Genomic DNA, 130,658 nt, shown 5'->3' on the forward strand with positions numbered 1-130,658 from the left:
AACAAGGGCCACAGAAGAGACCTCAAAGGCACTGCATCTAGCTAAGGTTGCAAATCCAGGGCAGGGAAACTGGGAAAGCTCCCTTCCAGGACTCTGATTTCATCTCTGGGTGGAAAGCCAAGACCCCCAAGAAAAAGATGGTAAGGAAGTTAGAAGTTCAAGGAGAGTTCAGGGCTCAAAGTAGCATTGTGGAGGATATTAAACAAGTTCAGATGGGGTGCAAATCAGGATTGTGGGGCACAGCTGAGGATACTTTTAAAGTTAATGAAAATAATTCCAACAAACTTGGAGTTGGCAATAACACCATCATCCTGCTAAACAGCATGATCTTTTTCAGAAGCCATCAGCAACCCAAAGACCAACAGAGATGAAGGAAACCATTGTATTGGACATTTTACTAGTAGCAAAAGAGAAAGTAGTCAGCAGGTGGAAATCTAGGATGCTGATTATTTATGAAGAAAAATAGAACACACAGTGGAAAACGGAAGTAGACAAAAAATTGCATGGCTTGACAAGGAGATTGTGGAAATAACTATAAACTAAAAAATCCTGTGGGAATATAAACATTCTTATAGAATAATTTATCAACAAACTAAAAGGTAAGGAACATAAAAATCACAGGGTAAAATGCCTGAGTAACAGAGGATCCCTGAGGAGATATGAAGATGAAACTGCATCTCACCTTTGGGATAAAGTAGTCTCTAAATTTGACATTCTTAGTCACTTCGTGGGGCAGATTGACTGGGACAAGGTCAATGAATCTCTGGATCTCGTGTACGACAGCATCCGTGTAGGGCATGAGGCTCCTGTCCTGCATGCAGGGGCTCCGATTTCTGCCAACCACACGCTCAATCTCTTCACGGACTTTAGCTGCAAAGGCAAGAATCAAAGCTTGTGTTTGGCACGGACAAAGATATGAAGTACCTTCAATGGTTCCCCTCATCATTGTCATGCTGTGACATGAGATGTGGAGGCATGAACGAATACAGTGCTACCGTAGAAACGGAAAAAAAAGAGGTGTTGCAACTTCCTGGGAAAACTGCAAGTTCATGACACACTTAAACATGTATGCATATATGAAACACAGCTGTATCATGAAATTCATTTCCCAATCCAGAGCTTGTGTGTATGGACTATTTGGGGTTCTGCAAAGAAGAAGGCAAACTTCAATAATTTTGTGGATGGTAGCCTTAATCTTAAATGTCAATTCCAAAAGAGTATGAAATACTTCATATATAACATGCTTAAAAGTAGAACAAGTTGATAAGGTGCTTAGTTGGTACCGCACAGAGGCATAGGAATTAAGATACCATTTATGAAGTTGTGATTCATGATTGATAAGCTGAACTATTCATTTTATCATTTATTTTGTAACAGTTAAGAATAGTTCTATACGCTGAGTGTTATTTTGTGTATTTTAGTGAGTCCCAACCTAGGGAAGTACACCACTTTGCTAAGATTACACAGAGTAGAGGTGGCTTTGCCATGAGGTCTCCCTTCAACAAACAAGGAGTCAGAGATGTTGTACAGCAGCCATGACTCTCGGCAGACACAGCTTCAACTAGGAGAGGAACAACACGAAGTCACCAGTACTAGTGTTAGTAACCCAAGCCCAAAGTAACAGTCCCATGATGTCACGTTGGTCTAGCAGTTACTACCAGATGAAGATCTGTCTTTCCTATGGAGCATGTGGAAATTCTAGGCTTGAGAACAAGAAGAAAAATGTGTGAATCACACACAAGTTTAATTTTACCTTCCCAGATTGAGAAAATGGATTTTCATCCAGAAGAGAGTGATGACACAGAGTTTTAAAGAACACTAATAAAATCAGAATGCTCAGAAGAATACCAGAGTAACGACAAACAAGGGAAGAAAGAAGAGAAAAATCTATAGGGAGACTATACAAAACATTAAAAGGAATGTTGAAGTCTAAGTCCCAGAGAAAAGCATGTAAGAGGAGCTATTGCAATGCTCTTCGTCTGCTTGAGATTTAAAGGTCTGGGCGGCGGGGGGGAGGGTCAATGTCTTACACTATTTCCAGCTGCCATCATGGCAGGACATCTGCAGCTTTGAGGAAGTCTGAGTCATGGGAAAAGCCCAGAGGCAGCATGACTTACAAGGCCAGCAGAAGGGGTGTGCAGCTTGTGCTTCTGCAGGGCATTACAAGGAAAGCTTCTCCTATTCATTGAAGGAGGGAAGGGAGACCCAAAAGTGAGAACACAGATGCCAGTCTTGTGAAGACAAGCATTGTTAAATGTAATCATACTAACCATGTCTCAATGCGCCAAAATCTAAAACATGATACAGTAATAAAGAACACCTCCTCTTAGATAGGGCACCATAACGAGGTAAAAAAAATGGAAAAGCTACATCTCCAAGAGAAGTTGGTGACAGATTTAAAAAATTTCTTTTTAAGAAGAGGTTCTTTTCCTACCATGGATATAACTCCTCTTAACAGATGAATGGATCTTTTTGTGGTCACAGATTGTGTTCTTGTTAGGCAAATCTCTGCATCCTAACAGTTGAGTAGAAGTGCTTTTTGATAAAATAAATTTATCTGGGCATGGAAAGCATCTACTTTTCTCCAGATCCTGAGACAACAGTTTCTACACCTGTCCACAGCTGAGTAAAGGACTCGGGGTACTCTTCTGTAGCTATTGCCGTAGTATACCTGGCACACTGTCAGGAGAAACAGCTGCCTCTCCCCTCCCAGTCTCTGTTGTTTAAATATGCCATTATATCTTTAAGTTATTTTACATGAACTAAATCCATCTAGTGGTAGTTACATGCACTTTTCCTGGAAATGCTTTCCATACACTTTCTAGACAGTTCTCAGCGTTGTCCTGCTATCATCTAGAATCGTACCTGCGACCTCAGGGTGTTTCAGCAGGAGCAAGAGTCCATATCGAATTGTAGTACTTGTGGTTTCTGTTCCTGCAGTAAACAGATCCCATACACTAATAATCAAGTTGTCCAGGGTAAATTCGGACTTTTCATTGTATTTCTCCTAGGATTGAATACCAGAATTAATTGTTCAGCACATGCATTATAAATAGCATATATAAAAGAGGGTGTGCAAGCAATGAATACATCTTAGAAGAGGAAAATTTTATTTAATATCCCAGAAACCAAGAGAAACAAAGGTAAACCATAAGTCACATCACACAGAGAGATTAAGTAGAAAAGTATGGCCACATCGTACCTTTTCCATTTTTATCAGGAAATAGTCAATATAATCTCGAGGGTTATTCAAGTCCAAAGATGCTTGATGCTCTCTTACTTTCTCCAGAATAAACTGTTTTTGGGTGGCAATGTTGTTAAACAACTCGTTATGACACCCAGGGAGATAACGTAAAACAGGGAAAGCATTACACAACTAAAAAAGAAAAAGAATCCTTCATTAGTTCATTCAGCAGCAGTTCAGGACCTTACTAGGTGTCACATACCATCTGTTACATGTGGAGTAAATAAAGATAAATAAGACTTGCTTCCTGATACTTAGAGAAGAGGGCACAAAACTAGTTACGGTTAGAGGATGAACAGGTTGCAAATCAACTTCAAACCCTCCCACACTCCTTTCCCTCTCTGGAGGAATACAAGAACTTGCCCTGTTGTCAGCTCAATCCACCTGAGAACACTGACTTCAAAAGGTAAGTTTGTGATTCTATGGCACCACTTGAGTGTGACCAGAGTTGGAATCCACTTTGGCCTATGTGTATTTCTCTGGGGTGTCACCTCAAAGAGGATGGGACTCACGCACATTTGCTGTTACAAGAAATGGTACATCATAAACATTAATTCCCAAATGATCACGGATTCTGTTCTTAGGCGTTCACTGTCCCTTTGAGTGTGCACATTGACCTGACTCATTGGGCTCTTGCTGCTCCAAGTGCCCACTGACCCTGCTTCACACAATCCCTTAGAGACTTCATGCCCTTGAGACACTGAAACAATGTATTCTAGTGGAAGAAATAATAGAATCAGACAACAAGAACTAGATTTCAAAACCAGCTCACCGGTGGTCTTCAATAAGCCTGTTTGGAAAAAAGCTGATTAGCTCTGAGTTCTAATTTCCTGTTTCAAGGATTGAGCAGGTCAGACTACTTGTATTTCTTGATACTTGCCAGGAAGAAGGTATCCTGACCGTGAATCTTCACAGAAACTTGGAGGGGGGTGGTTTCTTCCATTGCAAATATTATTGTATTGTACTTATAATTCTAAATTTGCCACTGTAATCAAACTTATTCACATTTATAACATCATGATGTTAAAGACTGAAGTGTTTTTCAGCCACAATTAGAAGTTGAGGAAGAACACTGACACAGTTCATAGGAATTGTTAGCTGAGTTATAATTAAATTCCAAAGTATCAGTTACTGTCTACTAAGCACCTCCTCCTTCAGGAAGTATTGGATTCGGGACTAACAATATGTGCAGCTTGAGTCTATACATTTTTTTTAAATTATGTATTTCTGAAATAATGTTGTTCACAGAACTCTTGGTATAGTTGAAGTTTCTACTGCTAAGAACATTGGAGTTTATGTAATTTCTATTTCAGACCTATAAACTCTGGTTGAGTTCCCCACACTTTGGTTGAACTTCAAGTATTGTCAGGTCTGGCTGGTAGTACCTGGGAATCACTTTGGCCCCCAGGCACATGGCCTAAAGGCTGGCACTGAACATTTCCAAGTAGGCCAGCACATGCCCATGGCATACACATGCCCATGGCATACTGGACAACACCAAGTACATGTGCTGGGTAACCCTGGAGATCATGAATTGTAGCTTTTTTTCAAAAAAAATTATTTATTTGTATTGGAAAGGCAGATATACAGAGAGGAGGAAAGAGAGAAAGATCCTCTGTCCTCTGATTCACTCCCCAGTGGCTGCAATAGCCAGAGCTGAGCCGATCTGAAGCCAGGAGCATGGAGCCTCCTCCGGGTCTCTCTTGTGGGTGCAGGGTCCCAAGGCTTTGGGCCGTTCTCCACTGCTTTCCCAGGCCATAAGCATGGAGCTGGATGGGAAGCAAGGCCGCCAGGACATGAACCAGCACCTATGTGGAATCCCAGCACATGTAAAGCGAGGACTTTAGCAGCTAGGCTACCACACTGGGCCTGCATTGTAGCTTTTAATGATTGCACAATATAACTTACACATATTTTATGATACTGTATCATAGTAATAAATCAATTTTATATCATCAATCTCTATAGTTGTAAACATTGCACAAAATGGAATATAGGATCTCTCAAAGCAAATCTTTCTAGGAATAAAGAACTCTGATAGTATGCTTTTCTTCATATTCTGCTTTATTGCATGCTTCAGGTTTCATCTCAACACATTAAGTTGATATGTTAACACATGTGGTTACAAATGGTAGTGTGGTAAATATATTGATATTTCAAATAGGCAAGTGGGCCCGGCACAATAGTATAGTGGTTAAAGTCCTCGCATTGAAAGCACCAGTATCCCATATGGGCTCTGGTTCTAATTCCAGCAGCCTTGCTTCCCATCCAGCTCCCTGCTTGTGGCCTGGGAAAGCAGTCGAGGATGGCCCAAAGCTTTGGGACCCTGCACCCGCGTGGGAGACCCAGAAGAGTTCCTGGCTCCTGGCTTTAGATTGGCTCAACTCCAGCCCTTGCGGCCACTTGGGGAGTGAACCGTCAGATGGAAAACCTTTCTCTCTGTCTCTCCTCCTCTCTGTATATCTGCATTTCCAATAAAAATAAATTAATCTTTTAAAAAATAATAAAATAAAATAGGTAGGTGGAAGGTGATAGACTTGAGCAATAGATCAACCAGAAATTTTCTTCTGATTTAAATACAATGAGACCTTACCTGTATCCAGGGAGTGCTTACAATTCTGAGGTTTTCATGAAAATACTTGACCAAGGCTTGAAACTTTAGATCACTGTATTCAAAACGATTCTGGAAAATGATGGAGCAGATCACGTTGCAGGGAACATAGGACAGAAGGGAGGAAGGATCACAGGGGTTTGCTGAGAGAAAGGGAAGACAGAAGTAAGTACACAGTCCTCACAGAAATCTCTAAGTGACTGCGGATTATGTTTCTCAAACACAATGTTTCAATCCAGTCCAGTTTTTAGTATTCCCCAAAAATTTCTCCTATTTAAGTCATTTCTAAATGTCCTTGACCAAAATAAGAGAACAAGTGAAAAGAATTTTTTCTAAAATATCTATCAATGTCAGCAATTTATATCTCAGTGTGGATGCTTCCTCAGCAGGTCCACAAAAACTGAGCAAGCTAATATCAAAGCCAAGAGACTGGAACAACTTGGAATTTGTATTTCCAAAACTCATTTGAAACAACTTACTATCTTGCAGAAGAGCAGTATAAAAAGAAACTTTAGAATTACCTTCAAATTGTTCCTAAAATGTTTTTGGAAACCATAGATAATAAAAACACGATTTCAGTTTTTGAAATTTGATTGTTGACAACTCATAAACCTCACTATCCTCCATTTTCCCTCCTATTCACACATGGACAAGTTGATCAAAGTGCCTAACAGCTCTCTCCTTTACCACAAGTACCAGGTCTAGTCCACACTGGTCCTAGCCTATACCTGGCAATCATTTTACTTCTCTCCTCCCTAAACACCATGAAAACCTCAAACCAACATCCTGTCCCTGCTTTCTCACACAATATTCAGATTTGAAAACACCCTGCTCTTCAAAGAAAGCAACAAGTGAAGACTTTTCCTGGGATGTTGATATGCGCATGGCATCATTAGCCTCAACATCCCAACCAGAATTCAGGAGAATTTTCACAAATTTTCACAAATTGCTAAGTTACATGCACAAGATGCTGTACAAATCTGTGAAAGGAATTCTCAACCCTTAGATACATCCAGAGATGAAAGGGCTTCCCCAAAACAATAAGGTTCCACAAATAGGGAATGAGGCAGAGGTGGGTTAGCAAGATCAGGCAGTTGACATAAGATCATAGTCAACATGGGAAAAGTCAAATCAATTGATGGTGAGTTCTCCTTAAAATACAAATTCATTGCAAAAACATCAATTCCTGCAAAATGTATATCAAAGTTCAATACTCATTAGTTATTTCTATGTATAAATTTCATCCAAAGAAGGTTGTCCAAAAACACAATGAGTTAAAAAGATTGTAATTGTGTGCTAACAGAAAATGTGTAAACAATCCTAGCAAAAACTAAAAGCCAGGTAAGAAAATTGTGGTGAGTCTAACTAATGGAATGTTTTACCATTGAATTAATTAAGCATATTAACATATCTAGGTGGGCAGAATCAGGCTGGATGCCAACACCCATTGGTTCTTGTAGAAGACATGGCTGAAAACAGAACTGACCCAGCAATTGCAACCACCAACATATGCATAAGCTGACGGGGGCAACAGGCTGTTCTGGACCCTGTACTGGCATGCACACACAGGAGTCAGGCCAGGGATCACCTCAGACAGTTTCTTTGAGGATCCCTTGAACTGAACTGCTAATCTCAGCACCCCAACCATGAAGAGAAGTGCAGGTTTCAATGGTCTGACCATGGAGTACAAGTGTCAAAGCTGAGCCTCTCAGAGGCTCAGATGGAACAGTAGACAGCAAATCCAAGTGCACGTGGAGGATATGGCAGTCTATTGGAACCTGCAGAGGATACCTGGTACCACAACAGGACGGACAATAGAACAAAGCTCTATCTACCCCAGCAATGTGTTGGCAGTGAAAATCTGGGCAAAGGGAGACTCTAAGGTAGACTGTGTCAGCCAGTGGATTCTGGAAAAATTTAATCATGTTTGGAATGGTGAGATTGGCAGCAATTCAGAAATACTGGGCTATCAAAACCACTTGAACAGGACCATCAGAGAATGCCCCATGTTGGGGACCTGGGATGGGTGGGAGGCTTGGTGGGCTTCTCCCTTTATTCTCCCCTACTCCAAATCTAGAAAAAAATAATGTGGAAACAGTGGTCTTACCCACTTTCCTGTACCCCTTGACCCTTTGTGCCTTAATCAACTATATAAAGATGATCAAAAAACAGCAAATATATATGTGTGTGTGTGTGTATATACACACATGTATATATATGTATGTATATATACACATGTGGATATATATATATATATATATATATATATATATATATATCCATTCCCCATGTTACATTTAAAGAAAAGTTTGCAGGAAAATCAAGATGACAGAATAGAGTAAGGACATATTTAAAAAGACAGAGAATCATTAGCTGTAGTGAAGCAGTGAGGACACATTCCAAGAAATAGAAGAGGACAGGCTGATGGCAGAGGATCACCTGGAGACTGACAGACATGGGAAAGCAGCAGAGACAACAATGTGATGTTGCAGTGACCAGATAACCAAGTGGCAGTCAGCATTCAGTGAACTGAGCTCCACCATTGACCAGAGCTCCACCAGCAACCAATTGGGAAGAGGAATTCATCCGGAGCTCAGGAGGTGAACTCAGGCAAAGAACTTCCCATCTTGCTGATTTGTTTGTTTCGACCAGGAGCATAGACAGAGCAGTATACCCAAAAGGTGGTGCAGAAACAGGGTGAATTTCACAGACAGATCTCCACCAGAGCCAAATATGGTGCCACTTTATGTAGGGAGACAAAGGCTGTGAGACAGGACTACACATGTACTAAACTGGCAGTGAACTCATTTTTGGTGCAGTACATTGCAACAACATGGCATTCTATAGGTTCCAACCAAAATAGGTCTGGGTAGTCCCCAGACCTAATAGCCATCAGGTCCAGAACTCCACCTGTAGTACATTAGGTGTCAGTTTGTACAGTCTGGCAAAGACATTGAGATGGGTGGGACAACAGTGAGTCGCACATGTGCTGAGCTGAGAGTGAACTGACTTGCAGCTCAATGCAGTATACTGGTCTCACAAAGAAAATAATACCAACTTTGGCATCATATGGGTCAAAATAGGTCCAGGTAGACGTCAGACCAAACAGCCAGCAGTTTTCAACAAGATCAGCACCACCAATAACCTAGTTATCTGGTGTCTCCCGAGTACTGGGATTTGCTCAAACTGGAACTGGGAGAAAGGTTGTATGGACAGCAGTGCAGTCACAGCACAGGATCACAGGAGGTAGAGGGTGGTGAACCAGGAGTTGGGGCTACAGAAACCATGGTGGAAGCCTAACACAAGAAGCTCCCAAGAGAGAATGGTACAAGTGACTGCAAACACAAATACCAAATACAACCAGTAAAATCAACCTGCAGACCTAAGTGTGACACAGCTTAGAAACCTGCCCTAAGGAGAAGAATCTGCTAACCAGAAGTACAATGACCAACAGCACAAAAAGGACAGTAGCACAATGAATATTACTGAAGACTCCCTCGCAAAGGAGCAAAAGACCTTGCCAACCTCAGAGTTAACTGAGGAAGACGTAGAGAAAATGGGGGATACAGAATTCAAAGCGCTTGTTATAAAGCTTATCAACAAGAAGCAGTACCTACAGGAGTTCAAGGAATTTAAGGAATATGTCACACAGGAAATAGCAACACTGAAACAAAATCAAGCTGAATTATTAGAAATGAAAGACACAATGGAACAAATTAAAAACTCAGTGGGAAATCTCCATAATAGAATTAATAAGCAGAAAAATCTCAAAATTGGAAGATGTTTCTTGCCACAATGATGAAATAATCAAAAAGCAGGAAGAGGAACTGAGTCAAAACAAGAAAAGTATTCAATAATTTAGAAACACTGTTAAAGGCCAAATGTATGAATTATGGGAGTCGCAGAAGGCACAGAAAGAGAAACTGCGTTTTAAAATGTATTTAATGATATAATAAAGGAAAATTTCCCTAATCTGGAGAAAGAATTGGGAAACAAAATACAGGAGGGGCACCGAACTTTCAACAGGGTTGACCAAAAGCAATCCTCACTTGATAATCAAGCTCTCTTCAGTTAAACATAAGGAGAAGACTTTTAAATGTGCATGTGAAAAAAATCAATTGACATATGGAGGAATGGCAATCGGTCACAGCTGATCTCTCACAGGAAACTCCACAGGCCAGAAGAGAATGGAGTGTCATATATCAGATTCTAGGAGGAAAAGATGTCAGCCCAGAATAATATACCCAACAAAGCATTCCTTTGTCTTTGAAAATAAAACAAAATTCTTCCACAGTGAAGAAAACTCAAGAATACACTTCTTCCAGACTTGCCCTACAAATGATACTTAAGATGGTCTCTTGACAGAAAAAAGAATAGCACTCACCAAAACCAAAAGGCAGATGTAAAGAACATCCTGGTGAAATAACAGAAGACTAAATCGAACAATAAACAACCCATTGGTAACATGACAGGGTCAAATTACCACCCATTCATAGTAATCCTGAATGCAAATGGCTTAAATTCATTTATCAAATACCATAGTCTAGTCAACCGGATCAAAAAAACAAAATCCAACTATCTGTTGTCTACAGGAGACACGTCATACCAACAAAGATCAGTGGAAACTATATCTCATGGATTTTGATGTCTTGGTTTTTATTTTCTTCAAAATAGTTTTTTTCCTAATATTAAATTCATAGGTCATACAGTAGCATCATTTTCTTCAAGAAGGTTCTTGATTTTCTTTTTCATTTCTTCAGCAACACTTTAGTCATTCAGTAGAACATTATTTAACTCATGGCATTGTAAATAGCTATTTGTCTTCCTATTGTTGATTTTGTTTTGTGGCTTTTAATGGTATATATAGGAACGGTATGTGAAATAGAGGCTATCATATTCAGATGTGAGGATACAATCCAGTATGCATCTCTACATCCAGATCAAAGATGGACTCCCAACGAAACTGTTAACTATTTCTTGTCAATAGGATGCCAGACTCTCTGTCACTATCCATGCCCAAAACGATGGACTTAAGAGTGTTTATGAACAATTATACTATTCTAATAATATAGGGGAAATCAGTATGTGGGGAGAAGGAATTTGGGGAGGGGATAAAGGAAATCCCAGAGCCTGTGAACTATATCATATTTATAATTATAATTAATAATAGAGGAAAAAGAAAAATTTGCAGAGAAAAAGACAAGACTAGGCCTCATGTTCATATTCTCTTTCTATCAGATCTCCCACCAGTTTCTAGTTAGTAAGTCTCAAAAGCTCAAATATGAAATGGGCCTTTTTCTACCAGTTGTTCAGTCAATTGGGATGGCCTTGTCCCGTATCAGAGTTCCTGACTTGGTGTCCCAGATCTGCTCCTGAGCTCACAATTAGTTTACCACTCGTGTGCCCCTGGACAGAAGAAGATGATGACTAAAGTAGTTGGATCCCTGCCACCAATGTAATGTAGCAGCCCAGGAGAGTATTCTTGGCTCCCAACTTCAACTTGGTTCAACTCCAGCAATTATAGATATTTGAAGTGCGCCTGGAAATAGTAGCTTCATTTCTGTCTCATTTTTTTCTTTTGTGTTTTGTTTTTTGTTGTTGTTTAATGTATTCATTTTATGACATAATTCTATAGGCTCTGGACTTTCCCCTATATTGTGCAATATTATTACAAAAGTATAGTTCTTTAAAAACAGTCATAAGTCCATCATTTGCTATTTGCGTGTATCTTGACATTAGATTTTTTTTTTAAAGCTCCACTTCCCATCCAGCTCCCTGCTTGTGGCCTGGGAAAGCAGTTGAGGACGGCCCAAGGCTTTGGGACACTTCACCCGCGGGGAGTGAAACAACGGATGAAAGATCTTCCTCTCTGTCTCTCCTCCTCTCTGTATATCCGGCTTTCCAATAACAATAAAATCTTAAAAAAAAAAGATTTATTCATTTTATTACAAAGTCAGATATACAGAGAGGAGCAGAGATAGAGAGGAAGATCCTCCGTCCGATGTTTCACTCCCCAAGTGAGCCGCAACGGGCCGATGCTGCGCCGATCCGAAGCCGGGAACCTGGAACCTCTTCCGGGTCTCCCACATGGGTGCAGGGTCCCAATGCATTGGGCCGTCCTCTCCTGCTTTCCCAGGCCACAAGCAGGGAGCTGGATGGAAAGTGGAGCTGCCGGGATTAGAACCGGCGCCCATATGGGATCCCGGGGCACGTTTAAGGCTAGGACTTTAGCTGCTAGGCCACGCCGCCGGGCCTGACATTAGATTTTTCATGATTAACATTTTGTATTTGAAAGATAGGTTTACAGAGAGAAGACAGAGAGAATAGTGCATGGTAAAGAGAGGCAGATCTTCCATCATTGGGTTCACATCCCAAATAACTCAATATCCAGTGCTAGGAGCTTCTTCAAGTTCTCCCACATAAGTACTCAGTGAGACTCTTATGTTACCATACCAGCCTGGCTGTTTCTCTTTCTCTCTCTCTCTCTCTCTCTCTCTCTCTCTACCTGTTAGAACAAAATAGCTAAATATTCAATATTAAAGATGGCTTCATTTTCATATTCAAAGTAACTAAAAAAGGTAAAAAAATGATATGGCAATGGTTAAAAAGCACAACAGAAATAAATCATAGGAAATATAGTACTAAAGAATTATAATGTCTCTTTAAAATATTTAACTCCTTCATTATTATTATTATTATTATTATTATTATCACTATATAATACAGTTCCATAGGCCCTGGGATTTCCCTTATCCCCTCTCCAGCTCCCCTCTCTAAATCCTCTCCCACTGAGTTCCCCTATATTATTACTGTAGTACAGTTCTTCATAAACAGTCATATGTCCATCAATGTGGGCATGGATAATGGCAGACAATCCAGCATCCTATTGTCAAGATATAATAAACAGCTTCATCGGGAGTTCATCTTTGATTGGGATATAGAGGTGCATACTGCATTGTATGTACATTGTATTGTACATCTGGATATGATAGTCTCCATTACACAGTTACTATGCATCCCCTTAAATGAAAAGCCACAAAACAAAATCAGCAATAGGAAAATAGAAGGAAATTAACAATGCCATGAGTTAAATAACATGCTACTGATTGACTAATGTGTTGTTGAAGAAATGAAAAAGAAAATCAAGAACCTTCTTGGGCCCGACGGCGTGGCCTAGCAGCTAAAGTCCTCGCCTTGAATGCCCCGGGATCCCATATGGGTGCCGGTTCTGGTCCCGGCAGCTCCACTTCCCATCCAGCTCCCTGCTTGTGGCCTGGGAAGGCAGTTGAGGACGGCCCGGAGCTTTGGGACCCTGCGCCCATGTGGGAGACCTAGAGGAGGTTCCGGGTTCCAGCGCACATCGGCCCGTTGCGGCTCACTTGGAGAGTGAATCATTGGACAGAAGATCTTCCTCTCTGTCTCTCCTCCTCTGTGTATATCTGGCTGTAATAAAATGAATAAATCTTTTTAAAAAAAAAAAAAGAACCTTCTTGAAGAAAACAATGCTACTATACGATCTATGAGTCAGTGAAGAATTTAATGGGAAAGAAAGTGTTTTGAAGAGATGAAACTAGGGCCCGGCGGCGTGGCCTAGCGGCTAAAGTCCTCGCCTTGAAAGCCCCGGGATCCCATATGGGCGCCGGTTCTAATCCCGGCAGCTCTACTTCCCATCCAGCTTCCTGCTTGTGGCCTGGGAAAGCAGTCGAGGACGGCCCAATGCATTGGGACCCTGCACCCGCGTGGGAGACCCGGAAGAGGTTCCTGGTTCCCGGCTTCGGATTGGCGCGCACCGGCCCGTTGCGGCTCACTTGGGGAGTGAAACATCGGATGGAAGATCTTCCTCTCTGTCTCTCCTCCTCTGTGTATATCTGGCTGTAATAAAAATGAATAAAACCTTTAAAAAAAAAGAGATGAAACTAAAAAAAAAAATCTAAAAAAATCAAATGTAAGTCTTGAAGTGTTAAAGCTATGTTTACCTGTAAATCTAACCTTACAACATCTTGGCCTGATGTCCTGCCTACCATTTTCTCCTCCTGCCCTTGGTTAGGCCTGCAGGAATATTCAAACACACACAAAACCAGAAGATAGATGCTATAGCAATTCTCTCCTTGCCACCCACACTCCTGCTGCAAGTGGAATTGAGCCCAATACATTGAAAGAATTTGGTCACCACTACAATGTGGCAATAAGAACCTAATGAAGAATTTGGTCAGTTTTCAAGGTCAATATACCTAAGGCTGCTAGCTCATTACATCAATGTTCTCCACATTTCCTGTGCACACAGCTGAGCACATTGTCCAGTTCCTCTGACAACTCTATGTGATCCATTTACAAAGCTGTATTTCATGTTAAGCCAGCACTTGCACTGTTGGCACCCCTTTTGTAAGCACAAGTTCGAGTCCCCGCTATTATATTTCTGATCTAGCTCCTTGCTAATGGGTCTGGAAAAGCACGGGGTGCTGGTCCAGGTTCATGGGCTCATGCCAGCCGTGTGGGAGATTTTAATTCATGTCTGGGCTCCTGGCTTGAGCCTGACCCAGCACAGGTCATTGTGGCAATTCTGGAGTGAACCCCTGAATGAAAGGTTTCTCTCTCTCTCTCTCATTCTGATTTTCAGATAATTTTTATTGCATATACAATATTATAGCCAACAGATGTGTTAGAAGTTTTTTGTCCTGCTTCCATTCCTGGCCTATAAATTCATTGCACTATTCTTGATCCTTTCCTCTTCCATTGCCACACAAAGAGTTGGACTCTGGGTTACACTGGAGACAAGATGTCAAAGGTTTAAAGCCCAAATCAACCTGTGTCTGAGAAGAATTTTGTGCCCCCACTTAACTTCTACAACTCTCATGTACACAAAAGTGCATTTCAGTTGTTTGAGATCTTCCACCTAATTTTCAGCCCATTCATAATAGCATTTAGTCTACCCAAACTGTTATTGTGAATTAAATAAAGAAAGAAGCACCATTGGTTTTCTTTAATTCTTCTACCAGACACATGGCTTCCTCTTGAATCCGATCTTCAATAGTTTTTTTCCCCATTCCCATATTCCGCAAAACTGTGAGTGAGAAACGCCGGGTTTCTTTCCAACATTCACCATTGCTGAAAATAATTCCTATCATGAAAAAAAAAATCAAGGATATCTATTAATGTCATTCATTCCAGGTGAGATCAGACAATATCAAGAAATGATACTGGGCCTGGTGGCATGGCCTAGCAGCTAAAGTCCTTGCCTTGAACGTGCCGGGATCCCATATGGGCGTTGGTTCTAATCCTGGCAGCTCCACTTCCCATCCAGCTCCCTGCTTGTGGCAGTCAAGGACGGCCCAAAGCTTTGGGACCCTGCACCCCTGTGGGAGACCCAGAAGAGGTTTCTGGTTCCCGGCATCAGATTGGCGCAGCACCAGCCGTTGCGGTCACTTAGGGAGTGAATCATCAGATGGAAGATCTTCCTCTCTGTCTCTCCTCCTCGCTGTATATCTGTCTTTCCAATAAAAATAAATAAATCTTAAAAAAAAGAGATGATACTGATACGCAGAGATGCCATTATAGTGACATCAGCTACTGTCATTCTTCTGCCTCCTGCATTAGCCTGCTCTCTCAGTGCAACTTGGTATCTACTGTCATCACTTTTTGGTCTTATATATCACTAAACCTTTCTTTTATCAAACCCTCAAAACTTTAGATTCACTCTGTAATGGAAGTATTTTGTGTCTATTTTTCCCTTAAAGCAGGTTGAAGTGGAGTCAACAGGCCTGCCCTCTAACAACAGAGGTAATAAATCAGTTAAACTTTCAGAGATGAATTTTTTTATTGCAAATGAATGTTGAAAGAAAAAGAGACTTTGATGTTCTCAAGAGAAGTTGAGGTAACTTTTGTGTGTTACAAGAAATTTCATGACAATCTTGTTGCTCACAGATACATCTACTCATTTCAACATCCTCTTTCTGTTCAAGCGCCCACCAAAGGTGACTTGCTGTGGTTTCCACATGCTTGGAGTATGCTTCCCAGAGTCCACGTGTTTTGGTGGGGTGCAGCCAATTGATGGCTAGCTCATGCTCATCAGATTGACACCAGACAGTACAAAGATGGAGTTTTCATGCCCTGCCTTTCCTGCCTGCTTAACTTAGTAATTGAATGAATGGAAATTTGTTCCCTACAGTTCTCAATCTGATTGGAGGATGAGAGCTTAAAAACCCCAGACTTCTGCTGCATGGCTCAGTGGCTCCTGGAGTATAATGGGAGCTGCTGTCACCAAGTATGGACAATAAAGACTCCTCCTCATATACTACACTTAGCTTCGGTGTGATCTCTCTCACACCCCCACAATAGTGTGTCAATGGAAAGAGGTGATAGAACCCTTAAGAGGTAGACTTTGGTGGGAGGTGAATGGAGTTATTGGCGGTGATGCCCTCAAAAGGAATTTAGGCATTTTGTTAATTCTTGAAAAGCTAAAAAAAAATTTTAGAAAAATAAGACTCCTGACTTGTCAAGTGATCTTTCCCTTTCACTCATGATTCTGCCATATGCCGTCCATCCTCTAGTCCATCAGCAGGGGTCAGACGAATGGAGCTACCTGTTCTGGGGCTTGTAGCTTCCTCAAGTTTGAGCCAATAACCCTCTTCACTATAAGTACCCTCGCTCTGTGAGTTTTTATACCAATGGAAAACAGACAAAAACAGTGCAAGCTCAACACCAGACATCCAGGCTCAAGTCAAGGTCAGGAAGAAACTACAACCTCAAGAACCTTTTTCTGGAACAAAACTAGAGGACAGAGTGGTGGAGGCAAGAATAATTCAGACCTTACATCTTTTTTTGCAGAACTCAGTAGTCTACCAGAAGACCAACAATGTAAGATCAGCTTCCAAAACAAATGCTGAGTGGACACCAGTTCTGCTGGTCAACTTCTTATTCACTTTCACTTTATACTGAAGCAAATCAATATGCATTCAGTAAAAACTATATTCTAAATTGTGAATGTTAATCTATTCCCAGAGCCAAAGGTAAGTGGTGCTGGGCACTGACAGTGAGCCAGAGCTCCCAGCCAGCCAAAGGCATGCAACTCATGCTCAAGGAGTGCAATGTTGCTACACTAGGAAGCCGAGTGAACAAGGTGTATTAGATGCATTTTCCACTAACACTAGTTTCAGCTTCTGCAAGGACTACCTGGAGATAACCCCATCCTAAGTCAAGAAGCATCTTCATGTGATGAATAAGCTTTTGATTAGACCACTGCTCACTGTGTGCTTCTTCATGATCCTCTCCCCACAGCACATCTGCCATTAGGCGGCATAGGCCACTGGATGTCAATTCTTATGCTTAGGAATAAAACACTGACGACAAGTCTAGATGTTCCAACCTATGTTGATCCCATGTGTATTATACAAGCTTCTAAAAATACTCTTGAAATTTATGACCCAAGCTAAGAAGCAAAATAGTTGGTGAGTAAGACCATCCAACCACTTAGCCATTTTCCTCTAAGATCTCTTTCCTTATCTCCCTAGTCTCAGAGGCACAATTTAATATGAATGAGAACAGATTCAAAGACCACTAGTAGGCTTGTAAAACTAATCTCATGAAAATATTATATCACAATCATAGCATTTAAAAATGGTTTAATAATTATTTGTCAAATTATTCACAAACTTGTTTTTCAATTATGGCAAGTCTTTCAAACATTTCCCTAAATGATTCTGATTTCTCAATTCTTTAGCTTGTTTGTAATCTTTGCAACCTGTAAGCAATGAACTTTTTATCAACAGAAACATACCTAAGCCTTGGAACACTCTGTCTAAAACTGGGAAAACCCCTCTTCCAGCAAATTCCTCTGCCCGATCAATCAGCGCCTCCTTCACAGCCTCATAGCCGTGCAGCACCACAGTGGGCTTCATGCCCAAGTACACAGTGAACACAGGACCATACTCTTTGGCTAACTGGAAAAAGAACAGGAGGTGAAAATAAAAGGAATAGCAAAGACTTTGTGTTGATAGGTAAGACAAATATTTTAATATTACTCAAGACACATTTAATATTTTTCCATTCATTATTAAAAATGTCATGGAGGACATCATGTTGCAAAAAAAATAAGATACAGAAAGACAAATACCACATGTTTCTTCTTTATGGCAGATAAAATTAAACTAGAAGACAACTTAAAAAATAAAAGCCAGAGAAGAAAGACATGCACTTGTATGTCAATATTGCCAATATGCAGTTTCGGAGCTCTTAATGAAAAGATTTCAAATTCAAAGTAATTAATAAAAAATGCATTATTTAAATGATAAGTATCACTAAATTATTAGTAATTATCATCTGTAGTTTGTTTAGTCCAAACAGCTTAGCAGGATCTGAGTTATACCATGTTCATGCTATTTTATTAATTTTTACTGCAAAAATTGTAAATATAGCAAATCTCTGCCCTCTTTTTTTTTTTTAGAAAAAAATGAAATGTTTCTTCTGTTTAATAGATGGTTATCTCACTGGCCCAAGTTTAAATTAGCAATTATACTTCATTATATAATCTCCCAGATTTCTTTTACCATCAGAATGTTAAGGTTTCTAAGTTCTGATAATACGTAAGGCAATGGAGCCTGGCCATACAAGGTTCTTGTGGTGCCAGTTGAACACATCTGAATAATGGGTATCTGAGAGGGCTGGGAGCAACAGGGGCCCAGATCAGTCCATATCAGTAAGCACAGTCTGTATTCCATTTCAGAGAGGGCACAAACTATAACTGACCCAGAAGCAACAATCTGCACTTCTGTAGGAAGAAATCAGGATTCCTGGGCCTGGCGCAATAGTGTAGTGGTAAAAGTCCTCGCCTTGCACACCCCGGGATCCCATATGGGCACCGGTTCTAATCCCGGCGGCCCCGTTTCCCATCCAGCTCCCTGCTTGTGCCCTGGGAAAGCAGTCGAGGATGGCCCAAAGCCTTGGGATCCTGCACTTGCGTGGGAGACCCAGAAGATCTCCTTGCTCCTGGTTTCGGATTGGCTCAGCTCCAGCTGTTGCGGTCACTTGGGGAGTGAATCATTGGATGGAAGATCTTCCTCTCTGTCTCTCCTCCTCTCTGTATATCTGCCTTTCCAATAAAAATAAATAAATCTTTTTAAAAAAAGGAATCAGGTTTCCTTTAGAACTATTACATAAAGAACAATGAATGCAACTAAAATTGGGTTAATTCCATTAGACTTTGCCCATGAATATTTACAAAGTAAGGCATCACATCACAATAGGGAGAGAGCACTCTTACCTTTGCATTTTCAACTCCTGTCTCACGTATATCACTCTCTTCTAGCCATCCACATTCTAAAACCACATCAGGATATACTTTTAAAAGCTTGGTGTCTTTAAGAATGGTGTCTGGGATCATTTATTCTTCAACTGTTGGACAGTCTTAATAACTCAGTACAGAACACTGAAAGAAAAACATACTTACCATGCTCATAGATCTGCTGATGTTCGCAGTATTAATCTGTAGAAGATTTCCAATAATTGGGATAGGGGTGGGGCCAGGTGGGAGCTTCCCTTTGCCATGGCTTCCTTTCCAAAGAAAAAGAAGAACCAAGCAAGAGAGACAAATCAACACAACAAGGAGATCCATTGATGTGATCTGTGCAGATGCGATTGAAATCTGAGATTCCAGAGTTATTTATAAGTGCATGGCCAGCTTATTGCCACACAGGTACAAAGCCTTTGAACTTTGGATAAATACTGTTTGGCATCTGGCATGACAAGGGAAGGAAAAACAGTCACAGTGTTGATGATTAAATAAATTGCAACTGGAAATTCACACTAAAATTTAATTTCCACTTCTTCAAAATAATAGTCCTAAACTCTTATTTTAATAGTAGAGTTGGAAACTTTGATATTTTAGGATTAGCGCAAGTTTTTGGCATGGTAAATTTTCATAATGAATATATTTTGTGTCCAACTCAGCATTATGTAATCACAAGAAAGGAGAACACTGTGGTTTTTTTATATTTATCATGTTTTTAAGAACCTTGCCCTAGAATGAGAAAAAAATGACAAAGAGGAATAAATTATCAAAATCTGTTGCACACTAACAGCTTTTTGATAATGAGATCGTGTTCAGCATTGCCACTTCTAGAACAGATAATCCTACACTGTTTAGATGACAGATAGAATGAGCCCCTGTCCACTGGTTCTAATCCCAGCTGCTCTACTTTTCATCCAGCTCCCTGCCTGTGGTCTGGGAAAGCAGTCGAGGACGGCCCAAAGCATTGGGACCCACCATCCATGTGGGAGACCCAGAAGAAGCTCTTGGCTCCTGGCTTCAGATAGGCTCAGCTCCAGCCATTTAGATCACTTGGGACTGAACCAGCAGACAGAAGATCTTTCTGTAACTTCTTTGTATATCTGCCTTTCCAATAAAACTATAAATAAATACTAAAGAAAAAATGAGGCCCTGTCTAACACAGCGTCCCATTTCCTCTTTGGGAACACGTAACATCATCAGGCAGAATCTGACAAAAGTTTGTCCCTAAAAGATATTGCTGTCCTGAAAATAACTGATATTAAGAACCCCAATCTAGTTGAGACTCTACTTCCTGGGCCAGCTGCTTTAAATGCTTTTTTTTATATGAAGCTTTCATCCTCAAAATAATCTTATGTGATGAGCCCTATGATTATTTTTATTTCGGAGAGGAGTAAGGAAAGAAAAAGACTCAGTTTGCCTTCAGTTGCATGCCCACTGCATAGAGCTGGAGTCAAACTGTGGGTTATCTGCCTCAGCGCAGCCACTCGTAGCCAAGCAGAACTGCTCCGAGGAACATCAGCCTCCTGAGCAACCGTTTGGCCTGCCCCTGGAACACACACTTCCTCAGGCACCCTTCCCAAAAGTGCCAGGGAAAAAGCCACAAGTAGAGACATTAGAGCAGAGGGAACCCACTGAGTCTTAGAGAATCACAGAGATCCCCCAACTCTAGCCAGAGTACTGTTCTAGAAGTCATGAATAATAGACTCCCACAGCAGACACACAGGAATAGCAGACAAGGCCCTGATCTATGAATTCCAGAAAACAAACTGTTCAAACACAATCACGACAAGGCCCTTGCTACTGCACTGAGCCCAAAACAAATCCATCTCCCTGGAGGGTCCTTGACCTTCACAGACTGCACCACCTATTCTCATGGAGGGGAAGACAGCATTCAACACTATGAGTATTGAAAGTATCTAAAAACCCCTAGACTTGAACACAGCTGCAACACTCCACAGATGCTTGAGGAAGCCTAACAGAAAGACTCACAAACCTTAAATACCAAGACCAACCCCTGAAGAAGTTAAATGAGAAAAACTGAAAAAGATCAAAAATTATACCAGATAAATTTAGCTATATAAAATAAAAGTTATTAGAAAAAAAATAGACAAGGTTCTTGGTAATTGTTAGGAAGGTTGTAAAGATGTTGCAAAATTAATGGATGTCTTTTTAACTTTCATGAAAGCCACAGCTTTCATTTCAAGAGAATTCATGCTGGCTCATCTGCTCATGTTTTCCGGGAGTTTACAGTCTGCACTGGCAGGGTCAGTTCCCCAGTCAGATCAGTGGCCATTCTGACAGCATGACCCAGCAGAGCTCAAGGACTTCAGCCTCACTGTACCCCTGGTTTTCCTCAGCCGTCTCCACAGCGCCCTCAACCGTCCTTGCCCAGTCATGTCAGTCCCATTCCCCTGCTGCCATGATTGCTAGTCGCTCCTGAGACTTTTGGGTCACCTTATCCAGGCAGTGGTCAACCAATGCAATCAGGCAACAGGGAGTGAAACTGATTAATAACGTGTAGTTCTGAGCTCAGAAAGTAACTGGACTAAAACATAATCTCATCCCTTAACTTTTGGAGGCCTAAAGATTATGAGGCAATGTCAAAATGTTTGTAGAATTAATGGAGATGATGTTGGTGCAAAAATTTTTAAATGCATATGAATACTAAGCATTTTCTAAATACATTTGAAAACCCCTGCAATATATGGATTTCAAAATTTTGGACCAGAATACTTTTCTTTTTTTTTTTTAAAGATTTATTCATTTTATTACAGCCAGATATACACAGAGGAAGAGAGACAGAGAGGAAGATCTTCCGTCCAATGATTCACTCCCCAAGTGAGCCACAACGGCCGGTGCTGTGCCGATCCGAAGCCGGGAACCTGGAACCTCTTCCGGGTCTCCCACATGGGTGCAGGGTCCCAAAGCTTTGGGCCGTCCTCGACTGCTTTCCCAGGCCACAAGCAGGGAGCTGGATGGGAAGTGGAGCTGCCGGGATTAGAACCAGCGCCCATATGGGATCCCGGGGCTTTCAAGGCGAGGACTTTAGCCGCTAGGCCACGCCGCTGGGCCCAGAATACTTTTCTTAAATTCCATTTTTCCTACACCTTTTAAACATACTTTAAAATTTATTTATTTTTATTTGATGAAGATTTTCAGGGGGAAGGAAAGACAGATAAAGATTTTCCACCTGCTAGTTCACTCACCAGAAAGGCACAATGGCTGAAGCTGAGCTGATCCTAAGCCAGAGGCCGGGAGTTTCTTCTGAGTTTCCCACTCAAGTACAGGGTTCCAAGACTTTGGGCTATCCTCCGTCGCTTTCCCAGGCCATAAGCAGGGAGCTGGATGGAAAGAGTAGCCAGGACATGAACCAGCACCCGTACGGCGTCCAAGTGCTTGACAGCAGAGGATTCGCCAATTGAGCCATCACACCAGGCCCATTTCAATCACCTTTTGGAAGTATGTTTGCCTGTGGAAACACTAAGTTGCAGAATCTGTTTTCCAGGCTAACATCCCAGTAGTCTAACTCCTGAGTAAGGGTATTAGAGCTCTCAGAAACAGAACGCCTAGGATACATAGAGACACAAAGGGAGAGATTTCATGGAGAATTGGCATGAGTGGCACAAGGCCACTTAATATGCCACATGCAATTGGGAAAGGCAGTGTAGCAACTCAGCATGATGGCCTAGAGTAGGCTTCCAAGAGTGTACCTCCCAGTCTGAGATCGATGACCTAGGAAAGGGCAAGAAAAATGACTTACATGATCCCTAAGGGCAATGTCTAAGAGCAGGAGAATGAATGTCCAGCTTTGATGTTGAATGATCAGATGATGTCCACACGTTAATTAAGGGATCTCCTGTATTCATTCAGTCTCCAACTCAGATGTTCCTCTCTTCCAGGAATACCCTCACAACCATACTGAGAAATAATCTTTTCCAAGTTTACATGGCATGCGTTCATCTGCCTAAGAAGACAGAGAAAAACACATCACAGGAGGCCTAAGTGCACGTTAAAAGTCAATTGCAAGTATTTGATACTCAAAGCAGCAGGGAAACACTTCTGAGCCACAGGCCCTGTGCATCAGATCTTCTCACTTGATCATCTCCCTGGGAACACACCTGCTGGGATCTACACAAACTGTAGCCAGAATGAAGCTATCCTCCCTTTTCTTTTCCTATTTCAGCTGACAAATGCTGACTGCTGGTGGTGTAAATTACCTGCAACTGCCAAACAAAAAAGTTTCTCAAGAATTTCAGGGGATACTTACAGAAGATGACTTAGAAAGGCAGCCCTCACTGATAGCTGAGGAGAGGCGGCTATCATCCACAGGCAGCTGAGAATCATTAACTAGACCCCTCCATCCAGACCATTTTTGGAGCTTAAGAGCTACCTGGTGGTCAGCTGATCGCACTCATTGCTATTCTCACCTCCACCTGCAGCTGTCTCCGCCCCCAAGATTGGTCAGCTAGCTTTCAGGAAGAAAGGTCACCGTTCACATCCAGAGATTTCTGCTTCCCCCAAGACTCTCGGCTTTCTTAACAACTCTCATCTCTGGTAAGTTGGCTGTCCAAAAGCAATCAGCAAAGGTCTGAGGATTTTGTGTAAGAATTTTGTCCAGTAGGTGTGCCAGCCTAAGAGATCATAGGTTAGTCTTCTAATTTGCTCGTATTAGTGGAGAGTAGTAACAGCCACTTGCACCCGTAAGACCCAGCAGGGTTGGGTGAAGGGCAGCCTAGGAGGAGGCTGGGAAGAGTGGCTTCTAAGGCTACAGCCAGCAGTGACATACGGACCCACCAAGGTCCAAGGGAGCCTATGACACTTCAGCACCATGTAAGGAGCATTCCTTTGTCCTCAAACCCACCCCCCTCCTGGAGCCCCCTGATAAAAACATGTCCCCTGGGAGCGACTTCCCTGGCTTGTTGTCTGTACTGGACCAATGAACCTAGCCTGGGAGTGCTTCCAATAAGCTGAACTTTATTCTGTGTGGATTTCTGGTTCTGAACATGAACCCCAATCTCACAGCACCCCACCTCAGATACGCATGTGGTGAGCTGATCCCATGTGTGGGAATCCAGGCATATCCTAGCAGCTGCCAACTGCACATTTTCTCACAATTTCTTCTCTCCCCACTGCAGCATCCACTGTCTACCTGTAAACACTCTGTTGGTGGAGGGAGTCAGCAGGCTCCAAGACTGGGTAAGTTACATCAGTGCATACTTGGAACTCTGTCTCTACGGTTTGGGCTTCCTGAGGTTTCCAGTAGCTTCTGTTTGTTTCGTTACTGACTGGTGGAATCAGCATTGTAAGATTGTTACCTCACTCCCTCCAAGAGGACGATTTGCTCTGCAAGACTTCCAGTTGTTTACTGGGTGGAGACTTGTTTCTTTTCAGTGAAATATGGGCAGTTCAATTTCGTTGCCATCTAGAGCCTACTGGGGTCAATTTGCAGATCGAGCAGTTTATAGTTAACGATCCGATGATTGCGAAAGGCCGCCACTTGAATTATGATGCTCCCCCATAACTAGAGGGCTGTCAGAGATCTGGTAAATAAGATAGAATACATTCTGTGCCAACTTTCATGATGTTGTATAACAATTTAGAGAAGGAAGGATCTAGATTGATGGTTCCAATGAACAGAAGCAAAATTTGTCCTATTTGAGGAGTCAAGCCAAGGGAGATACGGATGATGAGAAAAGTAGCATTTTTAAAACCTTAACCCTCTGACAGCTGTGTCTGCTGCAACGGCTGCTCAAGATGTGTTAGGAACGCCTCCTGATTGACAAGCACTGGAGCTTAGCTTCTCATCACCTGAGGGTAAAGCAAAGGCCCCGGGTTCCCTGAGCCTTAAAATCAGCTGTGACTTTTCACAGAAGCCACCACTTCAACTGAGTGGGAATAACCAATCCCAGGAATAATGTGACCAAAAGCGTTTCTCTGAGTATTAGAGTATCAGCTAAACATGAAATAGAAATAGAATTTTCTTTAGAAGTGAAAGTGCTCTACTCCTTTTACTGTGACTAAAGTAACCTTGCAGAGTAAAGATGCAAGTAGTTCATCCATGTGTTCCGCTGAAAGAAGTTATGGATAATTCAGGTTCCCCAAAGCAAAAGTAATTAGAATTACTTGATTAGAACCAACTGATGGTTATTTAAAGAAAGCTAAAGTTACAGAAGCTGCTTTATTCTATCTCAGTGTTTTAGATATATATTGTTACTTGTATATATGTGTTTTGTCTATATGGTAAAAAAAACCCTTAAGAACTCTTTTAATTGACTTAGATAAGAAAAGCACTCATAAATGAAAACTTTTGACAAATACCTTTGGGTTAAACTGACTTAAATCTGATTGGTCACTTGCTTTCAATTTGTTGGGAGAAATAATTGAATTGTTTGTTACATGCTAGTCATTTTAATTAAGGCTTATCTGGGTAAATAGGCCCAGGAACATAGGCTTGTATGTGTATTGGTGATTTTTTTCATGTTTTCTGTGGGGTTTTTTTTAGTCCTGATTTACTTGGGAGAACGGAGTCTTGGGGTATGTTTAAATGTTAGCTAATCCTAACTGATTAGCTGTCACAGCTTTGGTTGAGAATTCAATTAAATTGATTATTTTTAAATTGTCTAAAATCTTATTTGACTGAATGGTTTGAACCCCTGGAAATTTTTTAGATTTAATGTTTGCTAAGTCTCTTGACGCCCTGCTGGACCCAGAATTCTTTTTTTTTTGTCTCTATTGTTACCATTTTATGATACGGTTCCACATGCCTTGGGATATCCCCTATCCCCTCCCCAATTCCCTTCCCCCCAGCCACTGAGTTCCCCTATATTTTTACTAAAGTATAGTTCCTCCTACACAGTCATATGTCCATCATCGCAGGCATGGAAAATGGCAGAGTCCAGCATCCTATTGTCAGGATATAGTAAACAGTTTCATTGGGAGTCCAGCTTAATCTGAATATAGAGATGCATACTGCATTGTAGCCTCACATCTGGATATGATAGTCTCCATTACACAGTTACTATACAACCCCTTTGGTTTTGGTGGGTGCTATTCCTTTTCTCAGTCAAGAGAAAATCTTTAAGTATCCTTTGTAGGGCAGGTTTGGAAGAAGCATATTCTTTTAACATTTCCTTACTGTGGAAGAATTTCATTTTCTAAGACAAAGGTAAGTTTTGCTGGGTACATTATCCTGGGCCAACAATTTTTCTGCTTTCAGAATTTGGAATATGTTACTGAATTCTCTTCTGGCCTGTAGAATTTCCTGTGAGAGGTCTCCTGTGAGTTTAATTGGCATTCCTTTCTATGTCAGTTGATTTTTTTTTTTCATTTGTATATTTAAGGATCTTGTCCTTATCTATGGAAGAGAGCTTGATGATCGTGTGTCATGATGAAGATTGCTTTTGGTCAACCTTGTTGGGAGTTGTGTGCCCCTCCTGGATGTTGTTTCCCAATTCTTTCTCTAGATTAGGAAAATTTTCCCTTATTTCATTGAATACACCTTTAATCGCAGCTTCTCTTTTTATGCCTTCTGCAACTCCCATAACTCTTTTTTTTTTAAAGATTTATTTATTTTATTACAAAGTCAGATATACAGAGAGGAGGAGAGATAGAGAAGATCTCCCGTCCGATTCCCCAAGTGAACACAACAGCCGGTGCTGTGCCAATCCAAAGTTAGGAGCCAGGAACCTCCTCCAGGTCTCCCACATGGGTGCAGGGTCCCAAAGCTTTGGGCCGTCCTCGACTGCTTTCCCAGGCCACAAGCAGGGAGCTGGATGGGACGTGGAGCTGCCAGGATTAGAACTGGCACCCATATGGGATCCTGGGGCATTCAAGGCAAGGACTTTAGCCGCTAGGCCACGCCACCGGGCCTAACTCCCATAACTCTTCTATTTGGCCTTTTAATAGTGTCTTTCAATTCTTGAATACTTTTTTTAGCTTGACCCCGTTCTGCTTCCAGCTTTTTGTTTGCTTCCCCATGGTGACAGGAAATATCTTCCAATTCAGAGGTTCTTTCTTCTGCCTCCTTCATTCTATTTTGGAGACTCTCCACTGTACTTTTAATTTGTTCCACTGTGTTCTTAATTTCTAATGTATTAGCTTTGATTTGATTCATTTCCATTGTAACATATTCCTTAAATTCCTTGAATGCCTGCTTTATGTGCTTCTCGTGGTTGATAAGAAGCTTTATAACAAATGTTTTGAATTCAGTATCCCTATTTTCTCGATGTCTTCCTCAGTGAACTCTGAGGTTGCTAAAAGCTTTTGCTCCTTTGCAGGGAGTCTTCAGTAATCTTCATTGTGCTTTTGCCTCTTCTTTTACTGTTGATCATTGTACTTTTGGTTATCAGATTCTCTTTGGAGCAGGTTTCTAAGCATTGTCACCCACAGGTCTACAGTTTGATTTTACTTATTGCAGTTGGTACACAGCTCTTTGTGTGCAATCACTTGTGCCACTCCCTCCAGTGAGTTCCAGGTCTGGGTTCATGGTCTCCGTAGCCCCAGCTCCTGGCTCACCACTCTCCACCTATTATGACACCATGCTGAGACTGCACTGTTGTCTGTACAACCTTTGTCCCATTCTGGTTGGAGCATGTCCCAGGATTAGAGAGTCCTATATATAGCTAGGTTGTTGGTGGTGTTGATCTTGCCAGAACCTGTTGTCTGTTAGGTTGAGGACCACATGAACCTATTTTGATCCATACAATACCAATGCTATTTTGAACCATACGATGCCATAGTTGGTATTATTTTCCTGTTGGACCAGTGCTTGTACACTTAGCTCAGCGAGTTCTCGCCGAGCTCAACATATGCACAGGTCACTGTTGTCCCTGTAGTCTTAACATTTTTTCCACACTGTACAAAATGATGCCTGATGTGCCACCGCTGGAGTTCTTGATCTGCTAGCCATCAGGTCTGAGGGTTAGCCAGATCTATCTTTTGCGGAACCTATAGGATGCCATGTTGTTGCAGTTCACTGAGCCAGAAATGAGTTTGCTCCCAGCTCAGCGAATGCTCAGTCCTTTCCCTAGCCTTTGCCTCCTTAAACAAAACAGGGCCTGATTCAGCTTTAGGTGGTGTGCTGGGCTGTGAAATCCACCCTGTGTTCTTACACCACACATCAGAGACCTGCTGCTCTGTCCCTGCTCCTGGCCAAATTAAACAGACCAGTGGGACAGACAGTTCTTCATCTGGGTTCACCTCTGGAGCTCCCAGTGAACGTCCCTTCCAACTTTGCTGCTGGTGTAGTTCCAGATGCCAGTGGAGTGCAGATCGCCACTTGCTGAATGCCGCTGGGGTATCAGTCACTGCAGCACCGCACCATTGTGTTTGCTGCTTTCCTTTGTCAGTCTCCAGGCACCCCTCTGCCATTGTTCTGTCCTCTCCTGTTTCCTAGGATGTGCCCTCTCTGCTTTACATTGGCTAATGTTTCTCCGTCCATTTAAACGTGTCCTTAACCTATTCTGCCATCTTGATTCTCTTGGATCCATAATTCTTAATATGGAGAGATGAGAGTTGATTGAATTTTCTTAGATTTCATAAGTCGAACCTCAGCCTGCCTGAGTTAGGCTTGGTAACTTTGATAGAATTCCAACCCTGAGATACCAAACAGAAATTCAACTTTTCCTACTCTGCCTAAGGCAGTCAATAAGCCACAATGTCTGCTGCTAGATTCTGTTTAAGGCCTTTTCTTTTCTGAGCTTTGAACCCACTATCTGTCAGAATTCCAGAGCGCCACGATTCTTAGGGAATGTTAGCCTGATACTTCAGGATGATGGCTCTCACCTCAGAAGTGATAACATTATTTCAACAATGGACTTCAGGTAAACATAGTCCATCGACCCCTCTTTCCAGCTCTTTGTTTAAATATGGTTGAGAAGGGACCAGATAAGATTGAACAACCAAGACAGATCTCATCCTGGCAATGTCAAATAAACAAAGCCTTGTGATTTACAGTGTTTTCAAAAAGAAAGAGATGATGGAGGTGAGTATGTGGATATTAAGATGGAGTCACTGGTGTCAACATGAAACTAAAAGCTGAAAGGTTTTGAAAAAAAATGGGCTCTTAGGCATGATTACCTAATGGGCACTATCACAATAGACTGCCAGAAGTACTGAATTTATACAGGCCCACCATTTAAAGATATGCTAACTAGACTTAAATTTGGAACTCTCACACCATATGCTAGAATCTACACATAACACCCCTACTGGGGTTATTAGACCTGAGTTAGCTCTTTGATATCTTGGGAATTAGGAAGCAAGAATGAGCACTCAGGGACCCTTATTGTGGCATAATTGGTAAAGCTAAGGTTTTGATACTGTATGGGCAACTGGTTTGACTTCCAGATCATCATGAGATTCAACTCCCTGCTAACGTGACTATGAAAGCAATGGGAGATGGACGAAGTCCTTTGGTTCCTGCACTCAAGTGGGAAACCAGGAAGAAGCTTTTATTATCAAACACACCAAACTGATTGGAGGCATTGTTATAGAAACCTCAAACTGGGCCCACTTGTCCAATCCACTGAAGTTAGGGGTGAGGTTCTTATAGATTGAAATTTTGACTGAGAGGTGTGTGATCAGCTTGTATCCAAGTTCCTGGTTGGCCAGTGGTTCTTATGCCTTCCTTTGATTAATCAGTGATGCCATGTTCTTTAGGGAACATATGTTGGCCTGGTGAGCCCCAGTTGATCTGCAGATTACATAAAGGTAACAACTACATTCTGCCCAGACCTGGAGTTCTCTTCACAAATCACTCCAGAAGAACACTGGCTATTGGAGTCCTTAACTATTGGAGAAGCAAATGTCTCCTTGAATTCTGTAATTACAATAAGGCCAGCTGAATCACTCCTTAAATCGGTGAATTCCTTTTAATAAAGGTTAAGCAAGGAGAACTTGTGATAAAAGAGACAGACAAGAGGCTGGCTCATGCTTCTATATAATGGGAGTTTGGTTTCACACCCCTCTCCCCGTTTTTTATTAATCCTCAATCCTGAGGGAAAAGGGCCAGTGACCACTCTGTTTCATGCTGTTTATGGAGAGAAGTGGGGTGTTTTCAGAATCAAGGGAGAGCAAGTTGTCAAGAAGATTCCTGGTCCCAAGTCTAGCCCTGGAAGTCTTCCACCAAGCCGTCAGTTGGCCAGTTTTTGCCCAGCTTTATCTTGCCAATATATCACCATTCCACAGAAACAGTACAGGCAACAAGATACTAGTGTTCCCATACCTGCAATGGAAAGCCAGAAAAATCAGTAACATCTCAAACTGGAAACTTTAAATCCAACGCAGGACTAGAGTGGTTATTTAAGACTGATTTTAGGACAAGGTCAGTATCATTTGTCAGTGCGTTAAGGAACAAAATCACACTCTGTAGTCCTATCTGTAGAACAAAGAAAACATACCAATGGAGGACAGATCTGATCTAGCTAGAAAGCATATTTAGGAAGTTGTTAAGCTTTTGTATAATTTTTCTATCTTCCCTGAATTTGAGACCCAAAGCACATCTTTTTCTCTATCCCAGGGGAAGCCGAGGTCACCAACCTTTCTTCCTTATTTAGAGTTGGTGTGGGTGTTTTTTTATTTAAGAAGTTTTTTTACTTGAAAGATTCACATAAATGAGAGAAAGATCTTCCACCTATTGGTTCACTCCCCAGATCACCACAACCGCTAGACCTGAACTGATTCAAAGTCAAGAGCTTCCTCCAGGTCTCCCATATGGGTGTGGGCCCAAGAACTTGGGTCATTCTCCACTAGTTTCCCAGGTCTGAAACAGGGAGCTTGATTGGAAATGAAGGATTAGCCTGCTGTGCCACTGCACTGGCTAGTGTGGGTATTTTTAGCTTCTTTCCTCTCCAAAGGCATGAGTAAGGAATTTGAGCTCAGCTTTCTATGCGAAGATACCTGGTAACAATGGCATTGTTCTCAAAGTTTCCTAAGGAGTAACCACTATATACCCTTGACTCCTCTGGTTCCTGAAGGTCTTCCCATCCATGAATGTTTTAGACCTATAGTCTCGATTAATCAGATAGAGCCCGCTAAGACATAACTTTTTAAAAATCTGTACTCACAGATTTCCCAGAGTGATCAAGGGCAAGGTGGCATGAATAAAAATATTGTTTCCTCTTTTTTATTGGAAACACAGATTCACAGAGAGAAAAGGAGAGACACAGACTTTCCATCAACTGGTTCACTCCCCAAACACATGTGATGGCTGGAGCTGGGCTGGTCCAAATCCATGAGCCAGGAGTTTCTTCTGGGTCTCCCTTCTCAGTGCAGGACCCAAGGACCAGGGCCATCCTCCTTTATGTAATCTGCAGATCAACTGGAGCTCACCAGGCCAACATATGTTCCCTAAAGAACATGGCATCACTGATTAATCAAAGGAAGGCATGAGAACCACTGGCCAACCAGGAACTTGGATACAAGCTGATCACACACCTCTCAGCCCAAATTTCATGGCTTTCCCATTAGCAGAGAGCTGGATTGGAAACCAAGACTCAAACTGGCACCCATATAGGAGGCTGGCACTGCCGGCAGAAATTTAGCCTTCTGTGCCATGGTGCCAACCTCGATAAATTCTCTTGAATGATATGGCTTGGTATCTCCAAAATAAACAGAAAGGAGCCAGTTATGTGCCTTTTACTTCAGAAGTAACAGTGCCCAGTGATTTGTATGCATTGTGGTAGACTGACTAAAAATGAACTACTCTGTCTTCTGCAAGTGTTTTTCTCAGATGGATCAGCCAACCTTAGAGGCAATGTCCAGATTTTTTTTTTTGCTAAATTTTTGGTTAATATGCCTAGTCCTAATCTTTGCTTTTTAGGCAAAAGATCAAAGAGCTTCTGCTGAACCCCACTGTAAGTGCTATACATACCATTAGGTGTGAGAATACCAAATATCATACCTAGTTAGCATTTCTCCTTTGCAATGGGAAACCCTTTCTCGTGGGTACAGTTTTAGCAGAGTCTTGTGGCAGGTACTATCAACAATCACAGAAGAACCCATCCTTCATAACTTCTCGGCTTTCAAAAATTTGGCTTAGGCCTGCCACCACTCATTTTTATTTTTATGCCCTCCTTGCCATGAATATCCTTTTTTTGAATTTTGAATTTTATGGTACAATTCGATAGGGTCTGGAATTCTGCCCCCCCCCAAATTCCCACCCCCTGAGTGAGTTTCCCCATGTTGTTACAATAGTATAGTCCTCCATAAGGAGTCACAATTCCATCAGTCTGTTATTTAAGTGTGCCCTGACATTGCTGCTACAGATAGTCAGACAATCCAGCATCCTAATGTCAGGATATGTCCAACAGTTTCATTGGGAGTCCATCTTTGGGTGTAGGGATGCATATTGCACTGTATCTTCACATCTGGATATGGTAGTCTCTACTACACCATCACTATACATTCCTTTAAATGAGAAACCACAAAACAAAGTCAACAACAGGTATGAAGTCAAAACAACAAAAAAATTACAGCACCATGGAGTCAAAACATGTAACTGAATAACCAATGCATGGGTGACAAAAAGAAAACACAAAAGCCTCTTGGGTAAAATGATGTCACCAGGTGATGAAAAGAAAACACAAAAGCCTCTTGGGTAAAATAATGCTACTGTGTGATCGATGAGCAAGTGATGAATTCAACAGGAGAAAAAACATTTGGAAGAAAGGAAATCAATATCATCAAAACACATGGGATGCAGCAAAAACAGTAATGGAAAGGTTATTGAACTTATAATTTGTATGATGGATTCCTTACAGTAGAGAGGACATATGTGAACAATCATGTTCACATTCCATTTGACCCTCATCACCAGGTTGTATTTGACTCAGTTGTTCATCCTGTCCCATGTTAGGAGGGAAATATCTGATGACAAGGAACCCAGTCAAATAGACTTTGAAGTCACACTTAGCAACAAAGAGGTTTTAGAAGGCATGGTCCTTTGCTAACTCCCCCTGATGCTTATTGTCAAGCATCGTCTTATCTGAGTTATAGGCATCATCTGAAACTGCTAGGCCATCATTGCCTTCCTGGCTGGGAACTGTACTTCTGTAAAATTCTGACAGACAATAGGCACAAAGCTCAAATAGAAAACGATACACATCAAAGCCAACAAGAACATAACAAATCAAGTTTGTGTCTTAAAACAATTAACAACACCCGGTGTGATAGCCTAGCAGCTAAAGTCCTCACCTTGCACGTGCCAGGATCCCATATGGGTACCTGTTCTAATCCCAGCAGCCATGCTTCCCATCCAGCTCCCTGATTGTGGCCTGGGAAGGCAGCTGAGGATGGCCCAAAGCCTTGGGACCCTGAACCCATGTGGGAGACCTGGAAGAGGCTCCTGGCTCTTAGCTTCAGATCAGTACAGCTCTGGCCACTGCGGCCACTTGGGGAGTGAATCACTGGACAGAAGACCTTCCTCTCTCCTCCTCCTCTCTGTATATCTGACTTTCCAATAAAAATAAAATAAATCTTACAATGAACAGACTTGCAGTCTAGTAGAAGACATTGTGAGTGGCTGTTCACGTAGTACAGCATAGAAGATTGACTAGCCAAGTAATAATCAGATCCAGAAAACTCAAGGTTAACAATGCACAAAGTTAAAATAAAAAAACAAAAAGAAAAAAAAATGCACAAAGTTATAATCTAAAAACAGGTGTACTATAGCTTGTTGCTGGACTGTTAGCATTAAGTACACATTAAGAATCTCAGATTTTAAAACTGTCAAAGTATCAGTCCAATGCAGACTTAATTTTTTAAATTATAGTTCCTATAATTTACATTTATTGATAGTATATATAATATATAATATATACTATTATATTTATTATAACATAATATACATATATTATAATTGTGTGATTATAATGCTATTAATGATTAATTATATAATAGTATATTATAATATACTTCCTATAATATAGTCTTTAAAAAAAAGATTTATTTTATTTGAAAGGCAGATCATATTTACAGAGAGAAGGGGTGACAAAGAGAAAGATCTTCCATCCACTGGTTCACTCCCAAAACAGCGACAATGGCTGGAGCTGAGCCAACCTGAAGCCAGGAGCCTCTTCTGGGTCTCCCACATGAATGGAGGGTCCTAAGGCTTTGGACCATCTGCTACTGCTTTTCCCAGGCCACAGGCAGAGAGCTGGAAGGGAAGTAGAAAAGCTGAGACACAAACCAGCACCCAGATGGGATCCCAGAACATTCAAGGTAAGGATTTAGCCATTGCGCCATCATGCCAGGCCCAGTTCTTAAGACGTCGGAAATTTTAGGACCTACAAAGACATGACATTCCCATCCTCTTACTTAAAGGCTAGGAATCCTTGAAGCTAAAAAATTCCGTGCATGATTTCAAATGTGCCATTGGTTTCCAAATTATCCTGTTATGACAAAAACAGGTACCAGATGACCTCATACAAACATCACATTGTCAAAGAGAAACTCAAAATCCTGAGGGCCCAGCATGATACCATAGTGGGCACTGGTTCTAACCATGGTGGCTCCGCTTTCCACTCAGCTCCCTGCTTGTGGCCTGGGAAAGCAGTTGAGGTTGGCCCAAAGCCTTGGGACCCTGCACATTTGTGGGAGACTTGGAAAATGCTCCTGGCTCCTGACTTCGGATTGGCTCAGCTCTAGCCATTGCGGCCACTTGAGGAGTGAATCATCGCGCAGAAGATCTTCGTTGTCTCTCCTCCTCTCTGTATATCTACCTTTCCAATAAAAATAAATAAATCTTTTTTAAAAATCCTAAGAAAAGTTGAATTTTAGAGGAACTGGGGAGAGTGGCAGGGAGGTGAACACTTTCATCCATACATTAAAACTACAGAATGCTGGCAATGATAGAAACCATGGGAAAGTCTTCCCAAAACTAGAAAAATGTTTGATTAATTCCAAACATTCATTCAACCTCATCTAAATTTTGTTAACTCTCCATCAGGAATTTTATGGATTTCATAGTTCTTTATATTTCAGAGTTTGGAAACTTCTTACCTAGTCCACTAATCTTTAAGCTGTCATAACTCATATTCAAGAACATTTGTTAGAACCTTCTTCATAAATTTGACTGCAAATATCTCTAGAGAAGAACACAAAATCGTGGATAGCAGACTTCCTATAGCTGTGATTAAATTAGAGAACTCCTTAGTTGGCAAGGAGAACCATCTGTGTTCATTCCATAGAGGACTTTAGGAAGCACCTAAAGACTTTAAAAAGTTTTTTTTAAACTTTAGCAGTTTATAGTATTCAAGCAATATTTTGCAAAAACTTTGTGCATTCTAGGGCAATCAAAACTACCTTATAACTACAATAAACCATATATTAACAATCGAAGAGTAGAACAATCTTGGGCAGGTGAGCGGAGAAATCCCCAATAACTTAGCAAGTGAGGAATAACTTAACTCTGCATCCTGCCTAGTGAGTTCCAGGAAAGGCCAAGTTGGGAGCTTGACCAATAAGGTACAAGCTGAGCAATTACAGACCAGCTGACTTCTTCCTGTCTGTTCAAAACTTTCTATATTAGTCGCTCTCTGAGCTAATTTGGGGGCTCCTGAGTGACCTTGATGGTCATTGCAAGAGAGGATGGGGAGCCAAGGTTGGAACTAAGTAAGGACCAGAGAAAGCTCCTCTCCTGAGTCCAGAAGGAAATTTACAATGCTTCTATCTCTGAGGACCACTCGGGGCTCCTGTCTGTCGTTTCAGTATCATCAAACCCTATGTGGTGGGTCCTGGGCTGCTTCAATCCCTTGTGGGAAATCCGATGGGGAATGACTGACTTCAGAGCTCTCGGCCTACAAGGGCACTCAAATTCCCTGTGATCTCCTTGGCAGTCAGGATATGGTCCTTGGCACCCATATTGACAGTCCTTGATGAAGTATCTACTGCTTCTGTGGCAGAAGCATTTGGGAGGTTTCCTGGGGTCTCACTGGGCCTAGGATACAGACCTCCTCTTATCCTCCTGTTCCACTGTGGGGTCCCCTCCAGCTCTGTGCATATGACCTCCTGTTAAGAAGCTGTCAGGGTTGCTCTTAGATCCCACTGCAAGTCTCTATAGTTTTTGCTAATGTCTAATGCAGTTAAGAATCTGTTATCTGTAAGTCACTTGTTACAATCTTCATAGATTATACTTAAATTCTTACACATTCTAAGAAGGTGGGAGATTTCTCTGCACTCCCAACCTGTTGTGGAACAAAAAGGATACTAACAGCATATCAGGTTTTTCAGTTCTTTGATGCAGTTCCTCTGGGCACTCCATCTTCTCCAAGGGCAGCGTTGTATTCAAGGTGGTTATTGCACCTCTGAGGTCAGAGGAGCCAGAGGGAAACCCAGAGTTTTTCAGAGGATCCATCAGGAAATTCTAGAGACAAGAACATAACCTTTGCAATGGGCCATTAGTGTTCCAGCGTACCAATTTTTAGTTGTTTTATCTGCACAGGAATTTGCAAAGTCCTATCAGAGAATGTAGAAAAATGTTTATCAACAAGAGTATTAATGTCTTCTTGAGGCCCAATTTTAAAAGTGTTATATGCAATCTGTCTCTCATTGATTATTGATTCATAAGTTACATCACAGTATCTTATTGCATGTGGTACAGTTTGAAGGTGCAATAATATACAATTTACACATACTGTTTTTAGATTTGACGTTGTTTTGTCTTATATTAAGGCAAACATGATATCTGACCTTTTGGAATTGGCTCATTTCCCTTAGCGTAATAGTGTCCAGTTGTGCCCATTTGGCCACAAAGAAATGCATTTCATTTTTTTAATAGCTGAGTAGTATTCCATAGAGTAGATGGACCGTGGTTTCCTTATCCAGGCCTCTGTTGATGGGCATTTCGGTTGCTTCCAACTTTTGCAATTATTGGTTGTGCTGCTATGCACATAGGGGTGCATGTTGGTTTCTCGTGTAACAGGTGTTTTGGATATGTTTCTGGATATGTTTTTAGATATGTTGCTGGGTCATATGGTATGCAAATGTTCAGTTGTCTTAGTGTTCTCCATACAGATTTCCATAGAGGCTGAACCAGCCTGCAATCCCACCAGCAGTGGAGTAGGTTTCCCAGTTTCTGGCACCTTCTCCAACAAGTGTTGTTGGTGCTTTTTTGTATGTGAGCCATTCTTACTGGCATTAGCTCCTGAAGAATTTTACAAAATGTTGTCCCTCTTAGGCCTTGAGGCCTCCTTTTTATCAAGATCATCATCATGACTGACCACAAACAACAGGTCCATCAGACTTGTCTGTTGTATAATTCAAATAAAAGTAAACATTTAAAGCAATAACATCTCTGTATTCGTAAGTTAAAGTTTAGCATCATCATTTCACATCTTCATAATACGTCCCATATAATTCAAATATTCAAATCAGTTCTTACCTTCACCAGAAGAGAAATACAGAATTAAAACTATTTAATATGCCAAGAGGCCTTACAACAGCTGGTCAAAATAAGATTCTTCAGCATCATAAAATAATATCTATTCATTTTTCAAGGTGATTCAACCAGTGATAAATCAGATTTACTCATAAAGCGATCAAACATTTCAAAGTAAGTACATATCCATAAGCATCCTTAACTCTTAGAACTCAACTCTGTCCAAATAACCAGAACTTAACAAAGACAGTAGAGAATGAAGCTACATTACTAAAACACAAAATGTGTGCTTCCTTGATCAGTTACCATAAAAGGAAATAAAAAACCTTCAATAGAAGAATTAGCACATAAACCATCTCATAGCTTGGTGCAGTTTAACAGAGCTGGAACTAGAGGCAAAAAGAAGACTTACTGGAACTGCCTAGGAAATTGATAGTCATGAATTATTTCAAAGAAATGTTACAGTGTCCTTTTTTTTCATTATTACCCAGATCTATTTTCCAATATTGAATAAACTTGCTATTTTCAGATATTCACTAACATATTGATATATGTATATTTCAAAAGCTTGGTTGCTTTTTTTTAATTGGAATTGCTTTTCATTGGAAGCTGAGATTCCAGCTCTATGTTAATTCACAGACAATGCTGTAAATAACACTTTAATAATTACAGTGAACTTTATCACACGTAAATCTTATAAGATTCATACCCCTCAAATTTTCTGATTTCCCCACTGCTTCTTCAGCGTATTAAACTTTTAAATATTTTGTCCTACCTTTTCCTTTCTGTTCTAGAACAAGTAGCCATTCTCCTGTAGGATGAAATATTTTATAAGCAATGCTCTTTCTTTATCCAGAGAATTATCTATTTCCAAACCCTCTTCGTATTTTCATGTTTGTGTCCTTTTTCCACCTGCTGATTTCCCTCATTTACGTTTTGAAATAATGCTTTAAAAATATCCAAATTAAGATATTTTCTATAAAAGGACATAATGAATTTTTACCTTATTTTTAGGTAGCCTTAAGTTATTTGTCATAGATGAACAAGTTATGGAAACATTTGTAACAATCCCAAATAGTTAAACGTAGCAGGCTTCAAGGCAGCGACCCCTCCAGTTCCAGGAGGAGGAGATCTTTGAAGCTGACATCCAATCCCAGCTGAACTAGATTCTTAAGGCAGTCTACTCTACCTCTAAAAGGTAAAGAGTCCCCTTTGATTCAATGTTCAGTCACAGTCAAACCGCATTAACACAGAGCCTGTTACCCTGGAATATAAGAGAACTTCAACAGCGAAGTGCGTAAGTTTCATCCTCACCGAAAGAGTCTCCTTAGATCTTCAGCTGAATGTAAACCTCCACTTCTACCCCACAAGCACCTTAGGCCAGCAGGGCCTGGTCAGCAGTCAGCCACGTGGAGCTGTCCCAGAGGGAAGTGCTGGGTAGCCACCAGGGGTGACTGCTGGCCAGGGGTCAGTGTGCAGCTGTTGCCAGAAAACACTCCAGTTGGTTGGAGGCATGGTTGTAGAACCCTCCCAGCTGATCAGCTCATCTGCATGGAAAGCCGATCACTGGCATCGGGGTGGTGGGAGAAATTAGGTATTTATTGCAAAGGACAGCACAGGGAGCCATGGAGCCTGAGTCTCAGCAGTTGGTGTGCTTACGATGTTATAACATGTTATGTTATGTATGTTATATGTTGTGTATAAACTAAAATTGAAATGTCAATGAGGTGGTCACAGAAGGTGGTTAAGAACTCGCATTTACTTTTAACATACTGGTTACTCATTTCTATGTCAATTAATTCCATAATGATGTAAATTTTTGCTGATGGTATGTTGGAGCTTTCAATTGACTGGGATGATACTCTGCTGGCTCTGTCTTCAGACCAGAGAGGGTATACCTAAGAAGCCGTTGAACTTGACTGGACAATAAGATGCAGGACTCTATGTTTGGTATATGCTTGCAATGGGGGAATCTCAACTGAACTTGAACTGTGGTTATGCAACAAGGTGGAGGAATCCACCATGGTGGGAGGGTTTGGGGAGGGGTGGGGAGAATCCAAGTACCTGTGAAACTGTCACATAATACAACGTAATTAATGAATTAAAAATAATAAATAAATAAATAAAAAACAGAAAAAAAAAAATGGCAGTTGGGGCTGAGAGGCGTGTGACTGGCTTGTGCCCAGGGTCCTCATACTTTCCTTTGCTTGGTGAGTGATGCTATGCTTGGGGAACGTAGGATGGCCAGGTGGGTTCAGTTGGTCCTGGCGTTACATGAAGGTGGCAGTCACGGTCTGCCCAGCACTGGACTTCCCCTACACATATCACTGCAGGACAGCACTAGCCATCAAGAGTCTTACCGTCAGAGCAGCAAATGACTGCTTCAATCTGGTGATTCGAACCATGTGAGGTCGGCTGCATCAATCACAGTAAGTGAATTCCTGTTGATAAAGAGCAGGCTAGGACACTTTGGGCTAAGGTAGAGGGAAAAGAGGCTAGGGCCCAGCTCAGTGGCCTAGCAGCTAAAGTCCTCACCTTGCATGCTCTGGGATCCCATCTGGGTGCCGGTTCTAATCCCGGCTGCTCCACTTCCCATCCAGCTCCCTGCTTGTGGCCTAGAAAAGCAGTCGAGGTCGGCCCAAAGACTTGGGACCCTGCTCCTCCATGGGAGACCCGGAAGATCTGCTTAGCTCTGACCATTGTGGCCACTTGGGGAGTGAACCGATAGACCAAATACAGATCTTTCTATATCTCCTTCTCTCTGCCTTCCCAATAAAATATAAATTTTACTTTAAAAAAAAAGAGATTAAGTCCTGCATTTACGTAGGAGGGCTTTGGTTTCAGCTACAGTCCGATCTACACCTGAGTGTTGATGCCATTTGATGAGTGAACCGGGGATGAAGGAGCTCTCTTCTCTCCTCTTTCCTCTGTCTTGTCTCTCTTCTCTGTGTCTCTTTCTCCCTTGTCTCTCTCTGCTTTGTCTCTGTGTGTGTCATCTCTCTTTCTCATTCTGTCTCGTCTCATTCCTGTCTCTATTCATCTCTCATCTCTGTTGTCTCTACCTCTTTGTCTCTGTGTCTCTGTCTTGCCTCTGTGTCTGCCTGGTCTCTGCTGTGTCCCTCTGTCATGTCTGTCATGTTTCTCTGTGTCGTCTCTCTGGCTGTGTGTCAGCTCCCTGTCCCCTTTGCCCTCCCCTATTTTCCCTCATCTGTCTCTGTGTCTTATCTCTGTCTCATCTCTTGTCTCTGCTGTCCCTGTGTCTCATTTTTTTTAAGATGCATTTATTTTTATTGGAAAGGCAGATTTACAGAGAGAAAGAGATACAGAGAGAAAGCTCTTCTGTCTGTTGATTCAGTCCCCAAGTGGCTGCAACAGCCATAACTGAGCCGATCCGAAGGCAGGAGCCCAGAGCCCCTCCAGGTCTCCCACGCGGGTACAGGGTCCCAAGGCTTTGGGCCGTCCTTGACTGCCTTCCCAGGCCACAAGCAGGGAGCTGGATGGGAGGTGAAGCTGCCGGGATTAGAACGAGCACCTGTATGGGATCCCAGTGCACTCAAGCTGAGGACTTTAGCCACTAGGCTAGCGCGCCAGTGCTGGGTCTCGCCTTTCTATGCCATCATTCTCTCTGTCTCGCTCCTGTCTCTGCTCTGTGTGTTGTCTCTGTGTCTTCTCTGTTTCGTCTGTCTCACCTCTCATCTCGCTTTCCTCTTTGTCTTTCTGTGTTCCTTCTCTCTGTCTAGTGTCTTTGTCTCATCTTTCTGTTTGTCTCTCTCTCTGCCATCTCTCTCTTTAGTCTGTCTCTACCCCCTCTCTCTGTCATCTGGCTCTGCCCACTTTCCCTCTGCACGTGGACTGTGTGTGTGTGTCTTTCACTGTCTGATCTAGCCATCTCTTTCTCTCTCTCTCTCACTGACTCACTGGCTCTGTCATGTCTCACACTCTCCAATTCTTATATATTAATTTGATTTACCACCAATATTTAAGTCTCTTCATTTTGTTTTAAAAGAGAAACTAGAGAAATGAATAGAAATCACTAACAGCTTAATTTATAGCTTACATTAACAGTTTGATTAATTCTCCTATTAAAAGGAGGTAGATAAAATAAAAATCTTTTTCAAGCTACAACTGTAGACTGACAGGGCACGGGGCAGGGAAGCCTTATTTGCATGAAGCAAAAAGCAGTCCAAATCCTGTACATTCCACCGCAAAGATGTTTTGGTGGAGAACGCCTGCCATCTGGTGGACTTTCTAGGTATTGCCATGTTCAGCTACTAAAAGAACAAGATTTTGAATTAGTGTCCAAGATTTATTTATTTTTATTGGAAAGTCAGAAATACAGAAGAGGAGAGAGAGGGGAAGATCCTCTATCCATTGATTCGTTCCTCAAAGGGCCGCAATGGCCAGTGCTGTGCCGATCCAAAGCCAGGAGCTCAGATCCTCCTCCGGGTCTCCCACATGGGTGCAGGATCCGAAGGCTTTGGGCCGTCCTCGACTGCTTTCCCAGACCACAAGCAGGGAGCTGGATGGGAAGTGGAGCAACCAGGACATGACCAGCACCCATATGGGATCCCAGCATATGCAAGGCAAGGACTTCACTGCTAGGCTACCACACCGAGCCATTAATGCCCAATTTTTTCTTCTTTTTAAGATTTATTTATTTTTATTATACAGAGAGGAGGAGAGAGAGAGAGAGGAAGATCTTCCATCCTATGATTCATTCCCCAAGTGAACGCAACGGCCAGTGCTGTGCCGATCCGAAGCCGGGAACCAGGAACTTCTTCCAGGTTTCCCATGTAGGTGCAGGGTTCCAAGGTTTTGGGCCGTCTTCAACTGCTTTCCCAGGACATAAGCAATGAGCTGAATGGAAAGTAGAGCTGCCAGGATTAGAATTGGTGACCATATGGGATCCCGGCACATACAAGATGAGGACCTTAACCACTACGCTACCGCACTGGGCCCACCAACATTTGTTTTTAACCCTCCTATAACATCTTCTGAACCTCTGAGTCTGCCCACGGCAGAGCTGCCTAGAGCCTAAGAATGTTTATATTAATAAATTAGGGATTTTTATGTGTACAAAAATTCATTATGCATTAGCAGGAAAAAAATTTTAAAGGTCACTATTTACCCTCTACGCAGGCGTTACCCACACATCGCCAGATGATATAAATGTAATCACCATTCAGAGAACTCTCATTATTCAGGAACGTTCGGCCAATGTTTTGAGGGATAGTGGTAACCAAAGCTGGAACTACTTCTGTCCAATAATCTCAGCGATTCAGTTTCTTGTGGGCCTAATCCCACTGGATGTAAATGCTTTATTTTTAAAAGGATTCAAACGCAGCACTCCAAAGAGCGTTTAGAAAGAGGAACTCAGGAGGTCCGCCACAACTCATGCACTGTAACAACCCCACAGCTCACTCGCCGGCCGCAGGAACTCTCCCGCAGTGCGCGGACTGCTGTGACGTGTGTGTTCACATCCCTCTGCGCTTGCGTAATCCTCGTGTGCCTTGAGCCTCTGTTTCTTGCCTGTGACAGTGCCTGCTGTAGGACTGATGGTGCAAGCATTTCATGATTTATAAAGTCCCTGGCTATGTGAAGGAATGTCCTACCTAATAACTTTTTGTTAAGGAGTCACACCAAACACTAAGAACTACAAAAGATCCATCAATTTTCATGTTAACACGATGTTAATACAAAGAGAACATATTCAATGTATTTTCTGGATACAAAAATAGGGATGTGATCATATTTTCTCTCTCCTTCTCTCCCTCTTTTTTCTTTTATTCTTTTTATTTGGGGGAGATAACTAATTTAGATTATAGCAAAAGACTTAATACTTCATATATCAACAGTTCAAGTAAAAAAGTAAAAAGAACACATTTCAGCAAGAATAGAGGCAAGGAGTACTTTCTTTTTTTAAATAATCTTAGTCAATCAGGGCACAAAGGGCCAAGGGCCACAGGAAAGTAGGTAAGACCATTGTTTCCATAATAATATTACTTTTTTTTTCCTGTATCTGGGGTCAGGGGAGAAACAAAGGGAGAAGCCCCACCCAGCCTCCCGCCATCCCCGGTCCCCGATGTGGGGCATGCTCCCAGGGTCCTGCTCAAGCAGTTTTGCTAGTTCAACAGGTCTGAATTGCTGCCAGTCTCACCGTTCCAAGCACGATGAAATTATTCAGAATCCACTGGCTAACAGTCTCTTCATGGTTGGGTTCTGAGATCAGCAGTTCAGTTGGAGGGATCTCCAAAGAAACTTCGTCTGAGGTGCTCCCAAACCTGATTTGACAGGAGTACTTTTAAAATATTCAAATTAGACAAATGTCTATTTTACTCAAATAATACGTTTTAAAATTACAGCTCATTAAAATTATATTTATACCTATATACACATCTGTAAGCTACTACAAATAAGAAAAAACTGATTTTTCTTCTTTTCAGTTCTAGTTTATTCCAATTTGTATAAAGATTTATAGTCGTGGCCTAGCGGCTAAAGTCCTCGCCTTGAACGCCCGGGATCCCATATGGGCGCCGGTTCTAATCCCGGCAGCTCCACTTCCCATCCAGCTCCCTGCTTGTGGCCTGGGAAAGCAGTTGAGGACAGCCCAAAGCTTTGGGACCCTGCACCCGCATGGGAGACCCAGAAGAGGTTCCAGGTTCCCGGCTTCGGATCGGCTCAGCTATGGCCGTTGCGGCTCACTTGGGGAGTGAATCATAGGACGAAAGATCTTCCTCTCTGTCTCTCCTCCTCTCTGTATGTCTGACTTTGTAATTAAAACAAATAAATCCTTAAAAAAAAAAAGATTTATAGTCACAGCCACTTAATTGAAAAAGTCAAGAGTTCATTCATTTTTTAGAACTCAGTAATACTCCAGCATATATATATACACCACATCCAATCATCAGTTAATGTATATCAAGGTGGCTCCCAAATCTTAGCTATTGTGAATTAAATTGCCATAAACTTGAGAATGCAATTAACTCGTTTTTTTATGTTAAGGGTTCTTTATTAGTTTTTTTAAACTTAATTATTTTTACTTTTGGTGATTTTTACATAGTTGATTAGGGTGATGAGGGTCAAGGGCTACAGGAAGGTGGATGAGGTCACCATTTCCACATTCTCTCTTTTTCTTCCTGTACCTGTGAGGGGGGGAAGAATGCAGTTATCTCTTTAATATGTTGATTTCATTTCCTCCAGATGTGTTCCCAGAACTGGGATACTTGAATAATATAGTACATCTACTTTCAATTTTCTGAGGAATCTCTACACTGTCTTCCGCAAAGATTGCACCAAATATTCTCACCAACAATGTATAAGGGATTTTTTTGATCCAAATGTGCATCAGCAGCAGCTGTTCATTACTTTTTTTCTTTTTTCCTTTTTTTTTTGGTTTGTTGCTTTTGAATGATAGCCATTCTAAATGGTATGAGGTATGAGCTTTGGGACCCTGTACCCGCGTGGGAGACCTGGAGGAAGTTCCTGGTTCCCGGCTTCGGATCGGCACAGCACTGGCTGTTGTGTTCGCTTGGGCAGTGAATCATCGAACAGAAAATCATCTTCTCTGTCTCTCCTCCTCTCTGTATATCTGACTTTGTAATAAAAATAAAAATAAATCTTTAAAAAAAAAGAAAAAATATTTGTCCATATCTTTTTCCCATTTCTTAACTGCATTATTTTGTTGTTTAGTGTCGAGCTCATTATATATTCTTGATAGTAATCCTTAATCAAATATGTATTTTGGAAATATTTTCTCCTGTTGGTTCCCTCTTCACTTTGTTTCCTTCGCTACACAAAAACATCTTAGCTTGAAAGACTGCATTGGTCCATTTTTGTCATTGCCTGTACTTCAGGGATCTTTTCTAAGAAATCGTCACACACCGTTGCGTAAGGCAACATCTTGCCACATCACGTTCCCCCTCGATTTTCCTCTGCCGGGCAGATTCAGGCCTTCGGTTTGGATCTTGATCCACTTCAAACTTTGACATGTGGAGATCCAATTTTCCAACACCATTTGTTGAAAGGACTGTCCTATCCAGCGGTTCTGCCCTTATTGGGCTACAGATACATGGATGGGTTTCTAGGGTGTCTAGTTTGTGTCATTGGCTTGCAAGTCTGTTTCTGTGCCAGTACTAGGCTGTCTTGATTATAGCTTCTCAGCAGTATGTCTCCATACATGGCATTGCTGTGCCTCCACGTTTGTCTTCATCGTAAGACTGCTGTGTCTATTCAGAGCCTTTTGTGGTTTTTTTTAAAGATTTATTTATTTTCATTACAAAGTCAGATATACAGAGAGAGGAGGAGAGACAGAGAGGAAGATCTTCCGTCCGATGATTCACTCCCCAAGTGAGCCGCAACGGGCCAGTGCGCGCCGATCCGATGCCGGGAACCAGGAACCTCTTCCGGGTCTCCCACGCGGGTGCAGGGTGCCAAGGCTTTGGGCTGTTTTCGACTGCTTTCCCAGGCCACAAGCAGGGAGCTGGATGGGAAGTGGAGCTGCCGGGATTAGAACCGGCGCCCATATGGGATCCCCAGGCGTTCAAGGCGAGGACTTTAGCCGCTAGGCCCTAGAGCCTTTTGTGTTTTTATGTAAATTTTAGGGTTGATCTTTGTGAAGAATGTCCTGACTGTGTTCATTGGGATCACGTTGGCTCTGGCCATTGAGTTGGGAAGTAGGGACCTTTTGTTTGTATAAACCGAGCACATGTCATGTACTTCACAACACAGACGTGGGAGCATAGTGATACTTCCCACTCTACCCTCTTCCCCACCGGAGCCCCACCCTGCTTCTTCCTTCTTTGTGTAATTCTAACAAGGGTATACTTCCAGTTCACTTTACATTCACAAACATAACCTTCTGCTAAGTAAAGGATTCAGCCAATAGCAAGTAATAAAAACCTGTGTTCCTTGAGAGTATGCACAAAAGTTGTAGCCAACAAACAAATACTGTCAGTTTCACTCATACATGTTTATACTCTGTGTATTCATTACAACAAGTCAAGGAAAACATACATTGTCTTTTGGACTAGCTTATTTCTCTAACCTTAACAGTTTCCAGTTGCATTCATTTTCTTGCAAAACACAGAATGTCATTTTTCTGGTTGAACAGTATTCCACAGTGCGTGCATATACGATATTTTCTTTATTCAGTCATCAGCTGATGGCATTTGTATTGATTCCATATCTTAGATATTGTGAATTCAGCTGCTACAAATGCAGGATATTCTCATACTGAGATCATTTAGCTTGTATAAATTCCCAGGAATAAAATAGCTGGGTTGGGCCCAGCGGCATGGCCTAGCAGCTAAAGTCCTCGCCTTGAAAGCTCCGGGGTCCCATATGGGCGCCGGTTCTAATCCTGGCAGCTCCACTTCCCATTCAGCTCCCTGCTTGTGGCCTGGGAAATCAGTTGAGGACGGCCCAATGCATTGGGACCCTGCACCCGCGTGGGAGACCCGGAGGAGGTTCCTGGTTCCCGGCATCGGATCGGCGCGCACCGGCCCGTTGCGGCTCACTTGGGGAGTGAAACATCGGATGGAAGATCTTCCTCTCTGTCTCTCCTCCTCTCTGTATATCTGGCTGTAATAAAATGAATAAATCTTTAAAAAAAAAAATAGCTGGGTCATAGGGTAGATCTCTGTTCACACAGCCGAGAACTCCCCATACTGTCTTCCATAGTGGATGCACTAGCTTACATTCCCACCAACAGTGATTTAGGATACATTCTTCCCTACATCCGCCCCAAATTTATTGTTTTCTTATTTCTGTATGACAGTCATTCTAACTGAAATGAGGTGAAAACTCATTGTGGTTTTAGCTTGTATTTCCCTGAGAGTTAGTGAACCTGGGCATTTTTTTTTAAGATTTGTTTATTGAAGAGACAGATCAGATTTACAGAGAAAAGAAGAGACAGAAAGATCTGTCTGCTGTTTCACTTTCCAAGTGGACGCAATGGCCAGAGCTAAGCTGATCCAAAGCCAGAAGCCAGGAGCTTCTTCCAGGTCTCCCACACAGGCGCAAAGTCCCAAGACTTTGGGCCATTCTTCACTGCTTTCCCAGGCCACAAACATGGAGCTGGATGGGAAGTAGGACAGCTGAGACACGAACCAGCACCTGTATTGGATCTTGGCACTTGGAACATGAGGATTTAACCACTTAGCTATTGCGCCAAACCCAAGCATTTTTACTGTTAGAATTTTATCCTTTGAAAATTCCCCTTTGTTTGCTTTGCACATTTCTTGACTATTTGTTGTTGCTGAATTTCTTGAGCTCTTTATAGATTCTGGGCGTTAATCTTTTCTCAGTTACCTATGTTGCATGTATTTTTCCCATTCTGTCCAGTGTCTCCACATTTTGCATGCTTGCTTTGCAGTATGGAAACCACTTAGTTTGATGTAATTCTGTTTGTCTGTTTTTTTTCCTTATATGACCTGGGCTTCTGAGGTCTTTTCCAAGAGATTTTTGCCTGCATCAGTATCTTTCAGAGTTTTCCTGATTTTTTTTCTGTTAATTTGATGGAATCAAGCCATAGATTTAGATCCTTAGTTTATTTGGAGTATAAGGAAGGAATCTTATTTCATGTGTGTGCACAGGGAGAGCCTATTTTCCCAGCACCATTTGCCCACTTTCCAGGGACTTATTTTAGCTTGTTTCTCAAAGATCAGTTGGTTGTTGATTCCTGAATTCATTTCTGGGGTTTGTATCGTGTTCCATTATTCTGTGTGTCTGTCTGTGAGCCAGGGCAAGGCTGTTTGGATTGTCACTACCCTGGAGCATGGCTTGAACTAGGGTACTGGGATGCCTCCAGTTTCGCTTCTGTTGTTTAAGATTTCTTTACTATCCAGGGTTGTCTTATGTTTCCATATGAATTTTAGCATTGTTTTTTTTTAGATGTGAAAAAAATGTTGATCACACTGAATTTCTGAATTTCTTTGAGTAGTATGAATATTTGGATGATACCAATTTGTGCAATCCATGAACCCAACAGATTGTTCTACTTATTGTATCTTCTTTTACTCCTTTAACATTTTATTTTCTTTAAAGAGATTTGTCATATCCTTAGTCAGGTGTATCCCAAGGTATTTAAAAATTTTGTAGCTATTGTGAATGATATGAATCTTATGAGTTCTTTCTCAGCCAAGGCATTATACAAATGCTGCTGATTTTTATGTGCTGACTTCAAATCCTGAAACTTTATTAAACTCTGTGAATTCCAATAATCTCTTGGTGGAATCTTTTCATTTCCCTGTATTTAGTGATACAGTGATAACTTGACTTCCTCCTTTCCAAGTTACATCCCTTTGATTTCTTTTTCTTGCCTAATGGCTTTAGCTAAAACCTCAGAACTATATTGCATAGCAATGCTGAAAGTAGACATTCTTGTCTGGTGCTCGGTATTAGTGGAAATGCTTCCAACTTTTCCCCATTCAACCTAATGCTGGCTCTGGCTTTGTCATATACGCTGCTAAAGACTGTTTCTTCTGTATCATTTGCTGAAGGTTTTTATTCTTCAGTTTGTTAATGTGATATATCTGTTTACTAATTTGTATATATTGAACTATCGCTGCAGGCCAGGGATAAATCCTCCTCAGTGTTGGTGAATGATCTTTCTAGTGTGTTGTTGGATGCGGTTGGCTAGTATTTTATTGAGGATTTTTGCTTCAGTGTTGCAAAACCTAGTACTTATTTTGTAACAATAGATCATGGATATTGGTCTGTAGTTCTTTTTCTTTGTTGTCTCTTAAGGCTTTGGAATTAAGGTGATGCTGGCCTCATCAAAGAAATTTAAGAGAATTCCCTTCTTCTCAATTGTTTCGAATAATTTGAGAAGAATTGGAATTAGTTCTTCTTGAAAATATTGGTAGAATTCATCAGGGAAGCCATCCAGTCCTGGACTTTTCTTTGTGGGAGAGTATTACTGATTCGATCTCCATCTTGGTGATTGTTCTATTTAAGCTTTCTATGTTTTCGTGACTCAATTTTGATAGTTTTTTTTTTCAGTACCTTGTGTTTTCCCAGGGAAATGAGAAAGGATTAGGAAAGTCCACAGCAGAGGTGTTACAAAGCAATTAGAAAATGGGAAAAGAAGTATCCAGTATAGAAAAATCTATCTTCAGATAAATGTATCCCAGTGATGAGATCAAGAAAGACCAAAGGGCTTAGTCTCCTGCAGTTCAGGAATAAAGAGAAGGAAACCATCAAAGAGTAGACACAAGTTTTCTCACCCTCCCATCCCCGAGATTGCTGACTTACCTGAGAACACAGTGCAGCAATGAGGCCCTAACACAGACAAATAACAAAAGCAGAATATTTTTTTATTAATTATTTTGCATTATGTGACAGTTTCATAGGCTCTGGGAATCCCACGCCCCTCCCCCCTGGTGGAATCCTCCACCTTGATGCAGTATTACAGTTCAAATTCAATCAAGATTCTTTCCTTCAAAAGCAGAATATTTATATTAAAAGTTAAAATACACAACATGCTTCATTCACACACTGTGCAGTTGGCATCCTGGAGAAAGATCCACGGTGCAATAATCCAGGGGAGCAAATATTGATTATGTGCAGCAACTTACCCAATTCTCCTAGGTTTTCCACTTTATTAGCATCTAGCTGTTTTTAGGGATTCCTGACAACTCTTTGTTTTTCTAGTTTTTGCTTATAACATCTTTTCATCTCTGATGTTGATTTGGGTCTTTGTTTTTTTGGTTGGTTGATTGGTTGGTTGGGCCAAAGGTGCATCAATTTTGTGATTTTTGTTTTTCAATAAACACAATTTTATTTTCACTGATCTTTTGTATTTTTTGAGCCTCAATTTTGTTTATCCTTGAATTTTAAATATTTCTTTGAGTTTGTTTTGTTTTTTTGAGATCTTGATATTTATCTTGATGCCTTTCAGATGTACTGATGTGGCACTGATTCTTGTCAGCTTCCCTCTTGATGCTGCTTTTTGCTATAGCCCTTAAGATTTGATGTGTTATGCTATCTTCATTCATTTCCAGAAAGTTTATTTCTTCTAAGACCTGTTGATTCAATGGTATGTTGCTTTATCTCTGTGTTTGCATATTTACCAGAATGTCTTAAGTTGCTAATTTCCAAATTCGCTTTATTGTGGCCAGAAAAGTTACATGTTATGACTTCAAATTTTTTAAATTTGTTGAGACTTGCCTTATGGCCTGGTATATTGTTTGTCCTAGAGAAAATTCCATGCACTGATGAAAAGAATGAGAATTCTGCATCTGTGGGGTGAAATGTTCTGTAGAAATCATTAGGGCCACTTCATCCAGGGCATGAATGAGCTCTGTTGTTTCTTTGATTTTGGTCTAGTTGAACAGTCAACTGATGGAAGTAAAGTGCTGAAATTTCCTACTATTACTGTATTGCAATCTAGTTCTCCCTTCAGATCCATAAACATTTCTTTTAGATAGCCAGGTACTCTGACATTGGGTGCATTTATTTACATAGTCACATCTTCCCGTTGATTTGATCCTTAAACATTGCGCTTCTTTGTCTCTTTTTGACCATTTTTATGTTAAAGTATTTTATCTCATTAGGATGGTCCTTTTAGATTTTTGTTGACATAAATCTCTTACATCCTTTCACTTTCAATCTGCATCTCTTTGTTGGTGAGGTATGTTTCCTACAAGCAGCAAACAGACGGTCCTTTCTATTGGATCATTTAGGCCACCTACTCTCAAGGTTATTACTGATAAGTAATGGCTCAACTTTGCCATTTTTCCATAGACATTCCAATTGTTTGCTTTGGATTTTTCTTATTCCTGTACTAGGAGATTTCCTGCCTTCATATTCTTCCATGATGATGAATATCATTCTGTTTCTATGTGTGTAGCCAATCCCTTAGTATCATTCATTAGACTAAACAAGTACTGACAAATTCTTCTAATATCTGTTTTGAAAGTTCTTTCTTTCACCTTCATTTATTAATTGGAACTTTGTAGGGGACAACATTGTTGTTTGATAAGATTTTTTTCCCTTTTAGGGCTTGGATTAGGCATCTCCACTCTCTCCTACTCTGTAAGATTCCTGATGAGAAATCAACTGTCAGTCTAACTAGAGATCCTTTACAGGCAACCTCACGTTTCTCAGGAACACATTTTGGAATCTTTTCCTGTGCTTTACTGTGTGACTGTAATGTGTCAAGCTAAAGATCTTTCATGGTCATGTCTATTACAGATCTGTGTGCTTCCTGTACCTAGGATATCATTTTATATCTGCAAGTTAGGGAAGTTTTCTGCTGTTGTTTCACTGATTAGACATTCTAATTCATTCTATCCTACCACACCTCCAGGACTACCAAGACAAATCATTATGTCCATAAAGCTTGAACATTGTTTTAAGTTTATCTCTTTTTTTGTTTGTTTCTATTTCCAAAGAATTGTCTTCTAGTTTGAATATCTTTCTTGTGCCTCAACAAGTCTATTGTAAAGGCTTTCCACTGTATTTTTCACTTGCCACATTGAATCCTTCATTTCGAATACTTCAGTTTGATTTCTCTTCAATATCTTAATACTACAGGAAGAATTTTTATACATCTTTAGTATGGATTTTCTTATGCATCCAATTCTCATTGTTTTTGAGTAACCTTATCATCCTTCTGAATTCGTTTCCAGGCATTTCATTGATCTCTTTCTCTTCATATTCTAATATTGAAACGTTGTGTTTCTTAGGGACATATGATTTTCCTTTTCCACAGTCTCATTTTTGTACATTTATTTTTTAGGCATTTGTGCAATCACTTACTGATTTTGTCTCTGATTTTTTTAACCTTTGAACTATACCTCTATGGCTTAGTGGAGTGTCTGCTCCCCCAGCGGATATTCAGTCACATGCTAGGTCTGGCCAGAGAGCTCCAGTCAGTGGTTGAGTGGTGGAGGAATCCAGGATAACATCATGTTGGGTGTGACAGATCTCTTCTGTTGTCAGCAGGGGGAGGGCATTATTGGTATGGTCACTGTCTGACTGCCTCTCTGCCAAGGTGGTCAATGCACAGTAGAGCCTACAGTGGCAACACACAGCATCATGCATTTGAAGGAATTGCACAAAGCATCCGCAGCAGCTTTCATGTGAGCATGGAACTTGCAATGATCAGGCCCTCAGGGAGTGCTGTCCTCATGCCAAACGCAATAATTTCTGAAAGACCCACAATATTCCACACCTTATCGTGCTGTCAGAGAATTCCCAGGGCCTTTGCACACAGGACTCCCACAGTCCAGCAAGCTGGAGCTCTACTCTCAGCCTTGCAAGGCTGCTCCACACACAGAGAGCCAAGATGTTCCCAGAACCAGCTGCCTATTGGTTCTGCCTTAGCAGTTTGAAAACAGGCACCATTGTTACAGAGAGAAGGAAAGTGTCTCAGTCTTAAGTGGATGCCCTACCTCCTGCCAATTTTGTAGACAATCCAAGTCAGTGAGGAGCACAGATTTATCCATTAGAGAAAACCACTAGATACATTTATGAGAGGTGCAGCAGTCAATACTCACCTTAAGATGGAAATTCTACCTAAGAAGCCGTTGAACTTGACGGGACAATAAGATGCTGGACTCTATGTTTGGTATACGCTTGCAATGGGGAAATCTCAACTGAACTTGAGCTGTGGTTATGCAGCAAGGTGGAGGAATCCACCATGGTGGGAGAGTTTGGGGAGGGGTGGGGAGAACCCAAGTATCTATGTAACTGTGTCACATAATACAATGTAATTACTGAAGTTAAATAATAAATAATTAAAAAAAAAAAAGATGGAAATTCTTACCTGTCATTTGCCAACAATTCTGAAGGGGGCTGGGAAGCTAGAAATGTGCACTCAGTTCAGGGGTTCAGGAGGGCACCTCGACCCCCGTTAGCACTCCAAGATGGAAATGAGGATTGTGGGCTGCATGGTTCCCACTAGGTCACTATCTCCAGTGATGGGGCTGCTGTACTCTCCTCCTATTATTGATTCTAATATAGGTGGGAGTGGATCCAATGAACACTGCCTGACTTTTTACTACCAAGTGTGGCACTTTACAGGAGTAGGGGTTGGGACAGAATCAAGGCAGTTGCTCAACCTCGAACAGCTCCCAGGCTGAACCATAAGTCAGTGACTTTTCTGAACTAGAACTGTGGATGGTAGGCATGGAGCTATTTCTTCCTACCTTGTTACGTTATGAGGGCAACTGGCTCTACCACATATCAGGCTGCATCAGTGTCTTCGTCATCTCTTTGTTCTAGAAAAAGTAATCCACCCTTCATTCTTTGCCTGTCCTGGAGCAGCTGAACTCAGTGTGGCTCCACCCTGCTTAGCCATCTTACATTTCAGTGTGGATGTTTTGCTACTAACTCTTCCAGGCCAGGAACATGGAAGATTGTGTGTCTTTTATCTCTCTCACTTCTTTGTAATTTTCGTTGTAGGAATCATTCACATCTTTGGTTAAGTTTATTCAAAGCATTTAACTTTTCTGTCTTTTGTGCAATGGTGTGGAAGGGGCTGATCTGTTAAGTTCTTTCACAGTCCGCATCAGTGATGTATAAGAAATCTATTGATTTTTGTGTTGGCTTTGTGTCTTATACCTCTGCTGAATTTGCTTTTGGTTACCCTGCAGAAAGGATGAGGTAAACAAGGCTAGTGCAGCTTCCTCATTTTCAGTTTGTATCTCTGATTTCCATTACTTGTTTAGCGGCTCTAGATAAATATCCACAATCATATCAAACAATAACTGTGTGTGGATATCCTCACATGCTTCTTGATATTAACTGAAATCACTTCAGCTTTTCACCATTCAGTATGATGCTAGATGGGATTTTTCATAGACCGTGTTAATTGCGTTGAGATATTTTTATAAATGTGTATATTATCAAATGCGTTCCCTGCTTTAAGATAATTTGTGTCCCTCATGTTATTGGTGTAAAGCATCACATTTGTTCATTTGAATCCCCAGGATGAATTAGTTCCACATGGCCTGAGTGGATGAGTCACCTTTGTACTGTGTTATCAGATTTGGTTTGTGAATTTGTAGAGGATTTTGCATCCGTGTTCATCAAGGATATTGGTCTGTAGTTTCTTGTTTTTTCTCTGGTTCTGGAATTAAGGTCAAAATTAATTTGAAAAATTCATTCTATTTTGAATAACAAGAATTTGAAACAGTTTTTCCTTATAGGTTTGGTAGAACTCAGCAATAAAGCCATCTGGTTAGGAGCTGTTCTGTGTTGAGAGGCAATTTAGTACTAATCCAAACTCAGACCTTGGTTACTGGGCTGTTGAATTTTTCATCTTTATGTCTCAATTTTGGTCTCAATTTTAGATCTGTCCAGAAATCAATCAATTTCTTCTAAACTTTCAATTTATTATCATATAACTATTTAGAGCTATTCCAAATCATTCTTTATATTTCTGTTGTATCAATTGTAATTATTGATTCTTATCTTTGTTTTTTATTTATTTTGGTCTTTGTTGCTTGATTGTGCCAATGATTTATCAACTGTATTTTTCCGGAAACCCATCTCTTCATTTCAATGATCTTACTGCATTTATTTTTATTTCAATTATTTTTCTCTAATTTTAACTATGTCTTTCCCCCTCTAATTTGGGATTTGATTGGTTATTATTTTTCTAGATCTTAAAGAGGCATTGTTATATCCCTTATTTGATACCTTTCCAATTTCTTAATGCAGGCACTAAATGCTCTGGATTTTCGTCTCCACACTGCTTTTGCTATATCCCCTAAATTATGATTTGTGGTGTTTTCATTTTCATTCATTTCAAGGAATTCAATTTTTTCTATAACCTGTTATTAATTTAGGATTGTGGTTTCAATCTGCATGTACTTACATATTTTCTAGAATTTTTTTGTGTTGTTAATTTCCAGCTTCATTCCATTGTGGTCAGTGAAGATACAAGTTAGTATTTCTGTTTTTTTAATTTGTTAAGACTTGTTTCATATCCTAGCATATGGCCTATCCTAGAGAATATTTCATGTCCCGGTGAAAAGAAAATCTACTCCACAGCATTGGGATGAAATGTTCTGAAGACATAAGCTTTAAAGATGAATTAGCATTTCTGTCTTACCTATTTTGAATATTCTCTTTGTCGTTTACTTTTGAAAGTTTGGCCTCAGTATATCACAGTGAGGATATTTTGTTCTCTGACATTCATTTGGAAATCACAGTTCCATTAAGGCAGACAGAGAAGGAGAGATCTCGCAGCCTCTGGTTTGTTACTGGGATAGCTGCCATGGCCAGGGCTGGGTCAGGGCAAAGCAAAAACCGGGAGCTTGCTCTGTTAGAGTGGCAAGGGTCTAAGCCCTTGATGCCATCCTCTGCTGCTTTTCCTTGGCCGTTAGTAGGGAGTGAGCCGGGTACATAATGGAGCAGCCAGGACACAAACTGTACCCAAATGAGATGCCTACAGCGCAGGCAGCAGCTTCACCACTGTACCACAAGCACAGCCCTGATGCTCTTTTCAGATCACGTTTCCAGGGTTCCACAGGCCTCTGGCAATGGAATGTCAGTATCTTGTCTAAACTGGGGAAATTTCCTGCTGTTTCACTGAGGAAGTTTTCTAAGCCAGTCTTGTATTCCTTACTAAGGAACGCCTAAGACTTGTATATTGGTTGCTGGGCAAAACCAATCCACACTGTTTTCAGTCTAATTTTTATTTTCTTTGAGATGTTTCAATAACCTGATTTCTACATCAGATATTCTTTTTCTTTCTTCTTTTGCCTCACCAAGTCTGTTGTTAAGGCTTTCGCTGCATCTGTTGACTTGTTAAATCCTTAATCTCTAATGTATCTGATTTTTCTTCAATATCCGTATCCCTTTGTAGAATTTCCTGTCCATATCATGTATGGGTGTTCTTATTTCATGTAACTGCTTCTCTGTCTTCTTGAGCAACCTACGATTACTGTTTTGAATTTTTCAGGCCATCTCTCAATCTCCCGTTCTTCACTGATCATTATTAATGCATTGTGTTCCTTTTGGGAGTATCACTACTTTCTAGTTCATTTTTTGTGTGTTTCTAAGTTGATTTTTAGGCATTTGGGGGATCATTTGCTATCTCTGCAACACTTTTTTATTCAAGGCTTTATTCTTAGAAATGTGACTCTGGATGGACTGACAGTAACATGCTGGAGTTTGAGCTTTATGTGCTGACTTGGGCCAGTCAACGTGAGCACCATTTATAAATGGGTCAGGACTCCAGAGAAGACTCTGGTTGGGAAGTGGCATAGGACCTCTGGCTACAGTCCAGAGGGGACGGAGACTTCACAGCTGATGAATGTATTCACAAGCCCCTTTTCTGTGCCAAGATGAATCCGCTGATTCAATGCCTAGAAGTTCATCCATGTGAGAGGCCCTTCCACCCTCCCTGCCATGGTTTTCCCCATATTATTACAATAGTACAGTCATTCAGCAACAGTCACAAGTCCATCATTCTGCTGTTTAAATGTATCACACTGTAGATATTGGCAAGGGTGAAAAATCTAGTATCCTCAAGATATGTTTGACAGTTTCATGGGGAGTCTTATTTGAAAGTGGAGACGCATACTGTAGCATATCTTCACTTCTCTCTATGTTAGTCTCCATTATATATTTCCTTTAGGTGAATATATGTATATACATGTTTATATATCTATTGATGTTGTATTTTGCATGAAGGTTGCCTTATATCAGATAGAATATACAATGCTTGTCTTTTGGGGACTGGTTTATTTCACTGAGCATAATGTGTCTAGTTGGGATCAGTTCAATGGGCTTTGCAAACTATTCTTTTTTTCCCATCCTTTGGGGACTCAAATATCGGCTCAGGTGGTAGCATCCCAGAGATCCCAACCAACACTTCCTTATCATCCTTCTCAGCTTTTGCTTTCCGTTTTTTGTCTGAGATTCCGAAATCTATCACCATGACTTCAAGATTAGATAGCCTTTCTTCTGCTAAACGTGGCCTGTTGTTTAGGTTTTAACTGCAATTTTTAAAAATGTTTTTCTTATTTGAGGGCCTGGCACATGGTTCAATTGGCTAATTCTCCACCTCCAAACATGGAGATCCCATATGGATGCTGGTTTGTGTCCTGGCAGCTCCATTTCCAATCCAGCTCCCTCTTGTGGCCTGGGAGAGCAGTGCAGGATGGTCCAAAGCCTTGGAACATTACATCCACGTGGGAGACCCAGAAGAAGCTCCTGGCTTCTGACTTGAGATTGGCTCAGCTCTGGCCATTGCAGCCATTTGGGTAGTGAACCAGCAGATGGAAGATCTTTATCCCTGTCTCTCCTCTCTGTAAAGCTGCCTTTCCAATAGGAATAAATAAATCTTTTTTAAAAATGTTTTTCCTTATCTGAAAAGCAGAGAAACAATGATAAAATGTATTGATGTTCCATCCACTAAGTCTCTCCCCAAATGCCTGCAACAGCCAGGAGCCAGGAACTCCATCCAGGTCTCGCATATGGATGGCAGGGACTCAGGAACTGAAGGTTATCACCTGCTGCTCCAGGTACAGTGGCAGGAAGCTGCTGGAGCAGACAGAAGTTAAAACTCAATCCCAGGTACTCCATACGGGCTGCTGGGATCCTGAAAGGTGGCTTAGCTGCTGTTACATAATGCCTGTATTTTTTTACTTATTCACTTCCTTCTCTTTCAATATCTTTTTGCTGAATTTTTATACCATACATGGATTTGCTAATTTCATTTAACTTTAGCTATATTTTTGCGTATCTGTTGGAAACTTTTCATCATTGATACAATTCCTTATGAGGAATTGTAAGTCGGGCATCTCCCCTGTCTCCCTTTTCCATGGTCTGATACTAAAGCATGGTGTTTCTTTGGAGGCGTGCTCATGCCTTGCTTATTATCCTTTTTGTGTCCTACACTGTTTCTTGTGCACCTGAGGAATTTGTTGTTTCTCTCACTTTCACACGGTGATTTCTGTGAACTGAGTGTCTCTCCCTGATGATGTGTGCTTTTTGGTAATTATTTTGGTTTCTGTCCCAACTGGACTCTGACAGTCCCTGTGCCGTGACAGTAGCAGGAGGAAATCTAGGGAGCTCCTCTGGTTGGTCGTGGTTGCTGGAATCTCTGACACACAGGTCCCCAGCCATCTCCTGAGGGAGGGACCAGAGTCGGAGGCTTCTCGGGCTGGAAGCATGACCTACAGGTATTGCAAGGGAGCCTGGCACAGACACCCAGCCACTTGCCAAGGCAGGAGCTGGGGTTGTGAGATCAGCATCGGCCCCGTGAGCAGGTTTGGCTCATGGTCTCCCATCCGTGACCAACTTCAGAGCCCCAAGACCATTGCTAACGTGGGGCAGGAGAGGCAGGTTCCCCAAAGAGTAGCTGGATTTGCAACAGTGGCATTGGCACCAGGACAGAAAAGGCAAGTCCTTTCAGGCTACTCTCCGTTAGCTGTCCATTGAGCTGGGCAGGGTGCAGCAAACCCAGTTCAGAGCTGCCTTGACAGCTTCTGGGGTTGGGTCTGGATCCAAGGCCCTGGGCCTGGCATGAGGCACAGAAAATCTGGACCAGAGCCCCAAGTGTACAAATGATGTGCTGAGCTGGGCACAGCATGGAAGATCCAGGCCAGAGTCCCAGAAAGTAGCACACTGGGTTCGGCATGACCTAGAAAGCCCTGGCAGCTGCGCATGAAAGGGACAAGAGCCCGTAGTGGTGTCCAGAGTGATGGGTGGTGTGTAGAAACTCCAGCTACTGTAAGTAGGAGGAGCTGGAACCAAGGGGTCCAGAGTTAGATCTGCACTGGTTACACTGCCCAGAGGGAACACACTAACCCACACTTGTTCGCACTCCCTACTGTGTGTGAAGGAACCAAACCAAACCTGCGCAGGGTCACAGCCATCAGTAATGTCTCTAGTATTCCAGGGAGGGAGGGCAGTGGGGAAGCAGATGGTATGCGATATGCAGGTCCATAGAGGTAGGGATAGGGTCCCAAGGGCTGGATATCCCAGATGCTCTGGAAACACCACGTGGAATAGGATGCTTGAGCCGAGCCACCCTTGTGCTGTTGGACTTGGGAGGTCAGACACTTAATGCTGGATCGCAGGACTGTCTGTGGGGTCCCTGGGAAAGAGACATGCAGGGGTTTCTGTCTGCACGTGCTGGCCGCCCTCTGATAGCAACTCCCTTCTCTAAGATAGCGCCATACTACTACAGCCTGGGCTCCACGGATTGGATCCGGCACCAGGCCTGCCTGAGTGAGACTACAGTCAGACAGGACCTCATGGCCCCTGCCCTCTAAAATGAAAGTCTTACGTGTTCTGGCAGGAACTATTGTAAACAGTAAATGCTGAGAAGCTGCATAACCCAACACATGCTTCGAGATGATAATGCTGACATGTTGGTTCATTCTCTCCAGGGATCTGTGAGCTGCAGTGGTTGTGTCTGAAGGGTAACTATGGTTGGTAGTAACCCTTGGAATCTGGTCTCCCATAGTAATAAGACATCTTCTAGCCAGGTCCCACTCCACAGAGTAACATTGCTGCTGAACAATGTGAATGTCAGAACTGGACTCACACCAGAGCTGAGAAAAGAAGACCAAAGAAAGTTCTGAAAATCTACAGATTAGATGTGCTCTTCGGGAAGGAGTGTCGGCTAGAGCGCCCTGTCCACCTCTCTTACCGATCACTCAATCAGCCCCGTGGAACTGGGGCCTCCACTGTTGATGCAAACCACTCCACTGGGGATGACTCACCAGCAGAGTCTTTTGGGAACCTTAGCCAGGGCTCCCAGTCTCTTCTGGCACGAAAACACACTAGCTCTTTCCCAGCTAGGAAAGCATCAACCAGCCTGGGTAGGGGCTCATGGCGGAATATTCTAAGACCATTTGGTAAAGTCTGACATTTACCATTTAGGAAGTATTTACTTCCTCTGGTGTAAACCCCAAGAATAGTCAGATATAAGGAACACATGTCAGTTACACAGAGCTCAGTATCTTAACAACAGGGGAAGATAATCGGGAGCAAGGAGCAAGCTCCAAAGAGATACCCATGAAAGAACGTTCGGTGGCCAAAGGCTTGCACTCCTGGGCCAGCAGCAGATGCAAGACCAGAGGAGTGGCTCATCTGCCCTGAGGCAAGACACAAATGACAACCAATACGTTTATTGAGTAAAAATGAAGTTTAATCAATATTAAATTCCATTTCATTCAAATGCAGCTGATGTCCTTTGGCAGCAGAGCAGAGAGGAGGTGAGGAAGAGACCCAGCAAGGCTGGCAAGGGGACCTGGAACAAGTAACATCCCGTTACTCAGAAAAGCAGTCATCATGTGGGCACCAGTGGGCACCAGCTGGAAGGACTCGACCTCCCACACGCACGGCCCAGGAGCAAGGTGAGCAGGGCAACTTCAAGAGGGACGAGAGGACAGGAGGAGGCTGGTTGGGGAAGCTGCTGCCTCACTTGGGGAAGACAGTGACCACATCGTAGCCCTCCGGGGGTGTGACCCGCTCCCGGGCGTGCTTTTCACAGTAGATCTGATCCTCCACAAAGAAGTGGCCCTTCTGCTTCAGGTTGGTGCCACAGTCAGAGCACACGTAGCACTCGGGGTGGCGGTGGCGGTCCCGCAGCTTCACAAACATGCCTCTGCAGGAGTGAGGGGGCAGAGAGGGCTCATCAGGGATGCTGTCAAGAGGCAGTGGTGGTCTCTCTCAAAAATACAGGCCCTCCAACATAAAGGAGCTTCTCTCTCCTGGGGCCAGGGCTCACAATCAGCAGGGCCTGCCCCTTGCCACGGGCTGCCCTGTTCACACTGCGTTTACACCTGCAGAACCTGAGGCTTCTGCGGCAAAGGGAAATCCTTGCCACCTGCTCCGGGACACACGACCTTCCTGGCCTCTGCTCCACCTGTCCAGGTAGGATTTGCATCTTGTACAATGCAACGTGCTGCAGTTTCCCCCCAGACTGGCTTTAGCCCCTCCTGCCAAGGCTGGGAAGCAGATACTCACACAATGCCAGCGCCACATTTGTCACACATGGGCAACTTCTGAGCAGCGTTTCCAATCGACGCGGCCACTTTGGTGACGGGAGCTTTAACACTTCTGAATCCCGAGGGCTTGTTGGGATCCCCTGCAATGCAGAAAACACTTGTGTTGACCAAGACAAACAGAACCGACCAAGTGTCACTGAGCTCTCTCAAAGCTACCACACAAATGTGAGGGGCAGTAGAGTTCAGCTGATGTGTGACTCTGCTGTGTGATCCTGAGCAAGCTACTTAGCGTCTCTGGTCCCTCGTTTCACTTTCTATAACACTGGGGAGCATTCGTCCCCTTTCCTAGTATACCTAAGTTGTAGGTCATCCACCCTATCCAGGGACACTGGTCAGTGGAGCATGAGCAGAGGGCAGCTCTGCTCTGACAAAGGCACTCGGCACTCCTGTGTGGTTTGGGCCTGGTTTATGGAGCCTCTGCCCTCTTCCAGAAGAACAATGAGCCCTAAAGTTCTGTGCTCCTGGCATGAGGCACAGCCCTGCCCAGCAGCCCTCTAGAGCCCCAGTTACCCACTGCTAACACAACAGCAGAGCCAGTTTGGGGATCATGTGCAGGCTCATGAAGAACCACCAGAGGGCGCACTTGCAAGCAACATGGCCGTTCCCTAGCCCCTTCCAGGGGATTCACAGCTGTTTGGCCGCTGCTGTCCTGGGGAGCTGGTGAATGCGGAAGTCCATCTGCCAATACCTGTGTTGGCAACAGCGATCAGGAAACTACCCTGAGACTCTGCAGCTGGGCTCGGGGAGGCTCCGTTCTGCCTGCCCACGGCTGCACCAGCAGCAATGACACTGGCACCCCTGCTAGCCCAGAGCCCAAACCTATTATTTCCTGATCTTTCCAATCCTTTCTCCCATTCTTGACCACAGAAATCCATTTTGTTCACCATAGATTTTTTTCCTCCCCATTAATTTTTTAGTTAATACCATATCAGTTTTTAATTCTTGAGGTTTGTTGGTGTGCCCTTAAATTCTGTGCCCCGGGCTATGCCTCACTTATCTCATTTGCTATCTCTGCAACACTTTTATTGAAGGCTTTATTCTTGGAAATGTGACTCTATATGGACTGACAGTAACATGCTGGAGTTTGAGGTTTATGTACTAACTTGGGCCAGTCAACGTAAGCACCGTTTATAAATGGGTCAGGACTCCAGAGAAGAGTCTGGTTGGGAAGTGGCATAGGACCTCTGGCTACAGTCCAGAGGGGAAGGAGACTTCACAGCTGATGAATGTATTCACAAGCCCCTTTTCTGTGCCAAGATGAATCCGCTGATTCAATGCCTAGAAGTTCATCCATGTGAGAGGCCCTTCCACCCTCCCTGCCATGGTTTTCCCCATATTATTACCATAGTACAGTCATTCAGCAACAGTCACAAGTCCATCATTCTGCTGTTTAAATGTATCACACTGTAGATATTGGCAAGGGTGAAAAATCTAGTATCCTCAAGATATGTTTGACAGTTTCATGGGGAGTCTTATTTGAGAGTGGAGACGCATACTGTGGCATATCTTCACTTCTCTCTATGTTAGTCTCCATTATGTATTTCCTTTAGGTGAATATATGTATATACATGTTTATATATCTATTCATGATGTATTTTGCATGAAGGTTGCCTTATATCAGATAGAATATACAATACTTGTCTTTTGGGGACTGGTTTATTTCACTGAGCATAATGTGTCTAGTTGGGATCAGTTCAATGGGCTTTGCAAACTATTCTTTTTTTCCCATCCTTTGGGGACTCAAATATCGGCTCAGGTGGTAGCATCCCAGAGATCCCAACCAACACTTCCTTATCATCCTTCTCAACTTTTGCTTTCCTTTTTTTGTCTGAGATTCCGAAATCTATCACCATGACTTCAAGATTAGATAGCCTTTCTTCTGCTAGACGTGGCCTGTTGTTTAGGTTTTAACTGCAATTTTTAAAAATGTTTTTCTTATTTGAGGGCCTGGCACATGGTTCAATTGGCTAATTCTCCACCTCCAAACATGGAGATCCCATATGGATGCTGGTTTGTGTCCTGGCAGCTCCATTTCCAATCCAGCTCCCTCTTGTGGCCTGGGAGAGCAGTGCAGGATGGTCCAAAGCCTTGGAACATTACATCCACATGGGAGACCCAGAAGAAGCTCCTGGCTTCTGACTTGAGATTGGCTCAGCTCTGGCCATTGCAGCCATTTGGGTAGTGAACCAGCAGATGGAAGATCTTTATCCCTGTCTCTTCTCTCTGTAAAGCTGCCTTTCCAATAGGAATAAATAAATCTTTTTTAAAAATGTTTTTCCTTATCTGAAAAGCAGAGAAACAATGATAAAATATATTGATGCTCCATCCACTAAGTCTCTCCCCAAATGCCTGCAACAGCCAGGAGCCAGGAACTCCATCCAGGTCTCGCATATGGATGGCAGGGACTCAGGAACTGAAGGTTATCACCAGCTGCTCCAGGTACAGTGGCAGGAAGCTGCTGGAGCAGACAGAAGTTAAAACTCAATCCCAGGCACTCCATGCGGGCTGCTGGGATCCTGAAAGGTGGCTTAGCTGCTGTTACATAATGCCTGTATTTTTTTACTTATTCACTTCCTTCTCTTTCAATATCTTTTTGCTGAATTTTTATACCATACATGGATTTGCTAATTTCATTTAACTTTAGCTATATTTTTGCGTATCTGTTGGAAACTTTTCATCATTCATACAATTCCTTATGAGGAATTGTAAGTCGGGCATCTCCCCTGTCTCCCTTTTTCATGGTCTGATACTAAAGCATGGTGTTTCTTTGGAGGCGTGCTCATGCCTTGCTTATTATCCTTTTTGTGTCCTACACTGTTACTTGTGCACCTGAGGAATTTGTTGTTTCTCTCACTTTCACACGGTGATTTCTGTGAACTGAGTGTTTCTCCCTGATGATGTGTGCTTTTTGGTAATTATTTTGGTTTCTGTCCCAACTGGACTCTGACAGTCCCTGTGCCGTGACAGTAGCAGGAGGAAATCTAGGGAGCTCCTCTGGTTGGTCGTGGTTGCTGGAATCTCTGACACACAGGTCCCCAGCCATCTCCTGAGGGAGGGACCAGAGTCGGAGGCTTCTCGGGCTGGAAGCATGACCTACAGGTATTGCAAGGGAGCCTGGCACAGACACCCAGCCACTTGCCAAGGCAGGAGCTGGGGTTGTGAGATCAGCATCGGCCCCGTGAGCAGGTTTGGCTCGTGGTCTCCCATCCGTGACCAACTTCAGAGCCCCAAGACCAGTGCTAATGTGGGGCAGGAGAGGCAGGTTCCCCAAAGAGTAGCTGGATTTGCAACAGTGGCATTGGCACCAGGACAGAAAAAGCAAGTCGTTTCAGGCTACTCTCCGTTAGCTGTCCATTGAGCTGGGCAGAGTGCAGGACACCCAGTTCAGAGCTGCCTTGACAGCTTCTGGGGTTGGGTCTGGATCCAAGGCCCTGGGCCTGGCATGAGGCACAGAAAATCTGGACCAGAGCCCCAAGTGTACAAATGATGTGCTGAGCTGGGCACAGCATGGAAGATCCAGGCCAGAGTCCCAGAAAGTAGGCACACTGGCTTCGGCATGACCTAGAAAGCCCTGGCAGCTGTGCATGAAAGGGGCAAGAGCCCGTAGTGGTGTCCAGAGTGATGGGTGGTGTGTAGAAACTCCAGCTACTGTAAGTAGGAGGAGCTGGAACCAAGGGGTCCAGAGTTAGATCTGCACTGGTTACACTGCCCAGAGGGAACACACTAACCCACACTTGTTCACACTCCCTACTGTGTGTGAAGGAACCAAACCAAACCTGCACAGGGTCACAGCCCTCAGTAATGTCTCTAGTATTCCAGGGAGGGAGGGCAGTGGGGAAGCAGATGGTATGCAGGTCCATAGAGGTAGGGATAGGGTCCCAAGGGCTGGATATCCCAGATGCTCTGGAAACACCACGTGGAATAGGATGCTTGAGCCGAGCCACCCTTGTGCTGTTAGACTTGGGAGGTCAGACACTTAATGCTGGATCGCAGGACTGTCTGTGGGGTCCCTGGGAAAGAGACATGCAGGGGTTTCTGTCTGCACGTGCTGGCCGCCCTCTGATAGCAACTCCCTTGTCTAAGATGGTGCCATACTACTATAGCCTGGGCTTCACGGATTGGATCCGGCACCAGGCCTGCCTGAGTGAGACTATAGTCAGACAGGACCTCATGGCCCCTGCCCTCCAAAATGAAAATCTTACGTGTTCTGGCAGGAACTATTTCAAACAGTAAATGCTGAGAAGCTGCATAACCCAACACATGCTTCGAGATGATAATGCTGACATGTTGGTTCATTCTCTCCAGGGATCAATGAGCTGCAGTGGTTGTGTCTGAAGGGTAACTATGGTTGTTAGTAACCCTTGGAATCTGGTCTCCCATAGTAATAAGACATCTTCTAGCCAGGTCCCACTCCACAGAGTAACATTGCTGCTGAACAATGTGAATGTCAGAACTGGACTCACACCAGAGCTGAGAAAAGAAGACCAAAGAAAGTTCTGAAAATCTACAGATTAGATGTGCTCTTCGGGAAGGAGTGTCGGCTAGAGCGCCCTGTCCACCTCTCTTACCGATCACTCAATCAGCCCCGTGGAACTGGGGCCTCCACTGTTGATGCAAACCACTCCACTGGGGATGACTCACCAGCAGAGTCTTTTGGGAACCTTAGCCAGGGCTCCCAGTCTCTTCTGGCATGAAAACACACTAGCTCTTTCCCAGCTAGGAAAGCATCAACCAGCCTGGGAAGGGACTCATGGCGGAATATTCTAAGACCATTTGGTAAAGTCTGACATTTACCATTTAGGAAGTATTTACTTCCTCTGGTGTAAACCCCAAGAATAGTCAGATATAAGGAACACATGTCAGTTACACAGAGCTCAGTATCTTAACAACAGGGGAAGATAATCTGGAGCAAGGAGCAAGCTCCAAAGAGATACCCATGAAAGAACGTTCGGTGGCCAAAGGCTTGCACTCCTGGGCCAGCAGCAAATGCAAGACCAGAGGAGTGGCTCATCTGCCCTGAGGCAAGACACAAATGAGAACCAATACATTCATTGAGTAAAAATGAAGTTTAATCAATATTAAATTCCATTTCATTCAAATGCAGCTGATGTCCTTTGGCAGCAGAGCAGAGAGGAGGTGAGGAAGAGACCCAGCAAGGCTGGCAAGGGGACCTGGAACAAGTAACATCCCGTTACTCAGAAAAGCAGTCATCATGTGGGCACCAGTGGGCACCAGCTGGAAGGACTCGACCTCCCACACGCACGGCCCAGGAGCAAGGTGAGCAGGGCAACTTCAGGAGGGACGAGAGGACAGGAGGAGGCTGGCTGGGGAAGCTGCTGCCTCACTTGGGGAAGACAGTGACCACGTCGTAGCCCTCCGGGGGTGTGACCCGCTCCCGGGCGTGCTTTTCACAGTAGATCTGATCCTCCACAAAGAAGTGGCCCTTCTGCTTCAGGTTGGTGCCACAGTCGGAGCACACGTAGCACTCGGGGTGGCGGTGGCGGTCCCGCAGCTTCACAAACATGCCTCTGCAGGAGTGAGGGGGCAGAGAGGGCTCATCAGGGATGCTGTCAAGAGGCAGTGGTGGTCTCTCTCAAAAATACAGGCCCTCCAACATAAAGGAGCTTCTCTCTCCTGGGGCCAGGGCTCACACTCAGCAGGGCCTGCCCCTTGCCACAGGCTGCCCTGTTCACACTGCATTTACACCTGCAGAACCTGAGGCTTCTGCGGCAAAGGGAAATCCTTGCCACCTGCTCCGGGACACACGACCTTCCTGGCCTCTGCTCCACCTGTCCAGGTAGGATTTGCATCTTGCACAACGCAACGTGCTGCAGTTTCCCCCCAGACTGGCTTTAGCCCCTCCTGCCAAGGCTGGGAAGCAGATACTCACACAATGCCAGAGCCACATTTGTCACACATGGGCAACTTCTGAGCAGCGTTTCCAATCGACGCGGCCACTTTGGTGACGGGAGCTTTAACACTTCTGAATCCCGAGGGCTTGTTGGGATCCCCTGCAATGCAGAAAACACTCGTGTTGACCAAGACAAACAGAACCAACCAAGTGTCACTGAGCTCTCTCAAAGCTACCGCACAAATGTGAGGGGCAGTAGAGTTCAGCTGATGTGTGACTCTGCTGTGTGATCCTGAGCAAGCTACTTAGCGTCTCTGGTCCCTCGTTTCACTTTCTATAACACTGGGGAGCATTCGTCCCCTTTCCTAGTATACCTAAGTTGTAGGTCATCCACCCTATCCAGGGACACTGGTCAGTGGAGCGTGAGCAGAGGGCAGCTCTGCTCTGACAAAGGCACTCGGCACTCCTGTGTGGTTTGGGCCTGGTTTATGGAGCCTCTGCCCTCTTCCAGAAGAACAATGAGCCCTAAAGTTCTGTGCTCCTGGCATGAGGCACAGCCCTGCCCAGCAGCCCTCTAGAGCCCCAGTTACCCACTGCTAACACAACAGCAGAGCCAGTTTGGGGATCATTTGCAGGCTCATGAAGAACCACCAGAGGGCGCACTTGCAAGCAACATGACCGTTCCCTAGCCCCTTCCAGGGGATTCACAGCTGTTTGGCCGCTGCTGTCCTGGGGAGCTGGTGAATGCGGAAGTCCATCTGCCAATACCTGTGTTGGCAACAGCGATCAGGAAACTACCCTGAGACTCTGCAGCTGGGCTCGGGGAGGCTCCGTTCTGCCTGCCCACGGCTGCACCAGCAGCAATGACACAGGCGCCCCTGCTAGCCCAGAGCCCAAACCTATTATTTCCTGATCTTTCCAATCCTTTCTCCCATTCTTGACCACAGAAATCCATTTTGTTCACCATAGATTTTTTTCCTCCCCATTAATTTTTTAGGTAATACCATATCAGTTTTTAATTCTTGAGGTTTGTTGGTGTGCCCTTAAATTCTGTGCCCCGGGCTATGCCTCACTTATCTCATTTGCTATCTCTGCAACACTTTTATTGAAGGCTTTATTCTTGGAAATGTGACTGTATGGACTGACAGTAACATGCTGGAGTTTGAGGTTTATGTGCTAACTTGAGCCAGTCAACGTAAGCACCGTTTATAAATGGGTCAGGACTCCAGAGAAGACTCTGGTTGGGAAGTGGCATAGGACCTCTGGCTACAGTCCAGAGGGGAAGGAGACTTCACAGCTGATGAATGTATTCACAAGCCCCTTTTCTGTGCCAAGATGAATCCGCTGATTCAATGCCTAGAAGTTCATCCATGTGAGAGGCCCTTCCACCCTCCCTGCCATGGTTTCCCCCATATTATTACCATAGTACAGTCATTCAGCAACAGTCACAAGTCCATCATTCTGCTGTTTAAATGTATCACACTGTAGATATTGGCAAGGGTGAAAAATCTAGTATCCTCAAGATATGTTTGACAGTTTCATGGGGAGTCTTATTTGAGAGTGGAGACGCATACTGTGGCATATCTTCACTTCTCTCTATGTTAGTCTCCATTATGTATTTCCTTTAGGTGAATATATGTATATACATGTTTATATATCTATTGATGTTGTATTTTGCATGAAGGTTGCCTTATATCAGATAGAATATACAATACTTGTCTTTTGGGGACTGGCTTATTTCACTGAGCATAATGTGTCTAGTTGGGATCAGTTCAATGGGCTTTGCAAACTATTCTTTTTTTCCCATCCTTTGGGGACTCAAATATCGGCTCAGGTGGTAGCATCCCAGAGATCCCAACCAACACTTCCTTATCATCCTTCTCAGCTTTTGCTTTCCTTTTTTTGTCTGAGATTCCGAAATCTATCACCATGACTTCAAGATTAGATAGCCTTTCTTCTGCTAAACGTGGCCTGTTGTTTAGGTTTTAACTGCAATTTTTAAAAATGTTTTTCTTATTTGAGGGCCTGGCACATGGTTCAATTGGCTAATTCTCCACCTCCAAACATGGAGATCCCATATGGATGCTGGTTTGTGTCCTGGCAGCTCCATTTCCAATCCAGCTCCCTCTTGTGGCCTGGGAGAGCAGTGCAGGATGGTCCAAAGCCTTGGAACATTACATCCACGTGGGAGACCCAGAAGAAGCTCCTGGCTTCTGACTTGAGATTGGCTCAGCTCTGGCCATTGCAGCCATTTGGGTAGTGAACCAGCAGATGGAAGATCTTTATCCCTGTCTCTCCTCTCTGTAAAGCTGCCTTTCCAATAGGAATAAATAAATCTTTTTTTAAAATGTTTTTCCTTATCTGAAAAGCAGAGAAACAATGATAAAATATATTGATGCTCCATCCACTAAGTCTCTCCCCAAATGCCTGCAACAGCCAGGAGCCAGGAACTCCATCCAGGTCTCGCATATGGATGGCAGGGACTCAGGAACTGAAGGTTATCACCTGCTGCTCCAGGTACAGTGGCAGGAAGCTGCTGGAGCAGACAGAAGTTAAAACTCAATCCCAGGCACTCCATATGGGCTGCTGGGATCCTGAAAGGTGGCTTAGCTGCTGTTACATAATGCCTGTATTTTTTTACTTATTCACTTCCTTCTCTTTCAATATCTTTTTGCTGAATTTTTATACCATACATGGATTTGCTAATTTCATTTAACTTTAGCTATATTTTGTGTATCTGTTGGAAACTTTTCATCATTCATACAATTCCTTATGAGGAATTGTAAGTCGGGCATCTCCCCCCTCTCCCTTTTTCCATGGTCTGATACTAAAACATGGTGTTTCTTTGGAGGCGTGCTCGTGCCTTGCTTATTATCCTTTTTGTGTCCTACACTGTTGCTTGTGCACCTGAGAAATCTGTCGTTTTTCACTTTCACGCGGTGATTTCTGTGAACTGAGTGTTTCTCCCTGATGATGTGTGCTTTTTGGTAATTATTTTGGTTTCTGTCCCAACTGGACTCTGACAGTCCCTGTGCCGTGACAGTAGCAGGAGGAAATCTAGGGAGCTCCTCTGGTTGGTCGTGGTTGCTGGAATCCCTGACACATAGGTCCCCAGCCATCTCCTGAGGGAAGGACCAGAGTCAGAGGCTTCTCAGGGGCTGGAAGCATGACCTACAGGTATTGCAAGGGAGCCTGGCACAGACACCCAGCCACTTGCCAAGTCAGGAGCTGGGGTTGTGAGATCAGCATCGGCCCCGTGAGCAGGTTTGGCTCGTGGTCTCCCATCCGTGACCAACTTCAGAGCCCCAAGACCATTGCTAACGTGGGGCAGGAGAGGCAGGTTCCCCAAAGAGTAGCTGGATTTGCAACAGTGGCATTGGCACCAGGACAGAAAAAGCAAGTCCTTTCAGGCTACTCTCCGTTAGCTGTCCATTGAGCTGGGCAGGGTGCAGGAAACCCAGTTCAGAGCTGCCTTGACAGCTTCTGGGGTTGGGTCTGGATCCAAGGCCCTGGGCCTGGCATGAGGCACAGAAAATCTGGACCAGAGCCCCAAGTGTACAAATGATGTGCTGAGCTGGGCACAGCATGGAAGATCCAGGCCAGAGTCCCAGAAAGTAGGCACACTGGCTTCGGCATGACCTAGAAAGCCCTGGCAGCTGTGCATGAAAGGGGCAAGAGCCCGTAGTGATGTCCAGAGTGATGGGTGGTGTGTAGAAACTCCAGCTACTATAAGTAGGAGGAGCTGGAACCAAGGGGTCCAGAGTTAGATCTGCACTGGTTACACTGCCCAGAGGGAACACACTAACCCACACTTGTTCACACTCCCTACTGTGTGTGAAGGAACCAAACCAAACCTGCGCAGGGTCACAGCCCTCAGTAATGTCTCTAGTATTCCAGGGAGGGAGGGCAGTGGGGAAGCAGATGGTATGCAGGTCCATAGAGGTAGGGATAGGGTCCCAAGGGCTGGATATCCCAGATGCTCTGGAAACACCACGTGGAATAGGATGCTTGAGCCGAGCCACCCTTGTGCTGTTAGACTTGGGAGATCAGACACTTAATGCTGGATCGCAGGACTGTCTGTGGGGTCACTGGGAAAGAGACATGCAGGGGTTTCTGTCTGCACGTGCTGGCCGCCCTCTGATAGCAACTCCCTTGTCTAAGATGGTGCCATACTACTATAGCCTGGGCTTCACGGATTGGATCCGGCACCAGGCCTGCCTGAGTGAGACTATAGTCAGACAGGACCTCATGGCCCCTGCCCTCCAAAATGAAAATCTTACGTGTTCTGGCAGGAACTATTTCAAACAGTAAATGCTGAGAAGCTGCATAACCCAACACATGCTTCGAGATGATAATGCTGACATGTTGGTTCATTCTCTCCAGGGATCAATGAGCTGCAGTGGTTGTGTCTGAAGGGTAACTATGGAATCTGGTCTCCCATAGTAATAAGACATCTTCTAGCCAGGTCCCACTCCACAGAGTAACATTGCTGCTGAACAATGTGAATGTCAGAACTGGACTCACACCAGAGCTGAGAAAAGAAGACCAAAGAAAGTTCTGAAAATCTACAGATTAGATGTGCTCTTCGGGAAGGAGTGTCGGCTAGAGCGCCCTGTCCACCTCTCTTACCGATCACTCAATCAGCCCCGTGGAACTGGGGCCTCCACTGTTGATGCAAACCACTCCACTGGGGATGACTCACCAGCAGAGTCTTTTGGGAACCTTAGCCAGGGCTCCCAGTCTCTTCTGGCATGAAAACACACTAGCTCTTTCCCAGCTAGGAAAGCATCAACCAGCCTGGGAAGGGACTCATGGCGGAATATTCTAAGACCATTTGGTAAAGTCTGACATTTACCATTTAGGAAGTATTTACTTCCTCTGGTGTAAACCCCAAGAAGAGTCAGATATAAGGAACACATGTCAGTTACACAGAGCTCAGTATCTTAACAACAGGGGAAGATAATCTGGAGCAAGGAGCAAGCTCCAAAGAGATACCCATGAAAGAACGTTCGGTGGCCAAAGGCTTGCACTCCTGGGCCAGCAGCAGATGCAAGACCAGAGGAGTGGCTCATCTGCCCTGAGGCAAGACACAAATGACAACCAATACATTCATTGAGTAAAAATGAAGTTTAATCAATATTAAATTCCATTTCATTCAAATGCAGCTGATGTCCTTTGGCAGCAGAGCAGAGAGGAGGTGAGGAAGAGACCCAGCAAGGCTGGCAAGGGGACCTGGAACAAGTAACATCCCGTTACTCAGAAAAGCAGTCATCATGTGGGCACCAGTGGGCACCAGCTGGAAGGACTCGACCTCCCACACGCACGGCCAAGGAGCAAGGTGAGCAGGGCAACTTCAGGAGGGACGAGAGGACAGGAGGAGGCTGGCTGGGGAAGCTGCTGCCTCACTTGGGGAAGACAGTGACCACATCGTAGCCCTCCGGGGGTGTGACCCGCTCCCGGGCGTGCTTTTCACAGTAGATCTGATCCTCCACAAAGAAGTGGCCCTTCTGCTTCAGGTTGGTGCCACAGTCGGAGCACACGTAGCACTCGGGGTGGCGGTGGCGGTCCCGCAGCTTCACAAACATGCCTCTGCAGGAGTGAGGGGGCAGAGAGGGCTCATCAGGGATGCTGTCAAGAGGCAGTGGTGGTCTCTCTCAAAAATACAGGCCCTCCAACATAAAGGAGCTTCTCTCTCCTGGGGCCAGGGCTCACACTCAGCAGGGCCTGCCCCTTGCCACAGGCTGCCCTGTTCACACTGCGTTTACACCTGCAGAACCTGAGGCTTCTGCGGCAAAGGGAAATCCTTGCCACCTGCTCCGGGACACACGACCTTCCTGGCCTCTGCTCCACCTGTCCAGGTAGGATTTGCATCTTGTACAACGCAACGTGCTGCAGTTTCCCCCCAGACTGGCTTTAGCCCCTCCTGCCAAGGCTGGGAAGCAGATACTCACACAATGCCAGCGCCACATTTGTCACACATGGGCAACTTCTGAGCAGCGTTTCCAATCGACGCGGCCACTTTGGTGACGGGAGCTTTAACACTTCTGAATCCCGAGGGCTTGTTGGGATCCCCTGCAATGCAGAAAACACTCGTGTTGACCAAGACAAACAGAACCAACCAAGTGTCACTGAGCTCTCTCAAAGCTACCACACAAATGTGAGGGGCAGTAGAGTTCAGCTGATGTGTGACTCTGCTGTGTGATCCTGAGCAAGCTACTTAGCGTCTCTGGTCCCTCGTTTCACTTTCTATAACACTGGGGAGCATTCGTCCCCTTTCCTAGTATACCTAAGTTGTAGGTCATCCACCCTATCCAGGGACACTGGTCAGTGGAGCGTGAGCAGAGGGCAGCTCTGCTCTGACAAAGGCACTCGGCACTCCTGTGTGGTTCGGGCCTGGTTTATGGAGCCTCTGCCCTCTTCCAGAAGAACAGTGAGCCCTAAAGTTCTGTGCTCGTGGCATGAGGCACAGCCCTGCCCAGCAGCCCTCTAGAGCCCCAGTTACCCACTGCTAACATAACAGCAGAGCCAATTTGGGGATCACTTGCAGGCTCATGAAGAACCACCAGAGGGCGCACTTGCAAGCAACATGACCGTTCCCTAGCCCCTTCCAGGGGATTCACAGCTGTTTGGCCGCTGCTGTCCTGGGGAGCTGGTGAATGCGGAAGTCCATCTGCCAATACCTGTGTTGGCAACAGCGATCAGGAAACTACCCTGAGACTCTGCAGCTGGGCTCGGGAAGGCTCTGTTCTGCCTGCCCACGGCTGCACCAGCAGCAATGACACTGGCACCCCTGCTAGCCCAGAGCCCAAACCTATTATTTCCTGATCTTTCCAATCCTTTCTCCCATTCTTGACCACAGAATCCATTTTGTTCACCATAGATTTTTTTTTCCTCCCCATTAATTTTTTAGGTAATACCATATCAGTTTTTAATTCTTGAGGTTTGTTGGTGTGCCCTTAAATTCTGTGCCCCGGGCTATGCCTCACTTACCTCACCCCAACCCTGGCCCTGCCTGAAGCGACTTCAGAGGGTCTGTGTGGGCGCACTGGGCCACCACAGCCTGCAGCAGCACCGTTCCCTTCCGCCGCGACCCTGACTCTGTCCCTGGCACATCACACACAGCTTCCCACCACCTTTTTAACAAACGGCCTCAGTGAATGCATGCCAATACCGGGGCTCAGCGAGGCAGATGGCCTAGCACTTCAGCCACGGGCGTTCCCAAGGACAGACACAGCCTCATGGGCCAGCCAGTTCCCTGAGCGCTCCAAGGAAAACAGGCACTAGGGTTTCCTGCCCGTGACGGCATCCGACGGGCGCCGATCCTGTCGCAGTCACCGAGAAGGTAATGCTGCAATCTAGGAAGAGATGAGGGGGACCATCGAGGCCTGCCAGCCCCCTCTTCCATTCTAGCCGACTCTGAATTCTCTTCGAAGACGACGTGGAATCTAAGTGACTCTGCGGCCATGTGACAAACCAAGGCAGTGGAGTGGGAATGTGGAAACCGCAGGAAGACAGCGGGCTCATCGCAGAGTGTCTCTATCTGCCTCCTTGCTTCCTTCTGCCTGCGAGCCAGCTGAAGGAACCTCAGCATGGGGACGCTCCGTGCCCAGGTAGGTCCTCCTCTGTGAGCTAGGTCTTACTGTGGGCAGTGAGCTTTACGGTGCAAAGTTTCACACCCACTTATGAAGTCACAGCTTCCCGCACACTGGACCAACCTATCAGCCTCCAGGGTCGGCCCCCAGGTCATCTGTCAAGCCTAATGCTGGGACTTAATGCAGAGTATGGGTCCTACAGTCCCAACTGAACAGGTGCTCCAAAGAGGGAAACGCCTGTTAGCCAAGGGTCTCATTTAGCACAAAGGAGGCACCTTTTCTCCTTGTTTCCTAGAGGTCTAAACGATAACTTTCTCTAAAGGACCCACACATGGGGGAGGAAGCAGGGGCGTGCAGTGGAATCTGCAGTTTCCCTTAAAAGCCGCATCTTCAGTGGGCAGTGAGGGAGGTCACCTACCCGGGGCACGCGGGGCCCTGACCCTGCCTTTGCAGCCTGCGGGGGCGGCTCGCTCTCCTCTTTCTCTGGGTCTGTCTCCTCTCTCGTTCTCTTTCAGTATCCTTTCCCTGCTTCTCCATGGGGCTTCCTCTTTGATCTCCCACCTCTCTTGTCTCTGTCTCCAGCTACATCTCTCTCTCCCCATTCTGTTCTCGCTCTTTTTCTAGCCCATCTTTTTCTGTCTCTCCCCCTCTCTCCCCTTTCAGTCTGTTTTTCCTCTCTTAGCTTCTGTGCCTCTCTGGCTGTCTCTTTCCTTTCTCTCTCTCTTTTTTTTTGAAAGGCAGGTCAGATTTACAGAGAAAGATCTTCCATCTGCTGACTCCTTCCTCAAATGGCCACAACCAACCAGTCAGGCTGCTCTGAAGCCAGGAGCTTCCTCCGGGTCTCCCACGCGGGTGCAGGGTCCCAAGGCTTTGGGCCGTCCTCCACTGCTTTCCCAGGCCACAAGCAGGGAGCTGGATGGGAAGCTGGGAAGTAGAGCAACTGGGACACAAACCAGCACTCCGAAGAGAGATGCTGGTGCTTGCAAGGTGAGGATTCAGCCACTGAGCCATCCCTCCTGGCCTGTTGCTTGCTTGCGTTCCGTTTCCTCTGTCCCTTCCTTCTTTCCCCTCTCTCTCATCTATTCTCTCCCCCGTCTCTCAGTCTCTGTCTCTGTGTGTGTCTCTGCTCTCTTCTCTCCCCTTCCCTCACTATTCTCTGCGCCCCCCTTGTGCGTCTCTTCCTGTCTTTCTGACACTCTTCTCTCTCCCCTTTGTATTTTCTTTCTTCTCTCTGTCCATGTTTGTCTTTCACGGACTTTTCTGCCTTGCTCCTCTCGCTGCTTACTGTCTTTCAGTCTGTTTCTCTCCTCTTCCTGCCTCTCACCATCACCTCTACCTCTGCTGTCTCTCCTGCTTCTCACTCCATGTCTGTTTCCCTTTAGTTTCTCCTCTGTCCCTATCTTCTTTCTCTATTGTTTCTTTTCTTCTGACTCCCCTCTCTCTACACTCTGCCTTCTCCCTTGTCTCCCTCCTATGACCTTCCGACTCTCTGCCCTTCGTGTCCTCCATCTTTCTCATCTCTTCCCCCTTCTCTCTCGTCTGATTCTCTCCTCAATGACTCTCTGCTCTCTTCTTCTGAGTCTCCTTTCTTATTGTCTGATTCCCTTCCCTGTCTCTGTCTCACTCCCCTCTCTGTCTCTCCTCCCTAACTTTCTCCTCTCTGACCTGCGTCTCTGAGATCCTGTCTGTCCCCTCTCCTGTCCCCCACCACTTCTCTTTGTCTCTGTCCCTCTCTCCGCACAAGGAGGAGAGAAAAAGAACAGTCCATGGCAAGACTCCAGTGAGAGACAGCAGCAAAGGGCTGGCCATCACAGGGACCAGGAAATGCAAACCCTCTCTCTCCAGAAAAGCAGCTCTTACACCCCCTGGAGACGACGATGAACAGCAAGTGGAATAAGGGGAACTGGGGCAGGGCTGCCACTACGCAGATCCCCTGCGGGAGGAGGAGGGAACATGCCCTGGATATCAACCTAACAAACGCAGGACGATGCAGGGTGTGTGACCTTGCACCTGTGAGCCATCAGGTTCATCCCCTGGACAAGCTAAGGCTGACCCGGGCACCCTTGCTGAGGTTTCAAACATCACACAAAAACTGTAGAACTCCTATGGTATGTCAGCCACAGTGATGGGTGTTTCTATGGATTAGGGACATGTGTGTCCCAGAGCTCGGTGCATCAGAAGGTCGGGGAGAGACCTGGTGGAAGGCAGGTGTCTGGGAGCGTTACCCTCACTGACAAGGGTTATTACCAAACAGCAAACCTGAACCCTGCTCCAGCTTCCTGTCTTAGGCCACCCTGAGATCTCTTCTGAAAACTCTCCTGCTACTGTGCCGCCCTTATCCCATGCTGACCCACCGGGGCCACCTGACCTTGGTCTGCCTGCCTCCAAAGCTGTGGCCTAAGGAGGCCTCTTTCCTTGAGAGTAATCATTTCAGGCATTTTGTCACATCAACAGAATGCATACCAATCCAGGGGTTCCGCACCATCGAGCCTCGAGGACAATCACAGAAAAAAAGATGGCCCCAGATGGACAGGGGAGAAAAGTAGTCTGGAGTGTGCAGAGTCGTGGCTACAGGGTGAGAGGCCATGGCCACCTATGGGCTCCCAGGGTCTAAAGAAGTCACCCACCCTAGAGCAAACACACAGGTAGGACTCAAAGGGAAAGTGGGCAGCCAGCTTGGTGGGCTGCTGCCCCATTTTCACTTAGCTTCTCATCAGCCCCATCTGGGCCCCCTGCATGAGTGTGCTGGGTGCACCCAGACCAAATCCCAGCTTCAAGCGCCCAGCTCACGTGTCAGGGGGGCGCGGTCAGGAGGGCAGCTGTCTGCCCCCTCTGTAGAAATTTCTGGCACTGGACCCAGAGCAATACTGTAGCAGCTAAAGTCCTCACCTTGAAGATGCAGGGATCACATATGGGCACTGGTTCTAATCCCGGTGACTCCGCTTCCCATCCAGCTCCCTGCTTGCAGCCTGGGAAAGCAGTCAAGGATGGCCTAAAGCATTGGGACCCAGCACCCGCATGGGAGACCTGGAGGAAGTTCCTGGCTTCAGATTGGCTCAGTTCCAGCCATTGCGGCCTCTTGGGGAGTTAACCATGGGATGGAAGATCTTCCTCTCTGTCTCTCCTCCTCTCTGTATATCTGCTTTTCCAATAAAAATGAATCTTTAAAAAAAATTTCTGGCACCTTCCTCCCAGCACATCCAGTGCTCTTTCCACCTTGGGCAGGGCTGCACCCCACTGTCAGCCTTGATGACCCTGACCCTGACCTCCAGTCGCATGGAAGGCCCCATTACCTTTTTCCTCAGACTCCAGGATTTCCTGCAGGACCAGGAATGACGTGGACTGCTTTGGGGGCTCATTCAACTCCTGCTTCTCCTGAAGCATCTTGTAAACTTCCGATTCTTTGTCGATGACGAGGCCGCCTGCAGGCTGCGGATGGTCTAAGCTGCAAAGAATGTTTGGTAACTCATTAGGCCCTGTGAAAAATCAGAGAAAACTTCACCACGCCCCTGCACCCAGCAAAGACCCGATCCTACGGACAGACTGAAAGGAGCCTGAAATTTCTGCCCATGCCTAAAGAGTCTGCCCCCCCGCTCTGAGGCTGTTTTTTCCAACGGTAATTCAGTGACTTGGTGACCTCATCCATGGGACGGCAAGGCGCTGCGTGTCGGTCAGTCACACAGACAACACCGTCAGGAGAAAATTAAGAGCAAGGTGACCACTTAGCCATCAACTGAGCGCCCTCGGTAGACCACATGCATTCTTAGCAGAAGTCGGGGGTCCCTCACTCCGGATCCCCTGCAGGGGCTTCCCTCACCCTGGAAGCTCCTCTGAGTCCTCAGGACAGTCTGCTCAGGCGATCTCCGCTGCCTCTCCCAGTTCCCAGGGCAGTGGCTAGGATGGAACCCACAAGTGCTCTGTACGTTGCCAAGCTGCGCCTTGACTCCCACAGCTGCCTCCTGTCACTCTAGGGGCCCCAGAACAGGAGGAGAGTCACTGCTGTGGGAATGGACTCCCCTGGGCTCCAGTGGCAGGTGTCCCTGGCTGCCTGCTCACAAGGAAAGATACAGTGTAGCCAGGAGAACAAGGCAGCCAGCCTGATGCGGGGGGCTTGACCTCTCGTTCTCCCTGCTACAGCCCTGGCCCAGCCCAGGATCAGAGCTCAGCAGGTACTACCAGGTGAGAATGGTCACCGCGCAGTGGCCACAGCTGCTTGCCTCCTGTTCCTGCAGACACACAGGGGGTCCCTAGCGTCACCTCTCAGGCTCTCATCACCTTCCGTTCACCTCAGCTGCTGCTTCACAAGCCACCACCTGGTAGGGAAAGCATGCCCAGTGAAATCACAAGCCAACATCAAGTGAGCTGTTGGCAGTGCCGAAACCTGGTATGGAAGGGTGGGCTTCTGTGAGTTACCATCCCTGCAGATGAGACTGTATGCTTTCCAGCCTACCTGGCCCCCACCCAGCTTGCAGGAAATGAGCAGGTGCAGAATGAATTAGATGCTCATTCACTTGCTTCCCACATTCCATTTCTGAAAGAAAACAGGTATATGTCTTCCCTGTGCAAGTTTTGCCAAGGTTCCCCTCCCTTTCTTTCCTGCTCCTCTTCCTTACTGGGCAGCCAGGATAGCCTCCTGGGACCTTCAAGGGTGCAGATCCCCAGAGAGAAGCAGTCACACAATGAAGGCTCAGGAGACTCCCTCCGATTCCAACCTTGCTCCCATGAGAAGAACATGCCTCCGACGAGTGGCAGGCTTTGCTGCTGCCACCCAAGAAGGTGGAAACTGAAGCAGAAAGACCCATATCCAACAACTTACCCATCCTGCCAGCTGCAGCTGGAGCACCCTTGCTCTGGGCGGGCTCCAGCTATCTTGGCCTCTGTTCTCCCTCCACCTGCACACTGAGCCCCACAGAGGCAGGTGCCAGAGCCACACACCGACTTGTTTTAACCACAGTCTTTCTCTGGCACACCACCTCAGGGTTACATGTCTGACTTGGAATCTTGAACTTGGAACTTGACCTACTGTAAATGTATTATACTATTTTTGACAAATCATTTTTTTCTTCCATTTCACTTAGAACTATTTTAAAGTCAGGAACAGACCATGGAATGTTCTCGGGAAGAATTTTTCTCCTTTGGGGCATGTTATGTCTGGAAGCTACCAAGGGAACACTAAAAATGACAAACCCAAACCACAGGATCATCACATAGTCTTCCAACAAACAGCCCTGGAATGAATTTGTTTAAGGGGGGGAAAAAGATAATATGCTGCTTACTCCCAGTGGCCTAGCATTACGGTATAACAGGTAAAATTGTCACCACCTGCAGCCCATGTGGCACAAGTTCAAGTCCCACTGCTGCTCTTCTGATCAATCTCCCTGCTAGTGTTCTGGGAAGATGGCCAAAGCTCCTGGGCCCCTGCAACAATGTGGAGAGACCTGAGTGAAACTCCTGGCTCCTGCCTTCAGCCTAAATGTTGCAGTCACTTAGTGCAGCAGATGATCAATCAATCAAAATCTGTCTCTCCCCCTTAACACTTTCAAATCAAATCTTTTTTAAAAAAATCAAAAAGGCAGAAAACAAACAGAAGATATCACAGCAAACCCTGCTAACACCAAATGGTTAAAAAAGGAGACACAGGGGTAGGAACTGGTCTTAACAGGAAGATAAAGCGTTCCTCATATCCGAGTGCATGGGTTCAAACACCAGCTCTGCCCAGACTCCACCTCCCTGCTGACGCAGACCCTGGAAGCCAGCCGTAATGGCTCAAGTGGTTAGGTCCCTGAGTTCAAATCTCCTGACGCTGGCTTGGCCCAGTCTTAGCAATTACGGGAATTTCCGATGAATTAGCAAATGGGACCATATGTGTTTATATCTCTACTATTTTTTTTAAAAGCATAATAATTTAGATGAAATAGGCCAATTTCTTGGAAGCCATATCACTACAACTCATCCAAAATAAAATGATCACTTGAATAATCCTGAGCACATTATTGAAACAATTTTTAAATTCCTCAAAAAGATGTCCAGTCTCTGATGGCTTCACTAAAGAGTTTTACCAAACATTTTAAAGAACACAAAGCCTACACAAATTCTTGCAATAAAACAATATTTCCCAAATTCTTTATACAATTCATCTTAGCCAAAGGGACAAAAAACGATGCCAAGTTGTTTTATAAAACTAGTACCACCCTGACACCAAAACTATTCAATTACAGTACCAAAAAAAAGGAAACCACAGGCTATTACTCATTAATATAGAAGGAAAACTCCTGAGAAAATTATAAATAGAATTGAACAATATATAAAAAGAATGAAAGCCTAGGACAAAGTACTTTATTTTATGAAAACAAAGCTGGTCTGATATTAATTAATCCATCAACATAGTCACATCAGACTAAAAATACTAAATGTAATCCCCCTAAATACGAAGAACAAAGTTCACTCTATCTGCATGTAACAATTTTCTACATTAAAAAAGTGCAAGTTACCAAAACATAGAATTAGCAAGTGGATTTGATACATCAAAATAACCAAGTATATCAAAATAACCAAGTATATTCAGAATAACCAGAAATAACCAAAATGACCAAACAACCAAAATACATAATCAAAACACACACCAGAGTTACTCGCAAGATGGCCGACATAGGAAGATGGATGTGAGGGAGCTCACAGACAGAGAGGGATAGAACGCGACAAAAGCGTAAGTGGAGCAGCATAGACCTGCAGGGAGAGGAGCGTGAAGTTACCAGGACAGTGTAGAGCCAAAAAAAATCCACAAAATTCGGAAGAGCAACCAGGAAAACAAACGAGACAAGGCAGGGAAGACGGTGTTCCGCTCCAGACCTGCTGAGTCACAGCTGCTGGGAGCCGCGCCGGGAGCCGCGCCGGGAGCCGCCTCTGCAGCCGCCGGAGACACAGCAGCCACAGAAACCTCCGGCAGCCGCCATACCCGCCACAGACCCTGACCCGCCACAGCCGCCAGGAGCAGCACCCACGGCGAAAGTCCTCACCAGAGGCAGAGGCAGACTGCAAGAACTTGAGGTTTGAGGGAGCTGGGTAGGGGCAGCAGTGGGTCGGAGGCTCCGGGAGTTAACTCTCCAGCGGCAGACACAGACCCTGAACATCCTTGGTACTCATCTCCCCACCCCTCGACCCCCCCCCCCCCCGGGCGACTCCAGCCTCTGGGGACACAAGGCAAGGGCCTTAAAACTGCCAAAACTGTCTTGGAGTTGACGCACAGCAGTCCTGTGCACTGAGGAGAAAGGCAGAAGGCACACTGAATACTCCCCCGTGCCTTGCAGACTGGCACACAGCTAGGCGGTACTGACCCACAGGAACCCACACCTCTGGACTGTGCGGACCCGGGTGTGCCTCTGGACTGGGCGGTCCTGTGCAAGCGCTGGGGCGGGCGGTCCCCTGCACTCGGGAGGGCGGTCCCGTGCTGCTGGGGTGGGCGGACCTGGGCAGGAGGCGCGTCTAGAGAGCACCTGGAACAACCCACGCCCTACAGTCCTGTGCTTGGAAAACACACCAGGAGGGCACTGCGGACCCGCGTGCAGGAGGCGTTCCCAGAGAGTGCCTGGAACCTCCACGTCCTGCAGTCCCTGACACTGGGGACACACTGAGAAAGCACCTAGAATCCTCTGTGCCCTGTGTTCCTGCGCACAGGGGGCGCACACAGAGTGCCTTCATTCCCCCACGTCCTGTGGTCGCATACGTGTAGGGGACGAGCTGAGAGTGCGCTTTGAATCTGCTGGGCCTTGGAAGTGGCGCCCTGTGGTCCAGTGTACTGGAGACGCACCAAAATTCCCGCACCCTGCTACTCCACGCCTGCAAGCTCGGATCTCTACAGGATAGCGCTTGGAGACCCCTCAGCAAGCTGGTGCCTGGGTCTCTCAAAAACAAACACTAGACTAGGGTGAGAATCCAGCAACACCTTGGGCCACAAATATGGGAAGAAATAAGAGAGTTAGTGACGTAGACACAGCTTGCTCCGCCCCAAAAAGCCACCATAAAGCCTAGTCAATCGCAGAGATTACAGATGAAGAAATTGAAGACGTCTCTGATAAGGAGTTCAGAAAAATAATTATAAAACTCTTCAGAGACAATGAAAAGCGATGGGACGAGCTCAAAGATTTCAAAAACCACATAATCACAGAAACAAAATCGCTCAAAAACGAGATCCTAGACTTGAAGAACAAAGTTGAGAGCTTAGCCAACAGAATTACAGCAGCAGAAGACAGGATATCCGACTTGGAAGATTCCCAGAATGAAAACAGGCAGATTATTAACCAACTAGAGTCACAACTACACAAGGCAACCAAGACGATCCAAGAGATGAACAACAACATCAAGAAGTCAAATATCAGAATAATGGGGCTCCCAGAAGGAGTGGAAAGAGAGACAGGCATACAACCAGTACTTGAGGAAATTATGCAGGAGAACTTCCAAAATACCTGGAACATGAACCCAATCCAAATTCAGGAAGGCCAGAGGACTCCCCACAGGGTGGACCCAAAACGATCCTCCCCAAGACACGTGGTAATCAAGCTACCCTCCAATGAATACAAAGAAAGAATCCCAAGGTTAGCACGAACCAAAGAGAAGCTTACATTTAGGGGCAGGACCATCAGAATCACTGCTGACTTCTCAGAACAGACGCTCCAGGCAAGAAGAGAGTGGAACAAAATCTTTCAAGTACTGAAAGAGAACAACTGTCAACCAAGAATACTCTACCCAGCAAAGATTTCATTTGTATACGAGAACGAAACTAGATACTTCCACAGCAAAGAGAAATTAGAAGAATATGCCAACACAAAACCAACTCTACAAAATCTCCTTAGAAATGCGCTACTCCCAGAGAAAAAGGAAGCAAGCCATAAGCAAGGATGGCAATCAGGGAGATCTCAATAAAGTTCATCCACAGAAACGACAATCAATTACCAACAACCTCAAAAACACAGGTATATGTCACGGCAAAATTATAATTTCTCAATATTAACCCTCAACACAAATGGCTTAAATTCATCACTCAAAAGACACCGATTAGCAGACTGGGTTAAAAATCAGGACCCAACTATATGCTGCTTGCAAGAAACACATCTAACCAGAAGGAACTTCAGGAAACTTAAAGTGAAAGGGTGGAAACAAATATTCCATGCCAATGGACGAGAAAAAAAGGCTGGTGTGGCAGTCCTATTCTCAGATGATACGGACTTCAAAGTAACAAATGTCAAAAAGGATAGGGAAGGGCGCTACATCTTCTTGAAAGGGAGGATCCAACAAGAACCAATCACCATTCTTAACATTTATGCTCCTAGCCCGGATGCACCCAGCTATGTGAAACAACTACTTTTGGACTTAAAGGGAGACATAGATGAACATACGATAATTCTGGGAGACCTGAACACCCCACTAACACCAATAGATAGATCAACGCAGCAAAAGCTCAACAGAGAAGCCACAGATCTCACACACACAATAGAACAACTGGACCTAGTAGACGTCTATAGAACATTTCATCCTAAGGCCACAGACTACACCTTCTTCTCAGCAGTGCATGGCACCTTCTCCAGGATAGACCACATAATAGGACACAAAGCAAGTTTAACTAATTACAAAAATATCAGAATCATACCATGTACCTTCTCAGACCATCACGGAGTGAAATTGGAAATCAACAACTCAAAATGTCCCAGGAAACATGTAAACTCCTGGAGGCTGAACAATATGCTATTAAACGAACAATGGGTTAGAGAAGCAATTAAAGACGAGATCAAAAAATTTATGGAAATCAACGAAAACCCAGATACAAAAGTCCAAAACTTATGGGACACCGCCAAAGCAGTGTTGCGTGGTAAGTTTATTGCAATAAGCGCGCACGTCAAAGCCCAAGAAAGGCAACAAATGCAAGAATTAAGGACACACCTCCAGGAACTGGAAAAGCAACAGCAGAAAGACCCCACAAACAAGAGGAAACAAGAAATTATCAAAACAAGACAAGAACTAAATCAGAAAGAAATTAAAAAAACCATTCAGAAAATAAATGAATCAAAAAGCTGGTTCTTTGAGAGGATAAACAAAATAGATACCCCATTGGCCCGATTGACAAAGAAAAAACAAGACAAAGCAAGAATTAGCAGTATCAAAGATGAAAAAGGCAACATAACAACAGACGCTACTACCATTAAGGAAATAATTAGAAATTATTACAAAGAACTATATGCCAACAAATTCGATAACCACTTGGAAATGGAAAGATTCCTAGACTCCCACCACTTACCAAAACTCACCCCAGAAGCAACAGAAGACCTGAATAAACCCATTACTGAATCAGAGATAGAATCAGTGATTAAAGAGCTCCCAACAAAGAAAAGCCCAGGCCCAGATGGTTTTACCACAGAATTCTACAAAACATTCCAACCAGAGCTAACCCCAATCCTTTACAAGCTCTTCAAAACAATAGAAAAGGAAGCAACTCTTCCAAACTCATTCTATGAAGCCAATATCACCTTAATCCCCAAACCGAATAGAGAATTAACAGAGAAGGAAAACTACAGACCGATCTCCCTGATGAACGTTGACGCTAAGATTCTCAACAAAATCCTAGCCAATAGAATACAAAAAAACATCAGACAGATCATCCATCCAGACCAAGTAGGTTTCATCCAGGGAATGCAGGGATGGTTCAACATAAGAAAATCCATAAATGTGATACATCACATCCAAAAACTGAAAAACAAAAACCATATAATAGTATCAATAGATGCAGAAAAAGCCTTCGACAAAATTCAACACCCCTTCATGTTAAAAACCCTAACCAGGGTGGGGATAGAAGGAACAATCCACAACATAATCAAAGCAATATATGAAAAACCCAATGCCAGCATCATACTAAATGGAGAAAAACTGGATCCCTTCCCACTGAGATCTGGAACAAGACAAGGCTGCCCACTATCACCACTGCTATTCAATATAGTCCTAGAGGTACTTGCAGAAGCCATAAGACAAGACAAAGAAATCAAAGGAATCCAAATTGGAAATGAAGTCAAGCTTTCACTATTCGCAGACGACATGATTCTCTACATAGAAGAACCAAAAAACTCAATACAAAGACTCCTAGAACTCATACGAGAATTTGGCAGAGTGGCAGGATACAAGATAAATGAACAAAAATCAATAGCCATGGTGTATGCAAATGGCCGCAAGATGGAAGAAGATCTAACCAACAAGCTACCATTCAAAATAACAGAGAAAAGCATGAAATATCTGGGAATAAATTTAACCAAAAGCGTAGATGACCTTTATGAAGAAAATTACAAAACACTCAAAAAACAAATAGAACAAGACCTCGAAAGATGGAACAACATCCCATGCTCCTGGATAGGCAAAATTAATATCATCAAAATGTCTATACTACCAAAAGCAATATATACATTCAATGCAATCCCAATCAAATTACCCACAGCATTCTTCATCGAACTGGAAAAAATGATACACAGATTCATCTGGAAACACAAAAAACCACGAATAGCCAGAACCACTCTGAAGAACAGGCACTTAACAGGGGGAATCACAGTACCGGATCTATGGACATACTATAGGGCAGTGGTCATCAAAACAGCCTGGTACTGGCACAAAGATAGAGAGGAAGATCAGTGGAGCAGAATAGAAACAACAGATGGAAACCCACCCAGATACAGTCAATTAATCTTCGACAAAAAGACAGACAACAACCCAAGCAAATGGAAAGGTCTGTTCAATAAATGCTGTTGGGACAACTGGTTAATAGCCTGCAGAAACAAAAAGATAGATCCACATCTCTCACCATACACCAAGATCAGATCTAAATGGATAAAAGACCTAAACCTACATCCAGAAACCTTCAAACTTTTGGAAGAAAATGTTGGAAACACACTGCAACACTTAGGGGTAGGCCCTCACTTCCTAAAAAAGACTCCAAATGCAGTAGAAATCGAGACCAAAATAAACAATTGGGACCTCATCAAACTAAAAAGCTTCTGTACAGCTAGAGAAACAATCAATAAAGTAAAAAGGCAACCCACAGAATGGGAGAAGATCTTCGCACACGACATAGGTGATAGAGGGCTAATCTCCAGAATATACAAAGATCTCCAGAGAAACCAAAACACCAGAACAAACAAACTGCTCAAGAAATGGGCACGGGAAATGGGCAAACACTTCACAAAAGAACAAACCCAAATGGCAAACAAGCATATGAAAAAATGCTCAAGTTCCCTGGCAATAAGGGAAATCCAAATGAAGACAACTATGAGGTACCACCTAACTCCAGTAAGGATGGCACACATACATAATACCACCAACACTTGCTGGCGAGGATGTGGGGAAAAGGGAACCCTTCTCCACTGCTGGTGGGAGTGCAGACTTGTACAGCCTCGATGGGAATCAGTTTGGCGAATACTCAAACAACTGAAAATCAACATACCATATGATCCAGCAATAGCACTCCTTGGGATATATCCAAAACATCTTCTACTCAAGAAACCAACATGCACGCCTATGTTCATAGCAGCACAATCTACGATCGCAAAAACCTGGAAGCAGCCAAAATGCCCATCAGCGGAAGACTGGCTAAGAAAGCTATGGTTCATCTACTCCATTGAATACTACTCAGCTATTAAAAAAAACGAAATGCAGTTCTTTGTGGACAAATGGGCCCGACTGGAATCCATCATGCTAAGAGAAATGAACCAATCCCAAAAGGTTAAATACCACATGTTTGCCTTAATCTGAGATGAAAAGAGAACAACTTGGAAAATAGTACCTGTATATTGTAATATTAGTGCAATCTCTTATAACCTGTATCCAATGCAATAAGATAACGCGATATAATCTATAAACCAACAATTAATGTCAGAATACTTAAGATCTACATCGAAAAACTGTAAAACCTACTATGCCCTCAATACGCTATGTTAACCTGTAATGGGGGGGAGTGCAGGGAAATCTTTCAGGACCATAAAAAGAGTGAGAAAAAAGTACAATATAGCCTATCAAGATCAAATCTGGTAATTCATAGATAACAGACTCAAAGCGGCACTAAACAACAATAAAACTACTATACCAATGCATGAGGGGGGAATCGGGTGCGATCCTGACAACCTCTTAACAGGAGGTCATGTGCGTGGAGCAGGGGAGCACTCCAGAGTGGAGCAGGTGATAAGGAGGAAGCTTGGATCCCAACCATGAAGACTCCCAGACCTTCACCACAAACTATTAATACGAGCAACAAGGACTATATCCCAACTGCCAAGGAGGCCACAGGGAATTGGATGCCCTCGGAGGCCGAGTACTCTGAGGTCACCCACCCCCAAGCGGAGCTTCCACAGGGGATGGAAGAAGTCCAAACACTACCGTGCAGAAACCAACGTCATCGGAAAGACAACCAGAAGCCCTGAGTGGTCCGCAGAAACAGAAGAACAATAAACGTCCTTCGGGACCAGGGAGGAGAGCTTTCTCTGGTCCGAGCCTGGCTCCACCTCTGGCCCCCCCCCTCCTCGCAATGACCATCGGGATCGCTTCGAAAACCCCTCACAGCAAACAAACAATCATACAAACTAAAAAACAAACCAAAAAAAAAAAAAAAAAAACCAAACCTAAAATAAATAAACATAAGAAAGTAGAACTTGAAATCTGACAGGAAAGAGCTGGCATGGATTGGCTCATGCCTCGCTGGGTGGGTCACAAAGATTAGTTACTCCTCACCATGGTGTTGAGGATTTTCCTGCACACCCCCCCCAAAAAAAAAAAAATGTTCTGCACCTAAAATGTTGACATATATCTTGTTAGCGTTACAAGCCAGTCTGGATTATCCTAAAATCTGCCAAGATCAGCAAAATTTTACTTCAACACAACAACTGGCTAAATACTAAGATGAAATGGACACGAAACAGCTGAATGGTGCCTTATGGCCATTTTAAGGTATAGAGCAGCCGGTCCTGTATATGAACTAAAATTGAAATGTCAATGAGCTAATCATAGGTGGTGGCTAGGACTTGTTTTCCTTTTTTTTTTTTTTTTTTTCTTTTTAATACACTGGTTACTCAAAACCATGTCAAAAAAAAAAAAAAAAAAAAAAAAAACACACACCAAAAAAACCCCTGATATTATTTATGTTGCAATGAACACATGGATAACAAAATTTAAAAAATATTATTTACAGCTGCTCAAAAAGATGTACCCTCCTACTTTGGTGTAAAGTTAACACTCATTTATGGGACTCACATGCTGGAAAGAAAAAAATGCTGAGAAAAGTTATAAGCCTCAAGTATAATATCAAGATGAGGAATTGAAAAACAGAAGTGTTCATTCTCTCCAAACTAATATGCACGTTCACCACAATTTGTATTAAAATTTCAGCAATATTAACATATACATACAATATTCTAAAAGTTATATCAAAAACAAAAACTAGAATGGTTCACTTTTTAAATACAAGAAAATGGTAAAAAAAAAATTAAGATTTGTTATCCTTTCTTTAAAAGATGTATTTTATTCATTTGAAAGGCAGAGAGCTCTTCCATCTGCTGGTTCATTTCCCAAATGGTCGAAATAGCCAGGGCTGGACCAGACCACAGCCAGGAGCGTCATGTGGCTCTCCCACATGGCTGCAGAGGCCCAAGTACTTGGGCCGTCTTCCAATGCTTTCACAGGCTCGTTAGCTTGGAGCTGGATCAGAAATAGAGCAGGTGGGACTCGAACTGGTGCTCATATAGGATGCCAATGTTACAGGCTGAGGCTTAACCCATTATACCACAACACCAGCCACAAGATCTTATATAACTACAGCAATTAATGGAAAGATAAATACATCAAATGAACAGGACAGAGAACACAGAAATAGACCTCATAAACATGTACAACTGTTATTTTACTAAAGGTGGAAGAAAAGCAGTTTAATAGATGAAAGATGGTCTTTTGGGCAAATGGCACAGTGATGATCATGTTACATCTCACATCTTACCTCATTTACAAATTAATTTTAAATGAATCAAAAACCTGAATGTAAAAAGTTAAACTAGGTGGGGCTGCTACCCACAATGCTAGCATCCCAGGTGGGCATGCAGGTTCTAGTCCTGGGTGCTCCACTTGCAATACAGCTCCTTGCTTAATGGCCTGGGGAAGGCAGCAAAAGATGGCCCAAGGGGCCAGCACCATAGCACAGCAAGCTAATCCTCTAAGCTGCAGCGCCGGCATACCCTATGGTTCTGTGTTCATGTCCCACCTGCTCCACTTCCAATCCACCTTCCTGCTTGTGGCCTGGGAAAGCAGTTGAGGATGGCCCAAGTCCTTGGGCCCCTGCATGCATGCTGGAAATCTGGAAGAAGCTCCTGGCTCCTGGCTTTGGAATGGCTCAGCTCCAGCCATTAGGGCTATTTGGGGAGTGAGCCAGTGGTTCTCTCTGTATAATCTGCCTTTTTAAATAAAAAATAAAGTAAACCTTAAAAAAAGAGAGAGAGAGAGAAAAGATCAACAGATTGAAAAGGTAAGTAATAAAATGGGAGAACATGCCTGAAAATCATGTATCTAACAGTGGTCTAATCTCCAGAACATAAAAACTCCTACGCTACGGCCTAGTGGGTTAAGCCAGCACCTGCATGGCCAGTAGCCCATGCAAGAGTCGGTTTCAGTCCCAGCTGTTCCACTTAATGAAACATGGCCCAAGTCCTTGGGCCCCTGCCACCCACATAGGAGACCCAGATGAAGTTCCTGGCTTCAGCCAGGCCCAGCCCCTGTAGGGACAGCCATTTGGAAAGTGAACAAGGCCGATGAGAGATAGCTCACGCTAACTCTCTGCCTTTCAAATAAATAAACCATAAAAAAGTTATCTTCTACAACAAGAAAAAACTCAATGTAAACATGCACAAAGCACTTGAACAGACATTTCTCCAAAAACGATAAACAAATGTCCAATAAGCATAAGATATTCATTATTAAACATCTGAGATATGTTAATAAAAAACAAACTGAAATATCCCCTTACACCCACTGGTACCATCAATATAAAAAAATGTTAAAGATGTAGAAAAATTGAACCCCTGTGCATCACTGTCAGGAATATAAAATGTTGAAGCTGTTACAAGAAATGATACAAAGTCCTTCAAAAACTCAAGAGAGAACTTTTAAAAACCATTTGTTTATTAGAAAGACAGAATTAGGTAGAGAAAGAGGCAAAGAAAAAGATGTATTCTGTGTACCCCATGGATATTGGGGCACAAGTATTTGGGCCACCGTCCACTTTCCTGGGTGCATTAGCAGGGGGTTGGAAGAGAAGTGACGCACCCAGGACTCAAACTGACACCTGTTTGGTGTGCTGGCATCATAGGTGGTAGATGAAGCCATAATGCCACAGCATCAGCTCCCCTCTAACTGAACATCTGAAACAGGGTGGGGAACCAGGGGCTTGGGAGAGGGGGGCTGTTATAGTTTCAGTTTTACAAGATTTGGCGGTTGTAGACATGTGTTGCCCACCCGTGTATACACAGTTAACACTACTGTGCAATACAATCAAAACCAGTCAAGATGGTGAATTTTAGATTACATTTTTTAGCCACAATTTCTAAACACACACACACACACACACACACAACCTGGCCCAGCATTGTGGTATAGTGGGTATAGTCGCCTCCAGCAATGCTGGCATCCCATATGGACAATTGGTTCAAGTCCCAGCTACTCCACTTCCAATTTGGCTTCTTGCTAATGGCCTGGGAAAAGAACAGAAGATAGTCCAAGCGCTTGTGACCCTGAAACCTGTGTGGGAGACAGAGAAGAGGTTCGTGGCTTCAGCCTGGCTCAGCGCTGGCCCCTGCAGCCAGCTGGGAGTAAATCAGCAGATGGAGGTTTGCTCTCAGCGTGACTTTGCTTCTCCATAACACGTTCAAATAAGCTAACCTTAAGGACAAGAGAAAAAAGAAAATGAACGAAAATAGGAAAAACAAACCCTTGGAACAAGGCAGGAGGGAGGACAGACTCTTGATTTAAAAAACCCAAACAATAAATCTCCAGTGAATTATGCTGAGTTTAAAAACTAAAAAGCCAATTCCAGAAAGCCACATACTCTATGATTCCACTAATAAAGCATTTCTGAAATAACAAAACTGCAGAAATGGAGCACAGACTGGTGGGCTGCCAGGGGTTCAGGAGGCCATGGGACGGAGAGGAGAGAGTGTGGCTCTACAAGGGAACACAGAGATCTCAGGCTGGAAGTGGACTAGGTCCTGACTGTGCTGATGCCAACACCCTGGTTGAAACAATGGTTTTCACAATGTCACCTCTGAGGGAGACAGAGAACAGGGTGTAAGAGATCTCCATCTTGTACAACTGTATCTGAACTGTAATTATCTGAAGGTTAAAAAAAAAAAAACAGTTCAACTTAAGAAACCTTTTCCTCAAATGGTAGAAGCTGGGAGAGGTATCTGTGGTTAAGACACTACACAAAAATATCTGGGTTCAGGTTGTACCTCCGCTCCCAATTCCAGCTTCCTGCTAACGCTCACCCCAGGAGGCAGCAGGTGGCGGCTGATGCAGCTGGATCTGTTTCACCCACATGGGATACTCAGGTTGAATTCTCCAGGCTCTGGCTTCACCCTGGCATAGCCCTGCCCACTGCAGACATCTGAGGAATAAACCAGTAACTGAAGATGTCTTTCTCTGCCCCCCACCTCATTAATTGAAAAAAAAAAAAAAAACAATGGTGGAAGTGCTAACTGAAAATGACAGATTTTTGTTTTTGTTTTATGTGGAAGTGGGGACAAGGGAAGTAGATGACTCAGAAAAATCTCCTTCACGCCTCACATCCCAAGACTGACAGTCTGGGTTTGAGATGCCCCAGCACACAAGACGAAGTATCCCGGATCACCCGATGTGATCAACATTGGAAGGGGAGCCAGCCTGGACCCTCCCTAAGTTTCATTTCTCAGCAGTCTACATGTTGGTCCTGTAAGAAGAAACCCGTAGAGTAATTACAGGCCCCCAGAGAAAAAGAATAAATCGCCTGATCCCAGGCCATCTGACTGTGGACTGTGGGCTGTGGGCAAGGCTGGCTGCAGGGACAGGCGGCCACTTGACAGAAGAGGTCTTTCGACTAGCTCCAAGTGATTCAGGGCTAACGTCATCCCTCTGACATCATCTCAACCAAGGACAACGCATGCCTTTCTTTGTACCAGACCAGCTCAGCAGCCGGCCTCATGAGTGGGAGAGTGTCTGAGGCCACAATGTGGAAGAGCTGCTACCTCGGGACGAAGGTGGAACTACAGTGTCAGGAGAGCACCACAGGTACTCCATCAGGAAGCTGATGTACTGTACCGGCTGGCTAGGACCCCAAATCCTCACAAGATCTTCTCTGTAATATCTACTTATCTCAGAAGCCCCAGGACCCGGAAGTGTAACAGCCCCTAGGGGACAGTGGACTCTGTCATACCTGGCACTCACTGGGCCCCAAGCTGGGGCAGGGCACCACGCTGAGTGCGCTGCATACAACTCACCACGTGCCCTCCACAACCAGGGACGCAGTGAGTGGGTACACCACCTCGGAGAGCAGGAGACAGTTTCGGAGAAGTTCAGCTTGCCCACAGACATACCGCTGCTAAAAGGCCACGCTCAGGCCCCTCTGTCTACACAGCCGTGAGCAGCACCAGAGCTGGGCCTATGAGCAATGGCGTCCAGCTGTGCGTTACCACACTCTGAGCACAGTGCTAACCCCAGTGGCAAGGCGTCCAAGAGAAGCTGTGAGCTTCCTGTGCACTGAGCCGCTTTTCCTTCACACACCCATCAGACACTCACAAAAGGGGCAAGCTGAGGCTCTCCCCTAGCTCCATGTCCCGGCTGGAGGGGCATAGGGGGAGCGCCCTTGTTTGCCCTCCCGTTGGCAGTGCTGTCTCTGCTCTGGAATGACTGGGGACAGGGATGTAGCTCGCTGAAAACCTCCGAGACGCAGGCCCACACACAGGATGGCACAAAGCAGCCCAGGCAAAGCCCAGGGGAACAAATGATGACCTCAGATGCAAAGTATGCAGTGAGCCAATTCTGGAAGCTCAGCGACTTTCAGACTAAACAGTGGGGGCGAGCAAGTTCTCAGCTTCATGCTGACTGTGTCAGCAAGGTATACCCAGTGGCTGCTGGGTTCGCAGGGGAATCATTCATCGCTAAGAATGTTCTAGGAACAGATCAGCAAACAGAGACCATCCCCACCCCCCCCACACACACACACACACACGCACACACGCACACAGGCAGCACGGCTTGTTGGGGCAGCTCCTTTTGGCTTCTGCTGCAGGTGTTCACATTGCCCCTGAATTCACCTCCAGAGAGTCAGGAGAGAGCAGAGGCTGGGTCCCCTCTGTTGAGACAATCTTGACCAAGACACAGAGGCTGACAGAGCCTGGAACAGAAGCCTCCAAATCCCTAGACATGATCATTCCAGCAGCGGGGAGGGGAGCGGGCAGGGAGCATGAGAGAAGAAAGAAGACATTAAGGAAGGAAAAATAGCCAAGGCCACACTAAAAATACATCCCAGGCACATATTTCTCCCAATGCATAGCAACTCTTTCAATTAAGGATGTGTCATTTCCTGGGTTATTAAATCCAGATCATGGAACATTCCACTCTGGGACCGTCACAGGGGGTCACGTTCTCAGCCTCCCCCACCACACACAAAGCAGGGAGAAAAGAGGCCCACGGCTTTTCACTAAGCTGTCTGCAAGCTTCCCTTCAAGGTGTCTGTGGAAGAAAGCATGGGGACCCAGTATGGGGCACTTCCTCAAACACCCCAAATGTCCATGTGGTCACCCACAAGGGCACCATCATTTTGAGCTTGGGTCTTGCAGGAAGCAGAATTCTGAGGGGAAAGTAGCATTAGCAATCACTTTGCTTTGGTTGCTATGCCAAACGTCAGCGACCTTCAAGGTCTTCTATAGCCCAAGTCATACAGTTCAAAGCCCAGTGTCCTCCTGGGGTCAGGGCACAGAGACCCACACACAGCCAGCGCCCAGGAACGTGTCTGTCTCCCACAGGGAAAATGAGACAGACCCTACACACACAGCCTGTGCTCCTGGACAACCACAAACAGCGCAGGAGTAGCTTGGAACCTCAGCCTCCCTCATTTGCATTTGAAGCAGTTTGCTTTGCAGCTTCAATGTGCCAGGAATCAACAGCAAACTGAGGACGCCAAGAGCAGTACGCAAACACAGTTTCCCAACATGATTTCAATGTCCCCAACATTTACACGCCAGGAAATTACAGGAAATAAAAAGACTTCCTAACTTGTGTTTCAGAAACAGGAATCCCAGGCCCACGTACAGCATCCAGCTACAGTCCAGGAGCAGAACTCACTGAGGTCGAGGCATGTACCCTTGCCTGCCCTGGCCTCGGCCGGCAGCCTCCTATCTCTCAACTCTCCATCCTGTGACCTTGGCTGTAGGCTGCTGTTCTCCCAGTGTGTCTAGATGCATGTTCAAAGATGAGCAGCGAACAGTGGGTCTCCTCTGCTGAGAAGATCCACGAGGAAGGCAGCTGTAAGCAAATGGTCAGCGACAGATGGGTGACACCTGCCCACCTGCCGCCCCACTCCCTCCTCCACCTCTTCCCTGGATAAATCCACTACAGCCCTCCACCCAGAATCTATTCCTATGGAATGACATTCATACATCCACCAACTTTTTACTATTTTTGGTCCACTCTGGAGAAGAGCAAACACTGCTTCAGTACAATTGTGCTTCCAATGGTAAACACACACACTATTCACGCGAGAGTCTCTCAAATCATCCCCAGCTAGAAAGACAGGACAATGTAAGTGGATATCAAGGACTGATGAGGAGCCATCAGAAGAGGATGACAATCACGGAAATCAGGACACAAGTCACTGAAGTTCTCAACAGTCACACGATCTGATTGTGTCCTAAGGCTACTTCACGTTACTTATTTCTTAATACAAGCCTACAAAGCTGGAGGTATCCCATTTTCACAGGTCTGGAAGATGGAACATAGGATGTACGTTCTATTCGACAGCAAACATGGGAACTTCTCTCCTCCTCGTTACACCTTCCTGGGTGAGCCTGGTCCTGGCTTTATAAGAAGACCTCATCCAACTCCCCAGCCTACTTACGGTCTGCTGTTGGTCTCCTCCCCACTGGCTGCAGTCCTCGCCTCCAAGGCACTGTTGAAGGTTGAGATGTTCTCTGAAGAGTAGAGGCCAACTGGGTTATTGTACTGGTTGGTGATGACCCTGGGGGCAGCGACGGAGGCAGGCGAGGCAGTGAAGGGCATGGCACTTCGGTTGTGGGCACTTCCTATGTGCAGGACCTCCTGCAGGCAGAGATCAGAGGTGAATAAGGGAACACCCAATGTGCATCCCCTTGACGGGCAGTGCCAGCTGAGCACCAGGGACAGGGGCTCCGACACACCCGCCGAGGCACACGGGCAACCACGGCAGGAGGAAGTCTCGCAGGAAGGACCCTGTGCAAGTCCACACATGGGGTATCAGCTCTGTCCCCCAACTTCCCTGAGGCCTAGGAAGACCTGATCTCCACAGGGTACCCCATAACAGCACACCCGTGGCTGCCCTGGCTGTGGAATCCAGAGAGCTAAAACACCCTTTATGGGCCAGTTCCAGCGAAAGTAAACATCCAGAAGAGAGGACCAGGTGGTCTTTTATCAGTGCACTGCAGATGATACAAGGTGGTGATAAAACTCCCACAACTGAGCAAGCAAGATCAGCAAGACAGGAGGATTGCGCAGCCACAGAGGGTAGCAGGCCCCGGCTACAGAGAGATGGCCTCCACCCTGAGCAGAAGAGGGGTAAGAAGAGTTGGGATCCACTGCTCCCTGTGGAGAAGGACCAGGCTAACTAGATAGAAGGGAGACGGCATCTGCTACAGGGGTGCCAGGAGGAGCTGGCGTTCTCATTCACCTGTCTGTGGCCTCCACTCAGCCCTGGATCTGTAACAGTGTTTCATTACAAACAGCCAAAAACATTTTCTAAACCAACATTCCCTCAAAAATTAAAAAAAAAAAAAATCACAGCCTTTCTGATGACTCAGCCTACCCAAAGCATGAAGGTTTCAGATCTACCCCACCTTCCACGCCACCTGTGCTCCGAGCAGCCTGCCTGAATTCAACCCGTGCCAGGCCTAGAACAGCTGCCTCCAGAAGACTTCCTGTCCTGCTGCTCTCCCTCCTGTTATACCCTCCAATGGTTCGCGTTTCTTAGAAAACAGTCCATGAAAACAAACAGCTTGCTCACTGTGTACCCAACTTAAGATAGGAGACAATATGAAAATATTTTTAAGACAAAGCCTTCTTTCTCTCTATTCAAACACTTTCACTTCCTCTCTAACAAGTCCGAGCCAGTGAGGTTTTACTCTATAAATTCCACTAGACAAAAGCTGTGTTCTCACAGAGGAGGACTGTGTAACAAGGCAAGGAAAATGCCAGCAGTCACCAAGCGATGGCAAAGCACAGCTACTCGATTGGACAGCACAGCTACTCAAAGCAATCAGATGAAGTCAGATCTAAAGAGGGTGGCGTGGGACTTGTGCCCACATGCACATGGCACTGTGGGCAGGCACAGGGCTGCAGCCCGATGCCTACCTTTCTCATTCTTGGCCTCCCCAGCAATCCTTGGGCTCAGCATTCAAGGCTGAGCACCCAAGAGCCTGCACTTTCCTGCCTTGGCTCACCTTGTCCAGCTACTTCCCCTCCGGTCACGGCTCAGTTAAACCTCTCTTATTTTCTATATTCATTTCTTCCTTTTATCTAACTGTCCCATTTTTTTTCTTTTATATAACTCTCCCTTTTATTCTCACTTCTAGCTTTTATAATTACCTTAATTGCTTTATCTTTCTTTTATATAACTTACTTCTTAATCTGTTTGATCTTCTGGTAGTTTCAATTGCTTTATCTTCAATTTTATCTTATTACTTTAACTGCACATCTTTGTGGGGACACCGGGTGGTAATTTGATACATGTGTTCAACGCATAGTAATCAAGTTGGCTAGACATTTTTATCTCAAACTTTTTAAAAAAAACTTAAAATTTTATTGTTTTCCACAATGCATTTCTGTAGGTACAAGGACTCATCTCTCCTTCCTCCCTCACCATTTTTCCTATATTGATCACAATAGCATCGGCCTTTAGTACAAGCTACGAGTTTACCTATCTGACGTTTAAATGTATCATGCCATGATAAGTACAGGCATATATTAATGGAATTACAGTGTGGTGTTTCAATAAATGTATACATTGTGTACTGAGCCAATCAAAGTTCCTTTTGCTTGTCATTACTTTGCATTTGGAGACTTTAAGCTCTAAATCAAGAAAATGCAGCCGTCTTCCAATTTTAGTGTACGTGCTGCCAAAGTGAGCAGTGCAGCCTTCCTCGGAAGGATCGGACATGACCTGTAACTGTACCAAGCACACTGCCTGGCACTCAGAAGACAGCCAACCAGGGCCCCATTCCCTTCTCTTCTCTCTCCCTTCAAACGCATTTCCACTTAGAGTGGGAATCCATAGAAAATTCAGATTAGAAATCCTGATTTTTCACTTGACAGAGAAACTTTCAGAAACGCATCTGGTTTGTACATAAAAGGAATATCTCTACCCCCATGTGAATACTGGTCATTCCAGAAGGCGAGCGGATTCAGGGTTTGCCATTTGGGAGGATGACGTAATTGTTTGGGCTTTGTATTTATCAGTCTCCAAGGAAACCCAATAATGAGGAAATACAAACTAGGTGTGTAACTATGCTGACCTCAGATAAGCCGGGGTGTTGGCTAGCATGACACGAACTAACAGATCTCTTTATAACAGATGAACTCTGTTCTCGCTTGGTTGCCCCTATTGTGGAACAACTGGACATGGAAGATCTTGGGAAAAGGAGGAATGGCAAGTCTGTAGTATGAACAAAAATTACTGGAATCAAGAAAAATATGTACTCACATCTCATCTAAGGAGAATTAAAACATTAGTACAAGTAACCAGATTATATATTTTAGATGAAAATTCCAAGGACAGAAATCAGCCTAACTCAAACAAATGATTGCATTCAGTGAAAATGAGAGTCTGGTAGACAAAAGGAAAATAAAATCACCCATTATGCATAAGGCACATGGCAGCTCGGTACACTGAAACATCACAGCTAATTTAACGAACTGGCTGAGACGTACCAGGAAAATCGAAATGAACTGTGATCTGCTTTAAATTAGTTTGCACAACTACCACTTCACATACTGTCATTTCATGAACTTTCCTTGCAGGAGTTGTATAAAATTGTATGTTTACGTCAGTTTTGCAAGTGGGAAATGAAAAACGGTATTTTCTGTGATTCTTCGCATTATTATATTAATGAAAAAATCTTGCTTGACAACATCACCAACATTTTAATGGAAGCTATTACAGAAATTAGACTTACATCCAATCACTCAGTTTGTACACACTAATTTATCCGACAGCCATTTGCTCTGTGACAAGTAACATGTTACACATGAGGGATTTTACAAAGATGCTCTAAACATTTTTGTTTCCCTTATTTTAAGATTTATTTATTTCCATTGCAAAGTCAGATGTACAGAGAGGAGGAAAGACAGAGAAGATGATCTTCGGTACACTAATTCACTCCAAGTGACCGCAACAGCTGGGGCTGAGCCAATCCAAAGTCAGGAGCCCAGAGCCTCCTCCAGGTCTCCCTCACAGGTGCAGGGTCCCAAGGCACTGGGCTGTCCTCAACTGCTTTCCCAGGCCACAAGCAGGGAGCTGGATGGGAAGTGGGGCTGCCGGGATTAGAACTGGCGTCCCTTTGAGATCCCAGTGCGTGCAAGGCAAGGACTTTAGCCACTAGGCTACAGCACCAGGTCCTGGTTCCCTTATTTCAAAAAAGACTACCTTTTCCTGATAGTTGAGAAGACGCAAAGAAGGAATAAACAAAATTGCCTACAATCCAAGCACTGAGAGACATGCTCACAATTATGAGGTCCAGGATAGTCCACTGTTCTGGGAAACTGTTAGGCCACTGAACTGCACCATGGCACCCGGTCACATTTTCATTACATTCCACTTTGTCGTAGTAACCTTATAGTCTCATTGTAAGTTTCTCTGTAACAAAAAAAAACGGGCGGGCCCGGCAGCGTGGCCTAGCGGCTAAAGTCCTCGCCTTGAACGCACCGGGATCCCATATGGGCGCCGGTTCTAATCCCTGCAGCTCCACTTCCCATCCAGCTCCCTGCTTGTGGCCTGGGAAAGCAGGAGAGGACGGCCCAAAGCATTGGGACACTGCACCCGTGTGGGAGACCTGGAGGAGGTTCCTGGCTCCTGGCATCGGATTGGCGCGCACCGGCCCGTTGCGGCTCACTTGGGGAGTGAATCATCGGACGGAAGATCTTCCTCTCTGTCTCTCCTCCTCTCTGTATATCTGACTTTGTAATGAACATAAATCTTAAAAAAAAAAAATGGGCATTTTCATCCCAGGACACATAGAGACCACACAGGAGGCTACAAGGAAGCGAAGCAGGGTTTTCCATAAAATTCCCCAGTCCTCTCTAGACCTCAGGAAGTCAGCTTATGGGGCAATTGTCTATGAAGCCCACAATGAGCTGAGCTGGCGCCTTGATTTTTCCACGGTCCTTCCAACCCTACTCCTGGCATAGAATGCTTCTACTGCTTCCTTTATCGCCCACCCCCACCCCTACTTCCAGCCCAGGCTGGGCGTCCCTTCCCTGGGGTTTTCCAGCCCTTTCCTCCCACAGTTCCCTTACAGGAAAGAGTGAACAAGAGCCAGCTCCCAGCAGTGACAGTGGAGGGCTTTCCCTGCTGGCCGATTCCCCAGCCTCCAGGGCAGGAAAGAACAGGGATGTGCTGGGCAGAGTCAGAGCCAGGCAAGGGGCGATGGCGAGAGGAGTGACAGTGACAAGCCAGCACTCACTCACCTGGGGTTCCGAGGCCAAGTTCATCTTGTACGGATGGCGCTTCCCCTCCTCCGTCACCAGGGGAGACCAGATTTTCTGCTCTGATCTGCAACAGGTGGCAAGAGCAACTATTTCATGTGTGCTACATAGACTAAAACCTGATTCCAAAAAAACACCTCCCTACCGGAACTACCAACCTTGACTTAGCATCCTGCCGTCAGCCTTACCCTCCACTTGCCACAGTGGAACCTTCCACATGCCCCCACTCCAATGGCATGCAGGTCTAATGGTGCCTGATACACACACCCCAGAGGTTTCCCTAGCTGTCTGGCTTTCTTCCACCTTCGCCCTCCCTGTTTGGTGCTGCCTGAGCTCTGCTCAGGATGCAATGGTCGGCTCTGCCTCTATCCTGGCCTTGTGCTCCCGGGCTATGACCAAACTACCAACTTCTCTGATATTTGGTCCAAAGTAAAGTGATGCCTCCCCAACAGAACATAGCTCACGTCTCTGCCGCCCACATGGAAGACCCAAGGCAAGCTCCAGACTCCTGGCTTCAACGTAGCCCACTCCTGCCTGTTGAGGGCGGTCAGAGAATGAAGTAGCCCTCTCTTTCCTCGCTGCCTTCAGGAAAATTGCAAAAAAATAAAACTACTACTTTTTTAAACTTTCAAAAGCTTTTTACTTATACTGCTCACACAGCAATGATCTCAGTCTATTCTCAATTTTCATTAGCACACAATCTTTTCTACTCTTGTAGACAGAATATCAATATTAATTGTTGAGTCTGTCAGAGTGCCTGGCACCGGGCAAGATGTATACATTGAAAGTGTCAATGAGTAAATGAAACAAAAAACAAAAACAGGGGCAGGTGTTGTTGGTACAAGGAGTTAAGCTGCCCCGGAGATGCCTACGAACCACATCAGAGTACCTGGGACTGAGTCCTACCTCTGCTTCAGCCCAGCTTTCTGCAGCACCTGGGAGGCAGCAGATAATGGCTCAGGTAGGTCCTCACCACACAGACAAAACCCAGACTGAGTTCCTGCCTCCTGACTTCAGCCTGGCCCAGCCCCAGCTGTTGCAAGCAGAGGGAGAGTCAACCAGCAGATGGAAAATTCCTGTGTGTCTCTTGACTTTCAAATAAACAAAAATAAATTTGAGATTTAAAGATTTGTTTATTTTTGTTGGAAAATCAGATATACAGAGAGGGAGAAAGACCTGGAGGAAGATCTTCCATCTGCTGGTTCACTCGCCAAGTGGCCACAATGGCCGCAGCTGAGCCAAACCAAAGCCCGGAGCTTCTTCCGGGTCTCCCACACGGGTGCAGGGTCCCAAGGCTTTAGGCCATCCTCAACCGCTTTCCTAGGCCACAAGCAGGAAGTTAGAAGGGAAGTGGAGCAACCAGGATACGAACCAGTGTCCATATGGGATCCCAGCACATGCAAGGCAAGGACTTTCGCTACAACGTCAGACCCAAAATACATTTTTAAAAATTTAAACAAATTTGAAAAGTCAATGATTGCATGTGATGAGCTAAAACTTCAAGCAGAGGATCTGAATTAAGACAAGGAAATGAGAATGAGGAAATTAAATGTGTTTTGGGGGAGGTGCTAACCGAATGGTACACCTCCTGTGGGGGAGGGCCCTAAGCCACACTTGGGTCTTCTGACTCAAGGTAGAAGACACCAGTGAATGTACTTCACAGATGAGAATCTAAGAAAGGGTTCATGACAAAGAGCTGTAGAAGCTAAGGTTACAGGACAGGAGATCAGAGTCTGAACTGAATCCAATAGGAAATAGGGAGCAACCGAAGGTTGAACCAAATAGCTCCAGAAATCCGGTCCTTGCAGGACCCCTCCCATGACTGCACACAAGAAGAATGGAAATTCAACCCTCATTACAACCCCCGCTGCCCAGTTTGCCTCAGCCTGGGAAGCCTAATCAGCCTCAGCTCCTCAAGCTAGGCACCTGCTTCAAGTAGCACTTAGTCACTGCAGCTCCTACCAGGGAGGGTGTGCCAGGAGCAGCATCTCAAACTGAGGGACGACAGTTAGCCGATGTCATTGGCGACTGATGACTACAGTTCATCACCCCTAAACCACATGCAACCGGTTTTACTGGAGTGTGGCATTTTTGTCAATTGTGTAGACCCAAGAGAAAAGGCAGACCCCTCAGAGCAGGAAGCCCACACTGGAAGAAACACCACGGAGACCAGAGGCGCCAACAGTGCTTACATGACGCTGAACTGAGGGGTGTCGGGGAACCTGCCATCAGAAAGGCAAGCCCTGGCCACAGGCAGTTGCCACCAGATGAGAAGTAGGCATTTATCAGCCTCACCTTGAGATGGTGAGCGTCATGTTGTCCGTGCAGCCCTTGATTTTGTTCTGCGCTTCCAAATGCGTCATACTGCTGGTGTTTTCCCCATCAATGGCTGTGATGATATCTCCGACACATAAATTAGCAACAGCAGCCTTGCTTCCGGGAGTGACCTGGCAAACGAGGGAGGAGGCCAGTTACTATTTGTCTCCAAGGAAACCACTGTATAAGTTACCAGGTTTAAGTATCCACTGACACAGGCCAAGCTTAAAGAAAAGAGGGCTGAAAATGTAAGTTTAAACACCAGTTGCTTTCTATCTGTATGATGTCTACAGCGAGTTCTTTTCTCAGGATCTCGCTCGAGCCTTACAACCAACTTATGTGAAAGGAAGACAGTCTCCACGTTAGAGACCAGGAATCTGAGATAGAAAAGATCTGTGACCCACCCAGGAACACCCAATGAGCACATCACCATATAACTAGTCATCCAACTAGTTTATTATAGACCCAAATGAACCAGATCCAACCCTCCTCCCACCAAACCTCATGGCTTCCTTTAAATAAGTCACCAATTATATTGGTTAAAATATAGACCCACATGTAGAAAACATTATGGACATAACATCTTCATTCAGTAAAAAATGTGTGTGGAGGCCCGGTGGCGTGGCCTAGTGGCTAACGCCCTCGCCTTGAACACACCGGGATCCCATATGGGTCCCAGTTCTAATCCCGGCAGCTCCACTTCCTATCTAGTTCCCCGCTTGTGGCCTGGGAAAGCAGTTGAGGATGGCCCAAAACCTTGAGACCCTGTACCTCTGTGGGAGACCTGGAGGAAGTTCCTGGCTCCTGGGTTTGGACAGGTGCAGCACTGGCCATTCCAGTCACTTAGAGTGAATCATTGGATGGAATATCTTCCTCTCTGTCTCTCCTCTCTGTATATCTGACTTTGCAATAAAAATAAATTAATCTTTTTCAAAAATGTGTGTGCACGCATGCATGCGTTTATCTGTTCTCAAAAGAGCATTAGAGGGCTCGGCAGCATGGCCTAGTGGCTAAGGTCCTCGCCTTGATCCCATATGGCCGCTGGTTCTGGTCCCGGCAGCTCCACTTCCTCCCTGTCTCTCCTCCTCTCAGTATATCTGACTTTGTAATAAAAATAAAATAAATCTTTAAAAAAAATAATAAAATAAAATAAAAAAGAGCATTAGAGAAGCTGACTTTGTGGCTTAGCAAGTAAAACTGACAGATGCAACATCAGCAGCCATATGGGCACTGGATTGTGTCCTTGTTGCTCCACTTCCCATCCAGCTCCTTGCCAATACGCCTGGGAAAAGCAACAGAAGGTGATCCATGTGTGTGGGCCCTACCACACACCAGGATGAAGCTCTTGGCTTCTGGTCTCGGTCCGGCTCAGCCCTGAACACTGAAGCTGTCGGGGGACTAAACCATCAAATGAAAGAGCCTTATCTAGCCTTCTCTCTTTCAAATAAATATATATCAAGAACACAGCAGTTACACATTTCTGTAAAGTGTCTGCTATTTACAATGCGCTTGAATTACTTCGGTGTTTAATAAAAGCAAAAATAATATTTAAATACATAATGAGTGGGTTTGCACTGATTCACTCCCTCCCCCACCCCCTAAGAAATTGACTAGTTGACTGGTTTTCTAGAAACTTCTAGACCAGTGGCTTCAAACTCACATGCCCAATGCTCAGGGGAAGCAGAGAATTACTGCCTACTGAGTACCACATGTGGACCAAATCAATATCATATCTCCTACCTAGATGTATAACCGCAGTCTTCAAGAGAATTCAGATGCTATTACAAACTCAATGAAAAACAACACTTTTTCCCATGAGATATTTCCTAAAACAAAGCATAACAGAAATATCACTATCCCTTTCCTGAGCCAGCCCAGACTTCCCTGACACCTAAAGATCTTCCTGGATGGGAATGCTATCATCCCAGAAAGATGGCAATACCACCACCAGGCTCCTGGTACGCACAGGGATCTGCCTCCTCTTGGAGAAGGCCCTTAATTCCTAGGAGCTAATGAGGAAGGTCTTGTGAACATTTGGGCATCTCTGTACACTGAGTCACAGGGGCCAGGTCCTTCAAGGTACCAACTCAGAAAGCAAGATGGAGGCATTAGGCCTCCACATTGGATGCAATTTTCACAATTACATTTTCCAATCAGCCCTCATCAAACTAAAAATGCTAACCCTCCTAGGGCGTGGGGCCATGGGCATGGTCCACCCTGAGATCCTTGAGGTCCTTTCCGGCCTGGACATGCTGTGACTTTATCAGGCAAAATTCAGCTGGAATGTGGCAGGATATGGAAAGCAGGACAGAGATCTTGACCTCCTAACCTTCCTTTCTGGCTTTCCCATCATCTGTTTAGCAGAGATCTGGTTTTGCAGAACATGAAAGCCCATGAGCCAAGCTTCAGACGTCTGCAGCCAGCCACTGGGATGGGACACTGCAGAAAGGCCAGCACAGGCCACTCTGGTTGTAGTCACCACTGGGGAGTTCAGCCTGAGTCACTCAGTCCACACGGAAAAAAACCAGACTCCTCTCTTTTCGGACATGTCTTCCTACTAAGGTTGATCCAGTGTGGCTTCATATATGTTCCACATCTTCTAAGGGACAGTGCAGGCTCATTGTGCGTACCATCCCTAAGCATCGTTCTGTTTCAAATTCTGTCGCCAAAGTGAGCAGCCTGGACCAAGAAGGAAAATGCCTGATTAAATTTACAGATCATGAGCAAATCAGGCAGTATGGACAGCAGTCCTCTTCAGATACAACCCAAACTCTCTCCAAGAGCCTAAAGTCTCGCCTCCCTCATCACGCCACCTAAGTTCCAGCTCCAGGGGCCTCCCCCAGCTTCTTTGCCCAAGGACCTTGGCATCTGCTTCTGCCTCTGCCAATTCACTATTTCTTACCTTTCAAGTCTCAAATGAGCTGGACAGAGAGGAGTTCCCTGGACTCCAATGTAAGCAATGTCCCTCCCATCTTTCTAATATGTTCTGTTCTTCAGGAGACTTGTCACATGCTTGTGGGTTTCCCCACTTAGCATCTAAAGGCCTATAAAATCCAAGATATGAGGGCAGGGTTTTGTCCACCTCTGTGGCCACAGGGGAGCCCAGCACCCCACACAGGGACAGACACCTTGCAGGTGCTCAGTAAATGTCCAGTGAGCAGTTCCATCTAACACATGTACAGTTGTTAAATGTCCATTTTATCCTTGGCAATGACTACTTCACAAACTCAGAAATATCTACTTCAAAAATCAGACATTTTTCTCAACTGCTATCCTGGCACAAGATTACTCAACAAAACTCAAATAATGGGGCTGGGAGGTGCAGCAGGGAGGGAAGCCAGAAGACAAAATGGAAGTTTCATTTTACTTTCTCATGCTCCCTTGCTGAGAAATCTGAAATCCCCAACATCTCATTCAAACTGTTTTGTGGGTGTGGCCTTTTTGCTAAGTACATCCCAACAGAATGTGGACAAGCCAGCACCAGTCTTAAGAGCCTCTAGCTGAGTCACTGAGGCCCAGCCAGTGTATCTTCCAGTCTGATTTCTTTTCTTTTTTTTTAAACCAAACTGATAGAAGGCCAAAAGAAGCCTTGGAAAATTACAGCCTCATCAGAAGGGCCTCAGATGGAATCACGCATAAACAGATTAAGTTCACATTCTTTACAAATCCTCTCTTTCCCCAAAAAATCAAAATTTAAACAAATTACAGAGCTTAACATTTTAAAAAGCCCTTTCGTTTACAAGTTGCCATTTGAGATAAGACTGAAGGCGAGTTCATCTCCCACACATTCCCTAACTTCTTGGGGAAGGAGACAGAGACTCAGAAGCTATGATGGACGCAGGTCCACACAGCTGAATGCTGGAGGCCAACCGTGCAACCAGACCCTCATTCCAAATCTGCTCCTTCTGTTTTAGTGCTGTGCCACAAGCAGTCTCCTCTCCGGATCCAACCGCCAGAGCCACAGCAAAATCAAGAACGACAGAGGCTCATCTGCTATGGCCTCCTACCCAAGGAATTCCTGCTGCTGGCCGGCTGCCTCCCCACCGCAGCACGACCAGGCCTGCTCTGAACTCCATTCCTTATAACATGGGCCAGTCCTGAAAGAGACCACAGGACAGACGCCCTGGGCTTCCAGCACAGGACAGCTGTCTTGAATGGCGGGCTCCAGTCCTGACCAATCACAGGCAGACCAGCAGCAACTGTCACCTGCTAATGACATGGGCAGGCACAGCCCATGTGTTGAGCAAGGGGGAACTTGCACATCTTCAGGTGACGCTGCTGGCAGGCAGTGGTGTTTGCCTCATCACAGGTGAGCAAAGGCAGCAACAGGGATTAAACAGTGTGCCTCTGGTGACTCAGCAGCTGAGCGGCAGGCCAGGGCAGGATCCAGAGCCCACCACCACCTGACACTAATCCCAACTTCCTCCTGACCATCAAACTCCATCAGAACCATTTCATAATGCAGTCAGCTTCATAGGTGAAGCGCTATGCTCACCTCCTTAGACAAAGACTCATCAGTTCAACCTATAACTCCAAACCTGCCTGTCAGGTCTCTACCCCAAAGGACAATCACCTGGATCACACGATTCCCTTCATAACCACCTCTACCAAGACTCTGCCGCTTTCTGTAGAATTCACTCACAGGGCCAGCGTTGTGGCACAGTACGTTAAGCTGTTACCTGCGAGATGAGCATCCCATGTGAGTCCTGGTTCAAGCCCCAGTTCCCCACTTCTGATCTAGCTCCCTGCTCATGTGCCTGGGAAATCAGCAGAGGGCAGCCCAATTGCTTGGGCCCTGCAGCCAGGTGGGAGATCCCAGTGGAGTTCCAGGCTCCTGGTTTCAGCCTGGCCCAGTCCTGGGCACTGTGGTCATTTGGGGAATGAACTAGCAGACACAAAATCTAGGTCTTTCCCCCCTCCCCAACACTCTTCCTTTCAAATAAAGAAATCGTATCTTTTAAAAATTATAAGAAAAAATTTACTCAGGTCTCTCTATCTCTAGACTACTTACTCATACATAGTACAGCCTGCACACCTGCTGGATACCCCAAGTTCATCCACATTGCTAAAGCCGCCCAGAGTCCTGCACAGAGGTGGGCTTTGTTTTTTAAGTTTATTTTTGTCGTTTTTTATTGGAAAGGCAGATACACAGAGAAAAAGATCTTCCTTCTGCTGGTTCACTCCCCAAGTGGCCGCAAAAGCCGGAGTCAAGCTGATCTGAAGCCAGGAGCCAGGAGCTTCTTCCAGGTCTCCCAAACAGGTGGAGGGCTCCAAGGGTTTGGCCCATCTGTGACTGCTTTTAAAGGCCACAAGCAGGGAGCTGGATTGGAAATGAAGCAGCCAGGGCATGAACTGGCACCCAGGATGCAAGGTGAGATAGCAGGAACCACACCAAGCCCTGAGAAGGTAGACCTGCCACAAGATCAGAGCACGGGTCCTCTCCCTCCTGTGCCCTGTCAAAGCCAGAGGCCCATGAAACACACCAGCCCATAAGCCTGTTTCCTTTGGTTTTCTTGTTTGTCGATTTGTTGGCTTTTTTCTAATTTAACTTGCTAGTATTTACATACTGGTAGATTTCCCATAAGCCCCTGCTTCTCAATTCTTGCGAAAATCAGAAAATCAGACAGTTCTGGACCTTAGATCCCTTATGGCAACAATCGCCACCCTCTGAGACCTGCCCCCTGTGGGTGAGACACGATTTCCATCTAACCACATGTCCTATCACGCTCTATCACACCCAGCAGAGAAACTGGGAACCCACTTCCATTTATTCCATCATTTTAGAGCTACTAATTTTCCTATTCCTTCACTTATGCTGCCTTCTGGCCCCTTATTATAAATGAACAGGTGGTTACTGGCACTTAGAAAGTCATCTAACCCAGGTGCCAACACAGTGGCACAGCCAGTTAAGCCACTGGCTACAATCCTGACATTCCACATGGGCTCCTGTTCGGAGCTTCAGCAGCCTCACTTCCTCTCCAGCTCCCTGCTAACACACCTGGGAAAACAGCAGCGTATGGCCCCAGTGTCTGGGCCCCTATCATCCACGTGGGAGAGCCAGATGAAGCTCCCGACTTCACCCCAGCCCAGGCCAGGCCCTCACAGTCACTGGGGAAGAATCCAGCGATGGAAATGTTCGTTCTCTCTCTTCCCCCATCTCTAAGTCAGTCTTTCAAGTAAATTTTTTAAAGATTTATTTATTTTTACTAAAAAGTCAGATATAGAGCGTAGTAGAGACAGAGATCTTCTGCCCACTGATTCACTCCCCAAGTGGCCACAATAGCTGGAGCCGAGTTGATCCAAAGCCAGGAGCTTCTTCTGGGTCTCCCACGCAGGTGCAGGGTCCCAAGGCTTTGGGCCGTCCTCGACTGTTTTCCCAGGCCACAAGCAGGGAGCTGGCTATGAACCGGCACTCATATGGGATCCCAGCACATGCAAGACAAGTATTTTCACCACTATGCTACCACGCTAGGCCCGCAAATAATCTTTAAAAAAAAAATTGTGTGAAGCACAATATAGACAGAAACAATTTAGGACAAGGATTATTAGCCTGTTCCCCATTTTCCTAGGACTATGACCTATTTCCCCTGCTTCACTAGCAAAAGTACCCCCATTTGTTCTCTCAGCCTGTGTCATAAAGTGTATTATTACCCTTTAGAAAGAGGTGAAGGTTTTAACCAAAATTCGTGAAATATTCAAAAATCTTTTGGCAGGTTCCCTTCCTCCAACGAAAAAAAAAAAAGTTCTGTGAATTTTACTGTGGACCAGACTGCTAGCCAACTTCAGGAATGTTCGTGGCACTATGCTAACCTTGCCGCTTGGAGTTGGCACCTAAACCTCAGGCCATTGACCAGGCTCAATAAATCATTCGGGGCAGACCTGTGATGTTTGCAAGGATGAGGCAATGATATCCAAAGAAGATGGCCATTAGGCTCCTGGGAAGTGAGGGAAACAGGCTGTTAAAAACTAAGAAGCCCAACCTCAACTCAGACCTACCAGAGCAGGGCTACACAGTGGGATCCAAGAAACTATTTCTTTAAGGTACAAAATCTTCATGGTTCCTGGGTTTGAAAACATCAACAGAGATGCTGACTATCCTTTTCCCTAACTCTGCCTGAACAATGTTAGGTCACAGGTCAGACAAGTAGACCCTACAATTCGGGCTCTTCCAAAAACAACTATAAAGGCTTACACTCCTGAGAGAGAAGGCCTTTGAAAGAAGTGCCCATTAGAATAGTGCTTCTCTTAAGAACAGTTTAAAAGCAACCAAAAAAAGATACTGGCACCATGGTATAGCTAGCTACTCCTTCGTTTTCAGCACCAGCATCCGATATGGGAGCCACTTCAAATCCCAGCTGCTCTACTTCCCAAGCCAGGTCCCTGCTTATGGCCTGGGAAAGCAGCAGTGGATGGCTCAAGTCCTTGGGCTCTTACAGCCATGTGGAAGACCCAGAAGAACTTCCTGGTTTCAGTACTGCTCAGCTCTGGCCACTGCAGTTGTCTGGGGAGCAGGCCAGCAGATGGGAGACCTGTCTCTCCTTCTCTATTTCCATTTGAACAACAGATTAACAAACAAATGAACCTTAACAAAAAAAAATACAGTCCCTAGAACTTTTTATCAATATCCCTGCAGGGACCATACCAATAGAACATTGTGGAAGTTAATTTCAATCAGATGACTGAATACCTCACTCACCAGGGTTCCCATTTTGCCCTGGCCAGACAACTCACAGCTAAATGTAGTATGCAATTACAGAAACCAGCTGATTTTAAAGTTCTGGGCACATCTCTCTTCTTCTATGTTCCAATTTCTTGTTAAAATTTTATGTGTGTCTTTGTGTTTCAATACTATAAATATGTTTGGGCAATGTATTATCACCTTAAATCCATCCTACAAAGTGAGAAAGTCTAAAATACTGATAATTACAACTCAGCATTACACAACATGCAACCAGGAAAGGGCAATGTGAAATTCAAGTTCAATCTCAATGCTATATGCCTTTAAACACAATCTATGTTGATACTATGGCTACACTGAGGTATTCAGATACACAATTAACAGACTCCAAGCTAGGAGACAAGGCAGGGGCCAGCCCATACTGTGTCACCAAGAAGTGGAATTTGAACTCTTATGTCAGACTCACTTTGTTTGTGGACCCAGGCTAGGGCCAAGACTTTGAAGCCACATGACAGCCACAGAAACCATGAGTTTCCACAGGCTGGCCTAGGAACACGATTTCAAAGATGCTCTTGATTAGTATACAACCAATTTCCCAGGAAAATGAGGCAACGAAGGAGGGTAAGTGCTTGTGGATGAGCTATGCCTTAAAATCCCACTTCACTTCATGCCCAGGACAGAACAAAGTCCCTAGTGCTAAGGGGTGGCCACTCAGACTCACTGCCCTCAGCCTCAAAGAGCAGTCCCCATTTCCTACACAACAGGACAAAGCGGACGGCCAACCAGAATGCCCCCATTTGTCCAGAACTCTCCAGAAATGCCCTCGCCACAACATCCTTCTAAAGAGATTGTAATTATGCAGTTGCAACAATTACAACCTGTAACACAGGCTAATTGCCCACTCAACCTTAAGCAAGTGACTCAGTTTCCTTACTCATTAAACAATTAGTTACAGTGCCAACTCCTTAGGTCGTAGCAAGCAGTACACAAGATTAAGTTTGACAAGAGTTTTAAAGATTGGGCATAATTAAGCTTCCCATGCAGGGTAGCCACCATGCCTCTTCTTATTAAACTTTAAGATTTATTTTTATTAGAAAGTCAGATATACAGAGAGGAAGATTTTGCAACCAATGATTCACTCCCCAAGCAGCTACAACGGCCAGAGCTGCCCCAATCCAAAGCCAGGAATCAGGAGCTTCTTCCAGGTCTCCCAGATCTCCCAAGTGGGTGCATGGTTCCAAGGCTTTGGGCTATCCCCGACTCCTTTCCCAGGCCACGAGCAGGGAACTGGATGGGAAGTGGGGCTGCTGTGATTAGCACTGGCGCCCATGTGGGATCCCGGCACGTGCAAGGCTGAGGACTTTAGCTGCTAGGAGGCTACCACGTCAGGCCCCCATTCCTATTTTTGACTATACACTATATCATGACGCCTTCTGTGTGTTGGCCATAATGTGAGATTGCCTAGACATCAACCTTCACAGCCATTACAGGCAAGTATTGACCCACTCTAGCACACACAAACTGACAAGTGGCTTAAGACAGGGTTTAAAGGAAGCCATTGGTTTTTGATTTACTACACAAAAAATAAGGCAAAATGCATAAGCCAATTAAACCCAAACACTCCACTGTGGATGTGTGGCAACTTGGTTTTAAAAATGATCCAAGTATGGGCAAATGTCTGGAAAGTTCTGCAGCCAACTGTTGTCGGTGTTCACCTGAGAAGTTAACAGGGAAGCTTTCCTCACACGTTCTATCCTTTCATATTATTTGCTCTTCTGTAACAAAGCACAGTTGTTTCTGTGTAAACTTTATCAACATGTAACACATCCAAAAAAGTGCACAAATTGTAAATAAATTCCTGAATTCCTATTATGAGAGCACACCCATGGTAATTGCCCCAGATAAAAAAATGAAACACTTCCTGAACTTTCAAACCTGTTTCGGTCTTAAATCTCCTGGTAAAGAAGGTTCCAGACTTCAACACCACAGCCTAATCACGCCTAGCCCCTTTTCTGTAACTGTAGTCACACCACTTTATGCCTGGCTCTTCCTCTGCGTGGGAGCCACAGCCGTGTCATGGGGAACAGCTGCTGTGGTGTTTTAGGCCATGCTAACTGTTCCACCTTGTACGCATTCACTCTATTGGTTAGACATTTAAACTGCATCAAATTTTGGGTTGCCACAAGTAGCGCTGCTTGGAAGTCTGAATCCATTTATACTGAATCTGGAACCCAATTCTTGGGTCACAGAGTATGAGGTTTGTTCAGTTTTCAAATAAAACTATTATGATTTTTAGAAGAATGCAAAACATTGTTGCATCATCCAAATGTAAATGCATTTCTTTTTATTTCACAGCAGTCAGTCCTGTCATTTCTAATTTGAGTGTCATGTCTATTTGAGTGTCAGATGTACCAAAATTTGGACACCGAGTTCTGCATCCGACCTCCTACAAGACCACTGTGTTTCTCAGAAACCCATTTTTCATGGCCACTCCATTAGCCAAGGAGGCAGCGTACTTCACGTGGGAAGCGCACCAGAGACTATAGTTCCGGATGAGCTGCCAGTTCACCTTCAGTGAGGCTAATGGCAGCCTCAGCAGTCACACACAATGCTAACAGCACTGTAGGAATTAACTTTATTGTCTTGAGTATTCACATATATATTTCCTCACAACCTTGGTGCAGGTGCCACAAAATATGTGTATGGCCTGGGCAGCTTCATTTGCCACAAAAAAAAAATTGCCATCAAATCTCCTGCTGCCCACCCAAGTAGGTCTCTATCCAGTCCATCTTTTGGGAGTTCTCCACCATTTAAATGACCATGGACCCCACAACTGAAGTATACATTCTTCCAGGCAGGGCTGCAGCTGCCAGCCCCACAGGGCCTAGGCAAGGGTAGGCCTGCTCTACAGAAGGCACTGAGCAGAGGTCACCTGGGCACCAGGAGGTCGCTCCACCCAACCCCAAGGTGCCAGCAGCTCAGCGGGCCTCGGCCTCGCATTGAGGACTGCCACAGCACGGGCAACAATGTTAGCCCTAGAAAACTGACAGCAATGGCTCGTGGGAGCTGGCCTGGGGGTCCATCCCGCTGGCTGCACACCCCCTGTTCTGAAGCACACTGGCCTGGTACCCTGTGTCCCTCAGCCGTGGATTGTGGGGAGTAGGGACGAAGATCATGTCAATATCCTGAGTGCATCTGCAATTGAAACTCAACAAGGGCTGGTGCTGCATAGGGCATTAAGCCTCCGTTTGCAATGTGGTAGCCCATGTGGGCACTGGTGTTTGAGTTCCAGCTGTTCCAATCCAGATCTCTGTTAACGCATCTGGGAAAGCAGCAAAATATGGCTCAAGGTTTTGTGCCCCTGCACGTATGTGGGAGACCCAGAATAAACTCCAGGCTCCTGGCTTTCAGATCAACCCAGCTCTGGCCATTGCAGCTATTTGGGGAAATAAACAACCTATGCAAGAATCAGTAATCTCTCTCCTCTAACTCTGCCTTTCAAATAAAAAGTAAATGTCTTAAAAATTTTAAAAGCTCAGTAACAAAAAAACAAATCCAGTTGACAAATGGGCAAAGGACTTCAATACAGTTCTCAAATGGAGAATATGAATGGCCAACAGATATATATATGTTTTTAAAAATACTCCATATCACTAGTCATCAGGGAAATGTAAATCAAAACCAGGAATCACCTTACCCCTAGCAGAATGGCTCAAATCCAAACACAGTCCCATGTGCAGGAGGGGATGTGGCGAAAGGGGAACTGTCGGTGGCCATGTACGTTAGTCAGCCACCTTGAAAAGCAGAGTGGAGGGTTCTTAAACAGCAACTAGAAATTGGCTTGTCACATGACCTAGAAATCCCACTTTTATTCATATATCCAAAGACTTCAACACAATGAGTCGGAAACCTCCGCACCACCATGTTTCTAGCAGAACTGTTCACAATAGGGAACATCTGGCATCAACCCAGGTTGCCACCACCCAATGAATGGATGAAGAAAATGTAGCATATACACACAACAGCATATTATTGGGCTTTAACAAAACATTCTCCTATTTGCAGCAAAATGAACTGAACGGAAGGATATCATATGGAGTGGAATAAGCTGGATCCAGAAAAATACTGCATGTTCTCCCTGAGATGTGGGGCCTGAAGCTTTTAAAATAAATCAGATTAGAAAGAAATGTCTGTGTGTCCCAGAATCACTGTAAACGGTTTTATAAAACTCCATTTGATACCTCTGTCAATCCAACGGTTAAGGAGTTATACTTCTATTGTTGAAGAGATCTGTGATTCTCTCATAATTTACTATATATATGATCATTTTCCTGTTCAGTTATTGTTTATAGCTATGGCTCATGCTCCCACTAAAGTCTTTGCTTTTTACTAAGTCTGAGCCTTTTACTGTGGCATGAATCTCGAGTACGTTATCTCAAAAGTTAAAAACAAAGAGGGGAGGAGAAAGAGGAGGAGGACGCGGGGGAGTGTCTGTGTTTTAAAGACTTGCGTTAAATATTAAGTAAAAATAATTTTTAAAAAGGTAAAATTAAAAAAATAATAAAACTCTCCTGGGTCGCCTTATTATTTCATCTTATCTTTACAGAGAATTAGTTTAGAAAGGCAACGTGGCCAAGGTCAGTTGCTGAGATGTGAGAGCCACTGCCTGTGGAAGTCCCTGCCCTGCGCTCATGACAGACCCATCAGAGCCCGCAGCCCCTTCTGGGGCTGTTCCTCTCAGATGTACTGGAAAGACCTCTTCCTTTAAAAACTCATTTTCGGACAGAGTCACTTTCGCTCATTTTTATTCAGTCTCTACCCTTTGCTTCATAAGAAAGTAGTTCAGGCAAGGAAAAATGCAAATGCAAACCAATGGCCATGCCTAGCCTGCGGGCACTTGGGCTTCTCTTGGCATAAGAGGCAAATTACACCAGGTTTCTCCTCCACAGAGCCCAGGCCGTTTGCACAGCCTGGGAACTCACCTGGCTTGGCCCTAGGGCAAAAGCAATTCCTTGGAGCCCTGCTGGAGGCCTGCCCAACCTGGGGCAGGAGGACCCCGGCTGTAAGCAGATCTGCCCCATAGCCTCAGAACTGCACTGCAACAGCAGCATAGAAGACGGGGTGCGCACCCAGCGGGCAGTAGCAGGCAGGCCCTGTCTCCGAGTGACAACATGACTTTTACTCCACTGCCCACTTTCTACTCTGCTCCCTGGGGTAGTCAAGACTGGCAGAAGTGGCTGCCATTACCCAGTACCCAGGAGGACAATTTCACAGGCAGCACAAGGGTCATCCATACAGAATGAGCCTCTCTGGCCATTTGCTCATGTGACAACAAAGCTCTGCTTTCAACCTTTAGGGCAAGATGCAAGATATAGTTGAATCAGGAAACCACACTGAAAAAATCAGAAAGGAGCCTCTCTGGCTACAGATCATCTCTGATGAAGCCAAGGGGACCCTGGGGGGGGTGGGGCAGCACCAAGAGGCTCCTGGGAAGGGTTCCCCAGGACTCACATGGCAAAGCATAGCTCCCTCCAGCTAGGAGCACCCAGTTATCTCTGGCTCCACCTTTTCCTGTCTTTTGTCAGCTGCCAGAAGAGAAAAACAAGCAACATAAACTAAGCAGCAATTTTGGCCTGGGTGTGGATTCTCTGAAGGCTTCCCTTGAAAGCAACCAGAGGAAACAAGAAACCGACGTGGGGGAAAAAACACTCAAGAAGATGACAGAGAAAAAAAATCCGTAAGAGTGGCCAAAAAAAATTTAAAAAGCATGACTGGAGAACTGGGGAGACCAAGGTGAGGGGCTTTAAGTAACCAGCTCAAAGACAAAGCTAGTTAATGTGCATCCAATGTTGCAGGTGTTTGGTGCAGCATCTAAGACACCACTTGGGATGCCCGCAGCTCGTATCAGAGGCTGAACTCAGTCCCGGCTCTGCTTCTGATGCAGCTGCCTGATGCACACTATGGGTAAAGCAGATAAGGCACAAATACTTGCCCTCTGCCATCCTTATGGGAAACAAAGACTGGGTTCCAGGCCCATGGCCCAGTCCTAGCTATAGTAGGCATCTAGTGGGTGAAACAGGGGGATGGCAAATCTGTCTCTTTCAAATAAAGTTTCTGAAACAATGTTGGAAATCTAGGTTGAAACTTTTGAGTTTGTCCAAATAACAAATAAAAATGTTAAGGACTCAAAGCAGCTATTGGCACACAGAGAATGGATGTCAGGTGTAAAAAGCTGTTCAGAAAAAGGCACAATGAAGCTGTGAATCAGTGATTCTATGAAGCAACGCAAAAAAAAAAAAAAAAAAAAAATGACTTCTCAGGGTGAGCCTCTGGGTCCTGGCAACATTCTAGCTCCTGTCCTGGATGGTGGTAACATGAGTGTTTGCTTTATGGTCATTCGCTATTCATTCTTAATGTATGACTTGCTTACTTCACATATAAAAGCCAAACTCAAAAACAAAATATCTCAAGGACTCAGAGCATTCCATCCAGAAGCATTAGCCTTTTAACAAAAGACTGGAGCCAGCACCAGGATAATTTAGGTAAGAGAAAGCGAACACAGTTGTTTCAGTGAAAGGCACTCATTCCCAGCCTAATTTTATGGTTTGCTTTGGTGTGGAGACACAGAAAGCCCAAAATCCATAAAATCAAACTCGCAAACTCTATCCGCCCAAGATGACAAACGCATCACACCTACCAACCAGAAGGTGTGTATAACTTGGTCAGTGCGCACACCTGCCCACCATTATTCACTGTTTACAGAGTACTCTCGCATTCCTGAGAGCCACACATTCTCCCCATTTCATAGACTTTCAACAAAAGGCAGCTCTGGACAGGAGAAAGCTCACCCTGTGTACAGCTCAAGTAAAAAGCAAATACCAAAGCAGCACCAGATCCCGGAGGGCCACGCCCTGGGTCCCTATAGGACAAGGATCTTCCCATTCTCAAGAGGTGAACAGTCTCACACTTTCTCCCACTTAAACTGAAGTAAAGAGACAAGAGGATTACGCTCAGCAAGACAATCTCACCTCCACTGAGTCAGTCACTTTCACTTTCCAACCAAAACACCTGCCAAGGGCATTTTGAAGATTAGGTGCACTCACAAGGCCATGAACACCTTGAGAAAAGTGCTGTGTCCTCTTGTCTTGCATATTAATCAACAGGTGCACATATCATAAATCAATAAACCAATATAGGAGGTACAAACCAATAAATTCACTGTGAGGGGTACTGTACCGCATTCCATCATTCTGGCACAGGGCCACTTACTGAAATTAACACTTCTAAAAGCAGCTACGATGATGGCAGTAACTGCCCCTTTAATAGCCTGCCAATACATTCTCCGCTACTGAAAAACAAGGTCCCAGGTCTCATATAAATCTTAGAAGTGGGGAGGGCTGACAGGTTAATTATAGACACAAAGAGCAGCGACAAATGGGCTCTATGAGGTAAGCGAGGCTAAATGTGCGGAGGTAATGCCCTCCCTGGACAGGCATTTATTTAATAAGCCAGCAGGGATTTATCCAGCATGGCCAGGAGTAGCTCTGAGCCAGCATCAGAAGGGGGAGTCCAGATTTGAGGAAGGCACTGTTCCTGGGCTTAAGGAATCTGGCTGGTGGCTGGGAAGACAGCATGCACCTTTGAGAATAATCAGACATGCTGGGCGGGAGGAGGTGGGCAGGTGGAAGACAGGGCCTTGCAGCCACGCTGACTGCTGCTTTGGGAAGGGAAAGGTCACTTCTCTTCCAGCCAGGCCCACCTGAAAGGAAGTGTAGGAGGCCTGTGACCAGCAGAGCAGCCCACATGAGGTTCCCAATTCCTCTCTCACGCCTCCCACCCAACTCTTCCAGCTGCTGGAAGTTAAAGGACCTACAGGATCTTCCCCCTCTCTCTACACTCACCCTGCCTTAGCCCCTACAAGAAAAAAAAAAAAAAGTTGTTAGGAAGGGGGAGACCAAGTTGAGGTCAACTTCAGCAGGCAGATGGGCCCAAGAATGGAACCGGCTGCCTATAGTCAACGTGTGGGGTGCTCTGGGTCCTCTCTTCTTTACCCCACTAGGTACAGACACCGAATGTGGCCCTTCTCGGTGGGGCAGCAATCATGGACTGGGGCCAGAACAGACAAGCCTGCGGCTCAGTGTTGAGTCTCTGCATTATTTGGGGGGTGATGAGGCTCTCCAGAAAGGAGGACTCTCCAAGAAGTTTTTAAGGGACATCACTCCGGCATCCGCTGTTGTGCAGAGACCCAGCAAAGCCAGTGCCTGACCATCGCGCCCAGGAGGAGAACAGAGACCAACAGGGTTACTCTGAGTTCGGTTATTTCCAAAATCCCACCTTTTCTCCGAATTCGCCTCGGTTTTTGCTTTGGGATTAATCTCATTTATCCCTTCCCCAATTCCACTCTCTTTCTGGAACTTTGCAGCGCTTCCAACATGTTCCCCTCCCTCTGCCCCATGAAGAACAGGGGAGAGAGGGGATATCTCCTAGCGCACGTTCCGCGAGGATCCTCCCCGCCCCGCCCCGCCCCGTCGTCCGCTGACAACCCGCGCCCCCACGCCGGACCCCGTTTCTGGGGCTTAGGAAGAAAACTGCTCGGTTCTTGCTGGCGGACACGGCTGCCGAGCCCGGCGTCTGCGAACCGTGGGCGGGGAACACTCAGTGCACGGCGCACCTGGGCGAGTTTTGCCGCGGCTCCAGCTGGCTCCATTACCGAGCCCGAGCCCGAGCCCGCGCCCGCGGGGCCTCCAGCACCTCAGGCCCCGTTTGGGGTGCACTTCCACCCTACCCAAGAGCGCCCTGCTCCCACGCGCGCCCCGGACATTTCTTACCCGGGAAATGGCGAGGGGCTGCTCGAAGTCCTTGCCGCCCACGAGGCGGAAGCCCCAGGGTCCCGGACCCTGGAGGACTATCTGCTGGGTACTCATGGCGTGGTAACGGCGGGCGGCGACCGTGGGGAACCGATGAGCAGGACGCGGCACGCTGGGCTCCCCTGGCAGCTGCCGGATAAAGGAGCGCGCGGCGGCGGCCCCGGGAGCCTGGGGCAGGCAGGAGCGGGGCGGGAGCGGGGCGGCTCCGCCCAGGCGCTGCGGCGCGCCCCGCCCGTCCCCCCGCCGGGCCTGCTGGCGCTCCCGGCCTCGTGAGCGGACAGAGGGTCACGGCCCGGGGCGCCCCCGCCCCTGCCAGAGCGCGGGTCCGCTGGGGGCACCCAGCTCTCACCAGCCCCGCGGCCGGCGGTAGGTGAGAAGGAAGCCTAGCCCGAAAGAGTCGGACGAAGCGAGCTCATGCTTGTTCCGCCGAGGTGAACGGTGCTGTGCGAAACCAACTTTCTGAGGTCAGCTCTGCGTTCACGATTGCTTTTTGTAATTGGCTATGATGGCTCTCAGGTGCTCCGGAGTGAGCTCACGAGCTGCAGTGCGGCGGCCGGCGCATTTAGTCCCATTTTACAGGTGAAGTAATTGAGAGCGCCCGAAGCCACACAGCTGACAACGCTGCACCTGGACGGCTGCCTGGACTCCCCTGTGCCGGAGAGAGACCATCCTGGTGTTAAAAACACCACCTCGCAGGACTGTAATTGCGCTCTAAGACCTTCCTAGAAACTTGTGCTCCAGGCTGAAGTTGGCTGTGGCTTCCGGACCTCCCCTCAGTCCAAACCTTAAGTAGGGGGGCAGGCTGAGGGCTAAGTGCGCGCTGGAAGAATCCGAACACCTGCGTTCCCACCTTGCCTGGAGTTTCCTAACTGCCTCCCAGCCTCGCCCTTGGCGCGCCCTCTCCACGACTGTCCCTGCATTTCTTAAAAACCCAAGTCCTTAAAGCGTCGAGAAGGCCAAGCTTAGGAGCGCTCCCGCTCTGACCTCATCTCTACTCCTCTCCAACCCTCCCTGCCACTTGGGCCTCCTTGCCCCGCCTCAGGCGGTCTGTCTGGAATGCCGTTCCCCAGACGTCTTTGTTCGCCTGTCACTTCTCAGCGAAGCCTTAACTGAATGCCGTTTAAGACGCTTTGTGCAGAATTCCCTGTTACTTTCCCCTGCCTGTTTTTCTCCTGTGTGTTTGATACCATGGGACATTCTATTTTACTTATTAGCGTATTCCGCCACCACCCCTAGCATTCCTCCCACGAGTGTGCCAGGCACACAGAACTCAACTGCCACCTTTAGGATGGCATCCTGACTCCAGACCCCAGTCTTTACTGTTTCCTTGGCATCCTCCTGCCCTGGCATCCAGGCCAGAGCACAGTGTTTGGCCCCTGCTCAGAGCTAGTGAAAGACACTGTATCCTGAGCCACCTCTGGAGGAGCCTGCGCCCAGAGCGTGCTTGTCTGCATGCCGCACAGCACAAATGCCACGTTGGAGAATAGCTTGCTTGCTTTTGGAAATCACAGTGAACTTGTGTCCTGTATGCAATTTACACCCTGATAGTTGTTCTTCAATCTAAGAAAAAGGAAAGGCGTTACAGCCAGTAACCACCTGCCTGTTGTAGCAACACCCAAAACACAACTCTGGTGAATATTCTGTTCATTAGAAAACATGTCTCAACTTCAAGGTCCCGGTGAATCCGGGGGAGTCCGGGGCATCCTAGGTGTGCCCCCAAGATGTGTAGCAGTCCTGAGGACTGTGTGTCCAGCTAGAAGAAAGTTGGAAAGCCGCAGCTTAGGTGTGAGGGCAGGACGGGGCTGGGGCTGCCCTTGACCGGCCCTGCGTGTCCTGCTGGTCTCTGGTGAGAGAGCAGCCTCAGGAGTGAGCTCCCAGACATCCCAGACAGCGACTTCTGTGGCTCTGTTGCTACATCATGATGCCGTCTGGCTCCTCATAGCAAAAGCTATAAAATAGTCAACTTTCAACCCAGCCGTCCCCTTTTTGGTGCTGGCCCAATGGACCTAATGTAAAAGGAGGGAAGGAAACCTACTGTTATACAGACATTTACAGCAGAATTATTTATACGAACAAAACACTGAATACAGCCAATAACCGGAAAATGGCTAAATACGGTCTGGCCTGAGCAGGGGACGCATGCTGCAGGGGAGCAATAATCATAAAGAGGCAGAGGCATGTTTTCAAAATACATAAAAATAACAGAACTAAAGTATTGTATTTAAAAATAAAAGCTGCATCCTTCAATTTTTTAAAAAGTGAAAGTACTAAGTACTAAGTATTAGGTCGCAGAGTTGGGGACAATTGTTAAAATGGTGTTCTCTAATCATGATGTAAGATTTTCAGAATAAAAATAATGGCCTCTGCTCCTTGGAGGGAGAATAAACACTCATCTTTCAAAGGATGAGAACCTCATTATCTGCCTCCCCGCCGCTCCTCCAGCGCTGAGCTGGGGCCACGGCAGACACCAGGACAAAACGGCCTCTGAGGGTGGTACCCGGGGCAACCCAGTGCCCCAGCATCACTTACTTATCCACACCCGCCAGTTCCCTCAGACCCTCCACTCCTGCCCAATCCTAGCTGAGCGACCTGAAGCAACCTCTCTGAGCTCCAGTTCATCTAAGTCATTATTATTGTAATACATTCCATAAAAGTTTGTTGACCTAAACAACCTCCATCAGACATCTGGGTAATTAGGGGTAGGGATGGGTGGAGAATTCCAAAGAAAAGGAAGCAAAGTCCTGCAGGAAAAAGGCCACAGCCAGTGGGGAAGGTCTCAGGGCACTGGGTGTCTCCAGCTCCTGGTGGAGCTTCACAGCGCAGCTGATGCCTGAGTTTGCGCACACTGGTCTTTGCAAAACTGGCTGCTGGGCGTGCTGCAGCCAGGACTGCCAGGTCCACAGCAGGGAGGGGTGGCTTCCTGGGACAGCCCCACTTCTTAGACAGTGGGCCTAGGGGCATGCTAGGCTTCACAAGTGGCCTCCTTCACTCTCCAGGACAAGCCCTGGACTTGCCCAGGTGTCTTAGCCAGGCCACACTGTGTGTGACCCCGCTTGTGGGACTGAGTGCTTGCTTCTTGCTGGGGCAGATACAGGCGTATGTGAGTCGGGGCTCCGTGCCCACCCTGGGATCTTCATAAGGTGTGGTTCTAAGGGGCCGGCCAGCCATGGAACTGTTGGGAGCCCTGGAGTGGCAGCTGCCAGGTGTGAGCGTGCCTGATTTCCAAGTGCAACTGCCTGCCCTGGCGACCATGATCAAATAACATCCCAGCGACTTGCTTCCCTTTTCTCTAACAAGAACAGAAACCCAAGCTCTGAGTCTCCCAAAACAAAGACGTCCTTGCACCCTCCTCACCTCACCGTACCCCACCCACCACAAACACTCGGTCGCGCCAGTGTCAAATCAGCTCCCAGACAAGGCGGTGCGTTGTTTACGAAGAGACCCCGCGCGCCCCCGACCTGGGAGTGTTTCAGGACCCAAAGCTGCGCGACCGGCGCGGAGAGCGCCCCTCGGTGCGCAGACGACTGGCGGTGGAACTGGATTCCCAGTTCTGTCTCTACTGCTTCCTGCTCCAGCCCTGGAGAATCACTGAAGTGGCCGCTAGGGATTGGACGCCTCTTGGCTTCCAGTCGCACAGAGCATGCTCCTTGGGCATCTGGCCATGGAGGCCACCTGGGCTCCAGACCTGGCCGGGTGTTCCTGGGAGCTGCCCAGGACGGGAGCAGCCCGGCTGCTGTGGTAGATCAAAGGCTGGCCCTGAGCCTAGTGGCTGGCGAGCACCGACACTACAATAATGTCTCCCACCTGTCTTCTGGCGCCCATCCCACCTGGACAGGTAGCATTGGTATTCTCAAATATTAAGATCTGCCTGACTCCTCTCTCATTGCTCAAGTATCCTTGAATACTGAATGGGGAGGAAGAAATTCCAAGACAGATTATACATATGGTGGTGACTCATATGAAATGTATTTAAGACAAAAAAAACCAACATAATGTAATAATGTTCACAATACATTAAGTTGAAAAAATGTAATATTAGCTAAGGGAATCTGGATTTAAAGGGCCAGTCAATGTGTCATGCGTTTCTGCTTCTGAGTTTCCTCAGATTTCAACTTAGCCTCATCTAAATTCTGAGTTTCAGACTTTAGCTTACAAGAGAACAAAAGTGGCTTGGGGGGAGGGAGCAGGATTACCAGCCCAATAACCAAATAGGGTGTGTGTCAGACAATGTGGCAGGTGCATTTCATCTGTGGCTACATTTCATGGAGTCAAGAGCCCAGGGAAATGTCATTCTGTCCCTTCCACAAAGAAGAACAAGTCACTGAGGTCCTGCCCAGATCCACCTTTGGGAAGAACTTGCCCCAGTTGCTAGAAGGCAGACAGCTGTTGGTGCATAGCCCCTGTAGGGACTGCCCTGCCCCCTACCCGCACACCTTCCCCAGCTGCCTGTGCGGGCTGATGGCAAGGCTGTCTGTCTGGGTCCAATAAAGAACAATTCCGATGGGATGTTTTGGCTCCAGGGCTGCTTGTGGTCTAGGGAGGCGGCCGCAACTACAAGGTGACTCTTCCTCCTCTGCCCAATCCAACCCTCCTCCCCAACTCCCTCCCGCTCTTTAATAAACATCCTGCACCCTCAACCGTCTGTGGGCCAGCAGGATGAAGAGAATGCCCTAGAATCATTCTGCAACAAAAGAGCAGAAGACCATGCAGGTCTACAATCCACAGAGGTCCGGAGGTTCACATGGATTTTTCACTACCCAAGTGTCAGTAGCTCATCTAGTGTAGCTCCTTTAGGGCTGGCCTTTTGAACCTCCTCCTTGGGGGAGGTGTAATTTGAGAGAAACTTTTGAAGTGACCAAGTGCAGAGGCAGAACAGCCACACAGGGCAACAGAGACAGAATGAACAAGACAGGACGGACCGGGGATGGTGGAAGAATGGCATCACTGGATGATGGACAGGTTGGAAATGCAGAGAGGGACCTGCATTCCAGCCCTCTGACATGGTGTGCAGGGGGCAGGCCTCAGCCTTCCTTTAGCCCCATCTCATTCTACCCATCCTCCCTCTCTCCCTGGGACTCCATCCTCCCCCAGCAAATCCATTTCCTCTCAGGGCTGGCCTGTGCTGCTGCCATGGTCTGGCGAGAGCTGATACTAAGGCCAACTATTTATAGCATTGGAGGACAGACAGAGTGACAGGCCAGTTTCCATGACGCCAGGGCCCCTAGAGGGTGGCTTCCTCTTGGCTGGTCCACCTAACTGTTATCTCCTACATTCTTCTCCCAAGTGGTCATCCTCTGGTAGCAGCAGGGCTGCTGCTGGGTGAGGAGCAGCACCAGAACTCAGCTTGGAGCAACAATGACTCCAGGTATCACCTCTGATCCCTCTGTCCTCTATCCCCATGGTAGGCATAATCCCATCCTAAGGGCAGAACTCTACTGATTTCACCTCCCAACCCTACCCCTAGCCTCACCTTGCAAGTTAGGAGTCAACACAGGAATATGGCAGTGACACAGACGGGCTTTCTGCCTTGTTCTGTTTGTGCTTTTTCAGCACACCTGAGACTAGGGAATCTATAAGGAGCAGAAATGTGTTTCTTCACAGCTCTAGTGGCAGGGAAGGCCAAGGCTGACTGTAGGTCTGGGGAGGGCAGCTCTCTGCCTCAGGATGGCTGTGTCCCCCAGGTTGGAGGAACAGTGTTCTCTCCTGGCCGGAGGAGAAGAGAACCAAACTGCATGGGAAGTCTCCTTCTTACAAAGGTCTTGCTCCCAGGCCCTCGGGAGGAGCCTGCTGGCCTCAAAACCCCTTATAGCCTCACCTCTCACTCCCATCACATTGGCTTGAGGGGACACACTAAAACCCCAGCATAGACCACAGCATGATACATAGAAAAATTCAAGGATACCTTACTTACTAGATCAAAATGAACATCACCGGTGAGTGGCAAACAAACCTGTGTGACTTAAGTGGGATACTCAGAGAAAGACAATTCACGTGGAACATTCCTGTCAGGGACACATAACGTAAATCCAAGCACAAGGAAACATCAAATAATTGCCTATTTAAGGAAGGAAAAAAAATAAAGAAAAAGCTGTATGGACAGAGGAGGTCATATGCTTCTAAAAGGCAAAGTTTTGAGAACAAGAAAGGCTGTGAAAATGTTTTAGATGAAAGGAAAATAAAATGGCAGATAACATAAATTAATTTGTGATGTTCAATTTATATACTGGAAGGAAAAAATACTATAAAATACATTATTAGGTGAACAAAGTTGGGTATAACCAATAAAGACATGTATCAATGTTAAACTTACCAAAAATCTGTTATATAGGTGGATATCTTCAATCCTTAGGAAATACACATTGGAGTGTTTAGGGCCATATGTCTGCGACTTATTCTCAAGTGGTTCAGAAAACAGGTTACTTGTACAGTGTGGTGGCAAGGGAGTAGAGGTAGGACACAAACGAAGCAAGTGGGATAAACTGTCAAGGACAAATGGGTACATCTGCATAAAGGACACACAACACTGTGCTTATTCCTACAACTTTCCCGCAATTAAAAAAATATATTACTAAAAATGTTTTTAAAAAAAAATATGGTACAATAGATGGTGTCATGTTCTTTGGTGAAAAACAAAGATGGTAAACATCAATCAGAGTGGTAAGGGACCTTCCCAAGAGTGATGAGGTTTGCACAGGCCCACGAGTCTCCAGCCATACCACCCTGAACATGCCCGATCGCGTCTGGATAGGCCCATGAGCCAGTTATGCAGACATCTGGGGAAGAGCATGCCAGGTAGGGAAAACAGCAAGTTCAAGGACAGAAGTCAACCATGCTCAGGGGCAAACAGACCAGTGAGGCTGGAGCTGAGTCAGTGAGGGAAGAGGAGGCGATACGGTCAGAGAACAGTGAGCCTGACCGGGCAGTGGCTCGTGCAGCACCTGAGAATCCACTAGGAGAAACAGGGAAGGTCGGGGGGGGGGCTATGCACAGATGAGCACTGTCTACTTTCTGTTTTCAACATGGATTGCTTGATGAAACCAACAAGAGGCAGTAGCAGGGAAGCAGTCCGTGGACTGTTGTAATAACCCAGGTAGATGATAATGGTTGGCTTGGACCAGAGAGGGAGCAGAGAAGCCCAGGCGCCGTGCTGGGCTCAGTGTCTTAAAGCATTGGCTAACGGTGTCAGGGGTCGCTCAAGAGCCTTTCGTTGCACTGCAGCTACTACACGGAAACACCCTAGACTGAAAAGAGGAAGCCTATAGGGGAAGAAGCTCTGGAGGTGTATGTATGCCGAGAAATTTAGTTCTGGAGACATTTAAGTTCCACACAGCCATTAGAAATCGCAGTGGAGATGAGGGCAAGCAGTTTTTTGAGCATGGTGTGGATTCCAGACCAGAAATGAACATTATCAGGGGATATTCAAACACATGGGAATGGGAGAGGTGCGGTCCTGTAATGACTGGTTTAAAAATGAGGAGGAGCCAGTGAGGTATAGGAAGAGAACCAGGACAGATGGCAACCTGGAAACCAAGCGTAGGAAGTGTGTGTGTGTGTTTTAAGATTTATTTATTTTATTTATTTATTTTTTTAAAGATTTATTTTATTTTTATTACAAAGTCAGATGTACTGAGAGGAGGAGAGATAGAGAGGAAGTGGAGCTGCCGGGATTAGAACCAGCGGCCATATGGGATCAAGGCGAGGACCTTAGCCACTAGGCCACGCTGCCGAGCCCAAGATTTATTTATTTTTAAAGATACATTCATTTTCATTGGAAAGTCAGATATACAGAGAGGAAGAGAGGAAGATCATCTGTCCGCTGATTCACTCCCCAAGTGGCTATAATAGCCAGAGCTGTGCCAAACCAAAGCCAGGAGCCAGGAGCCTCTTCTGCATTTTCCACATGGTTGCAGGGCCCCAAGGCATTGGGCCGTCCTCAACTGCTTTCCCTGACCACAAACAGGGAGCTGGATGGGAAGTGGTGTTACAGGGACACAAACCAGAGCCTCTATGAGATCCCGGCATGTGCATGGCGAGGACTTCATCCACTAGGCCACTGTGCCACGCCCAGGCAGGAAGTGTTACAAAGCAGGACTACCAATCAAGCTTGCTAAATGCTGCAGAAAAGGCAAGAGATTTGAGAATCCAACCACGGGATTTAGTGCCACCAAGGTCACTGAGAGTCCTGAAGAGGCAGTTTTGGGAATGCTGAGGAGGGCTCTGCATTCCAATCAACCTGTCTGCAACGGGTCCAAAAGGAAATGAAAGGAGCTGCAGGTGCAAGTAGAGGATGCTTCTCTGTGAAACGAAGCAGCAGCTGGTGACTTTTCTCTGATGGGAAAAGCAGGCTCTCTCCGCGGGTCATGGAAGGTTGCTGTCCTGGTACAGAGGCCATTTCATTGTTTCCAGGTAAACAGACCCTATTGTTAGCTTCCCTCTCTGGCCTTACCCTGCTCTGGGGTGACCCTTCCGTGCGTGCCTCCTGAATGAAGGCCTGAACTTTGCATCCATCATGTGCCTATGTAGCTGTTCTTCAGAGTTCTGTGCTCTTCCTGGTCCTGGGTTCCTCTCTCCCTGTATCATCTGGCCTTATCCCCCTAAGATTCCCTAAAATTGCCCTTCTGCTCCAAATCTACTGCTCTGACACAGCCCTGTTTTCTCACACCTCTATCAAGTGTTAAGTTTGTTGTTGTTGTTTTCAAGCTATTCATTTGAAAGGCAGAGGAGAGAGAGGGAGGATTAACCATCTGCCAGTTGACTCCCCAGAGATCACCAAAAGACAGGACAGGGCCAGGCTGAAGCCCAGAGCCAGGATCTCCATGCAGGCCCTCAAATGGGTGGCAGTGATGTGGGAAAAATGGGATTCAATTTTAATCCCAATCTTTGCCTTCTACTTAAACAGCATTTTACGCACAGGTACATATGGTGCACAAAATGAGAAAGTTTACTTAAAAGGTAAGAAAGCAAACACAGAGAGAGAGAGAGGAGGACAGCAGAAGGATAGAAAGTAGGGAGGGTCTCAAAGCTTTGGGCCATCCTCAACTGCTTTCCCAGGCTTCAAGCACAGAGCTGGCTGTGAAGTGGGCCACCGGGATTAGAACCGGAATCAGCAGATGGAAGATCTTCCTCTCTGTCCCTCCTGCTCTCTGTATATCTGGCCAATAAAAATAAAATGTTAAAAAAAAATTATTTAAAAAAAAAAACCAAAAGTAGGGAGGTGAGATACCCTCAGCACCTTCTTATGCTACTGTATGACAGAGAACAAACACTCCCAGGACCCCATTTCACTAGAAAACTTGGTCACCTGGGAAGTTTATGACACCTCAATAAAATTGCACTTAATATACATATTTACATAACAACTCTTCCCCAGGTCCCTAATGGAAGCATCTTGGGAAAAGAGGTGCTTTGACAGATAGGATAGAATTACATGAGGCTGGGCCTTATGGTTTGAGATCTCCAGCTCAACCAGCTACTTTAGCCCATGTCAGCAGGGATCCAAGTGCTTGGGTCATCTGCCTTCCAGGTACATTGATAGTTGCTGGATTGGAAGTTGAACAACCAGGACTTATACTGGCATCCTGCTATAAAATGCCAGCACTGGAAGTGGTGCTGGCCCCTCCAGTGCCACTTCTTCCAATTGTCCTCGAGGCTTTAGCTAAGCATGCCTGAAACTGGCTTTACTACACGACAGATATTTCCATGCTCAACTGCACAATGCATCCAAACACCCCCACCCCATGACAAATGAAACAAAACAGCCACAATCATTTATTTGAAAGGTAGAGTTACACAATCTCCCAACTACTGGCTAACTCTCCAAATAGCCACAACAGCCAGGGCTGGGCCAGGTGCTTCATCCGCATCTCCTACAAAGGTGCAGGGACTCAAGGACTTGGGCCATCTTCTGCTGCTTTCTTGGGTATATTAGCAGGGAGCTGGATCAGAAGTGGAGCAGCCAGGACTCAAATTGGCATCCATGTAGGAATCCAGCTTTGCAGGTTGAGGCTTAACCCATTACACCACAATGTCAGCTTTCCTTCTTAAGTGTGGAAACACTTCTTTGTTCCCTTTCAGAAAACCCATATTCCTTGTGATGCTGTGCCCCCACGGTCTTTTGGCTCCCTCCACTGGGCAGCAGTCTTCCTCCACTGATTTCAACTCGCTATGTTAACTAGCAGTTTCAGCACATAGCTGCACTCAGCTACATCAGGACAGGATGCCAACGTTCCAGCTTGCAGTAACTCTCCCAAGTCAGTGGCCCATGGAGCTCTCATCTGTCCGGCTTCCTTCTGTTCCTACAGCAGTACACCTCCTCCCCACATCTTCTTCCCCATCCCACGAGGTTTTGGTGGAGCTGTTCATCATATGCCACCCCCTTTCACCCCAGCGGTTAGTCCAGAGAAAGGTAACAGTCAAGGTTGAGCCTGCTGGGGTCTGAAACTGTTTTCCAAGAAAGCCAAATAGGAGGGCCCCTTTGCCTCTGGCCTCAAATGCCTGCAGCCGGCCTTCCATTCCTCACTCAGAGGGTAAAAATGCAGCCACACAACCAGTAGAGCCAAAATTCAGACGAATAAGTGGAGGAAGTTTGAGTCTCTAGATTCACTCCTGCCCGAGTTTAGTGCCAGCTCTTCTTGGTGTGTCTCAACAAATGCCAGTAGCCTTAGATTTCTGCTACTTCATTACTGAAGCAGCCTTCTCACACAATTAGATCTTCCTGCCATGACTGTAGGGATCTGCCCCCTGAAAAACACATGTGCTAAGAGGACATAACAGAAGGCTGCGGCTGTAGCAGACCTTAGAGAACTGAGACTTGCCGGCCAAGGCAGATGAACCAAGCAGCACTGCACAGCAGCTGGTAAGCTTTAACTGGGAAGTGGGGA

General features: G+C 45.2%; 2 protein-coding genes and 1 long non-coding RNA gene across 6 annotated transcripts in view; all 3 read right to left on the bottom strand.

Moving 5' to 3' along the window:
• Positions 1-19,461, bottom strand: part of LOC101519662 (cytochrome P450 2C21-like) — a 21,676-nt gene extending 2,215 nt beyond the window's left edge. Inside the window, exons 1-7 of one of the 4 annotated variants that reach the window (XM_058671261.1) lie at positions 19,297-19,461; positions 17,629-17,791; positions 14,824-14,973; positions 5,838-5,998; positions 3,203-3,376; positions 2,866-3,007; positions 683-870 (exon numbers count right to left, since the gene is read on the bottom strand). In XM_058671261.1, coding sequence (XP_058527244.1) covers positions 683-870; positions 2,866-3,007; positions 3,203-3,376; positions 5,838-5,998; positions 14,824-14,973; positions 17,629-17,791; positions 19,297-19,461 — 1,143 coding nt within the window. Of the gene's footprint in view, positions 1-682; positions 871-2,865; positions 3,008-3,202; positions 3,377-5,837; positions 5,999-14,816; positions 14,974-17,628; positions 17,792-19,296 lie in introns of all 4 variants that reach the window. The other 3 variants (XM_058671262.1, XM_058671263.1, XM_058671264.1) reach the window with 3 other exon arrangements.
• A 41,146-nt stretch (positions 19,462-60,607) lies between these two features.
• On the bottom strand, positions 60,608-61,584 carry LOC131481685 (uncharacterized). The gene is made up of 2 exons (XR_009246506.1): positions 61,451-61,584; positions 60,608-61,088 (listed from the first exon to the last, which is right to left on the bottom strand). It is a non-coding gene; the product is annotated as an uncharacterized LOC131481685 (long non-coding RNA).
• Positions 61,585-72,454: 10,870 nt separating this feature from the next.
• On the bottom strand, positions 72,455-119,981 carry PDLIM1 (PDZ and LIM domain 1). Its single transcript, XM_058671041.1, has 7 exons — positions 119,740-119,981; positions 103,213-103,364; positions 100,900-100,984; positions 96,086-96,285; positions 78,228-78,379; positions 73,294-73,414; positions 72,455-72,931 (listed from the first exon to the last, which is right to left on the bottom strand). The coding sequence occupies exons 1-7, from the start codon at positions 119,833-119,835 to the stop codon at positions 72,745-72,747; spliced, it is 993 nt and encodes a 330-aa protein (XP_058527024.1). The 5' UTR covers positions 119,836-119,981; the 3' UTR covers positions 72,455-72,744.
• Positions 119,982-130,658: the final 10,677 nt, after the last annotated feature.

This window comes from Ochotona princeps, chromosome 13 (assembly GCF_030435755.1).
Source record: "Ochotona princeps isolate mOchPri1 chromosome 13, mOchPri1.hap1, whole genome shotgun sequence".
Taxonomy (NCBI): Eukaryota; Metazoa; Chordata; class Mammalia; order Lagomorpha; family Ochotonidae; genus Ochotona; species Ochotona princeps.

Coding starts and splice junctions, on each gene's coding strand:
- PDLIM1 (XM_058671041.1), bottom strand. CDS start 119,835: ATGAGTACCCAGCAGATAGTCCTCCAGGGTCCGGGACCCTGGGGCTTC. Junction 100,985..103,212: donor ATGACGCTCACCATCTCAAG/GTGAGGCTGATA, acceptor CACCTGTTGCAG/ATCAGAGCAGAAAATCTGGT. Junction 96,286..100,899: donor ACTTGGCCTCGGAACCCCAG/GTGAGTGAGTGC, acceptor CTCTGCCTGCAG/GAGGTCCTGCACATAGGAAG.